Here is a 144,179-nt window from a genome sequence, read left to right on the forward strand (position 1 = left end):
TATTGCACAGGCAAAGGAGCCTAGACACCACCAGAGAGTCAAGCATGTACTTCGTAGATTTCACCTTCTACGAGAGTTCGTTGAAAGAAAAGAAGTCGAGATAAGCAAAATTGGTACTGATGACAACATATCAGATCCATTAACTAAACCTCTGCCGCAGGCGAAGCACAACTCGCACACTGCAGCTATGGGAATCAAGCATATTGGAGAATGGCTTTGATGTCTCTGTTTAATGTTTTAAAGTTTTAGAGTTTAAATCTTTGTAAAACATTATTGGTTAATCATTCACAATAAATGAAAAGAATTCATTTTTTCATTTAATTTGTGGTTTATTAAATGATGAGTCCCTTCAATTTGACGATATATTCAAGATAGCCTGTCAGGACCAGTCCTGTGACTAAGAAATGTCTATCAAGTGAACTTGAATGTCAAAGGTTGAAAATGGTCCCTAGTCGGAGTTTTCTATAAAATTGGACGCATAGAAAACGTTAGACGATTAGAATGCAAGATGACTAGTAATTCTGTTTCTTGAACTATGTGGACATGGCAATGTCATAATCATTTGCATAGATACTTACTTTGGGAAGACTAGTATCGGACAAGACCTATGAAACTTTACTGTAAGAGATGAAAATCTGTCATAAGTAAATTTCATTAAAATTATTAGACACTAAATCCTCAATACCTGAGTGATTTGAGATTACTTGTTTGAGAACTGGTTGCTTTGACGTTGACCAACCGTCGCACCGTAAAAGGAGGCTATAAAGGCAACGCTCAGGTAATCACCTATCAAACGAAGTCTAATCTCAAGATCACAAGATTGGGATTGTCCTCCCATAAATCGGGATGAGATGCTTAAAAGTTGTACAAGGCCACTCGGAGAGCTAGAAACTGTGAAATGCATGGCCGTGCTCGGATGAATCATAGGCTATGATTATCTGTTTATTTGATCAGTTGAACTCTGAAACCGAGGAACACCTCTGGACATAATAAGGATGACAACTCTTACCTTATGTTCAAGAGCAAGCATCGAGCGACAAAGGAATTAGGAAATGCACACTTGTCCCTAAGGACAAGTGGGAGACTGAAGGAAATAATGCCCTTGGTCCAAGTATGCATTCTATGTTAAGTCTAATAAATGCGGTTCAGTATTAATTAACAAGTTAATAATTCAGTGAGATCAAGTGAGCTGAATGCCTAGCTAGAGGCCGCTTCAGTTCAAGTGGAATTAATGATATTAATCCACAACTTACTCTTGACTGAACCCGTAAGGTCACACAAATAGTACGTAAACGGATCAAGTATTTAATGGCATTAAATACTCCAACTATGGATATTCGGAATCGACGGATCTTGGTTTCAGTGGGAGCTGAGATCGTCATAGGCAAGAAATGAATATTCCGGAAACGATGATATTGCCGGAAACGGAAATATGGATCGTATCGGAAATATAAATATTATCCAAGTCGTAGATGCTGCCGGAAACAGAAACATGGTACGTATCGGGAAATATTATCGGAAATGGAAATATTGCCGGAATCGGAAATATTGCCGGAAACGGAAATATTGTCAGAATCGGAAATATTATCGGAATCGGAAAATAATTCCGGAAACGGAAATATTAAATATTTGTTCGAAACGGAAATTAATTCCGGAATCGAAAATATTAAATATTGTTCGTATCGGAAATATATTCCGGAATCGGGAATTTAATCGGAAGCGTATCGTACGAATAAGCATCGGACGAGGCCTGCCGGACGAGGGCCCAGCACGAAGCCAGGCCATCGCCCAGCAAGCCAAGCGCGCCACACGAACAGCCAAGGCCACGCTAGGCCCAGCGCAAGGCCAGGCCCAGCAGGCCGTGGCAGCGCGCACAGCGCGCGCAGCTGCGAGCAGTGGGCTGCGAGCATTGCTACAGCTCGCGTGGGCTTGTAGCTCGCGTGGGCCGTGCGGCCGTGTGGGCTGTGCGCGGGCATGGCCTGCACGCTTGCGGGTCATGCTCGCGTAAGTGTTTGTGTTCGCATACGAAACCTAAAACGTGCAGAATTCGTTTAATGATTAAATTCCTAATTCTATTTGATAAATTAATTAAATAAGAGTTTTATTATAATTCTAATTTAATTAATTCGTATCCTAATAGGATTCCAATTCTCTTTCCATACCCCTATAAATATGTGGCCTGGGTTCACAATTTATAACGAGTTATTCAAGTATTCAAAGTGAGTTTTTGAGAGAAAAATTCAGTCACACATCTTGCTCAAAAGTGCCGAAAATTTATAGTACCTTAGGGGCGATTCTAGTTGGTCAATCTTAAGGCGGATCCGGACGTGCTGTGGACTATCTACGGAGGGACGACACTTGGAGTCCTAAAGACTTGTTCTTGTTCGGTTCGGGCGCAGCTAGGGAAGGCACGCAACAAAGAGTATGCATCTAAACTATGCTAAATGATTATGTGTAAATAATATGTATTCCTGGCTTAATGGTTGTTTCCGCATGATTTATGAATTGTCATATGTATCATAACCTAACAGGACGGAACTCGGCCCACCAAAAACCAACAAAGTTCCTCAACATTTAAGCCCATTCTACCATACTTACAAAAGTTAGTACCTAAATTAAAGGGGATCTCTTGAAGATCAGATTTGAACATATCCCAACCCATAAGTCCTAATCTTAAACAACTAGTTATCATTTTCTTCACGAATCATACCCCTTACTTCCACCACCGAAGCCTTGTCATTCTCATAGTCACCCATGACTTTCGCAGGAGGATCAAAATGAGATTTATGACCCATAGCCATGTTTATTATATTGCAATAGCAGCCAGACCATGCGCCACTAAGTTCTTGAAACGGGGGATGTGACGAAACTCAAGTTGCCAATTTCCTTTAAGCATTCCTCGCACTTTCTTCAATAACTGCAACCAGTTCATGGTGAGGGTAGGGGTTTACAGTTGAAGTGTCCAGCATAAAGATCAACGAATCAGCATCTGTCTCCACTTCAAGTTTGTCAATGTCAAAAGTTTTTGCCACAGAGAGGCCTTCTCTTAAAGCCAAAAGTTCAGCAGCTAATGGCGTTTTAGCATTGTATTTGCTTGAGTAACCTAGGAACCAATCGCCATTTTCTTTTCTCAGTACTCCACCTCCACCAGCCTTGTCAATCCCCTTCCAAGCACCATCTGTATTTAACTTAAGAAATCCAGGAGCTGGGGGTAACCAGGTGAGTGACTTAACATCTGAATCCTCAACCTTCTCTTACCCTTTCCCTGTAAGATAAAGGATGTTAATTTATAGTCAACAAAGAAGGCTGAATAGAGGGAAAAGGCACTTCTCATTTTCTGCTCAAAAACAGCAGTGTTTCTGTGTTTCCAAATGTGCCAGCACGCAATTGAAAAGACAGTTTTCCAGGAATTAGTTAGGCTAAAATTATATTGTATCTAAGGTATCCAAGTTGAATTTTGAAATCTGGAATAATTAAAATCATCTGGAATCCCCAATCTTTTGAAAATAAAATTCCAAAGGATTGAAGAAGAGTGACAATCCCTATAAATGTGGAGGTGGTTTTCACTATTGGCAGAACATCTAGTACAAGTAGGAGCAATTTGTGGAATAACAATATTCAGTTTCTGAGCGCATGGGAGAATTTCATTAATACAGTTCCACATTAGCATTTTGTATTTGAAAGGGATTTTCATTTTCCAAAGATTTTTCCAGTTAAAAGAAGTGAAGGCCATATTGTTTTGAGTTGGGCCAACTAAATTAGTGGGATCAAGAAGCAGATTGTAGGCAGATTTAATTGTAAAGGTCCCTTCCTTAGTGGGGGTCCATCTAATAAAATCCTCAATGGAAGAGGATTGGGAGAGAGGGGTGGCTAGAATCTGCTTTTTCAAATCCACAGGGAGTAAGTGATCTATATCCTCTAAGTTCCATTTTCCATTCTTGATAATATGGCTCACAAACCAATGTGCTTTGCAATCTGGTACGTCTCTATCTAGAACCTTGTAAATTGGTTCCGAACCCACCCAATGATGATACCATAAAGAAGTGGATCTCCCATCGCCTATTCCAATAATTATTCCTTTTTGTAAGAGACTTCGACCTTTTAGAATGTCTCTCCACATCTGAGAATGATAAGGTTTAACGTCTACATCCAGAAAGTTAGTTTTCTTTAAGTATCGATCTCTCATAATCTTTACCCAAAGTTTATCAGGTTGGGTCATCATAGTCCACCCTAGTTTTGCCATAAAAGCCACATTCCAATTCTTCAAGTTCCTAATTCCCAAACCTCCTGTCTGCATTGGTTTTACTATGTTGTGCCAACCAGTTCTAGGGACATATCTGGACCTGTACACTTTATTCCACAAAAATCTTTTGCAACTTTTTTCGATTAAATCCAAAACACTTGAAGGAAGGATAGAGGTTTGCATAGCATAAACAGGATAAGAATTTATTACCGACTTAATCATAGTGCATCTACCAACCATATTAAGTAACTTAGCTTGCCAACCCCTAATCCTATCCACGGTTTTCTGTAATAGATCAGAATAGTTGCTTAACCTTAGTCTGTTCGAACTTATATGGACTCCAAGATACTTACCAAAGGAAGAAGAAGAATTGAGATTGTACTTAGTGGCCAGATCACTCCTTAAGGTGTGGTTCATTTTAGGGGGGAAAATAAGAGTGGATTTGTTTAAGCTGATGCGTAAGCCAGAAGCATCACCAAAATTCGATAAAACATCCATTACAACTTCTAAATTTTCATGGCTAGCAGTTCCAAATAAAAACACATCGTCCGCGTAAAAGATATGGGATAAAGTAATATTTTTTGAAAGACGAAGAAGTTTCCAAAGATTTGTTTGAACTTGTTCATTAATCATTATAGAAAGCCTTTCTAGACACAAGACAAAGAGATAAGAAGAAAGGGGGTCTCCTTGACGAATGCCTCTAGATGGTCTAAATTCATTAGTGATTTCCCCATTCCAAAGAACTGAAATAATTGGGTTTGAAACACAGTTCATAATTAAGTCAACAATGTCAGGAGGGAACCTAAAACCCAGAAGGGTCTCTCGAATGAAATCCCATTCCAGGCTGTCATAAGCTTTGCTAATATCTATCTTGAGGGCCATGATCTTTTTATCTTTCTTTGATTTGTTGAAAAAATGGGCCACCTCTTTAACAATGATAATATTCTCTTCGATTCCTCTATTAGGGACAAAACTAGATTGGAGGGGACTTATCAAAGACCCTAGAAAAGGGGTTATTCTATTAACCAAATTTTTTGTAATAATCTTGTACATAGTATTGCAAAGACCTATTGGGCGAAAATCAGAAATAATATAAGACTTATTAACATCCTGAGGTACCTTTTTGTCTTTAAAACAGTTGGTAATGAACTCAGTAATCGTGTCACCTAATTCATTCCAGAAACGTTTATAAAATATAGTTTGTATGCCATCAGGGCCAGGACATTTCATGGAATCCATATTACTAAGGCTAGCCTTTATTTCGTCCTTAGTAGGGGTCATGATCATCTGATTTATTTATTTATTTTTTGTTGAAAAAAATGTTACTGAATTTGACTCTATATATATAATATCAAATTTCGTATTAATAGATAGAATGTCAATAGTTAAAGTAGCAAAATTTCTTTTACATATATTTAAAAAATATTGTATCCTTCCCAATCGCCTCATTTACTTTTATTGTTCGTCTTTAAATGCATCATTTTCTTTTCAATTAACTATTAGTTTCATCTATCAACAAGGTATTGACGTTGTGGTTAAGACTGAGTACTTGTACACATGTTTTGTTCAAATTTCCAGTCTCCATTTGTAATTTATATTGCCCTAAATGGTTTATTAAGCACATAAATTATAAAAAAAATATATTCTACTCCATATGCAAAATGTCCAAATTGTATACTCTTGGCCTAAGGGAAATTGAAAACCGTGTAATTTACACATTAATTATGACACACCTCTTTATAAGTAGTGTACAAACAACTACACTTTCATACGATCAGTATGTCAAAATCAATTTTTAATTTTGAAGGACTTGAGCAATGTTGTAGGGGTGACGGGAGGTAGTGTATTGTTGTCCATTCATGTTTTCTCTTCTCACACCTTCCCGCAAGGATCTCAACCTACCTATCATTTACCATCATTGATTTGTTTTGCACCACTTGATTGTTGATCATCATTAGTTCATTACTATTTATAGGTTTGCATGAACCGCAAAAAAATTACTAAAATTATTCTTGGTTTATAAGTTGTTTAGGTGGCTTGTTTATGAAACGCTAAAGATGGCATACAAAGCTTATATGGCAATTAAGCTTTAATATCTATCTACTAAGAAAAAATTGTTTAACGTAGTAGGACAAAAGAAATTATGCCAAAAGATGGATGGCAAATTGGCAATAGATGATAAATAAATAAATAATATTATAAAGGCTAATAGGCTATTATGGAGTTACTTTATAAATCTATTATTCTTGTGAAGTCATATTTCTAATGACAATGCATCAGGTAAGCCGTTAAAAAAGAAATATACTTCGTAAAGTACATCATAAGTAATTAGTTTTATGGTTACGGTGTTCACAAATGAGTGTTTTATGTTAATGGTACACAATTACTTTGATTCAATTTTTGGACATCGTGACCTAAATTATACTTACTTCGAAAGTTCTCTTTTGCTCCACTTTACATTACTTTTTTTCTTACAACATTTCACTTAAATTACTTTATTATTTTTTCTTGCAAAAATCCATTTTCTTTCCCATTCCAATCATTATATTGCTTTTTGTGAAAAACACAATATAACCATTAAACCGAAATGAGGGACATAAGTAGCTATTATTTATCATTGTGTAATGCTTGAGACCAAATAAGAGAACTACTTAAGCTCTGGTTTCTTCTGTCTTTAGCGAATGTCAATCATCATCGACAACAGCACTAATGGAAGGGGAGGGTAAAAATGGTAGTTCTAGGAAAGGGCGTAACAAATAAAAGGGGAATGAGATCGGTTGAGACTTGAGAGGAGGTAATGGGGAACACTGTGTGGGGTTGGATAATTTGTTAGTAGGGGTGGCAATGGATCGGAGGTGGATAGGGTAGAGCTTCATCCGCCTCTATCCGTCAAGTTTTCATCCATCATCCTACTCATCTATCACCCGATTTGTCCTCATCCACATCCAACCCATCAATCATCTGCCGATGAATCGGGTGATTAAAGGGTGTAATTAAAAGATCTTAACTTTATATATAATATCAATATGAAGTAATATGTGTTAATATAGTACGCAATGAAGTATAAATTTAATACATCTACATTATAAAATAGCCTCAAATGCTAATAATAATAAAATTATTAGGTAATAAATACAAGATTCTATTAATAATTAAGTAATTTTTAGTATAAAAAAGTTAATAATTTTAACTGATAGATGAATCGGGAGATGGGTTGGATAAACCTCCACCCGAATCCGACCCGACCCGCCACCCGATCCACCCACCACCCGTTTAACATCCGTGTTTTCATCCATATACTCATTTCAGGTGGTTCGGATCTCCGCCGGACTTGGATGAAATTGCCATCCCTACCGGCTAGGTACTCTGATAAGAGTCCAACACAATGGGAAAACTAGGTTGGAGAAGAAAGGAAGTAAGATAATGGTGTAGGAACGACGAGACAGAAGTAAAGTTAGGTTTAGGAGTAACTAGTATTGAATCCCGTGCGATGCACGGGTTTGTAATGAAAAATACATATTTGTCTTATTATATCATTGTATATAGATAAGTGTTTTATAAATGCACGGGTTTGTAATAATAATTACAGAAAAATATAGGTTTAATGTAAGTAGAATTCTATTATAATATGAATTAGTTCAAATATTAAATGTTTAATGTGAATAAAATTCTATAAGAATTTTTATCTAAAATTCTATTTGGTTCATAATAAAGTCCAATCTGGTCATCCTTGTACAAATTCAACCCAAGAACAAAATACTCATCTTGCACCCCCTACGCCTATCTCAAAGAATGGAATCACATCTACCGTATATTTATCTTTTTTATTTTTATCGTAATGAGGTAGATTTCACAACTACCAGTTTAAATATTTATCTTTTTTCGAGAAGTTTAATTTCGATTTTTATTTTAAAGCTTAATATGAATACAAATTCTATCTATTTTTCTTCTTTGACTATTCTATCCACTCTCTATGGTATTTTACATTTGGGAAAACTCACTATTTATAATTCTATCTTATTTTTTAAAAGGGGATAATTGTATCTTTTATACTATTACCGAAATTTATCTCTTCGTAGTAGTAATTATCATATTCAGATTTGAGGATAAGTATATCAAAGATTGACAAAATATAAGGGGTTTGACAAAAAAAAATCAATCAAAATTACATCTAACAACAGGAGGTTAATTATAGTTAGATCATCACTACCCCAACTCCTAATCAAGTTTAAGATCTAAAGAAACCAGACTTGATTCTTCAGTCCAATACACAACGTAACAAACTGTTACTGATGTATTCAAATTAATTAATTAATACATAGTAGGGTATCTATATAATTTTTGAACCTATATATTTGAATATGACCAATCTATATACGTATTTAACACTGCAACAATATGATTAACCAATATTACCTACTCGTTACTTGTGTTTTATATTTTATAAAACTACATTTGAGCTTTATTTAGATATGTCTTTCATAGATAGTTAAGTTAGTGGAATGCTTCCAAGTAAAATATTTTTTACAATTCTTGATGCAACATGATATTGGGGCGACCTTCCGGCTGTTGTCCTTCTAATTCTACCTATCTCGGGTTTGCAGTGAATATATTATGGACACATGTAGGCTTGCAACCGCAGTTACACACCTATATTGTAGTTCGTTGTGCTGTATAAAAGAAAACCTTTTGTCATCAATTGAACAGTAGCAGTCCAGTATAACTTGTTGCATCAATCACCCTCCTTGCATTAAATTTTGTGTTTCACTTGTTCTTGTGTGCAACCTATATGCGTAATACTCCACCATCGACTTTTACGCTGAAACACAATAAATAATTAATGTGCGTGAGTTAATTAAACAAGATGAAATCAAGCATAACAAAAACTTAAATAATACAATACATACAAATCAAGGAAACTAATTCATTGAATACAAATCAAGGGAAACTAACTCATTGCATACAAATCTAGGGAAACTAATTCATACACCGACCAACAAAACTTAATGCGTACAAATGAAAGAAAACTAATTCATACACCAACCAACAAAACTTAAATAATACAATGCATACAAATCAAGGGGAACTAATATGTTCTCATGGCCCGTTTATAGGCTAGCTCCGTTCGCATCTCCTCCATTAACTCACCTTTGTACTCGAACAAATCCCACCTGCAGCATTGTAAACCAAAATTACTTCCTACGTCATGGGTTACAATATTTGAGAATGATTTGATTGTGAACCACGTTTGTCGTGGATGGTTTAATTTCATACTACGTTATTTATACAATAATATATAAGAATGATATATTTGTGGTGGTTCTGTCAACCTATAACTTATCATTTAATTAGATAAATTTTGTAAAGTAGTTTATAAAAGATATTTGTGATAAGTTATCCAACCATATTATTTTATCCCCATTCGTTTTTATCTTTTACGTAGTATTTAATATAGAATAAAATAAAATTGTGACTGTACAATCCTACGTGGCGCTCCAAAATCTCTTGAAAAAACTCCCCTTTATATATATATATATATTAGATTAGATTTTTGAATTGTACAAAATCTTAGGAGTAATTTCTAAATTGTACAAAATCTGGCTGTTGGAGAATTTTCGGAAAAATAAAGGCAACCTTTGGACAATTTGACCTTCAAATTATGCTTATTGAATTAAATATCACTGCACTAAACTAAAATCTGTTGAAACAAAATAACCTTGTAAAATTAAGTTGAAAATTCAGGGAGTTTGAAAACTTAATGGATCATACAGTTGGAAGATGACACAAGTTCCATAAATTCTGGTTCTGCTGCATAACCAAAATAAAGTGGCATATAACATGTGACCAAGGCTAGCAACATTGATGCATAATTCAGTAGACAATTAGATTTCTAGCCTTGAATCTATCTAGAGTTACTCTGCCATACTTGAATATCTCCCGCCGAACAGTTGAAGCACCATTACCCAGTGACTACTAATCACACAGAATGAAGCTACAGCTTTTCAGAACATATAACAAGGTTCCACTAAAATAATACTACTCTCAGATTCACAAGTACAAAAGGGTTTATCCCCACCATAAGCAGCGCAGGCAAGTCGGGTGTCTGCAATTATTTAGGATTCCTTAGCACAATGATAACAGAGTCTCCTCTAAGGAACATTTTGCTAATGAACCTGTCTTTGTTCACTGGCTGGGCCTTTTTCTTCCCCTTCCCAGTCTTTCCTGGCTGCAATATGACAACAAGGGAATACATTCAATATTCTAGAATGTTCAATTCCACAACAATAATATCAAATATTCAAGTTATTTATTCTTTTCAAGGGCAGGAATAATTGCATGATGAATACGGAGAACATTTGTTGGTTCCTTTCTCCGGAGCTAATATTTTAATTAGTTGTTTTCTCTGCAGAGAGAGAGAGAGGAGGGGAAAGGGGGGGTAGTTATTTAAGACAAACCTCAGTCCACATCTCCCTGACATTTTCAAGTACCATATTGCAGTGACGATCAAAAGCTCTCACCCGTCCTAGCAATTTTCTGTTGTTTCTGCAATTGATAAGAACCTGAAGAGGCACATCAGAAGATCTAAAAGATAAGCATATATCCTACATAATAAATGACAGAGGTGACTATATAAACATGCTCCTCCTCCTAGGAACTTTTTCTGGAAGATGAAAGCAAATGAAAGGGGAAACTTACGACTTATGAGGATATTGTATACATGAATATATCATGGACACAGTAAAGTATGACAAAGAGGTTTCAATAGACTAGATATAAAATGGACTGAAAAGGAAGGAAACATAGTTGACTTACATGTGTGTTATTCTTGACACTCATCATAAGTACAGATAGTGGACCAGTATTAAACTCCTCTTCCTCATTCTTGCTCTGCCAAAGTTAAATTCCATAAGTGATACATCCGAAAATAATACGTTTCACTGACAACTTAAATGTAGAAGCAAGCCCTCAAAAACAAAAATCTAATTGCTTTTAGTTTGCTTCAGGGTTCCAACATAGTAGACAAATGGGCTGGCCATCTAACGGAGCACAGTTCATGCAGAAGCCATGTCATTCAATATGTGCATCAAATAACATAAACCTTTCTTCTAGGAGCTTAGCAGAGAAGAAAGGACTCACAACTCAAAAATGTAAAATTTCATTTTCTAATACATATAATATGTTAAGCACCTTGTAAGTTATATCAGTATTTAGTTGAGGGTTGAAGGAATTATCCAGGTTTCATTTCCAACATTTGTAACATGCTGTAGTCCATCTAGCATACAATACATATAACTTTAATTTTGGAGATGTTGAATTGCAAGAAGCATTCAGAAGTTTAGACGGTAGAGATGCATACTAGAAAAAATTTACCAAATAATGACACAAATGCATTCCTCGGTGATCACAACATCTCAATGAGCTATAATTCTAGACCGTGTAAACCCTAAATGACCAAAAACGCTTTTATAATTTGGAAAATAAGACAGTGGAAAGAATAGTAAAATACCATAGAGATGATCAAGTATTAAATGGATGACTAATATATGCAGAAAGTAAATAGAACTTACTGGGGCATCTTCCTCCATTGGTCGACTGAAAATGAAACAAAAGAAAAAAAATTAGTAACCGAAATTCTTTAAGAAGATACTGCATCGACCTAAAAATATAAGCCTGAATAAGTTAGTCTCAGCAATACCCTTCACCCCAATCAACATGTCGCCTAGACACCATGTTACTCGGTCTAATATGCATTTTGCCTAGAGCAGAAAAACGATGAGAAGACTAATATGTAGGTAACCTTCAACAATATCTCAAAGCATGTAATTGAAGACATAACCACTAGTAACAAAGATTAAGTTGATGAAGGGTTGGAAATAAGAGAATAAAACTAGGCAATGCGCAAGTTATCTCTTTTCTACCTTAAAAAAAAGGTGATCATAATTTTTCTTAGTGTAACTTTATGGATTGTGGCCTTGTCAAAAATATTTCCTTCGTTTCTCAAAACATGCATCATTTAGACTTTTTATACTATTCATATACTAGCTTTGACCATATTTATTACTAATATGAAAAAATGTCAGTATTTTAATTGTTGTGGTTTTAATCCCAATACATGTTTTCAAAACAGCTGTTCATAATTTTTCAAATTTACAATTAAATTTATTAAAAAACTATGCATCGGGCATCGGCAAGCGTGAAAGTCAAAATAATGCAACTATTGAGAAACAGAAGTATAACTTTATATTAGCTCTAACCCCTAGATATGTTAGACAGCATAAACAATGCACAACTTCTCAAGCAAGAGGACCAAAAGTTCCCCATCACTTTCGAATATCTTTTGAGTTCATTGCACATAGCAAAATTGCCGGCAGACCTAAGCTCATTCTAATCACTAGCTAAAGCAATTGTTGTGAACATCCATCACCAAACATTAACTAAAGTTATCCGTTTCAAAATTTACTAGAAGTTACCTGACCAAGCACACAGAAAAGGTTCATTCTCATATTTGCAAAAACGAAAACAGGATTCCTCATAAGAAAACTATTCCACAGGCCTCAGTTAGACAGTTAACAGAAACCAAAAAAATAAAGGGGTGAGCCCATTATCTTAATTCGGAATCACAAGCTGAAAACTAAAATACAATCAAACTAATCCAACGGCTCAACTACAAACTTACTACAATTGATCTGTGAAACATAGTTGCCCATTTGTATAACTATCAAAATTTCTCAAAATACATTTCAAACAATGCCCATCTTCTGTAAATGTCTACACAAGCAAGCGATTCTCTAGCCCAATATTAGTATTCTATATTGCCAGACGCCAGGGACTCAATGTGCAAGGTCGTGGAACCAAAGAACCATAACAGGGAACAAGAACAGCAAGCTGATACTCCCAGAAATGAGGATTGTATTAAGTTACTCAACTTCTAATTAGCTTTATCACTCATTAAAACCCTAATTCCTTTAAAGACCCACCCTAGATATCAACTTCTATTTTTACGAAAACAACTCAATTAATCGACCTTCAAAGCTATAATCAACCAACTAAACCCTTCCAGAAACCCTAAATCATTAAAATCAACCCTTAAACCCCATTTTATTCAGAACACCCAAATTCAATTCAAAACAAAATTAGAATCAGCTATTCTTGCTTAATGTTAAATTGCAACAGAAATGAAAGAAAAAATCAGCAGAACAACAAAGAGAAATTTGAATTTACCTCATACTGAAACTTTGGATCTAAAATAAACAACGAACAAAAACCTGCAATTTACAGAAAGAAAAAACAAATTCAGTACAAATACGCTAGTAACTAGAGTTGAATACAAAGATTACAAGTAAGGAAGACCAAAGAGTTGACGAAAATATGGAAGAAAGGGATTTACTGGGTTTAGCGCAAGGGTTTTCGAGAGTGAGGAGAAAGTCGAAAGGCAATATGAGAGAGAATGTGTGTTCAAACTTCAAAGGCGGTGAGTTAGGAATTTAGGATGTGGCAATTGGCATTGGTGTTTACGGGCTTCTCAAGTTGTATGCATAACATTATTGGCTTCCTCCATAAGGCCACAAGACAACTTGGGCCTTTTACTTTAGGTTAGACTTGGCAAAACTAATCCGATCCAAATTACCCGTTCCGAATAACCGGATCTAAATTCGAGTCATACTCAAAGCTGATCCGACCTTGAAATGGAAACGAAGTAAACCAAACTAATCTCGTAGTGGAACAAAATGACCCGAAATTGACCTCATCCAATCCACCAGCCTGTAATAAAATATGGTTGAAATTGATAAGTTTACTTTTAATATACCAGACATTGGCTTGATCTGACATACCAGAACGGAAATCCTCCTTGCCCCAATATGACTTGTACTTTACACGAAATTCTCCTCACCTAAATCTAACTTCACCTACACTTTTTACATCCACCAATAATCTTCTTGTTACTTAGGCTCCGTTTAGTAGGGCGTAAAACGTTTTCATTGAAAACGATTTTTCCCTTTTTAATCATTTTACGTTGTTTGGTTGGCTAAGGGATGGAAAATGATTTTCCATTACTCTCTCAAAAGTGGAAAACCCTTTTCCATTTGAAAGGGAGGGAAACCATTTTTCCTTCTTTCCTCCTTACTTCCCTCTCCTTTCTTCCCCTCAATCTTCACCATCTTCTCCCATTTTCCTTTAAGTTACCAAACAAAGGAAAACTAGTTTGGAATTGTGTTTTCCCTTGAAAAATGTTTTCCCTGGAAAATCGTTTTACAATGAAAACGTTTTACGCCTTACCATACGGAGCCTTAAAGTGAAAACTTAACGCACTACATTCATCCATGTGGTATGGATCTCCCTCCACTAACTCACTCTTCATATTTTATATGATATCCCTCTCATCAGCTCGAATAAAGCACGACATGAGGTAGATACAACATATAATATACGATACGTTATTGCACGGGAAACATTATTTTTGGGAAAACACGACAACACACGATAAAATAAGTAACTTTTGGTTTAGAAATTGAAACACAACATGACGCACTATTATATATATATCACATACATGGCTTGGACCACACTTTTAATTTTTTTTGACATGGTACGACATGACATATTGACATGTAGTTAGTGGGCGACCTAGCCAACCCAAAGGCACGAGCCACGACTCGACACGAAAAACACTCATTTTTAAGTCCAATTGTATGTTAGATATATACATTGGCATATCCAAGACTTACGGTAGTCACACCAATACGTAAGCTACATTCACCTTATAGTGTACTAATACTAGTCTTATATGCACGCAATGCGTGCGAGGTTGTATAAAAACTAAATATTGTTCCAAGCAACATTTATGTTATGTTACTCATCTGCTTCTCATTGTGCAATTTTATGAACCCAATCAGATCCAGAAAAAAATTCAAAATAACTAAAATGCAGTTCGCATCATACAAAATCAATAAATCAACATAAACTGATAGGAACTAAAGAAGCTACAAAACTATATGGCAGGCTAAAATGAGCCATGTAGTCCGTCAATCACCAGTATAGCATTTAGATGACTCCAACTTCTTGTTCTCGCTCATAGATTACATGGTATCTCAACTAAATACATATTCTAATAGCATTGGCTATCAAGCAATTTATTTCATTCTAACATTATGATATTGGAACAAAAAATAAAAGAAGTCCAACAACATATAAAAGAAGTCCAAAAAATAAAAGAAGTCCAACAACATATAAAAGAAGTCCAACAACATTATGGTAATATTGTGCCAGTCCAACAACATATATCAAAAAGTAAAGTATCTAGATTTAGACCAGCCCAGTCTCCTGCAAAAGAATATATCTTCTTTGCAGCTCATGTTTAACCTGCAAATCAGTTCATGATCAGTGTCAAACAAATCACCCATATTGTAAGACTTAACAACGGCAAGAGATCTAAACCTGAAAGAATGCAGTAGGTGATATAGAGAACCGAAGATTGGCAGTATAATCATGAATCCTGGGTTCTTTGATATCCATGACCACTTCAATCTCAGAATGAGATCTAAGTATAGGTAAGAACAAAATGGAATATCAGCAGGAGCAGCTGCATTGGATATGCCTTTATGATCCTATAAACAATAGAGTGAATCAAATTCATAGGATTAAGTCAAGAGAAACCAAGGACATGTTAGGAAAGTCATGTCATAGCCATACCCTCATCAATACAAAAAAACAGGCACACCAAAACCGTATTTCCAATGTGAGAAACAAATTACAGGCTAAAAATTAACTAAAAACCTTAAGAATTAGAATGGAAACAATAAACAGAACAATTAAAGTTCATGAAAAAAGAGTAAGGATTTTTTTTCAAAAAATTACCTGAATTCGCATGTGTTATGGAGATTTCACCAGGAATAACCTACAAATCACTTCCAGAGCATTCATTTGGATGAGGCCTGAAATTCACTTTATTGTTTAAGTAATATAGACCAAATAGATGCAAATTAAGTATAGCTGCAAATTAAGTTATAACGAAATCAAGTAATAATAATAATATACAAAAATTACCTGAATTTGCATGCCTCATCTATGTTTTTTGACGTCGTGTTTTTTCTTTTGATTACTGAGGTTTTGGGGTTTGATTTTTGCAGGATGGTAGACACGGGAAAGCTTGGGGGCTTGCTTAGAAAGATGGTTAGTCTATCAGAAGAACTAATCTGAAGATATCAGAAGTGCATGTGCTGCTGTTTTCTTTTGTTTTTCCCAGAGTTGTTGGCTAATGATGTAGCAGCTGCTGTGTTCTGCTGCAGTGTTCTTGCTGCTGTTAGCATTCATCTCACGGTATTGAGCAACAACAAAAACCATAAGCATCGAGCGATGAGTTGACAGGGCGTCGTATCACTGCTCTTCTCGAAGCTAATCGCCTCAACTTTTTTCAATTCCTCACATGATATTCTCTCAAAAAATATAATAGAATCATCCTTCAACTTCGACCTGCAAAAAAATCAACCAAATTCAAACAAAGATCGTTGAAAATTCTAAGGAAACCACCAATCAATATTCAATCACCAAAAAATTCAATCACCAATCAAATTCAATCACCAAAAAAATCAAATTATGTACCCAACGACAAACAGAAAGAAGAGTAAATTGCGGTATTACCGTGGCAAGAAGTATATAATTTGCTGATAGAATCACAAAAAAAACGCAAGGGATGGAAAACCCACGCCTTGTTCTTCAGAAAAAATTGAAGCAAGCCCGGAAAATTCCCAGATCAAAAATCAAATAAAGATCGATTTTATTTACAGATCATAGGAAACCCAAAGAAATTGATGGACGACAGCGACGGAAAATCCCCCAAAATCATCCCTCAAAATCATAAATCAATTCAGACAAAAATTAGTTTTCCTTCAACTTAATTATCAATAATTAAACAATAAAATAATAATTAAGAGGTAAATATACCTTATGATTGGAAGATAGAGGAATTGCGACGCCTTTACGGCAAAGGACATCGCGTGAATCGCCGCTATTAGATACGACGATTTTCTCTGGGGTTACAACAGAGACAACGGTGGTAGATCCCATGGCGTCGCACTGAGGTGTTTGCAACTCACAACGACAGCTCGTTGACGTCGGAGGGCCGGCGTTGTTCTTTAATCTCTCTCCTACCTCGCTGTCCATCAACTTAAAGCTCTGAGACATCGTCTCAGTCCACTCGATATTTTCTTCTTTCTGTCAAAAAATAATCCAAAATGACAAAAAATAATCAAAAATGTAATTAAAAAATTGCAATAAAAAATTACAGAAAAGTAAATCAAACCTATGCAAATTAATCTATAAAAGTAAAACGGAACACTTACAACGCGGAGTTCCTAATTCAAAATAGAGACAGGATCAGAAAATGCTCAACAGCAAGTTTCCAATAGTTCCAGGCAGTGTAGAATTCTGGATTAATCTCAAGCAGCTTTGCGCTGATTTCTGATCATTCAAGAATGCAAAACAATTAATCTCAAATCTGATCATTCAAGAATGCAAAACAATTTTCCTCTATAAGACTCGTCACATCTAGAAAGTTTGTACTAAAATCAAAAGACTTTAAATGCTTTACTGTTGAGTAAGAGAGAGTTTCCAAACCACTGTCAGCTAGCAGCTCTCTTCGTTTCTGAAAGTCAGCTGGCATGCTTCGAATATCCCTGCTGAAATCCTTGTTTGAGAAAGCTTTATATGCAGACTGAGTTCAGTACACTAATAACCAGGTTAAAAACCCATTCCAAACAGCCTAAGCTCGGTTAACCTTCTGTAGGAAAAACATACTGTAAATTAATTACAAATTGAACATTATTAGACAAAGGGATCGAGTACACAATTACATATATATGCCGAGTGTGATAATCGCGATTAGGAACTTGGGAGTCTCATTCATTTAACAAAGGAAAATCATATTGTCCAACAAATGTAGCTTCACAGTTTTATTGACAGCAAAAATATGTTTTCTAGTCTAGCTTCATGCAATACGTTAAAACCAATATAAACTACACAAAAAAAAATATGGTGCTGCAAATTAATCAGGTGTTAACTGTCTTAAAATGGCCATACTCAAAGGGTATATCATTTCCCTAAAAACCCTGATGGGTCCAATTTAAAATCCAAGAACAGATGAACAGTCAGCAGAGTGATCAACAAACCCAACAAATCAGATTGACTAACAAACACATTCTATCTTCGGCTGTCTATTGTTAGACTGAATTGTTAGACAATTACCTGGCGTTGCTGTCTATCTTCGGCTTTCGACTGAACCATTTTCGATTTTATATCATCATAAACACCATCATAATCAAATACGGAAGGGTCTTCTTCTAACGCTTTCTTGTACTGATCCTCAATCTACAAACAAATGAGACACTTTTCACCATTAAATTCCCACTCCTAAATTCTAATGGCAGAAGTAATCAACAACTTGACAGATTTTAATTCTTTTCCTTAATTTATAATCAAAACCTGTCATACTAATTTCAATCCTGAACAAATTCTATCATATTCAAATGCCTTTTCAGCTACAAACAACAAGAAATGTGACTCTAATTGATCAGGAATACAATTGAAAATCCCAAATCCAACCATAATAACGATGAATTTCAATAAGCAAGAACCCTAATTAACAAAACCCCAATTAGACATTACCCACAACAACACAAATTCTTTTCCTTAATTATAATCAAAACCTGTCATACTAATTTCAATCCTGAACAAATTCTATCATATTCAAATGCCTTTTCAGCTACAAACACCAAGAAATGTGACTCTAATTGATCAGGAATACAATTGAAAATCCCAAATCCAACCATAATAACGATGAATTTCAATAAGCAAGAACCCTAATTAACTGAAGGAAATAATGCCCTTGGTCCAAATATGCATTCAATGTTAAGTCTAATAAATGCGGTTCAGTATTAATTAACAAGTTAATAATTCAGTAAGATCAAGTGAGCTGAATGCCTAGCTAGAGGCCGCTTCAGTTCAAGTGGAATTAATGATATTAATCCACAGCTTACTCTTGACTGAACCCGTAGGGTCACACAAATAGTACGTAAACGGATCAAGTATTTAATGGCATTAAATACTCCATCTATGGATATTCAGAATCGACGGATCTTGGTTTCAGTGGGAGCTGAGATCGTCACAGGCAAGAAATGAATACTCCGGAAACGATGATATTGCCGGAAACGGAAATATGGATCGTATCGGAAATATAAATATTATCCAAGTCGTAGATGTTGCCGGAAACGGAAACATGGTACGTATCGGAAAATATTATCGGAAATGGAAATATTGCCGGAATCGGAAATATTGCCGGAAACGGAAATATTGTCAGAATCGGAAATATTATCGGAATCGGAAAATAGTTCCGGAAACGGAAATATTAAATATTTGTTCGAAACGGAAATTAATTCCGGAATCGGAAATATTAAATATTGTTCGTATCGGAAATGAATTCCGGAACCGGGAATTTAATCGGAAGCATATCGTACGAATAAGCATCGGACGAGGCCTGCCGGACGAAGGCCCAGCACGAAGCCAGGCCATCGCCCAGCAAGCCAGCGCGCCACAAACGCACCAGCCAAGGCTGCGCCAGGCCCACCGCAAGGCAGGCCCAGCGCGCGCCAAGGCTGCGGCAGCGTGTGGGCTTGCTGCAGTGGGCTGCGAGCTCGCGGGCTGCGCGCGCGCGCGCATGGCGCCCCTCGTGGGCTGCTGTGCGTGCGTGTGTGTTTGTGTGCTACTCGAATCCTAAAGCTACCGGGATTCGTCATATGATTAAATCTAATCCTAAAAGATTTAGTTTATTTAATTAGAGTCCTAGTAGGATTATAATTAAATAAATTAGTATCCTAATAGGATTCCAAATCCTTTTCCATAACTCTATAAATAGGTGCCTAGGGTCACATATTTACATAGAGTATTCAAGTATTCAAAGTGAGTTTTTGAGAGCAAAATTCAATTACACATTTGCCTATAAAGTGCCGAAAATAATAGTACCTTAAGGGCGATTCTAGTTGGTCAATCTTAAGGCAGATCCGGACGTGCTGTGGACTATCTACGGAGGGACGACACTTGGAGTCCTAAAGACTTGTTCTTGTTCGGTTCGGGCGCAGCTAGGGAAGGCACGCAACAAAGAGTATGCATCTAAACTATGCTAAATGATTATGTGTAAATAATATATTTTCCTGGCTTTATGGTTTTTCCGCATGATTTATGAATTGTCATATGTATCATAACCTAACATTAACAAAACCCCAATTTGACATTACCCCCAACAACACAAATTCTTATTCTAATTGATCGGGGCTTCAATTGAAAATTCTGCAAGAAGTTGAATTGAATTGAAGTAAAACCTTAAAACCATATTACGAATCAATCACTGAAATGAATAAGTGGAGAGAGAAGCTTGAGATTAAACCTGGAAGGATGAAATTGAAGGTGAGCCGCCTTCGCCGCCGCCTCCAAGGAGCCATCACCCACCATCGTCTTCTCTCTCCTCCATTATCGACCTTCAATTTATTCTTATCTATAATCCAATCCCCTTTCCTAAACCCCAAAATTTGATTATTTATTACGAAAGTTTCAAATTGAATATCTCACCTCCGATGAATTTTTTTCTAGAAACCCTAAAACCCATGTTGTAGAAGATGAAGAAGATCGAGGAGAGGATTGAGGGAGGAGAAGATTTGAGGAAGATGAAGAAGATCGAAGGAGAGAGAAAACGGGAGGAATACGGGGAAGGATTGAATCAGTGTAACGCTTTCTCAATTTTCTCTCTCTTCAGTAACGCTCCTCTAATTTGCACGGGATGAATCAGCTAGGTAGAGATGAGGAGGGTATTTTAGTAAATTTAATGGGAGACACGAAAAGTTAATTTACAAAAATGACCTCAGGAGCTGGCTTATATAATAGAGATTGATATTGATAACAACATATAAGTTTAATTGGTATTGAATTGATCGATACCCTCTATTTGCTGTTGTGATTATATAATATCATGGTCCTCCCTATAGACTCCGAGTTGGCTGTTCGTCGTCGTGTGTCCGAGTTGGCTCCTCGTCCTCGTCGTTCGCAGTGTTGGTATGATTGTTTTTATACTACTATTTGTAGCCTCAGTATTACGGTAGCTTTGATGTGCCTTTTTATAATAAGCTACAACAGAAGCTGTCAAATATTGTGTAATCTCGTATCATTCTCATTAATAACACACGTATATATAGTACAACTCAGTTACCTAAACCCTAGGTACACATTAGGTAACTTACCATAGTTAGGACTCTACAGAATATTCACAGAATAATATCTAATATCTTAACATATCTTAACATCCCCCCTCAAGGTGGAGCATGTAGATCTCGAATGCCCATCTTGTTCAAAAAAAACTCAAATTGCGCCTTCCCCAACGCTTTGGTGAAGATATCTGCTAACTGAACCTTCGTCGACACGTACGACGGACTGATGATCCCTTCCTTGATTGCATCTCGAATGAAATGACAATCTGACTCGATGTGTTTTGTCCTTTCATGGAACACCGGATTCTGTGCAATATGCAACGCAGACTGACTGTCGCAATACATCCTCATGCCTTGGTCGTGTGTCACCCCCAAGTCGCGTAGTAGTTGTTTCAACCACTTCAACTCACACGTCAGAGCTGCCATCGATCGATATTCTGCCTCAGCAGACGACCGAGAAACAGTATGCTGTTTCTTGGTCTTCCAAGAAACTGGCGACATACCAAGTGACACAAACCATCCAGTCACCGACCGACGCGTCATTGGACACCCTGCCCAATCCGAGTCGCACCACCCCTCCAACTGCAACGCACTGTCCGATCGAAGTAGTATACCTTGACCCGGACACTTCTTCAAATATCTCACTACTCGCAAAGCTGCTTCCCAATGTGCCTCCTTTGGTGCTTGCATAAATTGAGATAGGACATGTACAGAGTAGGCAACGTCTGGTCGCGTGACAGCCAAATAAACCAGACGTCCGATCAGACGCCTATACTGCTCACCGTCCGACAGGTCTGGCCCGTCTGCCAATGCCAACCTATGATTCTGTTCCATGGGAAATTCCACAGGCTTTGCTCCCAACAATCCGGCCTCTGAGATGATGTCGAGGGCATATTTTCTCTGACATACATAGAACCCTTGACTACTTCGTGCCACCTCTAACCCAAGGAAGTACTTCAGAGCCCCGAGGTCTTTCATTTTAAAACACTCCTTCAAGTATGCCTTAAAACTCTCAAGCGCAAACTTGTTATTGCCTGCGATAATCATGTCGTCCACATAAATGAGCACACTCAGCTGCAACGTACCTTTAGACAGAGTAAAGAGCGAATAATCGGACAGCGACTGTCGAAATCCATAGTGCGTCAATGCCGTCGACAACTTCTGGAACCAACATCTAGGTGCTTGTTTCAACCCATACAACGACTTTCTCATTCGACACACTTTGTCAAAGTGATTCTTCTGGAATCCAGGAGGAATCTTCATATAGATCTCTTCCTCCAAGTCACCGTGCAAGAACGCATTGTGGACGTCCATCTGATGCACGTCCCACTGTTTGACAGCTGCGACAGCTAGGAAAGTTCGAACTGTCGCCATCTTCGCGACGGGAGCAAATGTCTCATTATAATCCAACCCTTCCTCCTGATGATTCCCTAAACATACCAATCGAGCCTTCAGTCTCAACAAATTCCCATCCTCATCACGCTTCTCAGTATACACCCATTTACTCCCCAGTGCTTTCTTCCCTTCCGGTAAATTTTCCAACGTCCATGTCCCCTGTTCCTCCAACGCGTCGATTTCAGCAGCCATTGCCTGACGCCACCCCTCATGCTGCATCGCTTGTTTAAAACTCTTAGGAACTTGCCCTTCTTGCAATGCTGCTATATAATGCCTGTGCTTTGACGAAAAACGCTCATAATTAACAAAATATGTGATAGGATAAGGAGTACCTGAGAGTGATGACGCCGTAGGTGTTTTGTCGGAAGTACTATATTTTTCCCGTATTGTATGTATCACACAGTCTTTCAGCTTTGTCGACGGAAACTTCGCACGCTTCCCCCTTCCTAACTCCGTATCCTCCACACACTGCCTTGTCTCACTCTCGTCACTACCCGTCGTCTCCTCTACACCTGTCTGTGAGGAGACGACGTCTGAATCCACTCGACTAGGTGTTTCATGTTGTTGTTCCTCCCTCACAGGCGACGACACTCCCCTGTCGTCGCCACTGGTCAATGACACCCCCTCATCAGCTCCCGGATGCGACAACACTTCCTCAGTATCACCTGTAGGCGGCGACACCCCAGCAGTATCACCTGCAGGCGACGACACGGTCTCAGGACCCGTAGTCCCACTCTCATCCAAACTCCAATGGTCAATCCCCCCATGACCATCATTTACCAGTGGCAACACATCCGATTCATCTACAAAAGGAAACGTCCCTTCATGAAACTTGACATCCCGTGAGACGAAGAACTCATGTGTCTCTAGATCATAAAGTTGCCATCCCTTCCTGCCAAACGGATAACCCAAAAACACACATCGGCGACTCCGAGACTCAAACTTATCCCCTTTACACCGGAGATTATATGCATAACACAGACACCCAAACACGCGGATAGGCACATACGATGGTGGTTTACCAAACAACATCTCATAAGGTGTTTTATTGTCAAGGATCGGGGTAGGTGTACGGTTTATCAAGTAACAGGCGGCCAAAATACATTCCCCCCAAAATGTTATTGGAAGATTTCCTTCAAAACGTAACGCCCTCCCAACATTCAAAATATGTTGGTGTTTTCTCTCGACTCTCCCATTTTGTTGAGGCGTCCCAACACACGACGACTCAAACAGAATCCCATGTTGACGAAAATAATTTTGTAAGCAATTGAATTCAGTACCATTATCACTGCGTACTACTCGAAGGGATCTATTAAACTGACACTTAATCATGGCAACAAAATTAAGAAATGTCGATGCAACTTCCATTTTATTACTCAGTAAATAAATCCACACACCTCTAGAATAATCGTCAACAATGGTAAAAAAATACTTTGCCCCACAAGACGAGGGAGTCTTGTAGGGTCCCCATAAATCAAGATGAACCAATTCAAATGTGCGACTAGCACGACTAACACTAACTGGAAAACTCTCCCTACATTGTCTCGCCCGCGGACATACATCACAAATTGTTTTATTCTTCCTAATCTTATGACTCACATGAGGAAGTAACTGCAACACTTTTTCCGACGGATGCCCCATCCGTTGATGCCACAAGTCGACCACACACTCCACTGCTAGCACACGAACCTTTGGAGCCCCACGGAAAAAATATAGTCCTTCCTGTCGATCACCTACGCCAATCACCATCCTCGTCGAGCGGTCCTGAAGAACACACATTTTGTTAGTAAATTGAGCAGCACAATGTAATTCGTCACTTAATTGAGTTACAGAAATTAAATTGCAGTTCAATTTAGGCACAAATAGAACATTATCGAGCACGAAACCATCCTCCAAGACCACCGAACCATATTGGTTTGAATTTGCAGGTTGACCGTCCGGCAACACAACCTGTTGATTTTTTGATGTCTTGATATTTCTCAGGATTGAAATATCACCCGTCACATGACGTGATGCCCCACTGTCAACAATCCATCGTAAATCAAGATTACCTTGCAACTTGTTTGAAGGTCGTGACAAGATGTCAACTATTTGATGGACTTGCTCCTTCGTCACCCCAACAAGCTCATGATTGGTTGTCGTCACTGCACCCTGCGATCCGTCTCCACTCGTCACAGTGGTTGTCGCCCCTCCTGTGGCATTGCTCACGGCATTGGCACGAGCGACACCACTGGTCGACGACGCTGCCCCACGAGCTACTCTGCCTCCTCTAATCGACGTCCTGCCTCCTCGACCAGGCCCTCGTCCACCTCGTTTCTTCTCATCCCACCATTCAGGAAATCCAATCAGCTGATAACAAGTTTCTTCCTCATGACCCTCACGGTTGCAATGACCACAAAATCTGCCACTGACATCTCCCGACCTCGACCGAGCCTTAGTCTCGACCTTGAACGCCATGACACTCTCCGGACCTCTCGCAGCCTTGGCGCGCATGGTCTCGGTATTCATAACCGTCTGGTACGCCTCGTCGAGTCCTGGCAACGGCGATCGTGCTAACAGTTGTGCACGAATGGCTTCATAGTGATCATCCAGGCCAATTAGGAAATAGTGCAGACGATCTTCATCGTGAATGTCCCCCACCTGCTTCGCTATATTACACGTACAACCCGCACATACACACCTGGGAACTCGTGCATACTGTACGTACTCCTTCCATACCTTCGACAAGCGGCCATAGTACTCCATGACGCCCTCAGACGTGCCCTGCTTGCAACCACTCAGAGCCATCTTAATATGGCAGACCCTGGTGCCCGACACGACGCAGTACCGCGTCCTCAAATGACTCCACAACTCGTGAGCAATATCAAAGTCCTCCAGATTCGAACGCAAACTCTCGTCAATGGTGTTTGTGATCCAAGACACCACCATCGAATTGACCGCAATCCAATGTTTCATCTTCGTCTCGTCCGTAATGGGCTCCTTCACAGACCCATCAAGAAAACCAAATTTGAATTTTGAAATCATCGAGCGACGAACCGCTTTGGCCCACTCATCGTAGTTCGACGCTCCTCGAAGTTTTACAGGGGTGATGACAATACCGGGGCCGTCACCTGACCCAAGATAGTAGTCCAGATCGACGGCGGCGGCGATTGTCTTTTGTGGTGGCTCCTCGTCATTACCCATTGTTATGCCCTAGGAATTTGTAACTCCTCAGAACGCAGTACTCAACAAGCGAAGGAATTCGCTGTTCTCAAACTCTCTCAAACTCGTGCGGAAAAAAAATCTAGGGTTTTTAACCTAGGCTCTTGATACCATGTCAAATATTGTGTAATCTCGTATCATTCTCATTAATAACACACGTATATATAGTACAACTCAGTTACCTAAACCCTAGGTATACATTAGGTAACTTACCATAGTTAGGACTCTACAGAATATTCACAGAATAATATCTAATATCTTAACATATCTTAACAGAAGCCTGCCTCCCTTTGGATTCCAAGTTGATTTTCTAGAGGTGTACCCGTCATCCCATTCCAATTTAATAATTCTTTAAATCTCAACTTAACTCTTTCCGTAAAGAACAGAGTACCCGTACAGTTTAGGTCCCTTCGTGTCTTGCTTGCTTACGGCGATAGCAACTCTATTGTCGCCTCCAAAAACCACACGTTCATGTATCACCAGGAAAAGGATGATCAAGTCAAGGAGATTAAACTAAGCACGAGTCTTGGTAATGATTCTATTATTTTTAAAGATTTTTTAACAAAGGATTATTTAAACTTCACCATTAATATTACGGGTCCTTTTTGGACTAATTGGAGAGACAATGTGACGGTTCATACGTCCACTATGAACCTCTTATGCAAGGATATCAATGTTAGACTTACACATTTTTCATACAATCTCACTACCGGCACCATGACTGGCCTTCCGATCCACTGCGAAGACAGCTCTTATGATTATTGATCTTAACTAGTGGCATTCGCATACGTACATAATTCAATACTTTATTTTATTTTAAGTACTTCGTATAATAATAGAATAAAAACAATTATGGGTCTTAATTTTCAACTGTTTAATTTTTTCATTTTTATCTTTCATCAATTTATATTATGTTCTAATAGTACGTAGTAATATTTGCATGAATTATTTTAACTTTGAATAGTTTTTTCCCCATCATTTCTAATACGGTTTTCGGAATAATTTCCAATAACATAGTTGCTTAAGACGGATGACATGCATCTCTTCTCCATTATATAAGTCAGCTCCCGAAGACATTTTAGTAACATTACTTTTCGAGTCCATCATGTAATTTACAAAAACACCCTCCCCAGTTTCACCCAACTACCCTTTTACTCTCAAAACCTACACGTCAAAAACAAAGTTCCCTACTGCTCTTCCTCCGCCGCTTCTCTGCTTCACTCTCATGTTCTTTCTCTCTCCTCCCTTCACCGAAAGATCTCAAATCCCTTATTCCATGCTTGGCTTAGTTCCAGGAGAAGAAGCTTCAAAGCTGACTGAGCAAGAAATCTCCTCGGCTTATCGCAAAAAAGCCAGAGAATCACACCCTGATAAAAACATAAACGATCCAGATGCTCTTGCCAAGTTCCAGAAACTCCAACTTTCTTACGAGATTCTCAAAGATCCCAAAACCAGGAAAGAATTCGATGATTTACTCAGGGTTCGGAGGGAGAAAAAGGTCCGGGACAACAAGAAATTCGACGCGAAATGACGTCGGATGATGTTGGATTTGGAGGGGAGAGAAAGGGCGTCGTTTGTCGACCTTGAGAAGACGGCCCGGGAAGAGGATGAGGAGGAGGAGATTACGAGGAAATTGGATGGGGAATTCGCCCGGTAAAGCTATGTTTGCCAAAAATCCCGTATTTCCGAAAGAGAATGTGGGCGGCGGCGGCGGTGATGGTAGTGGTGTTACGTTGGATAGTAGTAAGGTGTTGAAGGTGAATTGGGAGAAGGGTTTTTCGGAATACATTGCGAGTCAATTGAAGGAATTGTTTGAGAAGTTTGGAGATGTTGAAGATGTTATGTTGTAAGTGTTGATTTTTGTATTCAATTTCGTTGTTTTTTGCCATTGTGTTTGAATTTTGATTGCATTTTTGCGTTAATTATTTGAATTTGGTTGTTTAATGCCATTGTGTTTGAATTTTGATTACATTTTTGTGTTAATTATTTGAATTTGGTTGTTTAATGCCATTTGTGTTTGAATTTTGATTGCATTTTTGTGTTAATTCTTTGAATTTGGTTGTTTAATGCCATTGTGTTTGAATTTTGCTTGCATTTTTTTTTGTTAATTCTTTGAATTTGGTTGTTTAATGCCATTGTGTTTGAATTTTGATTGCATTTGTGTTTGAATTTTGATTGCATTTGTGTTTAAATTTTGATTGCATTTGTGTGTTGATTCTTTGAATTTAGTTGTTTGAATTGATAGGTTGCTGCCACTGGAATTATGATGATTGGTGATGTATCCAATCCATTGCTAGTTTTGCGCCGCTCAGCTCCTATCATTTGCAATTTGCAATTTTGCATTATTACAATTCCTTTGTTGCTGAGTTTATCGGATTGGTGTTGATTCATTAGTTAATGCACTCCATGTTCGGCGACTGGCCTTCACACGACCCTCACAACTTCAGCCAACTCCGCCCTTCTGATCCTGCAAATCCCCTACGTAAGTTACCCGCTTCATCTTTGAATGTCGTCGTTTTTTATTGATTGTTCTTATTTTCGTTAAAAATGGAGTTAATCTGATTTGGGTTTTGTTGTAGTTTGATTATTGAGTGATTGGAATTTGCCTAATGTGGGATAATTGAAGTTATCGTGAATTTACTTCTTCAAATTCGTCTGGAATTTTACTGAATTTTAGTCAAGTTAAGGTTTCCTACAAATGGGTGACTCAATTTTTCGTGCAAATTTAGGAAATTTGTGGGTAATTGAAATTATCTCATGATTATGCTATAAAAAGTATTAATTTGTCTCCTCAAATTCAATTAGAATTAGTTTGTTTTAGTTTAGCGAAGGTTTTGAATTCGTCCACCCGTTCTTTTACTTGAATATTTATTTAAGAATTTGATTCATCTACCTTATTCAAAGTTGTTGAGAAATAAAAATTTGATTGATTAGGCTACAGTTCTCAGTCAAATTTTATTTATCAAATGACTAAGGTTTCTGATAAATCTCAGTTTTTTCGTAAAGTTTTTTGGGATTTTTCTTTTGTTTTGAAATTTGGCGTTTTCCCCGAAATTGTTTCGATTTTAGAACTGGTGAATCTCGGGGATTTGCTTACATTAGTGAATTAAGCTTATATATATTTGCTAATATTAGTGGATTTGCTTAAATTGATGTGATGTGTGTTGATATTGTCAAAAATGGGGAAGGTTTCAAGCAGTTTGGTAACTTTGGGCCTGGATTTAAGAGGCTAATGATTGTAGGAGACATGGCGAGGAGAGTAAACCCGATGGTGGGATGAGTGTTTTTGTGAGTATGAAATACTTAGTGAAGTGTGCACTGTCATTTTAGCTAAGACTTAATTAGTGTGCTTTCTATAGTGTTGGGTCTCAAGGTGGTTCTTTGACTGTGGACTGTGGTAATCAGTTCTTCGTCTCTAGGACGAGACAGATTGATAAAGCTCTCAGCTTCCATCGCAGGATTTCAGTTCTTGATTTTGGCGCTTGAGTTCCTCTTTCAATCGTTTTGGCAGTTCTGGCTATTATGCAAGTCTGCTTAATTTGACTCATTGTTCATGCTTATTCCTACTGTCTAATCCTCAAGTCTGCTTAATTTGAATCATTGTGCATGCTTATGTCCACTGTCTAATCCTTCAATCTACAGACTTTAAAATGATGTAATTATGCAATTGGTAATGTAGATACATTGAAAAACAGTGCACAACTTATGATTGTTAATTTCTTCAAGTAGCAAACTACAATAGTGAGTAACAATTTAGAGATATATCTAACCACAAATCATTGTGCATGCTTGTGTCTACTGTTAGACACTATAAACTCCAAACTGAAATTGTTTGTTGCTGATTTCAAGTCAGCAAAGGAGAACTCAGCAAAAGCAGGAACTCCACCAGCACTATCGACCCCACCGCCGCCTCCTACGACACCACCACCATCAGTAAACGGTGTTTGCTGGTGATGAAGAGGTGGGTTAGAATTGGTGTTTGTTGGGGTGTTTTTCTGGGATGTTTTCTGTGGATTGACAACACCCCATATTGAAATTAATTAATGAGTGCTAATTTTTCTTTATTTTATTTACTTTTTTCTATTAGATTTTGGTTAGGTGTGTTGTTTTGGTGATGATTTTTGGTTGTAAGAAGAAAAGCATTTGAGTAAGCTGGCAACTTTGAGCTGATAAAAGAAGAGAGAGAAACCAAAATTAATGGAGTTTTGGCTTTCCAATTCAACCCCAACCGTGTGCATATTCACAACGAAAGAGAGAGAGAGAGAGAGAGAGAGAGAGAGAGAGAGAGAGAATTTGGGAAAATAGGAATTGGTTGTGAGAAAAAGTTGGAGAAATGGGAAAATAGGAAAGTGGAAAAATAGAAAACAGGCTTATTACATCTCCTTATTACTGACTTGAAATAAGCAATAGTTTCAGTTAGGAGTTAGTACTTTATAAACCCCGCCTCGAGAACAAATTGTCACTAATATAGAGACATATTTAACCACAAATCATTCTTTCTAAGTATCAGGATGAAGGTGCCAAGGCTATGGAAAGGAAGAGCTCGATAGTCGGTTTTTTTGCCTCCAATTACTCCATTTTTTAAAATTTCAATTGTGAAAAGAATTGTTTTAATCTTGAAATTTCAATTGTGACACTTTATTTTTTGCACTATTCACATAATCTACTTTATTTATTTTTGATGATCTATACTTTAGGAAAAACATATTCACTTGGGATCTTGTTAGATTCGTCTTAATGTATATTTTGGGAAAATCAAATTTTCATAAATTTTACTTATCGATAACTAAATATATTAATTGTTCAAGATATGCATTCGCAAGCGTGAAAAGCAAAGTGTATGTTTGAAATTTTTTCAAAATAATCCTAATAGACATCCCAATATATTAGGAACAAGTTGTTGATCTTTTTTAAGGCACAATTCACAATAAATTTAATGTGGTCCAAACACATTTAAGAATTAATGTTTCTTCATGGCTCTTGAATGTATTTGGTCACAAATATGTAAACACTAGACTTTAGCCCGCGAGGCACGAATTTTATTAAATTGTTAAGTTAAAATAATTGCTATGACTTGACAATCAAGTTGCTTGGAGGACATGACAATAGAAATAACATGTGATATAAATTGTACTACGGGAACCAATAACACGAGCTACTCTAATTTAGTAACAACGTACAAATCTTATTATGTAAGGAAACAATACAAGTATTTTTATAAAATTAGCTTTGACCAACATAAGTTGGTGGAGTTGGTGGGGAACTCACCTTGTGACTTGGAGGTCACAAGTTCGAGCCCCATCATCTGCGAAATGCTTGGGAGTGGCTCAAGCGATGACCTGCGGAGCTGGGCTGGTTAACCTGTGCTAGGTGCTGGTTCAGTTAGGGTCTCTTCTTCTTACCTATTAAAAAAAAAGGAAACAATACAAGCTATTCTAATAAATTCACAATAACAAAACATTAATCTCATTTTTTTGAAACATTCATCCAACGAAGGTGTTTTGAGCGCGAATCATTAATGTAAGTGGTGATGAAGGAATTAAAACTAAATATTCATACTATTTGGAAAAGGAAGAAACATAACTTTGTTAAAGGTACATAATTTATTTGCACTCCATGCTAAACAAAATCTCATCGTTTAGACTTTGGAGGCTGGCGAGGTTATGAAGGTGTGAATTATACAGAAGAGTAAAAAGAGTCACAGAGTAATATGATTCTATACATTATTATTTTGTAGTATCAAATAAGAATTGTATAGAAGTAGTGTTAAAATCCTTCCTTAATATCTTATATTTATCATATTACATAAAATAAAATAAGAAAAAAAAATCTAGGTGGCGCTCTTTATGTTATTCAAAAGTTCATCTCTTATATAGATAGTTAGATAGATAGAATATTAGATTGTTTAATTTTGGATGGAGTTGTATATATTAGTAATTGATTAATTAAAATATCTACGTGGGATCTAATTATTTATCTACGTGTCACTTGACTTTTTAATTAAAAAATAATTTATAAATCTTAGATTTCATTGGCCGAAACCATTAGATTTCCTACGTGGCGATCTAGTATTGGATTAGTGTTTGATTTTGGATTGAATTTTATTTTAAATTTTATTTTTAGTTCCTAGAGTGTTTGATTTTGGATGGAGTAGTATATATTATGAACTAATTAAAATACTTATATGACACCTAATTATTTTTTCTAAGTGTCACTCGACTTTTTTAATTCAAAAATAAATTAAACTAGATTTCCTACATGACACTCGACTTTTTTAAATTAAAAATAAATTGGATTTTAATAGCTCAGCAAATAGGCGTTGAGATAACTCTCATTCCCAAACCATCTTAACCAACCACCAATTGTGGTTTATTTATTCACATTAATTTATAAATGAATGCTAACATAAAGTCTAAAAAACTAAATTTTTATGTGACTTTTTATTTTCTATTGACTACGGAGTATTTTGGAAAAAAAAATAATTAAAGAATTAGACAATCATGAATAAACACGATGTCATAAATCTCATTAGCATCAACTACAAAAATGTCGGCTGCATATATCTAATTTGGTGTTTATTAATTTGAATCACTTGGTTCCACTATGAAACAAATTATACAAATTGTAAGATGGTGTAATTGAAAAATTATTTCTCATGATAAACGACGTAATGTATTTGTGTAGTAGAGAAACTTGATGGATGTTTTTCACTTTATAGTATAAAATATATTTATCAAATATTAGCAATTGAGACATCGCCTGGGCCACACACTAGTACTTCCAACGTTCTTTTTTAAATGACACAATTATTTAGGCACGTTTGCCAATGCACGATTTCAAACATTAATATCTCTAATTGTGGATCGGAAAAAATTATAAAAAGTTGATATTTAAATAATATTTACAGATACGAATCTAATAAGACCCCACACTACTATGTTATTTCTTATGTATAAATCACAAAAGGAAGTCAAAAGTGTTTGTGTGTATAGTGTCTAAAACCCCATTGTATCATATAAATAAGAACAAAAGAAGTATTAGATTAGAATGATGCATGTATGTTTGTAAAAAATAATCTTATAAAATTGTTTTTTTTTTCCTGCGAGAAAGTACGTTATCGTATACCTAATACGTGCAAATTTACCTTTCGTACAAGAGTTTACCCGGAGTAGGATAACTCGATACAACATATCAAACATAGAGTTAATAAAAGATTAAAACTCAAGTAAATTATGTGAAACGGTCTAATGAATTTATGAATATATTGACAGAGTTATTAATTAGTTGTAAAGATGGGAGGAGAGCGAAGCAGTCAGGCGGAACATTATCCAATTACAGAGCGAAACATTCCGTGGGGATGGTTGTGTAATTTTATCCTTTATGTTATCCTTTTTGTTGGTGGTATAGCAGATTAGCAGGTTTGACGTTTCTTATCATATCCTCCATAAACGTTGATGAGTCTCCCTTCAGATTCCAACTTGATTCTCTACATGTAAACCCTGTCATAACATCATCATCATCATCGTCGAACGACAGAACAACTACTGATCGTATCAATGCTGTGAATCTCGACTTAACTCTTTCTGTAACGAACTGGGTACTGTTATGGATCGTTTCGTACCGTACATGTCGCGGTCTGTTCCTATGTTTGAGGAGCGGTTATGGCTGAGTCATGGAAGACTTGTTGGGAAAGGTCAAAGAGGTTAGCAAAGATCAAGCAAACGGTTGGAGGAGATCAAGGAATCGGTTGAGCAATTCAAGGAGCACTACTAGCACAACTCCCTCAACAAATGCCGCACCAAAGTCCTATAAAAAGATCACCACTCTACAATGATAAGCTACTTCCAATCTCCATCCGAAATACCCACAATGAAACCGTTGCTGTCTATTATCTACTCCCTACACATAAGTGCCTCGTATCTCCTACTAGCCTAACTGATGCCATCTTTCTATTAAACCCATTCATTCTCACTAGCCTATATTTCTTACACTACTAGGGCCTTACGCCATGTATCATCACTGTTACATCACCTTCTCCAAGGATCCATTATTATTTGCCCAACATATCTTACCCAACATTCTAACCTACTGCCGTAAATATAATAAGCTATCTTTGATGATCCATAATCCATCTAGGTCTACCCCTCGTATCTTCTATGTTACTCCATACGTATGTATTACTGCGAGATACACATTTACATATATGCAGATATCCGTTGTACTTATATTCAATGGGCTTTTTATGCCAGCAACATAGTAGATTGGTGGACTCATGGCCACCCGCGGTTTTTATCCCTTTCGGGTTTTCCGCGTCACCATCTCTTGTCTCGTCTCTCTTTATTTTCTGCCCTTTATTTCATGTCATCTATTTGCTATATTTAATCTAGTCGTCTATGTCCCAACCAAAGGTCGTCCATACGAAATTTGGCATAAACAGTTTGGCGCCGTCTGTGGGGAGATGGCTAGATTTATCTTCAAACACATATCCACAAATATCCTCCCAAAACACAATATTCGACCCACTTGGGCTCACCAATAAAGTTACCGCCAGACGAGGGATTGTTGTCATACTGTGTCGCCACCATGAGATGGAATGACGTCAGGACACATGTCATCAACATGACAAGTGTCGTCGACGGGTCAGGTGTCGTCGACGGTCAGGTGTCGTCGACGGATCAGGTGTCGTCGACCGGTCAGGAGTCACCGACGGGTCAGGTGTCGTTGACGGTCAGGTGTCGTCGACGGTCAGGTGTCGTCGACGGGTCAGGCGTCGTCGAAGGTCAGGCGTCGTCGACGGGTCAGGTGTCGTCGACGGGTCAGGTGTTGTCGCCAGGCTCGTTAGTCGATGGAATATGGAATGACGTCAGGGTACATGTCGTCGCCAGATCAGGTGTCGACATCAGTAGGTGTCATCGCTAGAAGTGACGCGTCTGAGTGGTCGAATTCAACCTAGATGATGCATATCGTGACAACAACGGCACCAACGCTTGATGACATCGAAAATAGACGTCACGGACCATCATGCAGATGTCACTACAAACAAGATACAATATGAGCTGTCTCGTACCTTGATAAGATCTTGAGACGATTTGATCACTTGACGTCGCGAAAAGTATGGTATAAAACTCAACCCCAGTGATTTTGATTTAAGCTAATATTGTTTCTAGTCTTTGTTGTCACTAAAACAGATGCGAACACGTGACGTCATCCGCCAATGACATGACATCAACATAGTTTCGTCCGACGTCACCTCCAGATCAGTCGACGACGTCTCCAAAAACGAAGGCGACAAACGGAGATTCAACAACAAATTGTCGGCAATACTAGATTTTGTGGCTAACTTCAGTCCAAGTATCAAATAGGAGAATTTGTAGTTGTCCTGAAGTCGCCACAGGGGAGCATATAGTATACTCTATCTCATTTAATTTTCATATAGTATACTTGATTTTCTCTTTATATAATATACTTGGCTTGTTTTAATTTCCAAAAGCACTTTGAAATATATTCTATACGTTGTTATCCTACTTTTTGTACTAACATCGTCACCACTTGTCGTTTGATCATGTCGTGTCGCCAAGTATTGTCTTGTCTACAGGTATTGACGTGTCGCTTGGCTAGGTCATGAGTACATCAGGCGACCGACGTTAGAATGCAGGTGACAAGGTACTGTCTTGTCTATAGGTACTGACGTGTCGCTTGGCAAGGTCGTGAGTAAAGCAAGCGACCAACGTTAGAAGTGTTACACGAGGTCACGACACGACATGAGGTCACGACGATACAACATGACGCCACGACAGCAAGTCACGACAGCAGGACGCGACCATTCTGGTTACCCCTATGACGACAAGAAGTTTCTTGGCGTTAAACATGGTACGTAGAAGTAATTATCGAACATCTTTATTTTAACAATATATTTCTTCGTAAGTTCGCCAACAGATCGTTGATTGATACATGAATATCAATGGGGGCTAAAGGTACGAACATACTTTCGAAGTGAGTTATCTTTTATTTATAATATACACGTATTGTCGCTGCCACGTACATCGCAGATCGTGAGGGTCATCAACACAATCGAATGGTATGAGTGACTCAATTCATTTATTATTGACGTCAAAATTTTATAAACTAACACCTCATATCCTATTGAAATTTTCTCATATATCATCCGTGATAACTATTTTTCATTTACTAACGACATGAAGGAAATAATGCCCTTGGTCCAAGTATGCATTCTATGTTAAGTCTAATAAATGCGGTTCAGTATTAATTAACAAGTTAATAATTCAGTGAGATCAAGTGAGCTGAATGCCTAGCTAGAGGCCGCTTCAGTTCAAGTGGAATTAATGATATTAATCCACAGCTTACTCTTGACTGAACCCGTAGGGTCACACAAATAGTACGTAAACGGATCAAGTATTTAATGGCATTAAATACTCTATCTATGGATATTCGGAATCGACGGATCTTGGTTTCAGTGGGAGCTGAGATCGTCACAGGCAAGAAATGAATACTCCGGAAACGATGATATTACCGGAAACGGAAATATGGATCGTATCGGAAATATAAATATTATCCAAGTCGTAGATGTTGCCAGAAACGGAAACATGGTACGTATCGGAAAATATTATCGGAAATGGAAATATTACCAGAATCGGAAATATTGCCGGAAACGGAAATATTGTCAGAATCGGAAATATTACCGGAATCGAAAAATAATTCCGGAAACGGAAATATTAAATATTTGTTCGAAACGGAAATTAATTCCGGAATCGGAAATGTTAAATATTGTTCGTATCGGAAATAAATTCCGGAATCGGAAATTTAATCGGAAGCGTATCGTACGAATAAGCATCGGACGAGGCCTGCCGGACGAGGCCCAGCACGAAGCCAGGCCATCGCCCAGCAAGCCAAGCGCGCCGCACAAACAGCCACGCCAGGCCTAGCGCAAGGCCAGGCCCAGCAGGCCGTGGCAGCGCGCACAGCGCGCGCAGCGCGCGCGGGTGCTTGCGTGGGCTTGTGGCTCGCGCAGGCCTCGCTGCGTGGGCTGCTGCTCGTGCGCACGCATGGGCGGCCCATCGTGGCTGCCGTGTGTGCGTGTGTAAGTGTTTGTGTTCGTGCACGTTTCCTAAAACGTGCAGAGTTCGGTTAATGATTAAATTCCTAATTCTATTTGATAAATTAATTAAATTAGAGTTCTTGTAGAATTCTAGGTTTAATAAATTTGTATCTGAATAGGATTCCAATTCCCTTTCCATAACCCTATAAATATGTGGCCTGGGTTCACAATTTATAACGAGTTTCAAAGTATTCAAAGTGAGTTTTTGAGAGAAAAATTCAGCCACACATCTTGCTCAAAAGTGCCGAAAATTCTAGTACCTTAAGGGCGATTCTAGTTGGTCAATCTTAAGGCGGATCCGGACGTGCTGTGGACTATCTACAGAGGGACGACACTTGGAGTCCTAAAGACTTGTTCTGGTTCGGTTCGGGCGCAGCTAGGGAGGGCACGCAACAAAGTGTATGCATCTAAATTATGCTATATGATTATGTGTAAATAATATGTAATCCTGGGTTAATGGTTGTTTCCGCATGATTTATGTAATATCATATGTATCATAACCTAACACGACATGCCGCGACTATACGCGTTAGTATGTATATTAATGACAACAGATTACCTTGATCATGACGGTATGCCCCGACGCCACGAGATGGCAATGACCGATGACACGACGCCACCAGACTACCGAGAAAGCTAAGGAAATCGGAATGTCGAATGATCATCATCAATGACCATGATGACACATGAGACGTTTAGAGGTTGCATCATGTGGGCACGCATGTACGACGTCAAATATAAACGAACGTCATCATATCTGTGGCCGACTTCAGTCATGATATCTTCCTAAAGCCGCCACAGGGGGGCAAGATAGTACATACTCTCGTTCAGTTTAATATACTTGTTACAACTTTGAAATTTAACTGACGATGTGATACAATTTATTTTCATGATGATCTTGTCGTAAGATTTTGGTAACAGGTATGACGCTAAGACAAATGTACGAACATTGGGGGCTCAACCACTATCACATGTCGAAATAGGCGGATAAAGAGAAGTCATTGGGTTTCCCAAAGACGACAAGTGATAGGACGTCAACCGATTAACAAGAAAGGATCAACCAATAAGTCGACCAACGTTAGAATGGACAGTGTCAAGACCAGCGATGTGTCGACCTCATTCAACGTGACGGGACGACGCCAGATGTGACGACGGCGGTACAAGCGATGACAGTGATCTCAGGAACGAAAACAAGATCGTCGACGAGAGGTGTCACGACATCAGGACAATGCTGCTGATTGTAGAATCGTCATCAAGGGACAGTCAGCGACACGACGTAATTTCGTTACACGAGCCCATATTAAGTAATATCTAACACTTACTTCGTGCGTTAATTAATTTATTTCATTTTTCACTACACTGCGATTAAAGTTCAATTTCAGTTTTTGTTATCTGTCGCATTGAATATATCTTTCCAAACGCAATTATATTGTATTCGTATTTCATCTCACTTGTTTGAAAAGCAACGCTAACATCGCATCAAGCGAACGTCCACCTCTACCTTTTGTATTTTCTACAGATCACTTGTTGACCACGTCACCAACGGCAACAGCAACGAACGACATCATCAGAAGACGACATCAACGAACGACGCTATCAACTACAAGCAACGACGTCTCCATGGTCATGACCCTTAAACTTATTGGATCCCAACGACGACATGTCGCTTCTAAGCGCGACCACTACAGACGACGCCGGTGCTATTTATGTGCACGTAACTTCGTTTTCCGAGTACCTCACAGGTGACATCTATTCCACAACGAACAACAGAGACAGCGTAAACAACATTTTAAGCTAACGACGTGTATGCACCCTCGACGCTTGTCCAAACGCCTAACCAATCGCCAAATACAAAACAGAGAAACACACGTCTTTCCCCCTCAACACTGACGAAAAACAAAGCCGACCCAGAATGCTCATGTCCTACTTAAACTATTGTTCTGAATATCCCATAGGCTAAAGTCTCCTTCCATAGATTGCGCCATCCAAACATCTTATCCCTTGTCCTCGTGTTATAGGAAACCTCACAACCCTTCGACTCTTCTTGACATTCGTCATAAGGTTGCTTCGAACCATCCACTTCATTCACCTGTAACTCCGACTCAGTCGTATGCTACCTATCCTCACATGACATTGCAACCATCTAAAACGATTCAACCATACGCACACTCGACGCAACTTCCTTCTCTAAATTCTTCGCAAGACTACGAACAAATGAAGAGGCTTATATCGCCTTCATACGATAGATGTCGCACAACAGTGACAATAGAGGCACGCCTGTAAACATCAGACAACAGACTAAGATACGACAGTTGGCCATGACACATGTAAAAACATCAGACAGACTAAGATACAATAGTTGGCCATGACGCCTGTAAACATCAGACGACAGATTAATATACGACGGTTGGCCATGATGCATGTGAGCATAAGACGACAGACTAAGATACAACCGTTGGTCGTGACGCCTATAAACATCAGACGACAAACTAGGATACAATAGTTGGCCATGACGCCTGTAAACATCAGAAGACAGACTAAGATGCAAGAGTTGGTCATGACGCCTGTAAACATCAAACGACAGACTAAGGTACAACAGTTGGCCGTGACACCCGCAAATATCAAACGACAGACGAAGATACAAAAGTTGGCCATGACGCTAGATACCTAACTAACAGTATGTCTCAACGTGTTTTCGCACAGCTTTTTAAGAACTACACTCTATTGTCTTATGCTCGTTAAGAGAAACGATTCTTTAACAAGATGCCAGGTTTACATCTAATTAAGCTGAGGACACCAACGTCAACATGAAGACACCAATATACGCATGACGACATCAAGTGTTGTCAGAAATCATGGGTAACACCAAGTGTCGACGTCATTGATCAAGGTTAAGTACGGAAGACGACGGACAAGTCAAAGATAGTGACAGATTAGCATCGACAGCAAATGAACGTGGTGACAGACTTTGAAGATTATTTTCCTAACTTCCGGCTCGCTACAGTTAGGAAAATGGGGGCTATTGTTATGGATCGTTTCGTACCGTACATGTCGCGGTCTGTTCCTATGTTTGAGGAGCGGTTATGGCTGAGTCATGGAAGACTTGTTGGGAAAGGTCAAAGAGGTTAGCAAAGATCAAGCAAACGGTTGGAGGAGATCAAGGAATTGGTTGAGCAATTCAAGGAGCACTACTAGCACAACTCCCTCAACAAATGCCGCACCAAAGTCCTATAAAAAGATCACCACTCTACAATGATAAGCCACTTCCAATCTCCATCCGAAATACCCACAATGAAACCGTTGCTGTCTATTATCTACTCCCTACACATAAGTGCCTCGTATCTCCTACTAGCCTAACTGATGCCATCTTTCTATTAAACCCATTCATTCTCACTAGCCTATATTTCTTACACTACTAGGGCCTTACGCCATGTATCATCACTGTTACATCACCTTCTCCAAGGATCCATTATTATTTGCCCAACATATCTTATCCAACATTCTAACCTACTGCCGTAAATATAATAAGCTATCTTTGATGATCCATAATCCATCTAGGTCTACCCCTCGTATCTTCTATGTTACTCCATACGTATGTATTACTGCGAGATACACATTTACATATATGCAGATATCCGTTGTACTTATATTCAATGGGCTTTTTATGCCAGCAACATAGTAGATTGGTGGACTCATGGCCACCCGCGGTTTTTATCCCTTTCGGGTTTTCCGCGTCACCATCTCTTGTCTCGTCTCTCTTTATTTTCTGCCCTTTATTTCCTGTCATCTATTTGCTATATTTAATCTAGTCGTCTATGTCCCAACCAAAGGTCGTCCATACGAAATTTGGCATAAACAGGTACCTATACAGTTTAACTCCATTCAGATCTTGCTTGGCTACCCTGATGGAAATTCTGTTGTCGCCACCAAGAATTACAATCTCAACTATTACCAGGAACAGAAAGATCGATTTAAGGAAATTAAACTAATCATGAGTTTTGGTAATGATACTGTTATTTTTAAGGATGTTTTAACGAAGGATGATTTGAAGTTGGTGATTAAGATTTCGGGTCCGTTTTGGACTAATTGGGGATATTGGGGACAGTACAATCTACGACCTGTGACGGCTCAAAAGTGCAATATGAACATCTTATGCAAGGACATCGTGGTTAGACTTACGCATTTTTCATATAACTAGTTGTTGGACCGCGCGCGATCCCCCAAGATATTAAAATCGGTTTGCAAAATTAGTTGTATAATTAGGTTGCCTAATTGAGTGATTAAGAATTAATTTAACGAGCGTAGAATATAACTTAGTTACTAATCATAGTTAAATATTGTGATTTTAGGTCAATGTTCAGTTTTTAAAAAATAGATTTAGTTTCATTCAAAATATGGTTACAATATCTAACACAATTAGTGATTAATTTATTAGCCAATATCTATAACTTTATACTAAAACATACACCAAGAATGAATCATTCTTGATGTAAATTTTCCCATCAAAAATATTTTTCCTCTAAAAAATATCTACTTTTTTTTTTTCCTATCCTTTTACATAAACTTCGTACGTATTATGTCCTTGATAATGTACCAAAAACATACTTTATAGTCTATACTTATATAGAGTCCTACTCTCCTAGAACAATTAGTTTTCTTTGCTCCGGAAATAGAAAACCTAGTACTCCGTATATATATGTTTTTTATTAACGTTAACATCATTCAAGCAGGACAAGGAGTTCATTAGCATGACAATGCAAAGAATTGAATGATATATTTTCGCCAAAAATTAAACTTTAACAAAAAATTTAAGAAAAAACTCTCTTTCATTTTTAATTTGCAAAGACAGGGTTTGTCTTTCGAGCAGTTTCAGATTACATGTCCTATTTGTTTCTTTGCCATCATCTTCTTGATTTAGATACATCAACTCAAAATGAGTAATATTCTTAAGCAAAAAACTGAATTTAGGTGATATGGTAGAATAGATGCCAATTAGGATGTAAAATGGAACATTGAAGGAGCCTTTCTCTGCCAGGTTCCCTAAGACCTTTCTCTGCACGCGTTCTCCCTCTCAACTGAGAACTGATTGATTTCACTCCGTATGCTTCCTACAATTCACAAAACATAACCAATAAATTATCAGTCGATATGCTTTTGACAAATGCAACATAATCCTGCAAGTTGCGCACTTACCAAAAACAAATGCATCCTTATTGCCAAATCAATTCTAAAACCAGGATTCTTCTCAATCATCCCATATATTCATAGCGGAAATCCTGTCTGACAAAGAATCAACACCGAGAACAGAATGAACTGGCCATGACATTGGCACTATCAATTTCCTGTATGCACAAGTAGCAGAACCCATTAGGAAGACAAGTTCCTAAAGTTTTTCCGTCTTGAACTACTAATTACATTAACAAGATTTCTTATATTTGTCAAAAAAGAAAAGACGACTTATATTTGCATTTTTGAAAAAAGGGGATATTAGACATACCCTTGGAAAGATTTGTGTTTGCAACGATTCATGAAGTCCATGGTATATTTCCCAAACCAAGCATCAAGTTCCCTTGCAAGTGTAGGAATCTTGGAAGCTGGTAAGATGTCCCAAACTTTGATAACTTGAGTGTTCTTGAATTCTTCCATTAGGATATCAATGGACCAAGCAAGGTAAAATTTCCATCAACCGGGTATTGCTCCAACAATTCAGCTACTACGCCGTAAGCAGAAACCTGTTGCTTCCTTAGAGTTGGTACGCCACCCATCAGCTATTTTCTTCAGAACTTCCTGTACAACTTTCTTCCAGATGTTTATCCTTGCTGTCGATATCTCGAATCATCAGTGAAAATAACCTGCACAAAGAACAAAATTTACACCAAATTTTCCTGTGGAAAGGTAGATCACAGATGAATTTACATACCTTCCATCTTGCATTCTCGAGTTTCAGGGAATCAAAGTTGCATATAATAGTATTAGTATTAGCATAAGGAAACTTCCGATCATACCATATTAATTTCAGCTAATGTCAAAATAAAGTGTAAACTTAATCACAACCCAGAAATTGAAAACAGTTTCTGAAAAAGATTCTCTGAAATATATAAAGAACGCATCTTGTGGGATAAACACAAAGATTATCCATTAAAATCTTACAATCTCGTTGTGCAAATTGCATGGTCATACACTCTTCAATAAATTACAAACAATATCAAACTTGACTATATGTCTTCCCCTTGGATTTCTTTTGGCGCATAGGCTAATCAAGCAGTAGGAAACTGAAAAATAAAATAAAATTGTAAGATGTATATTGCGAGTTCAAGATAAAAAAACTGCCATACCCTCCTAGCCAATAAATGATTTCAAAGTCTTTCACATTTGTTCATTATGCAGCGTGATTCTCTCTTAAAAACTATATCAATTTCAAATAATACTTGCTAGTAACATTCAGTCTCATCTCAAGACAAACCTACTACAAGCAGTGGCAATGAAACCACTATCCTACAAACAAAATAAGAAAATGCATTATAGATTTACTAAGGCCTATACTGCTTGGATCATTTTAAAGCTACTCAAAATTAGATATACTAAGGCCTATATTTCTTGGATCATTTTCAAGCTACTCAAAATTAAAGATATTCATATATTTAAATCCCATATGTGAATATTTTTGATCAATGGTGAAGAAGATTTGTTGGTTGAAGGAAGCAAAGTAGCTCAATCGTAGTACAAAAGCATAATCACTCGGTCAATAAATGTTACAGAGGAGGAAAAAGTAAAGACTTCAGATCTTTTCATTAAAATGATACATGTGAAAGTAAACTGATGTTTTGTAATGCCGAGAAGCAATGGTGGAAAAACGGAAATGTATTTCTCAATAACTATGATTTTTGAATAGTGTAAATAACATGACATTTTTGAGATCTCTCTGTAATAATTATTCGAAATATAGACAAAAGAAAGAGATCTTTAAGAAAACAGATTTTGACAGGTTCAACGTTCAACTAACATCTATACTCTAATAATTATTGTGAAGGACGTGGAGAGAGAAGAAAGAAAATTACATTAGCCTTGGCCTCCACAGAAGTACCATGAGAAAGAAGCAGCTTAACAACTTCATTGCAGTCATTCTTCTCACGGCCATGTGTAATGGAGTATCCCCAGACTGCAAAAAAGCACTGTAATGTTAGGGGTCAAAAAAAAAGTCAACTGTTTGCTGCAACCTTATGCACAATTCACCAAAGTGCAAGCTCATACCATATTCCTTGCTTCCGGCTCAACCTTCTCCAATCCCATCCATTTCAGCAAAACTTCAACAATCTCAACATCATTGTAGCCAGCAGCAACACGAAGAGGAGTTTGCACCATCTGTAATTATAAGAAGTAACAAGTCACTCAACGGTTGCTGAAATCATAACTTTAAACTTTATGAAACAAATCGCATTCACTTTAGAATCACAGTAAACAAGGTCAATTCCCTAATATAGTCAAAGCCCATTAGGATGTCATCATTGATTAACAGTTTACTAAATTTAAAAGCAACTATTAGCCTCTATTGATGTAGCGTGATTCTGCGGCACATTTCTTTTGGAACTGGACAACCTGAAAGTGAAAGCATCATACTTTGCTCTTGGCTTTGCCTAAGCTTAGTAACTTTACAGTACATCCGAAAAATGCACCTCAAAATTTCCTCACAAAGATTACATGGACAAGATTAAATATCTTCAACAGAAGACCCTAATTTCATAACCAATTTATCAAATTTTGTTCTCCATTGGGTCAATTTTCGAATGGCGGCGCATCAAATGATCCATTTTCTTTTCATATCCAACACAAAGTAACGCATATTGCAACTTCAGCTAAAAATTTATTTTAAAAATAACATAAATTGAAATGCTGATCCAATTTATTGAACATAAACCATAAACCCATCCCATAAATCACATCAAGAATCCTAATTTAGCACCGACATATTTTACATCATCAAAGAAAACAACAAGAACAAATATAACAGACATTTTTAACAAAAATCAAAGCAAGCGAAAAATGGCATTTTCGCTCCCAACTTTGAACTAAATAACCTAAGCCACCATATGAAACCTTTTACATGTTTTATAAGCTTAGTTTTAACATTTTAAGACACATTCAAATGTACTTATTCACATTTAATGCTTATTGGGTCGTTATAGATCCTATTTTGCCTAAAATGGCAATTTCTTGCCCAACTTTGAGCTAAGGAACCAAACTTATCATTTAAAACTGTTTACATGTTTTCTGTGGCACATTCAAGGTTTCTAAGACTCATTCTAATGTACTTATGCACATTTAAGGCTCATTTGGTCGATATAGGTCATATTTAAGCTAAACTAAGGCATTTTCGCTCCCATTTTTTAACTAAATGACCTAAGGGCCGATTTTAAACTTATTACATATTTTATAAGCCTAGTGTTAACTTTCTAAGACATATTCAAATGTATTTATTCACATTTAATGCTTATTGGGTCGTTATAGGTTCTATTTTGCCTAAAATGGCATTTTCTCGCCCAACTTTGAGCTAAGGAACCAAACTTATCATTTTAAACCATTTACATGTTTTATGTGTCACATTCAAGGTTTCTAAGACTCATTCTAATGTATTTATACACATTTTAGGCTCATTTGGTCGATATAGGTCATATTTAAACTAAACTAAGGCATTTTCGCTCCCAGTTTTTAACTAAATGACCTAGGGGATGATTTTAAACTTATTACATGTTTTATAAGCCTAGTGTTAACTTTCTAAGATATATTCAAATGTATTTATTCACATTTAAGGTTTATTTGATCGTTATAGGTTCTATTTTGCCTAAAATGGCATTTTCTCGCCCAACTTTGAGCTAAGGAACCAAACTTATCATTTTAAACCGTTTACATGTTTTATGTGTCACATTCAAGGTTTCTAAGACTCATTCTAATGTATTTATTCACATTTTAGGCTCATTTGGTCGATATAGGTCATATTTAAACTAAACTAAGGCATTTTCGCTCCCATTTTTTAACTAAATGACCTAGGGGATGATTTTAAACTTATTACATGTTTTATAAGCCTAGTGTTAACTTTCTAAGACATATTCAAATGTATTTATTCACATTTAAGGTTTATTTGATCGTTATAGGTCATATTTTGCCTAAAATGGCATTTTCTCGCCCAACTTTGAGCTAAGGAACCTAACTTATCATTTTAAACCGTTTACATGTTTTATGTGACACATTCAAGGTTTCTAAAACTCATTCTAATATATTTATGCAAATTGCTTCCTGAATTGTTAAGAGTAATAAACCTCAAAGAATGATTTGAGATAATGGTGTCAAACCTTGAAAAAATCATGCTGAGGGCGTGACAGAACTGGTTTGTCCTTGTAAGCATTAAGAAGTCTCTTTTCAGTAGAACTCAACTGAAGATCCTCCGGATTTACCACCCCCGACAAGATTTTAAGTCATTCTCTGTAAGGAACCACTGATTTAAGCTTCTCAGATTCATTGTCTATCAGTCTGTGTATTAGGAAACGCTTTTCTTTAGGATAAACTGCAGTAAGTGTGAGTGTTTTAAGGAAAAAGTAGGTCAAAAAACAACTGAAATAAAGTACCTTGATGCTGTCTATGAAGTCTGATGGAATTTCTTGGTCGATTTTGTCAGATAGCTTGAAATACAGCACCAGACTTATGCCTTCACCATCGCTGTCACCCAGGAACATTGAAGGATTTATTATTGATTTTGAGGTAACTAATTGCATAGAAGACTTGCTGTATAAGGTAAAATATAAAAGAAGATGGGATTTTTTTGATGTAATGAGTAAATGAAGATGCTTATAAACAGATTGAACTTACTTGAAGAAAGTCTCCCCCCGGACCCTAAAAACGGAGGGTGAAATTGCAGACCAAGAGCCTGGTAATGCCTTCTCATCACCATTTGCACAGGGAATGAGCAATCCTGCTTGGGGACGTAACATGTGTGCACCTGACCACAGGTTTGACAGGTTGAGTATTTTTCCATCTACCACCCGTATGTAATAATCATGCAACAATTAGTAAAAAGGAAATCATGCCAAATATGAAAGTGTACTTTAAACAAACAAGAATGTTATGGATGATCCTGCTGACCTCCGAAAACACTGATAAAATCATCATCAGATTCAGATTCTAGTATGCTCACTGAATCAAACCATGCTTCTTCCTGGCAGACTCCTGCATACAGAAAAATATAATCCTTGATAAGACAATCAAGAATTCCTGACTCCAATCATGAAAGTGAAAAAGTACCATTTTCATCGATATGGTTCCAATGCACCTGAGTTAAATGGAAGGATTTATTAGAAACCTCAGATCTCCTGCAAGTAGTGGTGCCTCCCTTTTCAAAGTCAATTTGAACAAACTCGCTCACCGATATGGGGTAAAAACACCAGGACCTACTCAAAAAAGAAAAGGGAGTCAAGACAAACATTAACATCCGTAAACATAATTGTAACCAGTTTAGGAGACGTCGAGACTGCAAACTGTAGTAAAAAACAAAAATTATTCCCTTTATCCCAAAAGTTTATAATCTTAAGGGATGCTTTCTTTCTTCAACTATTATTAACAATTCAGTTCAATAAGGGGCAATTCAGGAAATTTTAGGCTCTTTTGACTCTCGTTTTAGGTTGGGAAAAGGTTTGGGGTAATCATAAAGTGAAAGACAGCTGAAATTTTGGGACACCCAGAAGGCCAGAATGCAGAAAGCTATGTAGATTGTTTACCTTTCTGCAATTGCAAGTTCACATGTAGGAGAGATGGCTTTTGCTTGACTGCTGAGAACAGCAGGTGGAAGAACACGGATTATCTTTAGCACAATGCAGTCTTTACTGTTGTCATGCCACACAGAAGCTGAATAACAGCTTGCTGAAGAAAAAGTAGGAGCTTGATATACAACAGCATTACAGATTTACAAGTGGCAATTCCCAAGCCTTGACGTATCCTACAAGGCCAGATATTGAGGATGAAGCAAATGATAAATTCCCAGCAGAGCCTGCGGAGGCGCCGTCAAATAATTTGCAATAAAGCAAAACATACTTTGGCAAATGATAAGCATGAGTGCATGACACACACTGCCTCAATTAATTAATTACCAGAAACTCCAAAATAAATAAAGTTAACTCCTTTAACTTCATTCACATGCAGACATTAATTAATCCAGTAGAAAATTTGTAGCGGCAAAAGGAATTGACTAACCCACCGCCAAAATGAACTTCAGCACTAAATAACAAATTTCAGTAGAACAAAACAGAAACTGGAGAAATAGAACAACAACAGAATTACCACTACAAAACAGCAACAATAGACACCAACATCCACAACACAACACATTCAATCAAGACCTAATAATACCCTATTAAAACAAAATCAGGGAACATATAACCAGGCTTCTCTGTTTGTCCTTAGCATTCATCCCCTCATTAAAGGCTCGCTCATTCAGTCATTTTAACCTCTTGATAACTATCAGATTGATCCAACAAGAAATTTCATCCCCTCGACTCTACAAAAGGGTAAATTTCTCCCCGCTTAGTGATCAAAATTAGACATCACAAGACTCACAAGAACAAGACACTACAAACACGATTAAAACACAAAGTAATATAATAGCCCAGTTAAGGACCAAGCAGCGGCTCCTATTCAATCAGAGACCAAAGCAGCGGCTCCTATTCAATCAGAAGAATTGGTTCTGTATTTTGTAAAGGCTGAGTCATACGGAGTAGTTTATTTGCTTTATACGGAGTATCATCTTTAGTATTGCAAGATACAAGGATGTGACTGCTAGTACGAAATGTTATACAAGTTCAAAGCAGAGTCTGCTCAATTAAGATTTAATAGTTACATATGCCATTACTAAGTGACTATCAAGTTACTATGCTTCCCATATAAGAAAGGTAACAAATTACCAAAAGTGCGAAGGTTCTGTATTTTAACTCCAGAATATTCAAACAGCCTAAGAAACTACTCAAAATAAGGAACCACTTTGAATATTATGGAGTTAGCAACTACTCCAGATAAAAGTGAAAAGGTTCTGCATTTTAACTAATAATAATGGTTCAAACTAAAGAACAAACATGATAGGTTAAAGATGATCTTTCAGTGACTTCTTCCATTTTATAACAGAAAGATATTATCCATGCCATCTTATAAGCTACAATCCCCATGAAGTTGTATATAGAGTAATTTAAATAACTGAATTAAGAGGCCAAAAATTAAAAGCATAAATCTGCACCCGCTTTTCTATGATGCTAATAGCAAGCTTGTAAACAACATTAGTTAATGTTCCCATAAGCTGATATCTATCACCTTCAGACCCAAGATTAATACAAATCATTAACCTTAAAACTGATAATTAATTGACAATTCATATAAATTATAAATGTCACAAATTCAAATTACAATCTCAACCAAACCTTGACAAAGAATAATGCAAAATTTTGGTCAAAAATAGTAAGTGTTAGACGAAAAAGAGAGAACCTGAGAATAAGAAACTGGAATGGCAACTGGACAAGATTTTGGTGTCTTTACCCTACTGCACTGATATTTAGATAAGCAACTATTTACTTGTGTCTTTACCCTAAATATTGCAGTAAGCACTAACACGTCGAATGTTGAATAAGCATTACCTAACTTCCTATACACCATGAATTGGATTGCCTTCTTACTGGAATGATATGCAACCCCGCCTAACACGCATATCTTGCATACCACACCTAAAATTCCTCTAAAATAACCTAACCTCCTTTATTGATCCCATATTACAAAGCATATCACTATACAAAGATCAGATTTTCATAGCATATCATTATAAAGTGCAGATCAGAACCCCAGACATATCTTGTGGTTTTTACCATTTGTCAAATAAAACCCAAACCATCAAGACCTCAAAAACAAACCCCATATCAGAAAGATGTAAACATAAACAAAGAGACGATAGCAAAACCTATAATACCTGAACAAAAGCATGAGCATGGGTAACATCCAATGGCCTTTCCCTTCAAGACAGTATACATTCAAAGAAACAAAATAACAAAAACAAAAAACTGAATTAATCATAATTAAAACGATAATCAAAAAAAATTCTTAGATTACCAATTCTAGAATTCGAAATATTGTCACAACAAACTTTACGATCGAAAAAAAAAAATTGAGTAGTACCTAAAGCAATACATGGAAAAGCCCTTGGTTCTGGAATCGCAAGATTGTTCATCTCCTACGCATCCACATAAATTAACAGCTACAATCAAAAATAGAAAAAAGGCAACTGAAAATCAAAAATGAAGAAAATTGAACAAAAGTTGAATCAATTGAAATCAAAATGATCCGATTTAATCATAAAATTAACATATTCATGCAACAAAAACGCTAAATCAATTTGCCAATTCAATTAAAAACCCTAATTCAGCAATTACAACCGAAAATAGAACCCTAATGTAACAAAACCAGAGAAGATAGAATTATACCAGGGAGGAAGAAGACGAAGTGAGAGTGTTGATTGCAAGCTGGAGGAGGAGAGAAAAATCCGGCAATCGCAATCCATAGCACATTCTTTTCTTCAATTTCTGATCTTCACATCCGTAGAAGACAGAATAATCTGGAAAGTACGTGGAGATAAAAAAAAAATGGAAGAAAATGAAGAGGAGAGATCGAAGAAAATTAAGAGGAGAGAGCACCGGCATATTCACAGAGGAAAGAGAAAGGGTGAAGAAAGAGGGAGCAACTCATCAGGAGTTCTGGGAAACCCGCACAAGAACAAAGAGGAAGGGAAGCAGTGGAGGTGAAGACTGAAGAGGGAGAGATGGCACAAGATCAACGGTGGATGAAGAAGCGACGTGGCATAAGCTGGACAGAAGGGCAATGAGTAATAAAGACATATGAGTGGGGGCAAAAACGGCAGAACACTATTGCTGCAATAGTAACTCCAAGTTTACATGTTTTAAAGTGTTAGGATCTGACTACTGGCACTATCACTGACCGTCGGATACGCTGCAAATACACCACTCGCGATTGTTTTCGTTATGCACCATACCATTGAGATACAATATACTCCTAGGATGTAGTTCACATTGTTTATAATAGTTTAGAGAACAAGATTTCCTTAATTTATCGTTTGATCAACCCAAATCTTTAGAACTGTTTATATTTTTCTTTTTATCTTTTATCGATTTATCAAATTAACTCTATTATATTGTTATACGGATAAATTATTACTCCGTATATTTTTAAGTATTTTCCGGGATTTTGTGCAAGACCGCTTAACGGTTAGACCACTTTTTTTTGTACTAATTAAATTAGTGTAAAACAAATTTATTATTAACTAAAATTCATAAAATCTTAACTAATTGATCTCATTACTAATTGGTTTCGTTGCTTAACCAACGAGCATAAAAGTGGTCTAACTGTTAGACAGTCTTTACTAAAAGTTTGTATTATTTTTAAGTTCGAAGAGTTTGTTTAGTACTGGTATAAGAGTGTTTAATTCAAAAATAATTTCAGTTAGACTAGGACTTTATGAACTACGGAGTACGTTCTTACGTAATTAAGTACAAGGATGTTAATAGCTAGGGAGATTTAAATTTATTTGTTATGTAGAGTTTTGGTGGCATTTGATTTTTTATAATTTAAGTTTCTTTTTAAATACTCTCTTTTCCCTTTTCGTTTTTAGTGTCCCGTTTTTTATCTTTCCATTTCGAATCTTATATCATAAATATTCTTAATATTCTGTCAAAATCATACAATGGTTATTTTGTGACATTGGAACACTAAATCTTTCACACTTTCCCTTCGTGACATTAAATTTCTCACATCTTTTCAATGTCATATTTTGGACAAAAGTGAAAACATTATCAATAAACATAAATTGCATCTTCTAAATTAAAAAAAAAAATCTTTATCAACATTAATATAAACTACATCCGGATCTTACCCGTGTCGCACACCTTGCTTGTGGTGGGTGAGTCTCCCAACAAGAGTTTCTGCATACGGCGAGGCTAGAACCCGAGACCTTCCTTAAGCGACATCAAGCTGCTTACCACTTGAGCCAACTCTACGTTGGTTCCGGGTGTGAGTTGCTGCTGCCCATTTCCTCAATTCTAAAAAATTAGACTGAGCATCTCCTCAATTCCAAGGTTGTAATATTATATGCAGTATAAATAATCTTCTTCCTGTGAGCACCACCAATCGTCTTCTAATACGGTAAGGGTGAGTTTATCCCTAGTATTGAAGGGAGTTTTAAGGTGAGCCTCGAGCTGAGTCTAAGTCTTGGGATAATGTGGTAAAAGACTACCCCAAGTCTTGAAGTGAGTTTGCAAATCCAAGACTCACTTAAAACTCCACTTTTTTCTCCCCCCAATCAAATCATGCCAAATCATCAAACTTAATTTATCTTATTTCACCCAAAAAATAAAAACTAATTATATTTTTATTACAAACTTTTAAGTAAGGCGGTCTTACAGGAAAGACTGCCTTGATGGCACTGATAGTGACACGTAATTACTGACATACTGCTTATGTCAGCAATATATATATAGACATTTTTCTTCCCTTTTGCAAACCCTAATTCATTTTTTTCCCTCCCCTAAACACTCTGATCCTCTCTCTCTCTTAAACACTCTGATCCTCTCTCTCCTCTCCAGACCTAATGACGGTTGTCGGAGGCAAGAAAGTGAATCTCCGCCGCGATCGACGCCAGCGAAGTGAACAAATTTAGCGTCGCCGTTGACCGTTGTGATGAGTTCGTGGTTGCACGAGGAGCCATCAGCCCATCAATGGTCGCGTTAATGGTTACATGGCCAGGGTGGTGGTTAAGGTAATTTCCACCTCTCTTCTTCATCTCTTCTCCATTCTTCTTCCTCATGTAGTTTTAATTTCGAAATCTTGACTTGGATTTTCGATCGATTTTCGATTGATTTTTTCGATTGATTCAGGTTTTTGATCTTTTATGGTTTTTTAATTTTTTTTTAAAACTTTGTTGATTCTAGTTTTTGTATTTGATTAATTTTGTCGATCGAAGGTGAGCGGGAGCATCCACCGCAAGATCTGTTCCTTCGGTGATGCGGCGGCGCATAAGCTTGACAGATCTTTGATGGCGGAGCTTCGAAATGAGGTAGCGTAACTCGTTCATCTCTCCTCCATTCTTCATCAATAGTTTTAGGTTTTTGATTTTTCAGCTTTTTAATTAACGGTTTTTTCATGAAATGCCCCTGAGGTTTTAAAAAACGCACCAAATACCCTCGCCTGTTTCGATTCACATAATATACCCCTATTTATCCGTACTGTTCATGACATGCCCCTGTTAGCTAACGCCGTTAGTCTGCCGTTAGTGGTGTTTTACTTATTTGCCCTTAATTTTGGTTTAGCGCCATTGACTTCCTTCACTTTCACAGAAAGACCAAAAAAAAAAAAAAAACCGTTCACATTTTTCTCTTTCTCTCTCCTCTCCCCTGTTCTTCTTCAAGCTCTAATCCTACTCAAACCCTAGAAATTCTGGGTAGATCTTCAATATTTTTGTGAATTTTGCTGCGCACCTTAAAGGCGAGTTCGTGGGTTGTGATTTTGCTTCAATCGCGACAAAAAAGGGAGAAACTTGAGGCGATTTCCAGTTGAGTTAGTGTTGAAGAGGAAACGGGAATTTAAAGTTGGTTAGTCTACTTCCAGGTAATAATCTCTTCTCCTCTGTTTAATTTTGCTGGTAAACTTGTTTTTTTTTCACGAAATCGATTAGGGTTAGGGTTTGTGAAATTGTCAGTTTTTTTTTTAAAATTGCGCAACTTTCTTGTTGGTTATTGGTCAATTGTGGTTGTTGGAATGAAAATTGATGTTAGTTTCATTATTTTTTCCCTTTAGGATGAGTGCTATTTGGTTGTTACTACGTTATGGGTCACATAGTTTTGATATTAGAGTGGGAGACATGGAAAAATATCGTTTGTTGAAGTTGTTTCTTGATATCTTTGAGGAATCAGTTAAGCAAGATGTTTTTTTGCCTAGTACCTTTAGCTTGTATGTTGAGGGTCCTTGTGGTAAGGTTGAATTGAATGATGATAAGACTTTAAGGCTTCTGTGGGGATGGAATTGGGGTAAAGACACTGCTGAAATTTGGGTTGAGGGAACAGATAAACCAGGATTGGTGTTTAGGAATGCTGTTGCAACAATTGAGAATCATAGAAAGGAAAAAGAGAGACAACTTAAGGAGAGACAAGAGGAACTGTTGAGGGCTCAAAGAGAGGAGGAAGAGGCAATGAGGAAACAACAGGAAAGGGAGGACATTTTGAGGGAAATACAGGAACAAATGGAGTACACTGTGGCTATGGAGGTCCCTGTTGTTGATTGTGAGGACATGAAGGTTGAGTATGTGAGAGTCATTAGCAAAGATGATGCTGATGAGGTGTTTCCAGGTTGCTCTCAACCAAAACAAACACAAGAATCCCCAAAGAAACAACCCACCCCACCCAAACACACAAATCATGTTGCTTCTAAGTCAAAAGGCAAGGATAAGCCTGCTTCTAAGAAACTAACCCCCAAAAGGAGGGCATCAGCTAAACAACCCACCCCACAGAAACAACCCACCCCACCTAAACAACCCACCAAACAACCTACACCACCACCCCCACCACCCCCACCACAGAAAGAACCCACCCAACCAAAACAACAACAACACACACCACCACCAGAACATCCCACCTCTCCACCACAACAACAACAACACACACCACCACCAGAACATCCCACCTCTCCACCACAACATCACACCCCTCCACCACCACCACAAAATCCCACTCCACCACAGAACAACCAAACTGATGAGCCTAACAATCAAGCACCACCTGATCAAGCTCAGCCAGTGAAAAAGAAGGGGGGCAGAGCTAGACCTGAGGGGTTTAGGGTTAACAAAGTCACTGCTAAGAAGGCTGGAACTTGGGTTTCCAAGGGAAAGGGAAAAGGGAGAAAGGGTACAGGAAGGTCTAAGACACCAGGGGTTTTTGCTGATGTTGGTGAGATATGTTCAGAAGAGGAGAGTGAGGATTCTGATTATGAGGAATCAGATTCTGAACAAGAGGATGTTCTGAATGATTGGATTGATTCTGATGTTGATGATGAGGTGATTCCTGATGATATTCCTGATTTGGGGTTTGAGGATTGTCTAAATGGTTCCTCAAAGATGGATAAGGCCTATAAAAATGGCAAAATATGGACTGATCAACCATATGGGTCCATTAAGTTAGAACCCTGGTTGATCTTTCATGATAAGGCCACATTTCTTGAAGTGTTGAGAAGTTACTGCATACAGGAGGGGTTTGGGCTTAGTGTTGAGAGGGCTGATAATAGGAGGTACACAGCAGTGTGTGCAGTGGAGTCATGTGACTGGAGGATACATGCCAGTAGGTTGTTTGACAATGTTAGCTGGGCCATTAAGGTGATCAGTGGGTCCCACAGAACTTGTGGGAGGCTTGAGGAGAATCCAGTAGTGACCTCTGAGTGGTTGTGTAAGCATATGTTGGGGGAAATAGAGGCAAATCCAGAGATTCCAGTGGAGACATTGAGGAGGTATGCACAGGAGAAGTTTCAGTTGAGGGTGAAAAAGAGGCTATTTTACAAGGTCAGGAGTATGGCAAAGGGAAAGCTGCATGGTGGTTGGGCTGAAGCATATGAGCTGTTGCCTAGATATGCTGAGATGATTAAGCAAACAAACCCAGGGAGTCATGCACTTATAACATGGGGGGCCAGTAGTGGGGATGTGAACCCAAAATTCAGAGCTTGCTTCTTCTCATTTGCTGCACAAGTCAGGGGGTTTCTAAGGGGTTGTAGGCCCATAATTGGAATAGATGGGGCTCATTTAAGTGGTTTCTACAAGGGCATTCTACTGACAGCAGTTGGCATAGATGGGAATAATGAAATTTTTGTTCTTGCCTATGGGATAGTAGACACTGAGAGTTGTGACAGTTGGACCTACTTCATGAGATGTTTGAGGCAAATGTTTGAGCAGGAGGGTTGCAACAGAGATGATTGGACCTTCATCAGTGATAGGATGAAGGTATGTGTACTGATCTGATATTTACTCTTTTCTGATCTTTACTTTTTCTTATGTTTATGTTTCTATATTAATGAACCTGTTTTTGTTGTTTGCTGATGTGTAGGGTGTTGAGTTGGCAGTTAGAGAAACTTTTCCTAGAGCAACTAGGAGAGTTTGCTGCCAACACCTATACATGAATTGTAAGAACAATGGCTTCAGTGGATCTGCATTCCACAAGCTATTTTGGATAGCTGCTAATGCATACAATGAGTATGTGTTTGGTAAGGCCATGGAAAAGATCAGTGAGTACAATGCAAATGCCACTGCATACTTGAACAGCTGCATTGAGCAGTGGTCTAGGCATAAGTTTGACTCTACTGTTTGTTGTGATCACAACACAACAAACTTTGTGGAGTCATTCAATGCATGCACAAAGCCCTTAAGAGACATGCCTGTCTTCTCATTATTGGAAGGTATAACTCTTCTAATCATATTCATGCATAATATTACCCCTGAACTTGTTGTTTGTTGTTTAATCATATTCATGCATAATATACCCCTGAACTTGTTGTTTGTTGGTTAATGTCTGGTGTACAGCAATCAGAAGTTGGTGTATGCAGAGGGTGGGGGCTAGATTTGACAAGGCAGTTGACATGGAGGAAGGTCAGCTCACTGCATATGCATTGAAAGAGTTAGAGGAGAGGACAGCTGAGTCCAGGTTATGTTATGCCACAGCATGTGGAGGGGGTGAATTTGAGGTTAGGGATGGACATGTCAACTTCCCAATTAGGCTTGCAACAAGAAGTTGTGCCTGTGGGAAGTGGCAGATCTGTGGAATCCCCTGCAAGCATGCACTGAGGGTCATATATGACCAAAGGATGAACCCCCATGATTTCATATCCCCATGGTTCAAGGCTGCTGCACACAAGCTAACCTATGCAGAACATATTCATCCTATGGCAGATCCATCTCAGTGGCCTGACTTTGGCCTTCCTTCCATTCAGCCTCCAACCATCAAAAGACCATCTGGCAGACCTGCTAAGAAGAGAAAGAGAGGGGCAAATGAACCAAAGAAAGGGAAGAGGAACACAAATGTGAAATGTGGAAAGTGTAGAGAGTTTGGTCACAACTCAAGAACATGCAAGAGTGGAGGAACAAGTGCCACTGGACCAAGTACTTCAAAGAGTGGTGCAGCAGGAGCAAGTACATCAAATGGGGGACCAAACACAAGGAAGAGGTCAAAGGCAGCTGCATAGTCACCTCAGTTGGCTATATTTTGTGAATTGTAGTGCACAAAGCTAAACTAACTTAGTCAAATCAGTTTAGTCAGAATCAGTTTAGTTAGAATCAGTTTTTGGAAACAGTTGTGCAGAGATCATTTTTTGGAAACAGTGAAATGCTTAGAACACCTCTTTTTGTGCAGTTCAGTGGTGTTTGTCCACTTAAAGTTCAGTTTATGTAAAGCTTATTTGCTTGAACAAGTATTTATGGAACAAAGTCTCTTTATTTCATGAAATTTGTTACAACTTTACTTCATTGCTATCCAAATCAGAAATGCAAACATTAATACACCAATTTTTATTGCAAAATTGATTTGCTGTTTCTGTTGTTTGATCTTCTTCTTCAATAGCTTCAACTCTTCATGCATTCCCCTGCTCTGTTCTTGCATTCCCCAGCTTTGTTCTTGCATTCCCCTGTTTTCATCATCTCTGTTTCCCTTGCTCTGAACTTCATCACTTGTGTGCTCAAGAAAACCTTTGCACCATTTGAAATTATCACAAGGATCACACTTGTAGTAAAGCTTTTGCGGATTTTTTTCCGTTTCCGAGCTCCTAATTGCAAATCTTCTCCCGCAATAGCAAATTTTATTAGGAACTCTAATGTATGCTAAATTTGGGATGGAAGAAGATTCGATTTTTGAATGAGAGCTCATGGCTAATTTGGAGAGGGGAAAGTATGCAAGTGAGGTGAACACTAGTAGCATTTATATGCAGCAAGAACATAACGGCTATATTTTGCTTCCTAGGTTTAAAAACTAGCCGTTAAATTCAAATTCCTGCAATTTGGGTATCTAGTGCAACTTAATTTTAAAATAGGTGTATATTATGCATTAAGTTTATAAAAAGGGGTATACTGTGAATTATAAACACGACTTAACGGAGGACTAACGGAAGGTCAGTTAAGGGGTATTTGGTGCAAACTTGGAAAAAAATAGGGGTATATTATGTGAATCGAAACAGGCGAGGGTATTTGGTGCGTTTTTTAAAACCTCAGGGGCATTTCATGAAAAAACCGTTTAATTAATTCTGTTGATTTTACAATTTAGGTTTTTGTTTGATTTTTTTTTTATTTTTCTAGCAGGTGGTGCTGTGATGAAGGTGGCGCCGGTGATCGCCTTGTCGCAACAGCCGTCGGAGATGGGAAAAGAGAGAAATGGAATGGAGGACCGAGTGGTGGACCGAGTGGCGGTGGCTGAGGTGGAGAAATAATAAGCGACGAAGGAGATAGAGAGAGTCGCGGGGATGCTGGTGGCTGTGGTTGCGCGTCGCCGTCGAAGATGGGAGGAGAGCGGAATGGAACGGCGTCGGGCCTGTGGTGGCTGAGGTGGAGAAAGAATGAGCCGCCGCCTGATGCTGAAGGTGCTCAGTCTTGCCATGGCTGCGAGGCAAACGAAGGGAGTTGTTGATGTTGGTGATTTAATTTTTTTTAGTTTCAGTTAAGAACTGTGATCTTTTAGTAATGCTTTTGTTGGATTTAGTTAAGAAATAAATGGTTTTAGTTGATTTTTTCTGAATTTAAGTCAATTATTGTTTAGTTAACATTTATTCTCTTTTAGTTAAGAACAATTTTGTTTTAGTTATGTTGATTTCATATTAGTTAAGAATATTGCTGTTTTAGTTAAGATTTTTTTTGTTTTAGTTAAGAATATTATCTTTTTAGTTGTGGTTAAATTTGTTTTAGTTGTGAATAATTTTGTTTTAGTTAAGAATTTTTGAGTTTTAGTTACGCTTATCTCGGATATAGTTAAGATTTTTTGAGTTTGATTTACGTATTTTGTGTTTCAGACCAGTTTTAGTTAAGACCACAATTTTTAAACAATGAAACTAAATAGTTCAGCAATAGAACCAATTAGTTAAGAAATAGAATCAATTAGTTAAGTAAAACTAATTAGTTAAGGAATGAAACTAATCTAATAACTGATAAAGATTTTTTTTTCTTTTGAAATCAATTAATTAGCATTGAAACCAATTAGTTAAGCAATAGAACCAATTAGTTAAGAAATAGAATCAATTAGTTAAGTAAAATTAATTAGTTAAGGAATGAAACTAATCTAATAACTGATAAAGATTTTTTTTTCTTTTGAAATCAATTAATTAGCATTGAAACCAATTAGTTAAGCAATAGAACCAATTAGTTAACCAATAGAACCAATAAGTTTATATAAAGAAAGTATTGTTAAGCTTGAATTCAATTAGTTATGCAATGGAATCAATTAGTTAAGCAGTGAAATCAATTAGTTAAGCAATGAAAGCAATTAGTTAAGTACTGAAACTAAGTAGTTAAGCAATGAAATCAATTAGTTAAGATTTTATGAATTTTAGTTAATAAGAAGTTTGTTTAAAAATAATAACTATTCGACTCATAAGTTTAACTATTTTGTTATTCAATTAGTTATGACATTTATTACTTTTAGTTATGTTTTACACTAGTTTAGTTAATATCTAAAAAATTGAAAATTTTAATTTCCAAAAAAAATTCGAAAAAAAAAATTCGAATCGAAAAAATAATAATTTAAGCCTGAAATCCAATTAGTTAAGTTTGAAGTCCAATTAGTTAAGCCTGAAGTCCAATTAGTTAAGCCTGAAGTCTAATTAGTTAAGCCTGAAAAACAAAATTCAAATTTTTTTTTTCAAAAAAAAAAATTAAATTTGTTTTTAAAAAAAAATTATATGCTGACGTCAGCATGACGTCAGCACATGCGCCCACATGGCTGCCAGCAAGACTGCCAACAAGGCGGTCTTTCCTGTGAGGCGGTCTCACACAAAAGTTTCTCTATTTTTATTCAGTTTTGCTTCAAACTTAATTTATCTTATTTCACCCAAAAAACACTAATTATATTTTTGTCAAAAAAAAAAAAATCAAATCCCATAATATGAGAAATGAGCAAGTGGAAAATTTAACCCAATTTATCCAAACATAAAATTCTCAATCTACTCATACTAGTCAAAATATCGATCATCCTTTCATTATACATTTACACCCAATAGTGTTGAATCCACTTCCGACATCCTGGACCTGATCAAAAGGTGGGCCGGGCCGAGAGTATAAAAATCTACCCATAATGTCTGGCCGGGCCGGGCCGAGAGTATAAAAATCTACCCATAATGTCGGGCCGGGCCGGGCCGAGAGTATAAAAATCTACCCATAATGTCGGGCCGGGCCAATGTTCGGGCCAATTTTGTTTGCCCAAAACCCGCTATTTCGGGCCAAAATTAGCTGGCTTTTCGGGCCGGGCTAAATTTATAACTAAAAATGTTGTTTTGCGTTGCCCAAAGCCCGCAATTTTTTCAAAAGTACTGGCCGGGCCCGAAAAATTGACCGTCGGGCCAGCGGGCCGAGCCAATGATGAACAGCTCTACGACATCCTATATACTTTGTTCATTTGTTGTATATAAGAAAACATAATTTCAATATAATTTAGAAAATGTACCAAAAAAAAAAATATACATAAAGTATTATTTTAGGAGTTAAGTGTGAGTCTGAGGTGAGTCTGGGGATAATGTGTAAAAATAGGGAGAGTTTTATGTGAGTCTAAATAATAAAAAAGTTAGTGGAAAACTGAAGTGACAGAGTCTGAAGATTGAAAGTGAGTCTGGGGATAAACTCACCCTAATACTAGCTAGCAATATCCCCGCTACTTCAGCACAACTGACAAGAATTTACAAAGCATTACGTAGTACTTCGTACATCTTACTCCCTCTGTCCTTTAATAGTTGCACCATTTTGATTTTTTACACTATTCACATAATTTACTTTCATCCTATTTTATTCATATTGTATGAAAACAAATGTTAATATATACGAAGTAATATATTATTGGCTTCATCTTAATATATATTTTCTATGGTATAAGAGATGCATATAATTTTTTTTTTTTTGATGCAAAATCTGTTTCACATTCGAAATTCAATTCAATTAGACACATGGTAAATACATCATCCTTTGTTGTTTCGAAAACTTTTATTTCATTACTTACACAATATAACAAAATGTGCATTACACGAGATAAAAACTACTGCGGCTTATTGTTAATATACCAACTAATCAACTATACCATATACGTAGTAATGTAGTGTGGAGTAACAAGAGTATAAACATACTATTCGTACATACTCCCTCCGTCCCGGAATACTCGACCCGGTTTGACCGGCACAGAGTTTAAGGGACTTGAATTGACTTATTTAATTTAATAGATAGTAGTTGATAGTGGGGTATTATTTTAATATAGTTAGTGGGAAATGTGTAAAAGGGTGGGGTTGGGGGAGAGTAGGGGTTGAATTTTTAACTATTTTTTGTATGGAATAGGGGTAGGTAGGTTAATAGAGGTGGAGTGAGAAATAATATAATATTGTTAGAATATTTCCATTTTTAGAAACAGGTCAAGTATTAAGGGACGGCCCGATAAGGAAAACAGGTCAAGTATTCCGGGACGGAGGGAGTAGTATTATATTAAAGAGATGTTATACATTTGCATAATTAGTTAGGTAATTACTTAACAAGATTGATTATAAAAGTGAGGTTCTATGTTGCCCTGATTGCTCTCATTGCACATGTTTGTTTGTAAAAGTACCGTAGTAGTTGAGTTTTAGACTTTTAGGTTTAACCAAAGTTCATGGCTTGATGTCTGATTGACTGTTTAATGCATTAAGAATTAAGATAAACTAATTGAAATGATCTATACACAATTACAAACACAAACAAAAACACACAGAACTCGCCCAAAACAATTGGGAGGGGACTGGAACCTATCAACCCATAACTCTCCCCGAATCCGGATTAGCCCTAAGGGTGAAGCGGTTGCTAACACACAAAAAAAACAAAAAAAACAAAGAGTTCTATAGTATTATATATTGTCAAATAAATAAGTATGATATTAACATGGTTTCCCTTTTCCTTTTATTTTTTACATCCATTTGCCACAACAAATGAGAAAGATTTTCACTGTGACTAGAAAATAGTTAAACCACACACACATAGACACCCACAAGTACTCAAACGAAGGCTCTACAATCTACATAGACGAGTGATGATGCATACGAGGTCCTTTCAAACCACATAAATATTTGCCGTACACACTCGGTTTTTGTTGCTTCTTTATGCTTCCACCATTCATCAAGGGTGTCGTGGGCGCAGATCTTACAACATGTGCCCCGGACCCAAGATTAACAAGGAACTGGTTCTGCAATGTTTTATGTTCGAGGTCACTGCGCTTGTCAAGCCATGCAACAATGTCACTGAAAACAAGCTCAATATTAGCATCAGGCTCTCCTGATGTTAAAGCGTGCCACATTCCTGGATATAATTTGATGGTCTTGTCTATGCTGCTGGCTTTCTCATACAGTGCTCTGCTCACTTCCGGGTCTGTAACTATGTCCGCCTCCCCATGTAGTACAAAGAATGGCAGGGTTACCTGTAACCATCATCCACTGCATTACTAGGTTTTGTTCAACAAAATTGGATTTTTGATTTCTTCTCTTGAAAACGCTTTAGTTATCACATAAATCCTTTCAATAGTGTAACTACTAATAGTAATAGTAAGTCTTTTCAGGAATGAGAAACATAAACTGCAAGTCTAAGGCAGGAAAAGTTAACCTCATTTAAGCTCTCCTCGAGGCTTATACTTGTCCTCAGCATTTCCAGAGCCGTTTTCAGCCTGGGTTTCTCTTGATATATGAGCTTATTGCTTCTTACCTGCAAAAAGGGAAACAGAGAAATTATAAATGGAGAAAAATAATTGCGACAATGCGCGTAACAGAACACATACACTTTCCGATGGGATACAGGTTTAGAGAATTAATTAGTAGATAACCTCTTCCCGCTTGACAGGATCTTTGAAAGCTGAATCAATAACATCTTTAGAAGGGACTATTTTCCATTTGGGTATAATCTCCTCCACTTGTGTTAAGATATTAATAACCACTTGATGAGGCTTCACCTTTTCTGATATCTGGCAATTTCACAAGGGTGTATTAGAAACGTTGCTATGTAGACCACCAATAAAATCAACAGATAGCCCTTTTACATTGCCATGGTTAACACTGTTTAAGCTACCAAACAATTAAGTATTCTTTAAGTGGTTAATAATCCAATATAAGCTCAACCAACCACATGAAACAACTAATTATTCTGTATTCATCATTGGTATCGAAATTAAGGATTAATCAATTATGTCATTTTGGCATTACCTTGCACATGGGGGCAACAAGAACTGCACCATGCCAAAAGGTGAGGTCTTTTTTGTGGAGTAGCAACGCAACAGCTCCTCCCATCGACTCCCCGTATAAAAATCTCCGTTTACCCTTATACTCATCCTGCTCTGTGAACCATTGAAACAAATTAAAGACATCACGTGGAAGTTGAGCATGAATCCAGCATAAGGGATAGGTTAACCTACCAGAAACTGACTTGAAAAAGTCATAACAGTCATTTACAATATTGTCAAACTTCTTAATATAACAGCGGGCACCCTTGGACCTTCCATGACCCTCATAATCCATACCAATGACTGCATAGCCGGCACATGCTAGTTTGATTCCACATCCTGTATGCACCAAAGTACAGAACTTTAGTCACCAATTCACCACCATTCTACAATCATAATTGTAACATAAAAATTAAAATTCTGACATATTTTTTACATATTCACATATTTAGAGATCGAGAATGTTAATATTTTGAGGTCATTGGTCCACATCAAATCATGGTCAGTTAGTATGATCTGGCACATAATGAGATCAATACAGTCTACGCCTACCTAGATACTGACTGGCTGATTGTACTCTCATTCACTCTTCTTTCCTCCCTTATTCCAAAAATACATACTTCCTAGTCCTGCACACCCCCTTTCCTGCCCATCCAGAAGATCAAAATAAAAGGGAAAAGTGGCATGGGCAAAAACATGTGCTCCAAATACCATGGTGGGGCCTGAAAAAAAGTTGGTCTAATGAATCATGAATTCAAGAATTGGTTGTTTAACCAACTTATACCAAAGAACAATATGCAACGAAATGGAGAAACTCAGTAATTATGTCAGCAATGATTAAAAGCAAACAAATGACAAACCTCTGTAATTCACCTCACCTGAGATTACACTCCTTTGAATAAAAAAATACAATCACATTTACGCATTATTTTATTTTTTTCTTTTTGAACCACAAGTAGAGGTTAAGCCTATTTAGGACACAACATCTTCTCTGCTAAAACCTTACATTCAGTAGGGTACATGTGGAGTTGTTGTTAATTAGGTAAAGCTTAGCATTCTTCAATTCCTGCGACATTTTTTTCCCCCAATGCACCAAAAATTTCGACAGCACCACCCAAAAGCAATAGATACTCATAGAAGTCCTTTCACGCTATAGTTAATTTTGTATTCCACACCCAACTAACTGCAAACTGGACAAAACGTCCTGCTAACACTAAAGGAATGATAGAGGTCTAATCACTGGAGAGAAAAACGATTCCTTATACTGTTGAAATACTTATTGGAAAATACAAGCTAAGATGACTATACGTATATGTAATTGGCAAGTTTGCAAAACAAGGACTTGTCACAATAGATATCTACTCATATCTTTTTCCATTTTTCCTATTAGCTTCATGACTAAGATGGTTAGGAGGAGGGGAAAGAGAGAATGAAGTATGATACAAATTTCTAGAAAAGCTTTACACATTTAATTTGTCGATTAATTACCACACCAAATTCCAAGCTTAGCATCAAATATGAATTCACAACTCTCAACTACTAAAGAAATTAGATGTTTAAGAAGGTGTAAAACTGGTGGTTGGGGGATGTTACATCAAGGAAAATACATAAGATGACACTAATAAAACGTTCCAGAAATGATGTTGACCACTAATAAGTGAAAAACACAGTACCCATTTCCAGTATGTGGCTGAAAGCACTTCACATGCATTTTCAGAAATACATGACATTGCCTGCTTCTTTTCTATTTAATGGAGTGGGGCAAATTACTAAAGAATTCAAGACAAAATCATAAATATGAAAGATGGAAGGGACTAGGGAGGTTGGTCCTTCAGACAAGGAATTAGCATTTTAAGCATAGTTAGCTAAAGACAGGGGTAGATTTCACAAGATCGAAAGTATCAATGAAGAAAAGCTTGAAAATTATTTGCATGAAACCAACTTTATGAAGCTCAACAAATGTCAAACATTCCCTTACAAACTCGCCAAGAACAGCCTTGAACACACCCCCCCTCCAAGTAAGGCTTTTTCAAAGGTTATTCCCTCCTCGAGTTTATACTCAAAATACTTGTGTGTGTATATTTTCACAGTTAAATGACATAAATGAGAGGAAATTTCCATCTTACACTTGTAAATATACCTCCTCCCTCGAGACTCCATTTAGTTTTCTCTGTTTTATTAGTCACAACTAAGACACCAAAGTAGGACAAGATTGAAACCCAAGTTTTAGATAAAGTACATCCTACATTGCCAACATGAAAAACTCGAACAAAAGATTTTAGAGACGGAATTCTCTCGCTAACTCAACTAGCGGACATCCGCAATTCTTTCAAAAAGTCTTAAGATCTAGATCTTACTTGCACATAATAATCGTAGAAGTAAATACCAAACTAACAACAAATAAAATATAGCCGTGCAATGTATGACAACCCACTTCTACTTTTTCAATTTCTAAGATTCAAATCTCATATGAGATTCAGTGTAACATTATCTTTAAATTAAATAAAACAATGACAATAAAAATGGTTGTTGAAGAAAAAGTCACCCATGCTGAGGTCAAGACAGGCAGGCCAACCCAGTGACAGAAATCTAAAGAACAATTGTGCTAACCACATCTTAATTAAGCACTTCTAGAAGTTTGTTTTGCAAGCTCAGTGACAGAAATCTATTATGGGAAAAAAATAAATTGAATTGAGCCTTAACTGCATAGCGGTATAAAGTGAGAAAGCATTAAATTACCTCTCATGAAACTACTGCATTCCATGCCATACCCTGCAAAAAATATCATCAATTCAGTAATTATGAGAATTCAGAAGTCCTCCATACTAAATTGCCGATTGACACATGATTTTGTCATGAAATTTAAATATTAGTACTAAGTACTGTATATTGTTTTGAAACATTAATTTAGGTTAGCCCTATCTGTAAGTAGTGTAACAAAAACCAAGCTTTATAAAAAGTTAAATCTCTGTGGTTAAAAAAAAAAAGTTCAGAGAGGAATATTACCATGGCAAAGGAAAACAAGAGCTTTAGGAGGAGAGAGAGGCAACCATCTGCAAGTAAAGAGCTGAACATCTCTTGAATTCCTAATGTACTCCTGCAATTTAATCAAAACACCATTACTGTAACAAAAATTATAAGCAAAACCCATTCAATAAAACACAAAAACAAGCAAAATCCACTTGATAAAACACAAAAACAAGCAAAACCCACTTCATAAAACACAAAAACAAGCAAAACCCAGAAATCAAATTGACTAAAAACAACCCTTAGAACAGAGGGGGAAATTCAATTAGAATTATCCTTTTTTATTTGAAAGAAGGGAAAAATCACCTCTTGGTACTCGAAATCCATATCTTGAAAACCCAAAGAAGGGGTTAAACAACTATGCAATGAATAGATAAATATAAACCATGCACAAATTGAGAAATTGGAAAAGGAGATGGAAAATTAGAATTAAGGAGGAGAAATGAAATGTTTGATGATGAAATGTGAAGCGAAAAGGGTGGGAGAAAATATGGGGGTTTTAATGTTGGATGAAATAGGGAAGGAGTAAAGAGAATCTAGTGCTTAATTGAAAGAAACCAACCAATTAGGCAATTATAGTGTGAGGTCAGATTAGATTGTGGGATTGGGGTCAGGTCTCATGTCTCAATACGCGCGCAGCTCAATTAGCCACGCCCGGCCCATACCGTACCCCAAAACCTTGTCCTTCCTTTGCTATACAGATTTCCTAGACTTTTTATCTTTTATACACGGCTTTGGATCCCGTGTCGTGTACGATGGTTGAAAAAATATAGGGGATTTTATTCGACACCCTATTCCGTTAATAACGCCCTAATTTATTACGTTAAAGTATGATTCTACCCTTTAAATTTAAATTCACCCCCCCCTCCTTCATGAGCCTTCTCATTCTCTGCTCTCTCCCTCCCTTCCTCCTGCCGGCTATAAACATCTCCGCCGCCCTCAACGCCGCCCCACCTCCGCCGCCCCATCTCCGATCCTTACCTGGCGCACGAAATTCGCATATATTCCATGGACCTGGCGCACGGAATTTGCGCCAGTTCCATGGACCTGGCGCACAGATTTTGCGCCAGGTTCATGGAACTGGCGCTAATTCCGTGCGCCAGGTCCATGGAACTGACGCAAATTCCGTGCGCCAGGTACATGTGAACGGTGCAAATCTTGTGCGCCAGAAATGAATAAAATAAAAATAAATAAAAAATACCATTTGTACCTCCTCCATTTAAGCTTACGAGCTTTCCGGGAGCGATTTTCCAGGACAACTTCCTCGACTATAAACACCGCCGCAACTCTCACACGAATTATGAAGATACTAACGTTTCCAGAATTTCAGTTTTCCGGCGAATTATGAAGAAACAGGTATGAATATCAGTTTTCCGGCGAATTATAAAAGGGGTAAAAAAAATTCTCGCCTGAATTTCATTTTTCCGGCGATTTTCCGGCAGCCAGATTGGTGGGGAGGGGGGATGAGAGAGAGGTGAGGGAAAGGTGAGGTGAGAAGGGTAAAAAAAATGAAAGGGAGGGGTAAAAAAATATAAGGGTAATTCTGTACTTTCGCTATGAATAGTAGGGCGATTTTAGCGTGGGCGGGCGTCGAATAGCGATACACAAAATATATGGATCCTAGTAGTCATCCTACTACATGTATATCCAGTGATCTTATACATTACATTTTTTTATTGGTTGAAATGACATATTTATTGTCTTTCATTTTCATTTTTTAGTGGGTTTGATATGTGTGAACAAATTAATAGTAGTGTACAAGAAAATCTTGTACAATAAGTGTACATGTAGCCTTTTTCAAAATATATACTAAGGAGTACATCTGTTTCATAACTTACTATTCAAGTGTCAGAGCAAACAAACTTCAGCCGTATTTTGTCATTTATATACATGTCCGATTTGTCAAAACGTGCATGTTTAAAATATCTACTTTTTATATTTTTTGATAACATTATAATTAAATATGTCTTTTTATTATGAAAATGTAGGAGGCAATCTTGAATTGTTGATTAAGAACATGTTTGGTTAATTATATTGGTATAATGATTAATGTACGATACACATTTTAGGATGTTCGGAAATATACTTAAATCTCTTTCGATGGCATATTACTCTGTATATTACTCCATAAGTATGTTGTTGGTTAAATTTTTTTTAATTTTTTTTGGGAATTTTTGTCATTTACCACCTAAAAAAACACAAATTTTTATTTTACCACCTAAAAATCTCAAAGTTTTAAATTACCACCTAAAAAACTACATAATTTTTTTTTTCACCACCTGTTAACAGATCCGTTAACAATTCTGTGAAGTAGGCCCCACTTTTGGTTTCACTTCAACTACATAATTTTGTTGGGGTGAAGAAGGAAGCAGAATAAGAAGCTTGCAAAAACCGAGCAAGAAAGGAGATTATACAATAAGGATCAGTTGGGACAATCCCTGGCAAAGTGACCTTCCTCTCCACAATTGAAGCAGTCCATTCTTCCTCTACCACCACCACCACGTCCACCACCATAGTATCCCCCTCTCCTCCCACCACCACCACCACCACGATGCCCTCTTCCAAATCTCCCTCCGGTGCCGCGGGAGCCACTGAATCCCTTACCCCTTCCTCCATCAGCAGGAGCAGCGTAACAATCGGTGGCTCTGTTTCTTCCATCTTCGGCGACCTCCAGCTGAAACCCACCCTTTGACCGTCGTAAATCCATCGAATTTTGATGGAAGTTTGATGGACAAAGAGATATCGCAGGGTTGTTGATCGGATTCGGGGGTAATAAAGCCGAACCCTTTCCAACCGTTGAACCACTTCACCGTTCCTCTTAATCATCCTCCATGTTCCGCCATTTAAGCTATCAAAAAAGTCTATTGCTGATTATTCTTCAATTCGCTCGCCATTAATAAGGATTTACTCCCTCCGTCCCTTAATACTTGCACCGGTTTGACCGGTGCGGAGTTTAAGACATTTGAATTGACTTATTAATTTAATGAGTGTTAGTTGATAGTGGGGTATTTTTTAATATAGTTAGTGGGAAGTGTGTAAGAGGTGGAGAGTGGTGAGTGGGTGTGTGAATTTTTAAATGATTTTTTGTAGAGAATAGGGGTGTAGGTGAGGCTAGTAAGTAAGGGTGAGAAATAATATAATATTGGTATAAATTTCCATTTATAGAAGCGGTGCAAGTATTAAGGGACGACCCGGAAAGGAAAACGGTGCGAGTATTAAGGGACAGAGGGAGTACATTGCTAATTTATTATTGTTCGTCAGGTAATGTAAAAGTTGACTTATTTTGAATAATAATTTGATTTTATTGTCTATAGAATTGAATTGCATGTTCTGGGTGAATATTATATCAATTGTAGTTCGTTGTTTCTATTTGTGAATCAAACAACGAACTGGTATCTATTAGTGTTAGAGCAATTGGTGCTTATGGGAGTAATTAGGGAAGAACAAGTTGGAAGCACTAGAGGAAAAATCGTCATATGCTTCTCTTCAAGTGCGGGCCATTTAATAAATTGGCAGCACTTGAGAGGAAAAAAAACAAAAAAAAACATTTTCACAAGTGCGGGCACATTTTAGAAAATTGGCAGCACTTGAGTTCAAGTGCGGGCTTATTTCTAAAAACCCGCACAAAGTATTTCCTAATTTTTTTGCTTCACCAAATTTCTGCAATTCATTTTCCTTCACCAAATTTTCCGCTTCTCCTCCCTTAGGTCTTTGCTTCACCAAATTTCTGCAATTTATTTTCCCGCTTCTCTCTCTTCCCCTCTCTGGTTCCTCTCTGGTTCTTTTCTCTGGGCAAGACTGAAACCACACACCTCACCGCACACACCTCACTGCTGCCCCACCCCCCGCGCGCGTCGCCGGTGCTGTTACCTCACCCATCGCCAGCGCTGTTCCCCTCCTCCACGGCGTCGCAGCTCCTCCTCCACGGCCTCGCAGCTCCTCCTCCACGGCGTCGCAGCTGCTCCTCCTCCACATCCACCTTGTATTCTTCTTATACCCTTCTTAATCAATTATAACCTAAGTACTTAATTAATTTCGTTTATTTATTAATTTCATTTATTTATTAATTTCGTTTAATCAATTATACTCTTGTTCAATTTCTGAATGTGGGTGAGAATTAGTAAAGAAAGAAGTGCTGAAATCAAAAAACTAATTGTTAGCAGTTGTTAGAATTAGTGAGTTAGTATTGTTTTATTGAGTGAGAATTAGTGAGAATTAGTGAGTGATAATTCGTGAGAGTTAGTATTGTTTAATTGAGTGAGAATTAGTTAGTATTGTTTAATTGAGTGAGAATTAGTGAGAATTACTGAGTGAGAATTTGTTAGTCTTGTTTAATTGTTAGTAGTTATTTTGTTAGATACCTCAAAAAACTAATTATTTAATTATCAAAGAAAATCTAAGTACGGAGTATTATTATAATTTAATCCTTAATTTTTTGCTAGAAATTAGTTTGATTTTATTATTATCTTGTGAGATGAAGTACGGAGTATTATTATTACTTATAAACTAATTGTTAGACGAGATTTACTCTTATTAATATTTTTTGTCAATTAATGAGCTAACTTGTATTATTATTTTTGTCACAGATACATATTTTTGTATCGGGATTCATTCAACTTGGAGCTAGCAACGAAGTAAAGATATCGCCTTTCATAGTAGTTAATATTGGCATGTATTTCTAACATTTAATTTAGTATTACTTTAAGTATAAGAGTTTCTTTAACAAGTATGAAATTTGAATATGTGTGGTATTGTTGGTTGTTGGAAATTAAAAAAATATGATTTAATTAAGTATGTAAAAGTTAATGCATCATCATCATCATCATCATCATCATCATATGCCTAGATACCTGTTCAAGACTTACTCATTAGGAGTAAGTCTTGAATAGTCCCCGTTTGGGACTGTTCTTGGACGTTTAATCTCACTTAGGCGGTGAATGTATGTCTTCTTTTTGATTCTATGGAATATTTGGCTCGTCGTTTCCCTACGTTGTTCTCGGGTACATATGTAGCTAAGTAATTTCCTACATCGTGTACTTGGAGGACTGTAGGGAAATGCTGCCGGATTTTCCATAGAATCGAAAAGTTGACATGCATTCACCAGTGGGATTAGACGTCCAAGGATGGGTTAGGTTGGAGTGATAAGGACCTTGGAAAGCATGCATTATACTCATCGTCAGCATGCATAAAATAACTTTCATGTGTATATGCTTAAATGTGTTACAAGATTGTATGTGTTCAATTATAGTTCTTTTTGATGGAGAGTGACCGTACATGGATGTATGGTGATCGTGACACGTTGGAGTTCGTGAAAGGGATTGATGAATTTTGTAACTCTGTCGTAACCTATCGTGATAGTTCGGGAATGGGTGAGTTTTATTGCCCTTGTGTTGAATGTGGCAATTTGAAGAAGGTTAGTTGTACCCGACTGCTTAGGGATCATATTTTCCGTCGTGGGTTTAGGCCTCAATATCATGTATGGGCTTGGCACGGTGAAGAGGGGAAATATAGAGGAAATTCAAGTGAGAATGATCTGCGTGAACAAGAAGATGAGATTTATTTTTCTGAGGAAGATCATAGCATGGAGTGTGAGGACGATGATGACGAAGTTGATATTGATGATGATATAGATAATGTGGATGAGATGATGCAAGGGGTGAAGGGTGAACGACCCAATATTTTTAAGTTCTTGTCTGAGGCTGCTGAACAACCATTGTATCCTGGTTGTACCAAGTACACCAAACTTACCGGCACGTCAACGCTCTACAGTATTAAAACGGAGGGAAATTGGACTGATAGTAGTTTCATTAAGCTGTTAGCGAAGTTAACTGATATGTTCCCGGATGACAATACAGTTCCCAAGTCGAACTATTACGCTAAGAAACTCATGTGTCCCTTTGGTTTAGAGTACAAAAAGATACATGCTTGTCCGAATTATTGTGTGTTGTATCGAAAACAATATGCGAATTTTAATGCGTGTCCAAAGTGCGGAAAGTCGCGTTACAAGCGCAAGGGGGTTGGGGATAAGAAAGGACCTCCAGCTAAGGTATTGTGGTATCTTCCAATAATACCGAGATTCAAGCGCTTGTTTTCAATAAAGAAAGATGCTAAGAATTTAAGGTGGCATGCAGACGGAAGAAAGAAAGATGGCTTGCTAAAGCATCCGGATGATTCTCCTGAGTGGAAGAACATTAATAGGTTACATGAGTCATTTGGTCTCGAAAATCGAAATTTGAGGCTCGGACTATGTACGGATGGGATGAACCCATTTGGCACTCTTAGCTCTCAACACAGTACATGGCCGGTACTTCTAGTTATCTATAACCTGCCTCCTTGGTTGTGCATGAAACGCAAGTACATGATGTTGTCCCTTCTAATCTCGGGGCCAAAACAACCTGGAAATGACATAGATGTCTATCTTGAACCACTCATTGAGGATTTGAGAAAAATGTGGGACGAAGGAGTTTCAATATATGATGCACATGCTAATGAGATGTTCACGTTGCGTGCAATGCTTTTCTGTACCATCAATGATTTCCCGGCTTACGGCAATTTATCTGGGTATAAGAACAAGGGAATAAAAGCATGCCCGATTTGTATTGAGGACACCGGTTACACATACCTACCTCAGTGTCATAAACATGTTTTCTTGCACACACGAAGATTGCTAAGACGTGATCACCCGTATCGTAAGAAGAAGGCTGCATTCAATGGGGAAGTTGAAGAAGGAATAGCTCGTAGGCCGCTGACTGTTTATGAGGTTTATGAGCAAGTGAAAGGTATTGAGACGATTTTCGGTAAGTCAATGAAAGGCTCAGGGTCAGAGGTAGGAGGACTTTGGAAAAAAGAGTCGGTCTTTGTGAAACTTGCATATTGGAAAGATCTACATGTTAGACATTGTCTCGACGGCATGCACATAGAGAAAAATGTTTGCGAAGCCATTCTTGGGACACTCATGAATATCCCGAAAGTGACAAAGGATTGTAAGGGGGTGCGATTGTACTTGGAATCTAAGGGGCTTCGACCAGAATTGTGGCTTCAGGTGAAGGACACTAAGAAGAGGAAGGAGATGGAAAAAGGGAATAGTAGCAAAAAGGGAAAGGGAAAAGGAAAATGCAAGACTAAAGTGAAAGAGAAGAAAGACGAAAGTGTTGAGAAGAATTATTTGCCTCCTGCTTGTTACACGATGTCTAAAGCAAAGAAGCGGGCCTTTTGTGAGTGTTTGTATGGTATTAAGGTTCCATCAGGGTATTCATCGAACATGAAAAGATTTGTGACCTTAAATGGAGAGTTGAAGTTATCTAGTATGAAATCCCACGATTGTCATGTCATGATGCAAGTATTCTTACCGATTGCAATTCGTGGGATATTGCCTAAGCATGTGAGGGACACTATTACGGAACTTTGTGAATTTTTCAATATCATATGTAGCAAAGTGCTCCATCCATCTAAACTTGATACTCTTCAAGCAAATGTGGTTCAAACATTATGCAAATTTGAAATGTATTTTCCACCTTCATTCTTTGATATAATGGTTCATCTAGTTGTCCACCTTGTTCGAGAAATAAAATGGTGTGGTCCGGTGTTTTTGAGGTGGAGCTACCCTTTTGAGAGGCGCATGGGTACTTTGAGCCATTATGTAAGGAATCCTGCACATCCAGAAGGTAGTATGATTCAAGGAACTGTCGGCGCTGAAGTTGGTAATTTTGTGGCCGAGTATGTAGCTAGTGCTGAACCTACCGGGCTTCCTAAATCTCGACATGAGGGAAGACTTCAAGGGAAGGGTACTATTGGCTCAAAACTGATCTTACCTCCACATGACAAGCTCTTACAGGCACACTTTTATGTTTTGCATCACATTGCGGATGTAAATCCTTATATAACAGAGCATTTAAGTGAACTGAAGTCTGAAAATCCTTCTAAAGGAGCGAGGGAATTGATGCAGCTCCATAATAAAACCTTTGTTGCTTGGTTTAGGTCAAGAATACTGGATCTACCAACTGCTGAATTGGCCAGTGTCCCTAACATGATCCAATGGCTTGCATATGGTCCTCGTGACAGTGTAAACTCATATGAAGGTTATGATATCAACGGGTATACATTTTGGACAGAGCGACAAGATGAAAAGTCATTATCAACGCAAAATAGTGGTGTTTCACTTGCAGCATCTTCTACGCAGTATGCAAGTTCCAAGGATAAATCTCCGGTTGATTCCAAGTTGTTATTTTATGGCCGAGTTCAAGAAATATGGGAGCTTAACTACCCTACCTTCACCGTGGGTCTTTTTAAGTGTAAGTGGGTTGATAATAATCGGCGCTGCGTGAATAGGAATCCCCCTTTCACTCTCGTAGATATGGCTCATTTGCGTGAGAGTTTGGAGCCATTTGTATTTGCATCACAACCTAAGCAAGTATTCTATGTCACTGATCCTGCTGATAAGAAGTGGTCAATTGTTTTACCGGGAAAAAGAAGTATCCTTGGCATTGGTGATGTAGAGGATGAGCAAGAGTATGATGCGTTTGAGGACACCCCACCTTTCACTTGCCCTGAAACCGTTGTGACAGAGGATGTAGACACAACAAATTACATGCGTGTAGATCACACAGAAGGCATACTTGATGACTCTTAATCGAGGTATAAGTTTGAACGCATTTTGTAACTTACGCACATGATTAACTTTCAGTTACCTCTTTATATGAGATTGATTGAGGTTTTGTTTGCTTACTGCAACTAGGATGGGAAGCAAAGCAAGAGAGAAGAAGACATATTGGTGGTGAAGATCATATGTTGCACTGGAATTGTTTGTCAATTGTGGCCATAGTTGACCAGAGTTAACCTTTTGATGTTTTAAGTTTATTTTCATGTTGAGCTCTTGTTTTTTCTCACTTTGTTTTATTTGCTTTGGTAGGCTTGTAGTTGTTCCTATAATGTTTTACAAATGCATTGCAAATGTTTAACTAGTCGTGTATTAACAACAAAATTATTACATGCAAGATCACTCGGATTTTCTCTCGTTTTCTATATCTTGAAAAGTTCATGTTCTACTACTGCTTCTTTTTGGGTAATATTGTTATACTTTAGTCAAAATATGAACTATAATGAACTAACGAGCCTTAAATATGCATAAGTTGAGCAAAATGGGTGATAATGAGTCTTTGAAACATAAAGTTAAGTGTATTAAACATGTAAATGGTTCAAAATATTTATTTAAGTTCATTAGTTGAAAGTTAGGAGCGAAATAAGTCGTTTTAGTCAAAATATGAACTATAATGAACAAACGAGCCTTAAATGTGCATAAGTTGAGCAAAATGGGTGATAATGAGTCTTTGAAATATATTGCTAAGTGTATTAAACATGTACATGGTTCAAAATATTTATTTAAGTTCATTAGTTGAAAGTTAGGAGCGAAATAAGCTGTTTTAGACAAAATATGACCTATAATGAACTAACGTGCCTTAAATGTGCATAACTTGATCAACTGAGGTGACCAAATGAGGTGAGAACGATTCATTTTCTGATATTCTTATGATGCCTGTGAACTGCTTGATCCGCTTGTTCTGACTGTATTAACTAATTTTCATTTTAATAATTTCAGGTACGTTTCTATCATGGAGGATGATGATGATTTTCAGATTGATGAGGAGCTAGACGATGATCTTAAGGACTTTAGTAGTGATGAGGATAAAGATTATGATGTGGAGAGAGAGGAGGATAAGGGTGAACCTGAAGATCGGGCACATGATGAGTTGCTTGAACGGATGGATCTATTTGAGTCAATGGCGGATGGAGCTCCCCCCATTCTAGAGAATGACAATGCACCAACTACAATTACACAAGGTCAAACTGAACGAGGTAACACAAGTGGGAAGCTGAAAATCGTTCAAAAGAAAAGAAAAGGTAGGGGCCCAACAAAATCACTAAGAGTTACATGCCCCATGCACCTCGAGTACGATGCTAACGGTCAACCTTGTGGTACGTGGCGATTCAAGTATGGGACTCATGTTGGACTATGTTTACGCATGATTTCCATTTTGGAGACATGGAGTAAGGTGTCGGAGGGTGTAAAGGACTCGATGTGGAGCGATACTATGGTAAGCATATTGTATCTACGTGATTACCAATCCCCCCCCCTTGTTTCAATGCTGCCAGCATATCAATGGCGAGAATATCAGAACAGCAGTTGTGAACTGATCTGCTGTGAACTAATACTGCAGATCTGTTGTGAAATGATGCGGCAGATTTGTTTCGTGCAGATCAGAAGCAACAGCAGATCAGAACAGCAGTTGTGAAACTGATCTCCTGCTGCTTCTGATCTAATGTTGCAGATCTGTTGCTGCTTCTGATCTGTTCTTTCATTTCTGTTGCGAGCATATCAGAACACTCACAAATTGATCTGCTGCTTCTTGTGCTGAACTATAGACTGATCGCTGCTTCTTGTGCTGAACTCACAAACTAATCTGTTCTTTCATTCCATATTGATCAGGTCTTGTACTGATCTGTTGTACTGATCAGTTCACCAGATCAGAACAGCAGTTGTGAACTGATCTGCTGTGAACTGATGCTGCAAATTTGTTGTGAAATGATGAGGCAGATTTGTTGCGTGCAGATCAGAAGCAACAGCAGATCAGAACAGCAGTTGTGAAACTGATCTCCTGCTTCTTCTGATCTGATGTTGCAGATCTGTTGCTGCTTCTGATCTGTTCTTTTATTTCTGTTGCGAGCAGATCAGAATAGATCAAAAACTGATATGCTGCTTCTTGTGCTGAACTGGTCTGCTTTGAGCTGATGCTGCAGATTTGTTGTGAAATAATGCTGCAGATTTGTTGCGCGCAGATCAGAAGCAACGGCAGATCAGAACAGCAGTTGTGAACCTGATCTCCTGCTGCTTCTGATCTGATGTTGCAGATCTGTTACGAGCAGATCAGAAGCAGCAGCAGATCAGTTCAGAAGTTGAGAATCTGATCTGCTACTTCCAATCTGTTTTTCAAGCCAAAAGTTGTTGCTCACTCTACTAAATTTCTTTCTCGTTTCGCATTATCTCCATGCTCCGATTTGCTTTGCACATGATTTTTGGTTAACAAAAAAAAACTGACAACTTGTTTTCTATTTTTGTGAAGAATCTTTTCAATATTGAAAATGATCCGTTCAAGAAAAAAAATATTTCTACAAGCAGTGGGCATAAGATTCAGGGATTTCAAGGCCAAGTTAGTGAGTGGTTGTATCACTAAAAGGAGACAAAGAGTTGGAAGAAACAACAAGAAGATGAAGATGGAAACTATTAAGGAAAATGGACGAGCAGGGGAAAATGGAGAAGAAGAGGAAAATGAAGGCGAGAAGGAGCAAGAAAGTGAAGAATTTCCTTTTCAAATATACCATCACATCACAGCAACAGAGTGGGAAGCATTTGTTGCTAAAAAGACTACTAAGGAAGCAGTTGTAAGTATTTACATTTGAATTTAGTGTTTTCTTTTATTGTACATTTGATTTTAGTTGTTACTACATTATCGTATTAAAAAATCCTATTAATAATTTCATGGTTCTTCAGGAAAAGCGTGAAATTGGATCTTCAAATGCAAAGAAGAAGATGTACCAGCATCATATGGGCCCAAAGACTTTTGGGGAGTCAAGAAAGGAATGGATTACTTATGGTTTTTACCCGGGTAGTAAGACGTCTACAACTGAGGCATCCACCACTACAACTGAGCCACCGACAATATGTTTAGATATTAACCGTTCCAATAATTTCTGGTGTGCGATGCATGGGCGAGATGTTAACGGAAGAAGAACCATTTCAGATCCTGGAACACAAAGGATAGCTGATGCAATTGTAAGTTTTATAGTATGGTGATTTTTATATGTTTTTTCGTTGTTGTTTTCTTTTGTTTTGATTTTTCTGTTTCTGATTTGCTCGTGACAATATTTAGTACTTGGTTAATAATCCCCCACCCTCTTTGTTGTTAGGTTGAAATGAAGAGAAAAGAGGCGGCCGGCGAGTTCATTCCTGAACGGAACAAGGATGTTTTGTACGCGGTTTTAGGACCGGACCGTCCTGGACACATGGTTGGACTTGGAGGCATAGGTCTGGGTATGAGAAAGGTATTTGGGAAAGAGCTCTCGACACGCTCGGTATCAAGTGTAAATGGACCACTAACTTTAGAGGCCATGAGATCTTCAATAAAAGAGGAGCTTAGGGAAGAGATCAAAGAGAGTTTTAATGTCATCTTGAGACAAATGGGAATGCCCGAGTTGCCCAAGGATGTCCTTCCTCCCGTAGATACATCTACCCACACTACCATTGAAACACATACCCTACCAAAACCTACTACGCCTGACGTTCGTTATATGCTAGAGGTATGATTACCTAATTAATTACTATTCGTTTAATTATTAGTGTATGAATTCTTTTTTAATAATTTCATTTTAAATATTTGGTAGGAAGAGGTCCCTTGCCAACTTTGGATGGATTTCAAGGAATCTGGGATGGCTGCGGTAGCCAATGGATATGCACAACCATATTCCGACACATGTGAGTATGGAGAATTTGAGGTAGTTATTGACAACTACTTAGATATCTACGCAGACTACCCACTTCCAAAACCTGTGCCGGAACATAATTTCCATGTGTTAGCCGATGTCTGTGGTAGTCTTATGGGTTGGCCGCAGAGTTGGGTGAGGTTTTCAGATGAGGTAATACTTTGTCTAAAATGTTTGCGGAATATTCATATAAATGTGATTTTTATATACTAATTATGTGTTTCATAAACATGTAGGATTTGGGGAAATTGAAAAGAGATGATAAGAGGGAACCACATGCCAAAGGAAACAAAGCCAAAGAGAAAGAGGTGGATCAGAAAGTCAAAGAGAAAAAGGTGGATCAGAAAGTCCAAGAGAAAAAGGTGGATCAGAAAGTCAAAGAGAAAGAGGTAACGAAGAAGGTGACACGAGAGAAGAATGTGAAAGCACAGCCCAAAATGCCGAGTGTGGTTCCATTTTTGAGTGCGGAGGTGGTTGAATCTCTCCCCTACGGATGCAACTGGTTGCATACATGTGTTAGTTATGTGCCCAATGACGAGCCTATACCGGTTCTTTTGGAAAAGTCTCAGTTCAACTACATGGAGGATATTAACACATGGATGTACAAAGATGATATTAAAGAATTCATCTCCAACGAGATGTTGAATGTATCCATGATACAAGTCTTCATGAGGTGAGGTCATATAATTGTACTTTAGGCATTTATTAGTATATGTGATTCAACAAGCTAAGTTCTAATATTTCATCTCTATGCTTTAAGGATACTTTAAGAACATTTGAGTGAAGACAAAAAGTCAAGGATTGGGTGGTTATGTCCAAGTGAGATTCGCGATAACAATTGCATGAAAAATCAAGAGGACGTGAAGTTTTATATTGAAGATGCTATCAAAAAAGCAAAAGGAAGAGACTCCAAGTTCGTAGTTGCTCCGATTATTCAAGGGTATATATCATAACATTGATTAAGTAATATTGCATAAAAGCTAGTACATCCAACTAAGAACAAATTTTTTGATGCAGATTACATTGGACACTTCTTTTGATATGTCCTTCTAATTACACCATATACCACTTTGATTCTCTTCAACAACAACCACCAAGACACTTAGTATTCAAGGGGTTATTAAATAGGTACTTTAGTTATTTAATTTGTTCAACATATCAATTTTTGATTTATATGCAAACATGATATTGCAACTAAAAGCTCTTATTGCGGAGGTGTAGTGTTCTGAAGAAATCAAATGGAAGTAGATCAAGACCCCCTCTATGGAAATCAGTGAAGGTAAATGATTTCAATTATTATACATTTTCATTAGTTATTTATTAGCTCAAAAACTTACCTTTGTCTTACATGCATTTTATTTGTGTGATTCCAAGTGTGCACAACAAACGGGCAATACGGAGTGCGGCTACTACGTGATGAAGTACATGTACGATATAGTCACAAGTTGTACGGATGTCAAGGATCTCGAAGAGGTACGATCCTTAAATAAGCCATTTTAGTCAAAATCTGAAATATAATGAACTAACGAGCCTTAAATGTGCATAACTTAACTAATATGTGCATAGCTTGACCTAAATGGTTGATAATGAGTCTTTTAAACATAAAAATAAGTGTATTAAACATGGAAAAGCTTTAAAATACTTATTTTAGTTCATTAGTTAAAAGTTAGGACCGAAATAAGCCATTTTAGTCAAAATGTGACAGATAATGAGCAAACGAAGCTTAAATGTGCATAACTTCACCAAAATGGTGAGAATGAGTCTTTGAAACATAAAACTAAGTGTATTAAACATGGAAAGACATTAAAATACTCATTTAAGTTCATTAGTTGAAAGTTGGGACCGAAATTAGCCATTTTAGTCAAAACGTGACTGATAATGAACTAACGAAGCTTAAATGTGCATAAATTCACCAAAATGAGTGAGAATGATTCTTTGAAACATAAAACTAAGTGTATTAAACATGGAAAGACTTTAAAATACTCATTTAAGTTCATTAGTTGAAAGTTGGGACCGAAATAAGCCATTTTAGTCAAAACGTGACCGATAATGAACTAACGAAGCTTAAATGTGAATAAGTTTACCAAAATGGATGATAATTAGTCTTTGAAACATAAAACTAAGTGTATTAAACATGGACAGACATTAAAATACGCATTTAAGTTCATTAGTTGAAAGTTGGGACCGAAATTAGCTATTTTAGTCAAAACGTGACCGATAATGAACTAACTAAGCTTAAATGTGCATAAGTTCACCAAAATGGTGAGAATGAGTCTTTGAAACATAAATCTAAGTGTATTAAACATGGAAATACTTTTAAATACTCATTTAAGTTCATTAGTTGAAAGTTGGGACCGAAATTAGCCATTTTAGTCAAAACGTGACCGATAATGAACTAACGAAGCTTAAATGTGCATAAGGTCACCAAAATGGTGATAATGAGTCTTTTAAACATAAAACTAAGTTTATTAAACATGGAAAGACTTTAAAATACTCATTTAAGTTCATTAGTTGAAAGTTGGGAACGAAACTAGCCATTTTAGTCAAAACGTCATCGATAATGAACTAACTAAGCTTAAATGTGCATAAGTTTACCAAAATGGTGAGAATGAGTCTTTGAAACATAAAACTAAGTGTATTAAACATGGAGAGACATTAAAATACGCATTTAAGTTCATTAGTTGAAAGTTGGGCCCGAAATTAGCCATTTTAGTCAAAACGTGACCGATAATGAACTAACGAAACTTAAATGTGCATAAGTTCACCAAAATTGTGATAATGAATCTTTGAAACATAAAACTAAGTGTATTAAACATGGATAAACTTTAAAATACTCATTTAAGTTCATTAGTTGAAAGTTGGGACCGAAATTAGCCATTTTAGTCAAAACGTGACCGATAATGAACTAACGAAGCTTAAATGTGCATAAGTTCACCAAAATCGTGATAATGAGTCTTTGAAACATAAAACTAAGTGTATTAAACATGGAAAAACATTAAAATACTCATTTAAGTTCATTAGTTGAAAGTTGGGAACGAAACTAGCCATTTTAGTCAAAACGTCACCGATAATGAACTAACTAAGATGAAATGTGCATAAGTTCACCAAAATGGTGAGAATGAGTCTTTGAAACATAAAAATAAGTGTATTAAACATGGAAAGACTTTAAAATACTCATTTAAGTTCATTAGTTGAAAGTTGGGACCGAAATTAGCCATTTTAGTCAAAACGTGACCGATAATGAACTAACGAAACTTAAATGTGCATAAGTTTACCAAAATGGTGATAATGAGTTTTGAAACATAAAACTAAGTGTATTAAACATGGAAATACTTTAAAATACTCATTTAAGTTCATTAGTTGAAAGTTGGAACCGAAATTAGCCATTTTAGTCAAAACGTCACCGATAATGAACTAACTAAGCTTAAATGTGCATAAGTTCACCAAAATGGTGAGAATGAGTCTTTGAAACATAAAACTAAGTGTATTAAACATGGAAAGACTTTAAAATATTCATTTAAGTTCATTAGTTGAAAGTTGGGACCGAAACTAGCCATTTTAGTCAAAACGTCACCGATAATGAACTAACTAAGCTTAAATGTGCATAAGTTCACCAAAATGGTGAGAATGAGTCTTTGAAACATAAAAACTAAGTGTATTAAACATGGAAAGACTTTAAAATACTCATTTAAGTGCATTAGTTGAAAGTTGGGACCGAAATTAGCCATTTTAGTCAAAACGTGACCGATAATGAACTAACGAAGCTTAAATGTGCATAAGTTCACCAAAATGGTGAGAATGAGTCTTTGAAACATAAAACTAAGTGTATTAAACATGGAAAGACTTTAAAATACGCATTTAAGTTCATTAGTTGAAAGTTGGGAACGAAACTAGCCATTTTAGTCAAAACGTCACCGATAATGAACTAACTAAGCTTAAATGTGCATAAGTTCGCCAAAATGGTGAGAATGAGTCTTTGAAACATAAAACTAAGTGTATTTAACATGGAAAGACTTTAAAATACTCATTTAAGTTCATTAGTTGAAAGTTGGGACCGAAACTAGCCATTTTAGTCAAAACGTCACCGATAATTAACTAACTAAACTTAAATGTGCATAAGTTCACCAAAATGGTGATAATGAGTCTTTGAAACATAAAACTAAGTGTATTAAACATGGAAAGACTTTAAAATACTCATTTAAGTTCATTAGTTGAAAGTTGGGACCGAAATTAGCCATTTTAGTCAAAACGTGACCGATAATGAACTAACGAAACTTAAATGTGCATAAGTTCACCAAAATGGTGAGAATGAGTCTTTGAAACATAAAACTAAGTGTATTAAACATGGAAAGACTTTAAAATACTCATTTAAGTTCATTAGTTGAAAGTTGGGAACGAAACTAGCCATTTTAGTCAAAACGTCACCGATAATGAACTAACTAAGCTTAAATGTGCATAAGTTCACCAAAATGGTGAGAATAAGTCTTTGAAACATAAAACTAAGTATATTATACATGGAAAGATTTTAAAATACTTATTTAAGTTTATTAGTTGAAAGTTGGGACCGAAATTAACCAATTTTATTATTATATCGTTCATTATTTTTTTGTTATGAACAAATTAAGTCTTAATTTATTGTACGACTCAATATTTGTAATATAACTAAAGTGTATATATATTTTTTGATGGTCCATCTTTTTAAGGTATATAATAATCGGAGGGAGCGGCCTTTCACCTTTGAGGAGATAGATGAAGTTCGAGAAATGTTGGCAAACTTCATTACCAGTGATTGTCTTTGATATTTTCTTGTACTGAATCTTAAATTACGGATGCTAGCTAGTTTTTCATATAAATGTAATGTAATCGACTTTTATATTTACAATTATATACCATTAATTTTAATTATCTATATAATTAGATACTATTTATATGGCGTATGGAGGTTAATCAGTGGCGTGGTCCAATTGTAATATTTAGCAGGGAAATCGGTTATACAACAAATCTATCAAGTGCGGCTCATTTATAGGCCAAGTGCGGCTCATTTATATATCAAGTGCGGCTCATTTTTATGCTTGTGTTGCCTATTTCTATGTCAAGTGCGGGCTCATTTTTAAATTTGGCAGCACCAAATATGTCAAGTGCGGGCTCATTTTTAAAATTGGCAGCACCAAATATATCAAGTGCGGGCTCATTTTTAAAATTGGCAGCACCAAATATATCAAGTGCGGGCTCATATTCAAAAATTGGCAGCACAAAATATGTCAAGTGCGGGCTCATTTTCAAAATTGGCAGCACTTGAAACATCAAGTGCTGCCAATATTTTGGCAGCACTTGGAAAACATCAAGTGCGGGCAGTCCATGTGCTGCACATGTAAAAGCCCGCACTAAACCCCTTAAAATGAGCCCGCACTTGAGGTTTTTTCCTCTAGTGAAGTGGGCCCCACTTAACAGAGATGTTAATGGGTCTGTTAATAGGTGGTGAAAAAAAAATATGTAATTATTTAGGTGGTAATTTAAAACTTTGAGATTTATAGGTGGTAAAACAAAAATTTGGGTTTTTTTAAGGTGGTAAATGACAAAAAATTCTTTGTTTTGATACTTTTTGTTCTTTGCAAATAATATGACATTGCAGCACCAATTTATTTTGTACTAGATTAGATCCCGTGCTCGCACAAATTATGATCAATTTTTTACAAAATATTTAACTAAATATCCCCAAACTACTGCATAATTATTAAAAAATTCAACATACTCTTTTAAATTTATTCATCTAATATTCATATTATATATGTGTAATATGCTAATTTGACCGACATATTGAGTGAATATATTTTCCATTACTAATGTACCGATTTGACTAAAATATTACTCCCTCCGTCCCAAAATTATAGTCATGTTTGACTAAAAACACGAATTTTAAGAAAAGTGGAATTAAGTGTGTGGGAAATTGAAATATAGTACATTGATGATGAAAAAGTAGAATATAGTAGAGTACATGTAAAAAAGATTAAAGCACATATGGAAGAGAAAATAGTACTCTCTCCGTCCCGGAATACTCGACCCGGTTTGACCGGCACAGAGTTTAAGAAACTTGAATTGACTTATTTAATTTAATAGGTAGTAGTTGATAGTGGGGTATTATTTTAATGTAGTTAGTGGGAGGTGGGTTAAGAGGTGGGGTTGGGGGAGAGTAGGGGTTGAATTTTTAATTACTTTTTGTATGGAGTAGGGGGTATGTGGGTTAATAGGGGTGGAGTGAGAAATAATATAATATTGTTAGAATATTTCCATTTTTAGAAACAGGTCAAGTATTAAGGGACGGCCCGATAAGGAAAACAGGTCAAGTATTCCGGGACGGAGGGAGTAAATGTTAAAAGGAATAAAGTACATTTTTTGTGTGGTCCCAAATGAGGGTAACATGAGAATTTTTTGTGTTCAAATAAGGAAATAGGACTATAATTATGGGATGCCAATTTAGAAAACATGACTATAATTTTGGGACGGAGGGAGTATAAAAAAATATTTAGCAAAATTATTATTACGTGATATCTATTATTGCCATCATTTATAAAAAAAATTCCATACAAAGATAACTTATAAAAGGGTAGAGAATAAAAATAAAATAAAAAGGATATATATTTTAGGAAAACATTTTAAGCGGAAAAGGTTTACACCAGTAAATGACATATGTCATTCCTGATGTCTGTTTTAGTATAAAACTAGTATAATACCAATGCGATGCACGATTTATAATCTAAATATAAATTTGTATGAAATTTGGTAGACAATTATAATTAATATAGAGTTTATAGATATTTTCCAATAAAAAATAATTAATGATGGATAAATTTGTTATTGCTCATTCCGTGTCTTACTTATTCAAACAATTAAAACAAATAAGAGTACATCGATTAAAGTTATTTTCATTCGCATTCACCACTTGTGTCAAGCATAAGGTTATCTCACCCGCCCTTCACTTCGATAGTAATACCACTTAATACCCGCACGGCCACACAATCTTCCGTCAACCTAATTACCCGATCACTTAACACCTCTCTAGATCATTTACTTTATTGAGTTAGAGATGACTTTGAGGCGGGGTAGAACCTGCATACCCGCACCCGCCTACAATTTACATCTTCATTCCTCCATCCATGATAGAAAAGATACCCACCCCTCTCTACCCCGTCTCGAGAGGTACAAAATAAAATTCATCCTCTCTTCATCACCCTTTTTCCGTGTATCCACACCCACCCCTATACTCAGATATCCTCTGAAAATTCATTTGGTGAAGGATTAACGATACATGCGGGTCTAATTTAAAATCCATACGCCCTTTTACCCGCGACGAATACATTTTTAACCCCATTATCAAATAAACTTTCCTTAGTTGCCGCCCACGACAACAGAGGTAACATTCGCCCTCTTTTTGGTTGACACTAATTATATAATCTATTTAGACTATTAATTGTAATTTATATATCCATTTGAGGTGTTGTTATAATCGGTCTCATGTAATTACTCTCCCAATGAGTGTTTCGACCCTTGGCCAAAACAATAGTTGCATGCATGTTAATGTTGTCTTCGAACATGCCATGCCGTAGATGCTTTGGAGTACACAAAAAGTGGGACTAAAGATTACTCGAAAAACCGAAAAGGAATCAACAAAGAAAAATAAGAAAAAACACTAGGTTAGCTACTGTGTACTACTCTGGCAGTAGTCTTCACGGGTGTAAATTGGATGCTCTTGATTGGATTTTGCCAAGTCTAAATCCAATCCAAAATTTTTTGGACTTTGGATATTTGAGTCTGAGTCCGATCCAAACTCTTATCGAGTCCTAATGGTTCGATCATAATGCAAATAATATTGTTACCGATTAACTTTTCTGACACATAAAACAAAATGTACGAGTACTAAATATTGGGTATGAAATATTTTAATACCTATAACTAGAAGACTCTTCCATAAAGCTTAAAGAACTAACCATTAAGCAATAGATATAGTTGTAAATAACAATATGTCTTACCCATCAAAATACTTAGCCAAAAAATTAGTTTATAGTTCTTAAAAAAACAAAATCTTAAAATATATTAAAGCTCAATAATCAACCATCACAACGGACGAGAGAAAACAAAGAGAAAGAGGTTGATGTGGGTTTTATATGAATGTAATATTTTGGTTGATTTTTTTGGTGCACATAACTAATTAAAGGCCCAAATATCACATATTTCACAAAAGTTTTTAAATTGCATATGTTTATCTATAAATAATATCATAAACTTTGGATTTAATTGGATTTTTGGACTCCAAAGGGTTGAGTATAAGTCCAGTCCAAAAATAATTGAACCTGGTAATTTGAGTCCGAGTCCGGTCCAATTTTTTTCAAGTCCGATCCAGTCCGACAAGTTTGAAATGAATTGGATTGGACTTTGGACTTTTCTCAATCCACTTACACCCCTAGTAGTCTGGCCGTCAATGTAAGTCGTTCCATTGCCATTTCAGCTGTTGAAACTCAAAGTCATCCATGTACTGTTCCTCAGTGTCTCCCCACCCACCTTCACGTAGTTGTCAGCCACCGCCACCGCCTCCGCCTTCACGCCGTAGCCAGCCACCGCCTCCGCCTTGTTGTTCACTACACTGGTCATGTTACTCAAAGAAGCAACCTTGCTTACATTGGTCTTAGGAAACGGGACGAACTCGAACAAACCTCGAGCCTTCAACTCCAACACTTCCTCCCTAGCCTTCTTTCGATCCTTCAAAGGCGAAGTCGCTCTAAGCCACATTCCATACGGTTTCTCCTCCACCACCGCCGCCGCCGCCACCGCCGCTGCCCCCAACGGACAATCCTTATCAATATGGCCAATCACCCCACACTGAAAACAAAGCATAGGAAGCCTCTCATACTTAAACCCAACCCAAGCATCCTCCCCTACCTTATTCTTTATCCTTTGCCATCTCTTTACAGGCTTTCGAATATCCATCAAAACACGAACCCTAAACGACTTCTCCCACCCAACCTCATCAATCTCATCCACCTCCACCACCTTCCCTACCCTACTAGCCACCGCCGTCGCATCCACCACCGTGTTACTATCAAACGGCAAGTCATAAATCCGCACCCAAAACAACGAATGCGTAAATTCCACTTGCCATGCCTGCTTACTACCATCGACTTCCTTAAGCACCAATAACTGCTGATCAAAGCTCCACGGTGCACCGTCTTGTACCTTCTTCATGTCTGCCCAATGTAGGAACTGAAACATGAACAGATTATGATCCAGTGTTCGGATTACAACCCCGTTCGACAAACTCCACGAGTTCTTTAACGTTCTTTTCATGGCTTCTTCGTTGAATTTCTTGTTGGTGATGAGTTTTCCTATTAAACATAAGGATAAACGAACGTCTTTCTCCTTTGAACCTTCTACTCTAAGGTCCACGTAGTCTTCTTCCTCTTTGGATATTTTAAGGTTTTCCCAACGTGATGTTAATTCCTCCGCCATGTTTGAGCCGCCTAACAAGAACATGAGTACTTGTGAATTTTGCCAACAAACCCTATTTTCAGAGACTCCAAGGCTAGCTACTTCATTTATAATGCGCAAAACTCCTCAAATTCTTATCTTTTTAAACCCCTAAAGATCTGAAAATTATTACTCATAAATAAACTCGAGTGCACCTAGCCCAACCCGGGCGTGTGCCACTTAGCCAAGTGTACGGTGTACCCCATGGTATATACGGAGTATTCTTATTGTTCATTTTTTAACTCATTTCAAAAGGACCACAGTGTTATCAAATGAGTAAACCTAAATATAAATGCATCCGGACACATATATGGTTTTTAAAAAGACAAAAGTGTTGAATTTGAACTTTTTTTTGTAACTTATTTCTACCAATGATTTGATTGCTTTTTATAAACAAAAGTGTTGAATTTGAACATGCTGAACAAATTTTTTGTTTTTTTTTTTTAAGGTAAGAGGCATATTAGGAGACCTGCACGAGGGTAACTCCTAAGTAGTCATTTGTTACAATAGATAATGAATATAAGCTAGAGAAACTCCCTCAATCATGTTCACCACTAAATATACGTTAATAATTGAAGTAGTTGCCTCTCAAAAACAAAATACTCCGTATGACCCTAACCGTACCCAAACCATGAAAGATGAAACTCAACACTCTAGACTCTAGTACTCCATATATCTGAATTGACATAACTTGAATGGATATTTTTCACATGTATTACGAGGAGAATTGATATTTTAACAATTTCAGCATGTTTTTTTTTATGCAACAATGTTTAATAGGGTTTTCCACAAGAGTCAGATTCAAGTAGATATTTCCATACACGCTAAGGATGGGGTTATCATGTTCATCTGTTAATATTATCTGAAAACAACTCCTTGCAAAGTCTATATTAGCAAAGTCTATCATTCACCATGATTCTAGTTTGAATGGCAGAAACCACTTGAAGATAGATTATCTAAAGGACTCATGTGAATTCTCCATTACTGCTGATCTAGCTATCCCATCCGCATGCTTCACTAATGGTTAATTTGAGCATTTGGTGGATTTCTAATACTAACTGTGTGCAAGTAAAAACTATAAAAAAATTAATATTTAGAAAATATATAATTTTACATGCTATTTCGGGTTTAAATGTAATAAACACAAATATGTATTTTATATCACAAGACTAGTATTATAATGTTATATGAAATGAGATAGAAGTTTATAGGACTTTTTTTTGTTTTTTTTTGTTTTAAGGACTTAGGAAACCTATGATGGGTTGAATTCTACAGGACTTAGAAAACCTACGATGGGTAGAATCTATAGGACTTAGGAAACCTACGACTGGTAGAAGTCTATAGGACTTAGGAATCCTACGATGGGTAGAAGTCTATAAGACCTAGGAATCTTACGAATCTAGTTCGTAATATAAATAGAGGCGTACACCCCACGAATAACAGTACACAAATCAAATATAATTTCCCCCATATTTTAGCAAGAGGTTTAGGAAAGAATTTGATCGATCATCTAATTAATTAATGGAGGAAACGAATGGAGTTTTAGCACGGAACATTGAGTTATCTGAGCTCATAATTGGGTACGAAAAGAAGCTGCGGGAAAGTGCTGAATCTGTGAAAACAGCTGAGGAGCTGACATGGACATTGAAGATGGAGCTTTATGTTGTAAAGCGCGAAAAGGATTTGCTTCAGAAATCTGAGAAAAGAGCTCATGAACAAGTTGAAGATTTGCGTAAGAGGGTATACAGCCTTGAAACTACTTTGGAAGCCATACTAAATACACAGCAATGAAGATTCAAAGAGAATGGGCTTAAGTTTCCTAAGTCCTTTAGATTTCTATAATTTATCTCATATTCATATGATATTTTATTCTATAGGATAACTACATTGATTCTTGTTTGTTGATTCTTGTACGTGTTAAGATTGTTATGTATTTATGTGTCATTACGTAATACGGAGTAGTAATATGCAATTATTTTTTATATTAAAAAAATATTTGTGAGATGAATTTTGGAGGTAGAGGAACAATTTCTTCATATATATACGCAATTTGTATCTTAGTCAATGAAATTATAAGCAAGTTACTTCATTAAAAAATTATAAATAATTAATATTTAGAAAATATATTTAGAAAACAAATGGTGTGATATTTCCGGAACGGAGAAAGTATGATTCTCCAACCAGCATTTTCAATACCTCAATTTGCTTTTAAATCACGAAAATTTTAGGTATTAGAAGTTGTAGGACAGTTAACATACTTGGGAAAATGCTTAGTGGCCTGGTTCTTACAAATTCTTAACTTGCTAATCTAATATTAACTGCTAATGATACATGCTAATTGCTGCTTGCTCAATAAGGCCTCTGCAAATAGCAAATTGCTGAACAGGCTTGGATATTTTCCATTTTACATGTCTTCTCCTTGAACAAGGCATCAAGTATAAGAAGTCCGATGCAAATTATTGAGTAAGGAGTTTAAGATGTACCTAAATAAACATGAATATTTGTTTCGGGACATCCAAAAGCAAATACCGCAAATATGAAGCAGGACACATTGTATAGCAGAGACACCCACGCTACAGAGATTAACAACAAGATGTATCCGACAAAAGTTAATTAACCATATTTTCAGCAAGGCAACGAGCAACAGAGCAAAAATGTGAGTTCTGAATACGACACACCAGTACGTTTTAGAGATGGAAAAGGCTTCCAAGTAGCTGAAAGTAGCACCAAACACTTGTAACAGACAATATATTCTTTTGGGGAACAGGCAAACCGCCACATATGGCTGTCTTAACTCATTCGATACAAGCATATCTGTATAATCACCTTGACTCATACTCTAGTGTTAAGTGTTAACAGATTAACTGATCTATGCAAGAACCTAGAATCAAAATTAATCACTTCAACAAGAAAGCAATCATGTAACCATATGGGCAAACTGAAAATAAAAGACAAAAAAAAAAGTAGATTGTCAATTCAACCTTAGTCCTCCGACTTCCTCAGAAAGATAATGTCAAAATCACAAAGTCCTGGAATAATCAGCTGCAGCTCCTAGAATGGAAAGAAGGGCAGCCATCCCAGCAATCTCCTTCTTGCTACGAGTCCCAACAGCAATAGCAGCTCCAACTATAGCACCTGCACCTGCAGCATTAACCTGCACAACAAGACCTACTCAATTTGTATTGGATCAAATGACATGCAACTGCTAGGCGCTAGCCTTGAATTTTTTTTTTTCTAGTAGAATCCGATCTTTTTCATACATGATATATATCACAAATTTGTTCCAAGGAAAAAGAATTGTAACAGATAAGCATTTTCTTACAAAAACACTATACAGTTTACAGTGGTAATAAACATTTTTTCACAAAGAAGACTGGAACAGGAACTCCAACCTCCAACCTCTAAGGAATTATACTATCCAAGTGCTAAGAATGCTCTAATTTACAGTCACTTGACAAATTTTATGTTTTTTATTTCCCTTGCAGTATATTTATTTGAGAAAATATATGCCCACGACTCAACATGACTTCTTTTTCTATTTTCCTTTGATCCCTATAGCGTTCTTTTTTTAACATCTTTGTGCTTCTTCTTTAAACTGACCTTGTTTTCTTGTTCCCTATATTCCGTGTCTCCTTACACTCACCCTCACTTTATGAATTTACGTGTTTACTCTATTTAACATAACCTTTTTACTTTTCTTGCTTCACGTTTCATGAACGGTTCCTTATGACGGTTCATGTTAGCCGACCCCAAATCATTTTGGGACTAAGGCTTTGTTGTTACAAAATATCAACTGTCTAAGTCTAAGGCTGTGGTTCTATGGGAGAACTAAAATATATCAACGGTATCTTATCGTGGGTTTTTCCTTCTTCCTTCTAAAACATGGTTGATTAAGTATTCTTCATTCAAGAGTTTTATTGCTGCAGATTATTTAAGAGAACGTTTAAAAAGTTAAACCAATAATGCAATTTACTAGACATTATTCTTGAAATCAGTAAACATTTTCTACTCCCTTTTGATGAAGGAATGACTGAATGAGTTGAATTTGAGCCACCCCTCATAGAGGAAGAATTTGTGAATTTTGAAAACTACGGAAACTACTTACCGCGTCTGCACGCCCTCGATAAGTTTGGATACCACAGCGAGCCACAGTAAAAATCCCAGAAAAAATTCCTAGTTCAAAGGGAAATTGAAAAGCGTAAGATTAAATACAATAAAAAACAAGCTAAGAAGGATCATGTGCCAGACGAAGGAGTAAGGGTCAAATAATAACTTGATACATCAAAGAACAGGACCAAGTCTTCAAATCAATGATAAAACATGCAGTAGAATAACCAAGTTGTCATTTGTTCTGAACCCAATATAACTTTCAAGAAGCTAGGCATTGATGAGTGAACAGTCACCAAAGGAAAGTTTTTCGACAACTCTGTGGTTACTACATTTTCTTTTTTATTGAAGCACAATGGTTATGATATACTTCGTATCATATATGAACAAGTCAAACAATGAATATTAGTCACAACTCACAACACCATCTCCTTCACAGGTCTGCGGAACACAAGGATCAATAAATATAGAGCTCCAACTAAACTAATACTTCATCCCAAAATATTTCCATTCTCTGTTGTAAGTCAGAAAGTTCCAGCTCGTTTGCTTTTCATGAGAAGTTGAAAACAGGTTGAAATCAGTCAACCAAGCTAACCAAAACAAACTTGTGAAGATACTGACGAGCATAGATTCTCATCATCCCTCACGGCATCATCAAAGATATCACAAATCCACAATAAACGGTCCAACAAATTTCTGAACTCTCAACGATAAGGATATAAAATATGAAACACTATCCCACTAAGGTTATAAGCCTATAAAAATCATCACTTTATTAAGTCGGTGAACTGAAGTTAACCCACAGCATCAACCATATTTTTCCTAAATCCTAAGGAGGCGTTTGGTTTGTGTAATGGTATTGGTTTGGAATCAGGAATGAAACCATTGTGGTATGGGGTTGGAACTTGATTCCTAATACCGTGTGTTTGGTTATATCCGGGAATGAATATTTTTCTTTTATTTGATACCTATAGGTTTGGTATGAGCCATACCAACCTCCCCCGATTTCTAAACCCCATAACTTGTGGGTTTGAGGTATGGGTTTAGAATATGAATTTTTCAAAACCAAACACAAGGTATGGATTTTGATAATTCCAAACCCATATCTCATACCAAAAATCCGCGAACCAAACGCCCTCATACATCAACTGAAGCCTTTGGATCCAACGCCATTCCTTTAAGAAGATCTAGAAATTCAGAGTAAACCATCCATTACTCGAGGATCCCCCCCCCCCCCCCCCCCCCCCCACCCCCACCCCCACCACCACCACCAAAAAAAATGGACATGTAGTTATAAATTCAGATTGCAGCATTTTGATGGCCAAACATTCTGGTAAAGGGCCTAAAGGCTAATTGGCAGCCTTGTGTTGGATCATTTTAATTTTGAGGAGTATTTCCAAAAGCATAAAAGAAAGTGAACCTCTTATTAAGTATGTGATGAAGAAAGATATAATGAAATGAAAACGAAGAACAAGGAAATAAAATTAAAAGGAAGGTTTTTATAACATGGGCCAGAGAAACAACTTTAGGCAGAACAAATTCCCAATATTAACACACACAAAAGACACAGTAAGAAAAAGTGTCTGAGCTAGGGTGAAATGGTGCCTGATACAAGTCCAAAAGTATTACTTCGTATCATGCAATAAGATGCTCTTTAGTCTTTATCACCATATCTCATGCAGACAAGAATGAAGTTCAAGGTACACTCTCATGTTTGCATCCAAGTTAGTTGGAATTTTCAGTTCACCTCAAGTAGTTATGTCAAATAATACTCCAAGTCTCCTACAAGGATTAGAAGTTTGGGACCACTACTACCCACTCCCTCAGTCCCTAAAAAATTTCCCCAATTTCCTTTTCGGTTCGTCTCTTTGAGTTTGCCCCATACCATTTATAGTATGTGGTCCTCACATGTTTCCTCTCACATTCTATTATTTATATTAGCAAAAAGACAAAACTACCAACCCACATGCTTTCGTTTTGCATTCTATCTTAATAAAGTGAAAATAGACATGTAACAGCCCACCCTTAACGAGCTGCTTGCAAGTTACAAATTAACACCTGCTAAACAAACTTTAACTCTTCAAACAACTTCAAAGATTTAATCACGGGCTTAGATCTCAAAGACACTAATTAAAACTCTTAAACTTAATTAATTATTAAAAAAAAATTCGGCAGCACTTCCCTTAAATATGGACAACCTAAAACATTGCTTAGGATATTACGTCAGATTTTCTTTCACCTGCTTCAATTACAACATTCCAACATAACATTTCCCAAAACAACACCAGGGTGTCACTGTGACAGCGCACACTTAATGAGCTACTTCTAATCTCACTTAAACTTGAACCAAACAACTTGACTTAACTACAACTCTAACACGGATATGTAATCCATAAATAATAAACTACAATTAACCCCGCTATATAATCTGAACTCCTCCAACAACTTCAAAGAGTCAATCACAAGCTTAATCAACAACAATGACCCAAAAAGATTACCTACGTACAATAAATTACAACCAACTTAATAATAAGTTGAGAAAGCTTCGGTTACGACTTTGATAACTAAAATCGTAACAGCCCACCCTTAACGAGCTGCTTGCAAGTTACAAATTAACACCTGCTAAACAAACTTTAACTCTTCAAACAACTTCAAAGATTTAATCACGGGCTTAGATCTCAAAGACACTAATTAAAACTCTTTTTGAACTTGTAAAATATTTATTTGTGGTATGGGGCAATCTTTTAGGGACGGAGGGAGTATTCCTTAAGCCCACAAACTGAAAAAGGCAATCTATAACATTGAAGCAGTATATTTTTGGCCTATTTCAGCAAATTAAGTGGCGAGTTACAAACCCATACCCAATCTCATACTAGAGAATTAGGTAACTATGGTAGGGTAGTTGACACCTCTATATAGATCAAAAAATATGGAAAACTTCCATACATTAGTCGAGTCTGACACCACGACACATACTCAATTAACCATGCCCGATATAAGTACCAAGTACTATAACTGTAGGTTTGCAACCAAAGGTACCAAACAACCTTCTGATAAATAACATAGAATGAGAAGGAATAAACTTCATCATACATTCCTATGATGTGAAACCAGAAATCACATAATGGACATCCAAAATGGGATTGAATTACTAATTGCATATTGCAGTATTTTCTCAAGTGTCCAATGGACTACAGTTAGTGGTTGTATTCAACTACCAAGACAAGAGCCATTACAACCTATTGGACATTCGGATTTAGTTCTAAAAGATTTCTTATTGTCCCAATAGCTGATCAGAAGCGCTAAAACTCTACCCATGAATTAGTGCAATACATGTATCCTTTTTTGCAACATTCTTGATAAGCAACAACATCTCCCTTACTCCCTAGCAGTTGACAGAATCCCATCTCACTACATCAACCAACTATTACAGTTCCTGCCCGTTACTACCTCTGTCTCTAACCAAATTATAGACGCCGATACACAAGCAAATACAATATTTCTACACATTAAGTATCTGAAACTTTCTTAAGATGCTTTAATTGACTAAATAGCAAATTGAAAATAGGCAAACACACTTAACTTTCATAAAAATATTACCACATTGAACGCTATTTACACCAATTGATTTCGCCTGCATTTCAAATCATAATAACATCAGATAAATGCATATTAAAACAGACAAAAACAAAATTATACCCTGAACATCATTCTCTCTGAATTTCGAGCTGCATCAGATTCTTACCAAAAACGAGGCCCGAGCAAACCCAGCAAGACCTGCATTATCAAATTTCAAATGTAACAATAAAAACCCAAATCAAAGAAACAAACCATCCTACTGTTAACAAACAAATTATTTCAACAAATTAACAAAAAGCATTTCTTCAATCAGAAAGTATAATAACCCATGATCAATTTTACTATTTATTGGATAAATTACCTAATTTGGTAGCCTCAGATGGTCCAGAACACAAACCCCAGAGTGCCCCTGCCTGTAAAATTATCAAAAAAAAAGAAATTAGAAAGTAAAGTTGAGAAATTAAATGAAGAAAAAAAAAAAGGATTGAATGACATACGGTTCCAACACGAACAATTGATTCAACGACAAAAGAAGAGCAAGGAGTGTCTTCCTCAATCTTGGTTTCCATATCTCATATCCTCCTCTTCTTACTCCCGGGCAATTTAGCGAATACGGAGAAGAACTCTTTGCTACTGAAAGTTTTACTCGGAGTTTGTCAAAGTTTTCACAGGGGGGTTTTTCCGAGCTGCTGTTTGCCTGTATGGCTGTATATTGATTATTGAGGGGTTAAAATAGCGCAATTTAGATGGTGGACCATGGTGCACATAGAGTATGGTACATCATCTTAAGAACACTAGTATATAATAGAATATCGGTTTATGAGAAAAGAACATGAATATTTTTTATTTAAGTTTTTAATAAATAGTAAAATAATATATTATTTTTATAACAAAAAAGTGAAATATTATATCGCATGTTCTTTTGTCGTAGTGTCATGTTCTTTTGCTTATGCACGTATGTTCTTTTGGTGCACCATGCTCTATGTACACCACGGTCTATAGTCCACAGATTGAATCTTGGTGCACCATTCTCTATGTGCACCATGGTCCATAGTCCACGGATTGAATAAAATAGAACATTTGGGGGGGGGAGCAAAAATACACAATGGGGTTTTTATTTGACACCAGCGTTTTTTCTAGAATACCCGCATTTATTATGCAAAAGTACGAATTTATCCTTCATAAGATAATCAACCCCTCCCCCTTCTCAACCTCTCTCCAAATCCGACAACCCTCTCATCTCCGTCACATTACCCATCTTCGTTGGTGGTCTCCCTCCTCATTTCCCTTTCATGCTTTGATCTACTGCCCTAACCTCCCTCCTTGAAATTATCCTCACCTCCTCTAACACCCTTCTCGAAATGTTATCCCTTCACATTAAAAATTTAGAAAAATTTAGTCACCGGGGGGAAGACCAGAAAAGTTGATTCCTAATAATTAAGATAATTTAAGTGAAACAAAACATAACATTATTTTCTGAAAATAAAAATTTAAAATTGTTTAAAATGCGGGACCGTCGTATCGCTGGCGTGAAACCCATGCAGTATCCTTAAGAAAAATTGCTTTTCTTTTGAACTCTTACCTCCGGCGACAGAGGCGACTACGCCAAGGAGGACCACGACGTTGAAGGAATGTCCTCATTCACGGTGGTACTAGTATTTTATACACGCGATACATGCGTGGAATTTAGAATGCATATAAATCAATATTAATAAATCAATATTTTAGATTTATTAAATATAAAGGTAACTTTTAAGTATTTTGAGTGAACTTTTTATTTCGGCGTACAGTATTTATTATACACCACTTATTAACAAGAATTTGTGCAATTTATATGGTGATATGTAAATTTCTGTATTTAAGTAAAAGAAAAATGAGTTTTTTTTTTGGGATTCAAATGAGGGTTTCAATCCAAAGAAAGAAAATAAGAGAAAAGAATAATGAGTTTTTATAGTCTAGAATATCTTTTAATTTCATAAATCTTGCAACTTTTAAATAGTAAAAGGTATATGGAGGTAAGTATTAAAAAAAAAATAACACATAATATCTTCTACTCCTTATTTGCAGTAAAAATCTTCAATTCAAATAAATTGCAAAAGTTGATCACATCCATATTTTTAAAAAAAAATTGGAAAGCATAACTAACTGTATAGAATTGCCGAAATTAAGCAATATTTTTTTATTCTTTTTTAACGGAATATTTCTTTTTATTTTCATTGAAAGTAATTTAAAAAAAAAATTAAACCGGAAGATTTATTTATTTAAATTTCTTAATTAGAAAAATAAAATAAAATACAATTAAAAAATATTTAAGGATTAATTTCGTCTTTTCATTATAAGTTTATTGAGTGATTCAAACAAAAAGAACGGAGGAATATAGCTCTTCAAGGAACATTAATGGTGATTTTGAAAAACAAAAATCATGATATTGTACTTTGTGTTTTTAAAACTTAAACACGCTATAGTGATTTTTAATCACATAAACTCAAGGTTGCGTGACTTGCGTCTAATTTTCTATAAGTTTTTATTTATTGATTTTTTACCATTTGCTAACTTAAGTAAGCTTTTTATATGATAATTCATTATTTATACAACATTTGATATCGAAAAGGGTAATGTGAATTAATGTGATAATATTGTAATTTTACGTTGGTTTCATGGTGTCTATGTTGGTGATGATTAATGATTGAAGAGGATGAAGTTGATTAATAAAAGAAGATGACTGGTGCAATGAAGTATCAGTAACAGTCCCGCCAATTTTATTTTATTTTAACAAGTAATCGTAAATGAAGGCATTTAATATTTATACGGTAAGTCTTTCCGATTTTTTTTTTAATAATTTGCTTTTCAATTACTAAGGGTATAATGGACTATTCCAAAGGGGACACCAAAAGTGATTTTACGAAAATAACCCCACCTCTTCACTTATATAATAAAGATAGAGATATGTTGTTTCTCGATGGGAGATGGAGATAGCTCTTTCTACTAAACGTTGGCAAGATGGAGATGATGATAATGGTGGTGTTGCTTCTCCAACCCAAAGAAGATGGTTGTGATGATGATGGCATGTGATAATGATGACAAGTGAAGATGATGGTGGTCGGGGGGATGAAGATGGTGAGTAAAAAGGTGTATTCGATCCAGTCTAATTGAACTTTTCGGGCTGCCAGAAAATATGTGTCGGTTGTTGGAGTTCTCGCTAGAATCGGGGGAGGTGAAAGATGAGATGAGAGGGGGTGAGAAATGGGTTGACAACCTTCTTAGGGACTCGCCTACCATAAACTTTACCAATATTCTCCAAACTTTGGGACATGAGTCCATGCTCATCCTCTGTGATGGATTTTGACTTCACACTTAGGTCAGAAAGAGAACTCAACACCTCATCAAAAAACTTATCATTTGTCATTGTCACTGTTGAGATAGGTTCGAAAGTATTATGCAATTTTTCATATCTTTTCATCTCCTTAGGTTTTTTCTTAAGTAACGAATAATAAGGAACCGGTATCTTAAGATACTTCCTAGGCAAGTCTTTTCTCCATCGATCTAAAATGTACCGTTCTGGTACATAATTGCATTCCTCTTCGTGAAATACCCGCAATGAGTGACTACACATAATCCCTTTAAATTCGAAATTCTTGCAATCACATCTTACTTCTAGAGTTCCCTTATCCATAGTCACTTGAAAAATTGTGCGTTTAGTTCGACCATACCATTGTCTTCTCACTATGACATCATATACACATTGTTTTTCATCATCAGAAATCTTTGTAGCATTGTTGTAACTCATGTTTTTCACTTCTTGTTGAAATTCAAAGAATTTTCTAGATGTGTATAATTGAAACACATGTTCAAATATATGGTCGGTTGCACAATGCAGTGGTGGATCGTTCGAATTAAATGTCTCCTTATCCTCTTCTTTCACTCTTTTAGCTAATGCAAATCCAAATTGCTCCACAAATTGTTTAAGAGTGGTGTTGATATTGAGAAATCCTTTAAAAAAGAAGTCCATACCTTCGCTCCTTTGAGTGCTAGACATGCCGGCCCAAAATTTATCCTTGAAATATATAGGCACCCATCGATCTCTTTGGGCATACATGTTCCTACACCAATCGTAACTCTCAAGGCTAAAGGCTTTGATCCAATCTTGCCACGCTTCTTCAAACTCTGAAATGGTAAGCGAATCATGGAGAACAATTTTTTATCCTTTACGAACATCATTCCATTTTAGATGCTTACTGAGATGCTTCTGTGCATTTCTCACTACATGCCACAAGCACTATCTATGATGAGTGTTTGGAAACACCTTAGCTACGACATTACCTATAAATCAGACGTGCATATAAGTTAGGTGGATAATAATAACACATATATTATAAAAATTTTGTTACAAGAAAAGTATAAGAAAACCATAACATTATGAAAAGGAAAGTAGCAAATAATTATAAATCAGAAAGTTATGAATGGGAATTAGAGAACATAATAAACCTAATTACTTTTTATCTACTTAAGAGAAATTCAAAGCATAATCTAAATACAATACTCAGAAATAAATATAAAAGCATAATAGAAATACTAACCAATAGCTTGGCATTGATCAGTTAGGATACCAATTGGAGCCTTCCCGGACATGCATGTCATCCATGCATTAAACAACCATACGAAATTTTCAGTCGCTTCTCCGGCTAACAAGGCACGACCAAAAAGAATCGATTGACCATGATTATTTACTCCAATGAATGGAGAAAACGGCATCTTATACCTATTTGAGATATAAGTTGTATCAAATGACAAGATATCACCAAAGTCTTTGTATGCCGATCTACTCCTACCATCCGCCCAAAAAACGTTCCTCAATGAGCTATCCTCGTTAGTGTCGTACATGTAAAAGAAATTTGAATTGCTTAATATCATTTCGTAGAAATGTCTCCTCATCGCAACAAAGTCTCCTTGTTGTAAACTTAGACTTCTAGTCTTACTTATTAAATTGCGACAATCTCTCTCGTCAAAAGGAACATTGTTATGGCCACCATACTTTACTACAAATGAGTTATAATTCTTTGCAATAGGAACACCGACCGTGTCATTTTCCAGAATTGTTCTCTTATTTCTCTCACTGATGAATTTATAATTTCTCATGAATTTTGTATTATTCAGATCACAAGGGTGGTTATGCTCTAACAGTACTCTAGTTAGCTTCCATAAACCATCAGAACAAAGTGATGCGTTTACCTTAAACTGACATCCTGTAATGGTAGACTTAGTTGCTCGTTGAGGATTATTTGACTTTGATTTGAACTTTCCTTCTTTTGAACAAACTAACCTCAATCTCTTGCAATCACTAAAGTCTTCTATATGTCGATTTCGTTCAATAGAAATTTCCGTTGTCATAGTTCCCGATTTTTCTATTCTTTCGGAACTTCTGATTCTAATTTGAAATCCATTAGAATGCGCGTATTCATGACAATGGTTTATCACTCCATCAGCAGAATCAAAGGCCATCCATACATACGGAGGAGTGATATTATTTTCACAATCTAATTCAACATCTTCATGAATCATATTGTCTAAATCATCACCAATTACAACTCCTTCACCATCAACAAAATCAGAATTTGCATCTGCACCATTGTCTAAGTTTATGTTAAACACATCATCAGATTCATCACTATCAAGTTCCAAATTAACCACACATTCATTCTCGTCATGTTAGACAGAATATTCAATATTCAAATCAAATACCCGTGAAGGATCCATCTGCATTAAATACATAACATGAGTAGATCAATAGTGATATACTCCCTCTGTTACTTTAAGTTCTATTCATTTGGAAAAATGGGTGGTTTTTAAGAAAATTGGAATCTTGGTTTGTATGGGTATAAGTGTAATGATTGGGTGTAAGAGAAATGATTGTGTGTAAGAATGTGTAAGAGATTCTTTTTAAAGAATAAAGTAAGGAGAGAGAAAATATTAAAGAATTAAGGGAAAGGGGATATTTTCATTTAAATATTCAAAAATCTGAAAAAAATTGATTGAAGTAGGGACACATTACATGAGGTGGATTTATTTCATCCAATGAGAGTACAACAACAGTTACAAAAACGGAGGGAAGACTTTCCTTTTTGGGAAAGTCCACTTCCCTCTTTCACTTCCCTCCAAAACCAGAATAAGCTCCAAAAGTCTTCCCTCCAATCTTTTGGCTGAAATTTTTCCCTCCAAACTTTCTAAATAAAGCACACACCCTTTATAAATAGGGGTGACTTTCTAACAAAAAAACCATCATAAATACCAACTGTTTTAAGAGCAGTTAGAACAACAAAAATCCAAAAGCAATGAATTCACTAAAATTAAACATCAAGGGGACATAAATGGCTTCTGATCAAGAGGAGGACGACTTCCTCGGTTTTTCCGATGATGTAGGAGACGACACGAACTCCGATTCAGATTATGATGATGATGAGGCAACACAATCTCCGACACAAAATGCTGAAAGTGAAGAAAATGCTCATCAAATTGGGGACTTTGAGCAGTACCAAGAAGTGTCAGACCTTAATGAAGTGCCACAAGAAGATGCACATGAATGTGAAGTGGTACCACAGCAAACATCAGGTATTTCAGAACACCACTTGGTTCCATATTTATTTGATTTGAACATGCCAGCAAAACAAGAGTTCCCACCATCTCCAATTCATCAAACAGAAACAGAACAAAATCATCATAAGCCTAAAACCCCTAGGATTAACAATGAATTAAGGCTGTAAATCTTGTTGTTCCTTCTCTTAAGGGAAAAAAAAAAGATTCAGATGACTCATTCATGTGTTATAAAGTTTGCTTACACAAGGCAGACAACTAGAGGAATATGGCAGAGAGTAAGGGCACAAAAGGCAGCCATGGATTCATATCTATGTGAGAGCAAATATCACAACTGTGGGAGGAAGAGAATTCAAGTAACATATGAATCTATAGCATCAATAGGCGTGGGGGACAAAACAAGCATTAGAGATCTTGCACAGATGCTGCATTTGAGTCCAACAACAGTTTGGAGAATGGTGAATAAAAAACAGATCAAAGCACATTCAAGTCCCTTGCATCCAGGAATTTCAGATGAATGCAAGATGGCAAGGATGAGGTGGGTACTTGGTCTCATAATGGACTACTCAATACCAAATGATCCCACATATTACAGAATGTATGATTTCATTCACATCGATGAGAAATGGTTCTATCTTACGCAAAAAAGTCAAAGAGTCTATTTAGCAAACAATGAACCATTTCCACACAGGAAGGCAAAATCAAGAACTAAGATTCCAAAGTTCATGTTCATGGCAGCAGTAGCAAGGCCAAGGTGGGGACAAGATGGGCAGTGTGAGTGGGATGGTAAACTTGGTATATTTCCATTCACAGATTCAGTGGCAGCAAAGAGAACATCCAAAAACAGAGTGAAGGGGACAATTGAGACTAAACCAATTAAGTCAGTGAATCAGATTGCAACTAGGGCCATGATAATCAACTACCTAATCCCAACAATTAAAGAGAAATGGCTACCACATGAGGGGGAAAAGGTGATATACATCATCCAAGACAATGCAAAGGCACACATTTTGCAAAATGATCAAGAATGGCAGCAACACTACAAGCAAGATGGGTTCACATTGATTTTGACTCAACAGCCAGCAAACAGTCCAGATTGCAACATCTTGGACTTGGGTTGTTTTAGGTCAATTCAATCACTTATGCACAAAAAGATGCCTAAACAGTTAAGGATTTAAGTGGTGATGTGACCGATTCATTTAATGAACTGCATGCAAAGACTCTATCTAATGTGTGGATGTCACTTCAATATGTTGGAAATGAAATTCTGAAACACAAGGGGGCAACAACTACCAACTCCCACACAACAAGAAAAAGGTTTTAGAAGATGAAGGCAATCTGCCAGAACAAGTGAAGGCACCAAGGTGGGCTGTGAATGAGTGCATAGAACTTGTTGAAGAATAGAAAGCAAATTAGTGAAGTAAAGAGCAAGCAAGCATAGATTACTTTTTGTGTTTTGGGGACATGTTTTAAAAGTTACAAGAACAAATAGAATGTCACTTTTGTAAGCTTAAATGAAAGCATCACGTGTAAGCAAAACATTTTGGAATCAACATATCTTTTAGAAGAATGAATTAATGAAATTATTGTTGTTAATCATAGTTTAGTTTTTGTTCATCATAATCACATTCATGTTGTTTTTCTAAGTGTAAATGAAACACAAAACATCACAAAAAATGAATCAGCCATTCCTTATAGCATGAAGGGGACATGATTTAGTTTTCAAGGCAAGACATGATGTAATTTTCAAGGAAAGGCAAGGAATGGGGTCATGTTGTTCTCAGGTTGTAGTTGTTTATCATCATTGAATCCTATGACTTTAATATCCTCTTACCGAATGGAGTAAATGACTAACACGAACAGAAATGAGAAAAGAAACTAACTCCATTTGACAGAGGATACTACAAGTCCAGGAAACTCAGGACTTGCAAAATCACTTCTCTAACACATCGCCTTCTAAGTGGAAAGAATGCATATCACATCATTTTCAGATGGAAAATCTTCCCACTTAGAAGCCGATGCGCCAACAGAAGTAAATTTCGAGTTAGAAAACCAAATCATCATTGAACAATGCATCAAGAACAAGGCAACAAGTACATGGAAGCAAGAACATGGCAGCAATGCACAATCATGTGACATGCACAAGGCATCAATGCACAAGGCAGCAATGAGCATGGCAGCAAGAACAAGGCAACAAGAACAAGGCAGCAATGAACAAGGCCACATGAACAAGGAAACATGAACAAGGCAGCACTGACCGAGGCAGCAAGCACAAGGCAGCAAGAACAAGGCAGCAAGAACAAGTAAGCAAGAATAAGGAAGCAAGAACAAGGCAACAATGCACAAGGCAACTAGGACAAGGATGCAAGAACCAGGCAACAAGAACAAGGCAGAAATGAACAAGGCAGCAAGAACAAGGGGACATGAATTCATTTATAATTACACCGTTGTTGTTGTTCTCAGGTTTTAGTTGTTTTTCATCATTGAATCCTACTACTTTAATATCCTCTTACCAAATGGAGTAAATGACTAACACAAACAGCTGTTTGTGAAAAGAAACTAACTCTATTTGAAAGAGGATACTACAAGTCCAGGAAACTCAAACAGAAGCAAAATCACTTCTCTAAACACATCGGCATCCAAATGGAAAGAATGCATATCACATCATTTTAAGATGGAAAATCTTCCCACTTGGATGCCGATGTGCCAACAGAAGTAATATTCGAGTTACACAACCATTTCATCATTGAACAAGGCATCAAGAACAAGGCACCAATGAACATGGAAGCAAGAACAAGGTAGACATGAACATGGAAGCAATGAACATGGAAGCAAGAACAAGACCCAATAAACATTCATTCATTCAACCACCATGGCAAGATGATTACACCATTGTTGTTGTTCTCAGTTTGTAGTTGTTTATCATCATTGTATCCTATTACTTTAATATCCTCTTATCAAATGGAGTTAATGACTAACACAAACAGAAATGGGAAAAGAAACTTACTCCATTTGACAGAGGATACTACAAGTCCAGGAAACTCTGGACATACAAAATCACTTCTCTAAACACATCGGCTTCTAAATGGAATTAATGCATATCACATCATTTTCAGATGGAAAATCTTCCCACTTAGAAGCCGATGCGCCATCAGAAGTAAATTTCGATTTAGAAAACCAATTCATCATTGAACAATGCATCAAGAACAAGGCAACAAGTACATGGAAGCAAGAACATGGCAGCAATGCACAAGGCATCAATGAGCAAGGCAGCAAGTACAAGGAAGCAATAACAAGGTAGCAACGCACAAGGCATCAATGCACAAGGCATCAATGAGCAAGGCAACAATGAACAAGGCAACAATGACCAATATGTTTCTAAGTGATTAATAACCTCATCACCCATTTACCAAAGGGGATACATGATCATTCAATCATGTGAAATGATCTTTATTCCCTTTGGGAAATGGTGATGAAGGACATGTTTAGAAACAAAAATCTCAGAATATCAACACTTACATCATAGAATATCACTAACACCACATTACTACAATCAACACACAACGATCTCAGAATGTCTCCAAGTATCACTGACACAAACCCCATCCACTAACACTTAGCTCCTGAAAAGCATCATTGATGCTAATGGCGCATGAGTGTTAATGGAATAAAGGGTTTGAGTCTCAGCAAATGATGACTCATCATAGATCACACAAAACAAATAACAAGGCAACAATGAACAAGGCACAACAATCTCAGTTAGGTTGATTTACATCATTGACCTAGTTTGTTTCTAAATTTTATCAACCTCATCACCCTTTTATAAAAGGGATTACATGATCACTTCGTCGTATGTGAAAGGAAAGTTATCCCCTTTTGCAAAAGGGGACGAGGGAATATTTTAGAAACATAAATCTCAGATAATCAACAATTACATTACATATCACAATTATCAAACTCACACACATGGGACATTAGCAAACATTAGGGTTTCAATCTCAGAGTTGTTGACTAACATCATTGATCTATTGTATCAATATTTTCACAACTTTAACATCCTTTTGCCTAATGGAATGATTGATATTCACTACTGATCATGTGAAATGACAATCACTCCGTTAGACAAAAGGAGTTAAAGGACAAGTATTGAAACATAAATCTCAGAATATCAACACTTACATCATTGAATATCATTAACACCACATTCAAACATGTTCTTTTAGTGTTATGGTGGTCCTTCCAAAGGAATTGGCAAATTGTGAACTATCGCATTGGATATTTAACAATCACTCAATCCCCTTTAAGGACCACCTAAATAACAAAAGTCAAACATGCAAGACATCAATATTCATCTCTGATGTCCCCAAGCATCATTGAAACAAATTCAACCTACAAACACTTAGCGCCTGAGAAGCATCATCACTGATACTAATGGCAGCACGAGTGAGTGTAGGTAACTTGAATTGTTTCTCAACATATGAAAGACTCATCATCGATGTAACATAACAAAGGTACTTAAGGGGACAACTAAGAACTAAGTAAATAAGACATGTATTGCCTCTCCCTTCTAATGCCAGTTTATATGTGAAGGATTCAATTTCATATGTCCCCAAGCTTCATTGAAGCACACCATGTTCACAAACCATTAGCACACAAAAGCCTCAAACAGCCTACGGCTGGATGCTAATGGTGCACTTTAGTTTATAAACCATGGATAGTTTCTCAGCAAAGTAAAAGACTCATCACAGACCTCATACAAACCCTAAGCCAATTATAGTTAAGGGACACACGGGAACACCAAGCACTCAGGAAAGGCAAACAATAAGAGGGGACTTTAATGATTCATTTTTTCCCAATCACATGTTATTCTTTAATTCATAAACCCATCCCCATATGCTTTCACCCCTCTCACAATCATCAAGGCAACACTAATCAACCATTAAACAGATCACAGTTGATAATCAACAAACAGATCACAGTTGTTAACCAACAAACAGATCACAAACATGTTTTTTTTATACCAATATCACAACATTTTTAATCAGGCAACATTTTTTAGGAAAAATTACTTTTAATATTCCAACATTTCGACGATTTTCCATTAATAATCCAACCTTTTGATTATTATCTAATAATCCAAGTTTTATACCCTATCAACTTTTATTACACCCACCTGACTAGTAACCGGCTAAGAAGGTCATATTTTGTGCATCATCAACTTTTTAATTAACTTTTCTTTCTCCACATTTCCTCTTCCATTTTAGTGGAGCTTCCATATGGTAATCAACCACCCCTTTAATTTTCTCTTTCCTCCCCTCCACACCTCCTTGTCACCACCGTCCCAACGCCTCAATTCTCAAAAACCAACAAATTTTCCAATAGTGCAGTCATCTTTCTTCTACCCTACCACCAAGCTCCGCCTCTGCCTCCACCGCCACCTTCCGCCACCACTGTCACCACAACCACCCTTTCTCGCTCCAAATCAACAGATCTAAACCTTCGTAGATTTTGCAATACAAGCTTTTAAGGTCATGATTTTCCTCACCGTCAAGATTTCACCCAAAACGACCCACCTTGAACCAGAAGTTCAATTTCCTAACTTACACCAACACAACACCACCTCTATGCCACGTTTCGGCTCTCAGATACTCATGTAGATGTTTTAGAACCTTCCTTGTTAGGCATCCGCCCCGACCCACCAGATTGGTCTGCGAGGGATGCCGTGATTCACGATTGCATTGAGCTGCATCACTTTCTAAGAAGTTAGGATGCTCAAAATGAAGCAGGTATTCCGGCTATTCAAGAAGAGAGAAATTGGGTTCCTAAAGAACATATGAAAAATATATAATCCCATCAATAATTATGTTGTTCGACTTTGTATATTATCAAAGAGGTTCAAACCCATGCTTTTAGATAATGCAGTGCAAGATTTTAAGAGAGATGACGTATTCTTTTATTTGGTTGTTTAGATAATGGAGTTTTGAGCAAGATTCAAAGGGACACTCAAATGGAGTTTTGACCAGAACGGAAAAAGGAAGAAATGAAAGGAAAACAAAATTTATTATTTTAAAATAAATAAAAATAGTTTTATATCGAATTATCGCGTGACACGTGTATATGTACTGTTATATCAGGTTAGCAACCGGTTGGGTGCAATAAAAGTTATTGGGGTGCAAAAGTTGGATTATTAGATAATAATCAAAAGGTTGGATTATTAACGGAAAATCGTCGAAAGGTTGGATTATTAAAAGTAATTTTTCCCATTTTTTAAACCACCAAGGCAACATTTTATCAAGCAACAAGGCAACATTCATCAATCAACAAGGCAACATGTTTCATTCAAGAATGCAAAATATGAGGACATGCATACACTCCAAGCCCTATAATATCATCATCAAAACAACAACACCCCTTGCCAACAACAGATCACAGTTGTTGGCATCTCCACCTTATGTCTCCACAACTAGCCAGCAATATAAATATAAATAAAAGAGGGTTTATAGAAGACACACTTATCTCTAAGCATCATCAACACCCTTAGGTGATTTTTGTTTTATTTCATCTTCCTTCAACTTTGGGGACGAAGTCGAACATTGCCCATCAGACACCTCAGGAACACCATTTGTGTTCTCACACTCACCCACATAGAATAGGTCGAATGAATCAGATTGATTGGGTTCCTTGCAAGCAAGAGGGGACATAAAATGTGATTAATATATTTCAGATCATGCAATTGAACAGAATCATACATGCAACTGAACAGGATCATCACAAACGGAGCAACTGAACAAGATGAACTGAGCAACATCATCAAAACATTCATGGGATTGAACATGCAACTGAACAAGATCATCATAAAAAGATCAAGTCACAAGATCAACTGAACAACATCATCATAAATACCATGGGATTGAACATGCAACTGAACTAAATCATCATAACAAGATAAACTGACAAGATTAACAGAACAACATCACCAAAACGTTCATGGGATTGAACATGCGACTGAACAAGATCATCAAAACAAGATCAACTGAACAAGATCAAATTAACAAGATCATCATAGCAACCATGGGATTGAACATGCAACTGAACTAGATCATCATAATTTAACAAGATCAAAGAACAACATCATCATAACAATCATGGAATTGAACACGCAACTCAACAAAAGCAGACCAACATTCATGGTATTGAACATGCAATTCAAAAAACTCATAAAATTCACAAGGATAATCAAGGGATCGATGACATGCAAATCGAAATATCATATTTTAACATAAACTCATGGGATCTCTGACATGCAATTCGAAAACATCATCATTTAACGAAAAAATTCAAACTAATTCATGACAATACCATCCGATCAACATATTTCGGACATGCAAGTTGAAAAAATCCGAAAAATAATTAACCTAATATTAAATCTCCCAAAATCACCAAAAATCACAAAAAATCACAACATGCAGAGTAAACCCTAATTTCATTAGAAATCATAAATTTCCACCAAAAATCACAAAAAATTCCCAAAATATCAGAGTAAATCCCAGAAAACAGAGTAAACCCTAATTTACTCAGAAATCACAAAAAAAAAACCCAAAAATAAGGAAATATACCTCATCAGATTCGTCTCCTCCAAAGAATCTCACTGGTGTGGTGTAGACACCTACTTTTGTCCCCATTCTCGCAAGGGAAAGGTTCGATGATGAAAGCATAAAAACTCCACTTGAGAACGCATCTCCTATAAAATAAACGAATCTCGATTCCCCATTTCATTTCACCCGAAACCTGCTATTTATGGAAACCTGCTAAAAATAGTAACTGCCGTAAAAGGTAGCGTCTAAAAGTGGCAAATCATAAAAGTGTTAGGTTATGATACATATGACATTTACATAGATCATGCGGAAACAACCATTAACCCAGGAAACATATTATTTACACATAATCATATAGCATAATTAGATGCATACTCTTTGTTGCGTGCCTTCCCTAGCTGCGCCCGAACCGAACAAGAACAAGTCTTTTAGGACTCCAAGTGTCGTCCCTCCGTAGAAAGTCCACAGCACGTCCGGATCCGCCTTAAGATTGACCAACTAGAATCGCCCTTAAGGTACTCAGAAAATTCGGCACTTTTGGGGCAAGATGGGTGTTTGAATTTTCTCTCAAAAACTCACTTTTGAATACTTTGAAACTTGTATATAAATTATGACCCCTAGGCCTTTATTTATAGAGTTATGGAAAAGGAATCGTAATCCTAGTAGGATGCGAATTAATTGGAATTAGAATTCTACATGAATTCTACTTAATCAATTTATCCAATAGGAATAGACATTTAATCATACACTGACTCTTGCAGATTCAGGAATCTCGCATGAGCTCAAACTCACACACACACGGCAGCCACAAGGGCTGCCCACGCATGCGAGCAGCAGCCCACGCAGCGCGGCCCACGCATGCGCGGCCTTGTGCGCGCTGGGCTGTGGCGTGCGTGCTTGCTGGGCGATGGCCTGGCTTCGTGCTGGGCCTTCGTCCGGCAGGCCTTGTCCGATGCTAATTCGTACGATACGCTTCCGATTAAATTTCCATTTCCGGAATCTATTTCCGATACGAACAATATTTAATATTTCCGATTCCGGAATTAATTTCCGTTTCGAACAAATATTTAATATTTCCGTTTCCGGAATTATTTTCCGATTCCGGCAATATTTCCGATTCTGACAATATTTCCGTTTCCGGCAATGTTTCCGATTCTGGTAATATTTCCATTTCCAATAATATTTTCCGATACGTACCATGTTTCCGTTTCCGGCAACATCTACGACTTGGATAATATTCATATTTCCGATACGATCCATATTTCCGTTTCCGGCAATATCATCGTTTCCGGAGTATTCATTTCTTGCCTGTGACGATCTTAGCTCCCACTGAAACCAAGATCCGTCGGTTCCGAATATTCATAGATGGAGTATTTAATGCCATTAAATACTTGATCCGTTTACGTACTATTTGTGTGACCCTACGGGTTCAGTCAAGAGTAAGCTGTGGATTAATATCATTAATTCCACTTGAACTGAAGCGGCCTCTAGCTAGGCATTCAGCTCACTTGATCTCACTGAATTATTAACTTGTTAATTAATACTGAACCGCATTTATTAGACTTAACATAGAATGCATACTTGGACCAAGGGCATTATTTCCTTCAGTCTCCCACTTGTCCTTAGGGACAAGTGTGCATTTCCTAATTCCTTTGTCGCTCGATGCTTGCTCTTGAACATAAGGTAAGAGTTTGTCATCCTTATTATGTCCAGAGGTGTTCCTCGGTTTCAGAGTTCAACTGATCAAATAAACAGATAATCATAGCCTATGATTCATCCGAGCACGGCCATGCATTTCACAGTTTCTAGCTCTCCGAGTGGCCTTGTACAACTTTTAAGCATCTCATCCCGATTTATGGGAGGACAATCCCAATCTTGCGATCTTGAGATTAGACTTCGTTTGATAGGTGATTACCTGAGCGTTGCCTTTTTAGCCTCCTTTTACGGTGCGACGGTTGGTCAACGTCAAGGCAACCAGTTCTCAAACAAGTAATCTCAAATCACTCAGGTATTGAGGATTTAGTGTCTAATAATTTAATGAAATTTACTTATGACAGACTTTCATCTCTTACAGTAAAGTTTCATAGGTCTTGTCCGATACTAGTCTTCCCAAAGTAAGTATCTATGCAAATGATTATGACATTGCCATGTCCACATAGTTCAAGAAACAGAACTACTAGTCATCTTGCATTCTAATCGTCTAACGTTTTCTATGCGTCCAATTTTATAGAAAACTCCGATTAGGGACCATTTTCAACCTTTGACATTTCAAGTTCACTTGATAGACATTTCTTAGTCACAGGACTGGTCCTGACAGTCTATCTTGAATATATCGTCAAGTTGAAGGGACTCATCATTTAATAAACCACAAATTAAATGGAAAAATGAATTCCTTTCATTTATTGTGAATGATTAACCAATAATGTTTTACAAAGATTTAAACTCTAAAACTTTAAAACATTAAACAGAGACATCAAAGCCATTCTCCAATATGCTTGATTCCCATAGCTGCAGTGTGCGAGTTGTGCTTCGCTTGCGGCAGAGGTTTAGTTAATGGATCTGATATGTTGTCATCAGTTCCAATTTTGCTTATCTCGACTTCTTTTCTTTCAACGAACTCTCGTAGAAGGTGAAATCTACGAAGTACATGCTTGACTCTCTGGTGGTGTCTAGGCTCTTTTGCCTGTGCAATAGCTCCGTTATTATCACAATACAGGGCTATTGGTCCTTTAATGGAGGGGACTACACCAAGTTCTCCTATGAACTTCCTTAGCCATATAGCTTCCTTTGCTGCTTCATGTGCAGCAATGTACTCCGCTTCAGTTGTAGAATCCGCAATGGTGCTTTGCTTAGCACTTTTCCAGCTTACTGCTCCTCCGTTGAGGCAGAAGACAAACCCAGACTGTGATCTGAAATCATCTTTGTCGGTTTGGAAACTTGCGTCCGTATAGCCTTTAACAATTAATTCATCATCTCCACCATAGACCAGGAAGTCATCTTTGTGCCTTTTTAGGTACTTCAGAATGTTCTTGGCAGCAGTCCAATGCGCCTCTCCTGGGTCTGACTGGTATCTGCTCGTAGCACTGAGTGCGTACGCAACATCCGGGCGTGTACATATCATAGCATACATTATTGAACCAATCAATGATGCATATGGAATCCCATTCATTCGTCTACGCTCATCAAGTGTTTTTGGGCACTGAGTCTTGCTTAGAGTCATTCCATGAGACATGGGTAGGTAGCCTCGCTTGGAGTCCGCCATCTTGAACCTATCAAGCACCTTATTTATATAAGTGCTTTGACTAAGTCCAATCATCTTTTTAGATCTATCTCTGTAAATCTTGATGCCCAATATGTACTGTGCTTCCCCTAGATCCTTCATCGAAAAACATTTCCCAAGCCAAATCTTGACAGAGTTCAACATAGGAATGTCATTTCCGATAAGCAATATGTCGTCGACATATAATACTAGGAAAGCAATTTTGCTCCCACTGACCTTCTTGTATACACAAGATTCGTCTGCGTTCTTGATGAAACCAAAGTCACTGACCGCTTCATCAAAACGTATATTCCAGCTCCTGGATGCCTGCTTCAATCCGTAGATTGATTTCTTTAGCTTGCATACCTTTTTAGCATTCTTTGGATCCTCAAAACCTTCAGGCTGTGTCATAAACACAGTTTCTGTTAAAACGCCGTTTAAGAAAGCAGTTTTGACATCCATCTGCCATATTTCGTAATCGTAATATGCAGCGATTGCTAACATTATTCGAATAGACTTTAGCATTGCAACTGGTGAAAAGGTTTCATCGTAATCCACACCGTGGACTTGCCTGTAACCTTTCGCAACCAATCTAGCTTTGAAAACTTCAAGTTTCCCATCCTTGTCCTTTTTCAGTTTGAAAACCCATTTGCTTCCAATGGCTTGGTAGCCATCTGGCAAATCGACCAAATCCCATACTTGGTTTTCAGACATGGAGTCTAATTCAGATTGCATGGCTTCTTGCCATTGCTTGGAGCTAGGGCTCGTCATAGCTTGCTTGTAAGTCGCAGGTTCATCACTTTCAAGTAATAGAACGTCATAGCTCTCGTTCGTCAAAATACCTAAGTACCTTTCCGGTTGAGATCTATATCTTTGCGATCTACGCGGGGTAACATTTCTAGATTGACCATGATTCTCACCAGATTCTTCTAAAGATCTCTGAGTTTCATCCTGAATGTCATCTTGAGCATTCTCTAGAGTTTGTTGTTCGACTCGAATTTCTTCGAGGTCTACTTTTCTCCCACTTGTCATTTTGGAAATGTGATCCTTCTCCAAAAAGACACCATCTCGAGCAACAAACACTTTGTTCTCAGATGTATTGTAGAAGTAATACCCCTTTGTTTCCTTTGGATAGCCCACAAGGATACATTTGTCAGATTTTGGATGAAGTTTGTCTGAAATTAATCGTTTGACGTATACTTCACATCCCCAAATCTTAAGAAAAGACACATTTGGAGGTTTTCCAAACCATAATTCGTATGGAGTCTTTTCGACAGCTTTAGACGGAGCTCTATTTATAGTGAGTGCAGCTGTATTTAGTGCATGTCCCCAAAATTCTAATGGAAGTTCGGCCTGACCCATCATTGACCTGACCATGTCTAGCAAGGTTCTGTTCCTCCGTTCTGACACACCGTTCCATTGTGGTGTTCCAGGAGGAGTCAATTCTGATAGAATTCCACATTCTTTCAGATGGTCATCAAATTCATGGCTCAGATATTCACCGCCTCTATCAGACCGCAGTGCCTTGATCTTCTTGCCTAATTGATTCTCTACTTCACTCTGAAATTCCTTGAATTTGTCAAAGGATTCAGACTTATGCTTCATTAGGTAGACATAACCATACCTACTGAAGTCATCAGTGAAAGTGATAAAGTAGCTGAAACCACCTCTAGCATTTGTACTCATTGGTCCACATACATCTGTATGGATTAAACCCAATAGTTCATTTGCTCTTTCTCCAACTTTAGAGAAAGGTTGCTTTGTCATTTTGCCAAGTAAACATGATTCGCATTTACCATAATCCTCTAAGTCAAATGGTTCTAGAATTCCTTCCCTTTGAAGTCTTTCTAAGCGTTTCAAGTTTATATGGCCTAATCGACAATGCCACAGATAGGTGAGATCTGAATCATCCTTTTTGGCCTTTTTGGTATTTATGTTATATACTTGTTTGTCGTGATCTAATAAATAAAGTCCATTGACTAATCTAGCAGATCCATAAAACATCTCTTTAAAATAAAACGAACAACTATTGTCTTTTATTATAAAGGAAAATCCCTTAGCATCTAAGCAAGAAACTGAAATGATGTTTTTAGTAAGACTTGGAACATGGAAACATTCTTCCAGTTCCAAAACTAGCCCGGAGGGCAACGACAAATAGTAAGTTCCTACGGCTAATGCAGCAATCCGTGCTCCATTTCCCACTCGTAGGTCGACTTCTCCCTTGCTTAACTTTCTACTTCTTCTTAGTCCCTGTGGATTGGAACATAAGTGTGAGCCACAACCTGTATCTAATACCCAAGAAGTTGAATTTGCAAGTATACAGTCTATAACGAAAATACCTGAAGATGGAACGACTGTTCCGTTCTTCTGATCTTCCTTTAGCTTCAAGCAATCTCTCTTCCAATGCCCCTTCTTCTTGCAGTAGAAGCATTCGGATTCAGAAGTGGGTTGACTGACCTTCCTCTTTGCAGATTTGGCGCCAGTTTGCTTAGTTGGGCTGGCCTTGTTGCCACCTTTCTTAGCATTCCTCTTCTTTCCAGATTTCTTGAACTTGCCCCCACGCACCATAAGCACATCCTGCTTATCACTTTTGAGCGTCTTTTCAGCGGTCTTCAGCATACCGTGAAGCTCAGTGAGCGTTTTGTCCAGACTATTCATACTGTAGTTCAGTTTGAACTGATCATACCCGCTATAAAGAGAATGGAGGATGGTGTCTATAGCCATTTCCTGAGAAAATTGCTGATCCAGCCGACTCATATTCTCAATGAGTCCAATCATTTTGAGAACATGTGGACTTACGGGCTCGCCTTTCTTAAGCTTGGTCTCAAGAATTTGCCTATGAGTCTCGAATCTTTCGACTCGAGCCAGATCTTGGAACATGTTCTTCAACTCACTGATGATTGTGAAAGCATCTGAGTTGATGAACGTTTTCTGCAGATCCGCACTCATGGTGGCGAGCATTAGACATTTCACATCCTTGTTGGCATCAATCCAACGATTGAGGGCTGCCTGAGTGATCCCGTCGCCTGGAGCTTCGGGCATCGCCTCATCTAGGACATACTCCTTTTCTTCCTGCATAAGAACTATTTGCAAGTTCCTTTGCCAGTCAAGGAAGTTTTTCCCGTTCAACTTCTCCTTTTCGAGAATTGATCGAATGTTGAATGAATTGTTGTTTGCCATATTAAAAACTACAATTGAAAAGAATAAACAAATAAATAACCATTCACAGTTTCTCTTAATAAACTTAAATTCTAGCATTCATGCATAATTCAATGTTTATTAAGCATTTTATTCAAGTTATGTGTTCCGGCAGGTGTGAATAAAATGATTCCAAGATCCTAAAATCATTGAAGAACTAAGCACAGTTTGTCGACTTAATCCTAGAACATCTTAGGTAAGCAAAAGCCTTTTGCTAATAGTCTAGAAACTATTCTTGGTTGATAGGTACGTCTAAGAACTTATTAGGTAAACCTATCGAATTTGCCACGACATAAAAGGACTCCTTACTTATATCGTTGAGTTTCACCAAAACTAACATGTACTCACAATTATTTGTGTACCTTGCCCCTTTAGGACCAATAAGTAACACCTCGCTGAGCGAAAACTATTACTAGATTGATGTAAAGGATATCCAAGCAAGTGTATATTTTGGCATGGCACCTTTTAACTCAATTTTTAAGTTTGGAACTTAAGGCTCTTACTATGTTGGTTAGATTTTAAGTGAACTAAAATCCTTAATCATGCAACATAATCAAGCTTTTGATCTCATGCATTTTAAGACATATTTAAAGCAATAAATAACTTAAAACATGCATAAGATATTTGTGATCTAGTATGGCCCGACTTCATCTTGAAGCTTTGACTTCAAAGTCCGTCTTGAAAATCTCCGTGGGAGGCACCATTTTCTTCAAATAGGATAAGTTATAACTAATTACAACTATTTGATGGTACGCAGACCATATTTGAATTGAAAAACAACTTTGGTACTTTAGACCAATTACATTCAAATTAATGGTACGCAGACCATATTTTCTATCCTATTTGGGCCATACTAGTCACTTCATAACCTGCAAAACAGTACATATACAATATATACCATTCACCCATTCATTATCATGAATGGCCCACATAGCTGGTTAGTTAAACACATTATGCATCACGTAAACATTTGCAGCAATTAATCAAGGGCACCAATAATCTACCAATTATTCAGTCCTTATTAATTCTAATCGAGTTGTTTTAACCTTAAGGATTTGTAGACCTAATCAAGAGTTTATGACTAAAAAGTGCTCCCACTCAAACCAATAAATTCATATGCTTTACTAATTTTAAACATAAAATTGTATTTCTAGTCTAACCGGAAACATACAAATTTAATTAAAATTTAAAGCTCATATAAATCTATAATTGAATCCAAAATTTAATTTAATTTCAGTCGCATTTAAATTAATTCATGATTTTAATTTTAGTAAAATAATTAGAATAAATTCCATTTATTATAATTATAATATTCAAAATTAAAATCCAAGAAATTAATTTAAATTATTAATTTTAAAAATTAATTAAAATTACGTGAACTGAAATTTTCAAATTAAACATTCAAAACGATCTAATCGAAACGCAAACACCCTACGCGTTGCACGCCCATGGGCCGTACGCACACAGCCATTGCTGGCCATGTGCGCGCAGCCCATGCGCTCGTCGCATAGCTGCTGCTGTCCTATCCGCAAGCCTCCGCACAGCGCCCACCGCACGCGAGCTATCGCTCGCAGCGCGCGCGCGTTACCGCGCTCGCTGGTGCGCGAGATCGCTCGCTGGTGCGCGCGAGCCATCGCTCGCTGGGGCGCTGCATCGCTCGCTGGTGCGCGCGATCGCTCGCTGGTGCGCGCGAGTGATGCTGTGCGCAGCGCTCGTGGCACGCGAGCTTGCGCTCGCTGCGCACGAGGCTGCGCGCTGTTATGCGAGGCAGCGCGCGCTGTGGCGCAGCTCGCTTGCTGCCCACACGCGACTGCCTTGGCTCGCCTCTCGCCCATGCCCATCCGTTCATTGCTCGTGGCACACGACACAAGGCAGGGCTGCTGCCTTGTGCTCGTGCACTACGCCCTTGCTCATTGCATTCGTGCCGCACGGGCGACGAGCTCCCTTGCTCGTCGTCGCATGCCCGCATTATACAACACCCCTTAAGGGTAACACGAAGCGTCCATTGCTTCGTGCGTGCAAGTTATTTGAACGAATCGCATAAAAATTTAAAATTTATATTCAAAATTAATGACAAATTAATAAATAATATTAATTTCATAATTTTAGGGCGAAAAATCGAAAATTTATTATCCAATTGATTTCCGATTGATATGGATTCAAGTCTAGGTCATAAAAATTTAAAATTTATCGTAAATTTACAATTTTTATGGTGGTTTTTAATCATAGGTTTCTAATTAAATTACAATTAATTATGAAAATCAAATTAATTCTAAATTATTCTAATTTTCAACAAATTAATCATAATTACAAATTAGATTGCATAATTAACAAGACTAGGCATTCAAACTTGTTAAACATATGCAGTAGGTCAATCAAAAATTCAAGATTTATCAACAGGAATCGCAAATATTTAATTTAACATCTTAAATTTACGAAATTTTGCATCCGAAAAACTAAAACCTTCGAAAAGTCATAGTTAGGCTTCGAATTTGAGAATTCTGGGTTCGGCAGAAAAATACTATTTTTGTCAAAATTTTAGAATGCCTTTTACATGCGGAATTGACACAAAAATCACTCAATTCGGATGAGTAATGAAGAAACTGCCGAAAAACTGCGTACATATAATTAAATAAACGCAATTTGCAATTAATTAACAATTACGAAAATTAATCACCCCTTTTAATTCTTGCAAATTTGTAATATTTAACCATGTTCATGCAATTTAGATTATGAAAATAATAAGGGGCTCGTGATACCACTGTTAGGTTATGATACATATGACATTTACATAGATCATGCGGAAACAACCATTAACCCAGGAAACATATTATTTACACATAATCATATAGCATAATTAGATGCATACTCTTTGTTGCGTGCCTTCCCTAGCTGCGCCCGAACCGAACAAGAACAAGTCTTTTAGGACTCCAAGTGTCGTCCCTCCGTAGAAAGTCCACAGCACGTCCGGATCCGCCTTAAGATTGACCAACTAGAATCGCCCTTAAGGTACTCAGAAAATTCGGCACTTTTGGGGCAAGATGGGTGTTTGAATTTTCTCTCAAAAACTCACTTTTGAATACTTTGAAACTTGTATATAAATTATGACCCCTAGGCCTTTATTTATAGAGTTATGGAAAAGGAATCGTAATCCTAGTAGGATGCGAATTAATTGGAATTAGAATTCTACATGAATTCTACTTAATCAATTTATCCAATAGGAATAGACATTTAATCATACACTGACTCTTGCAGATTCAGGAATCTCGCATGAGCTCAAACTCACACACACACGGCAGCCACAAGGGCTGCCCACGCATGCGAGCAGCAGCCCACGCAGCGCGGCCCACGCATGCGCGGCCTTGTGCGCGCTGGGCTGTGGCGTGCGTGCTTGCTGGGCGATGGCCTGGCTTCGTGCTGGGCCTTCGTCCGGCAGGCCTTGTCCGATGCTAATTCGTACGATACGCTTCCGATTAAATTTCCATTTCCGGAATCTATTTCCGATACGAACAATATTTAATATTTCCGATTCCGGAATTAATTTCCGTTTCGAACAAATATTTAATATTTCCGTTTCCGGAATTATTTTCCGATTCCGGCAATATTTCCGATTCTGACAATATTTCCGTTTCCGGCAATGTTTCCGATTCTGGTAATATTTCCATTTCCAATAATATTTTCCGATACGTACCATGTTTCCGTTTCCGGCAACATCTACGACTTGGATAATATTCATATTTCCGATACGATCCATATTTCCGTTTCCGGCAATATCATCGTTTCCGGAGTATTCATTTCTTGCCTGTGACGATCTTAGCTCCCACTGAAACCAAGATCCGTCGGTTCCGAATATTCATAGATGGAGTATTTAATGCCATTAAATACTTGATCCGTTTACGTACTATTTGTGTGACCCTACGGGTTCAGTCAAGAGTAAGCTGTGGATTAATATCATTAATTCCACTTGAACTGAAGCGGCCTCTAGCTAGGCATTCAGCTCACTTGATCTCACTGAATTATTAACTTGTTAATTAATACTGAACCGCATTTATTAGACTTAACATAGAATGCATACTTGGACCAAGGGCATTATTTCCTTCAAAAAGATAGAAACCTGTCAGAATTAGGTGTTGCATTCCAACATAAATCCTAAATGAGATAGAAAACCACGAGAATCCTATTCCTAATAGGATTCGGAAATAGGAGTTACGTATTAATTAAAATCCTAACGAACCTAGAGTTCGTAACGGGCCCAGACGCATTCCGTCATAAAATTGATACGCGCTAAAAGACTCGAATTAATCTCAAACTCTACGGATTTTAGGAATCCGAATCTGACTAAACAAAACTGCCCAGACCCTATTTTCAACGCCTGGCTCTGGGCGCCGAAATCTTCGGCGCCCAGGCCTAGGCGCTGAAAATACCTGGGTACGTCTCTTTTCCTAATTCTTTGTGGATTAGAACTCTGCAATTCTATCTTTCCACGATCTCTTCCCTATAAATAGGCCCCTAGTTTCGACGTAAAAGAACACACAACAATACACAATTATATTCTGAGTATTGACTCCAACCCTTAGCCTAAGCCTCTCGCTGCGAAACTGTTCACGCATTCTGTCGCAATCGATCCAAAAATCGAACAGAACGTATCCTGTCCCATAATTGAGATTCGTTAAATAAAAAGGAGAAATAGCAAAGTCAAAGTGGTTAGTTTTCTGAGAACCGTGACGCACCTCTCAAGGGTGCGTCGTAATGTGTCCCTTTTCGATGATTTAACTGCTTTCCTCGCCCTTTTTATGAACTGTTAAACTAACCTAATCTGATTGTTCTATCACGCCTAACAAATATAATATTTTTGGGAAATCGTATTATCATGCTAGGTCCCTTAATGCTATTTAAATCAGATAATCACGATCGAATTAGTATTATATGTTGCATATTGCTAAAATCAACTCAGATTAGTTTAATAGTTAACGCATGTCCCTTCAATTATTTATGCTGAGCTAGTAAGGATATCCTGCCTCTGGAGTTATCTACGAGCGAAGTACTCCTCTCGGTAGTTACAGTCCCCCGAACCCTCAATCTCTACCTTGCGGGTGTATATTGAGAGATCCCCACACCAGGGATCACAAGGGAACCTACGGCCGTCGTGGTCAAACATAATTGCACTCCCTTTATGTCACGATAACCGGGTTTTGTCAGTTTTTCTCATTGTCGTTAAAAACTGAATGACGACTCCTATATTACTAGTCAATTGGGTGTATACTCACAGGAAATCCAATTACACTTGATTGAATAAAAAGAATCGTCACACCCACGAGGGACAAGGTCACGCATTAGCCTCGCGCTTTTTCGACCCCCTCACAGTGGCGACTCGATCGTCGTATTTCGACTCCACCTCTTCACTAGGCTCCACTTCCCTTTTCTCGTACCAAGCTTTGAGATAATTTCGGGTACTCGTGTTCTCCTTCTGGGCCAACATCAAATTATTCAAATACTCGCCAGAATACGAGTGGTCGTTGTTGGGACAATTGCATTTCGACCCCCAATCAAAGTTTAGGCCAAAAATTCGTTGCCCAGAAGTACCCATCGAATAACTCGGAATAGATTTGGAGGAAGAAGATCCCATTAAAAAAAATTAAAGAAACCCTAAAAACTCCGATTTTTTCCCCCAAAAACATTTCAACAGAAAATCCATTACCAACGAGGATTTAGGACGAAATAGGGGACAAAACTAGAGGGGATCTGATCGGAATGTGGTTCCGTTTAAAATTGAGAACAAATCTGAGTGAAAAACCCAAAGATCTGAGAGATCTCACCAAAAAAAAACGAAGAACAGAGGCGGAAAACCTTAGGGTTTTGAAAGAAACAGAGAGTTTTTTTGAGGAGAGAGAGAGAGAGAGGGAGAGAGAGAGTTAAGAGAGAGAAAGGAATCCAGAGAGAATGAGGGAGATAGAGGGGGTGAAAGGGACGGTTTATAAGGAGAGAGGGGATGAAAGTGACGTTAGGGTTAAATGAATTTAATAAGGGAGGTGGGTGGGTTAAATTAATTAAATAATGATTTTTGGGAAAATAAATTAATTAAATATTATGGGTGGGGAAAATGAGGTGGGAACATGGGTAGAATCTTTAGGTATGTAATTAGATAGAAATGTAAGGGTATTTTAGGATAAAATGTATGTCCAAAAATAGAATGAATTCTAAACGGATAGAACAAAAAGAAACTGTTACGAAATAGAATTAGAATACATAGAATTAAAATACAACTATTGTTCTAATATGTGTAGCAACATTATTACGGTAAAGATAGGAGTTAGTATTTCATCATAACTAAAGTACTACTTCTAAGTTAGAGTTTGCGTTGGAATTAGTTTCGTATACTTATGTATTATAAATACAGATTTTGATCAGTAATGATATTGAGACTTTTGAGCAATATTTGACATGGTATCATGAGCCTAGGCTATGAAACCTAATTAAAAAAAAATCCGCAAATAAACATTGATAGTTGTTCATCATGAGTGATGACGAGGAAATACCGAAACCTTCAAAGAACGTGAAATCTTCGAAGGAGAAAATTCTTTCCAAAGTGTATTATCTTGATTCGAGTGAAAGTCCGGGTAATACCATAACCCCGATTAAATTGAAGGGTGTAAATATTTATGAAGAATGGTCGACGGCCGTAAGTAGTGCATCTGGTACAAACGGGGCAGCAGCAGTTCAAACAAATAAAGTAACCAAGCAACACGGAATTACTGGGCATATTGGTGCAACATCTAAGGCAGGCCTCACAGAGGGCCTAGTAGGCGTTACAGACATCCAGGTTCAACAAATCTTGGATATTTTAACCCACAGAAAAAACAAAATTAAAGGGTAGGAAAACAGATTTTGAATGGATCGTAGATACGGGAGCGTCAAATCATGTTACATGTGATCTCTCGTTATTGAAGAACGTACAGACCATACCGAATTGTCCCATTGGACTCCCTGATGGACAATATACGAATGCTAATCAAATGGGTTCGGTTGAATTAGATGGAGGATTGATGCTTAATAATGTGTTATTTGTGCCTAGATTAAACTGCAATTTAATTTCTGTATTGCAGTTAAATGATGAATCAAATTGTTCTGCTCAATTTACTAACAAAATATGTGTTATACAGGACCGAACGACGAGGAAGATAATTGGCCTGGGTGAACGAGCAGATGGACTATTTATTTTCCGTGGAGTTCCGTCAGTTAAGGTGCGTGCAGTTGGGACTTATTGCGTAGTAGAACTGTGGCATCAACGAATGGGGCATCCTTCTGACAAAGTTCTGAAGCTTCTTCCTCCGGTAACGAAGTCTTGCTAGGACTAGAAATAAAGTATGTGATGTATGTCCTCGTGCAAAACATACTGGGAGTAGTTTTCCTATTAGTGATCATAAAGCCAGTAGAATATTTGAATTAGTTCATTTAGATTTATGGGGGCCATACAAAACACGTTCGTCTTGTGGTGCTCAGTATTTTTTAACTATTGTAGATGATTTTTCTAGAGCTGTTTGGATTTATTTACTTCGTAATAAGACCGAGGTTGAAGAAATGTTTATGAGCTTTGTTGAAATGAGTAAACGTCAATTTAATCAACATATTAAGGTGATACGAAGTGATAATGGGACATAATTTAATTGTCTACAAGGTTATTTTTTTAAGCATTGTATCTTATTTGAATCATCATGTGTTGGAACTCCACAACAGAATGGTAGGGTAGAACGGAAACACCAACATCTCTTAAATGTGGCTCGTGCTTTATGGTTTCAAGCAAATTTACCTAAGATTACATATCCTTCCTCTTGGGGAAGCGTGGGTAGGATATCCATAAACCTTAAATCACGGGAACTTCCCCTTTTTGGTTGGTTTTGGGGGGAGTATGTTTTGTCGGCATGTTATTTAATTAATAGGACACCTACTCCGTTACTTGAAAATAAAAGTCCGTATGAAATGTTGTTTGGAAAAATACCGTCGTATGAGTTGATTCGTGTTTTTGGGTGTCTTTGTTATGCTCACGATCAACGGAGTAAAGGGGCAAATTTGATTCTCGAAGTAGGCGTTGTATTCTTATTGGCTATCCATTTGGGAAAAAGGGGTGGCAATTGTTCGACTTAGAAACTCGTGAATTTTTTGTGTCTCGAGATGTTCGATTCCATGAAAAAATAATTCCGTACAATTCAAATTTGAGGGAGATTGATGTGCGTGATGAATATGAACCAGCTATTATTAATTATGATAGTGATAAGGATGGTCAGGAAATTGGCAGGACCACACCAAGTAGTACAGTGGAAGAAGCCCATGCAAGGGATGACACGTTGTCTGATGTAGAAGCACTACCACATGATGAATTAGTGATGCAGCCTTCGATTGATATGCTGGACAGAGGTGTAGATGCACTGCATAGAGGCGCGGATGCGCTACACCAAAGCAACGAAGGCGCTGCAGAGGCGTTAAGGCAGGGCGTTGTAGAGGCCCAGGAGCATAACGCTCCTAATTTAACGCTGCGGTCTTTGACACCTGGTACAAGTCACGCAACAACAGACCCTCAATCACATCGCGACAAACACACACACACCAGTAACTCATCAAAAGAATTGGGTAAGGACAATGAAGATGAATGGGAAGAGGGAAGAGAGTAAAATGTCCGTCTTTTAAACTACGGGACTACGTCCTGCACACTATACGGAAAAATAATAGTTCATCAGCAGATTCACCCTCGACATGTCTTCCTCAGGTACTCCTTATCCTATAACATATTTTGTTAATTATGAACGTTTTTCTGCAAAACATAGAAATTTTATTGCAGTAATTACAAACAGTAAAGCCCCAAAAACTTTTAAAGAGGCTATGAGACATGAAGCATGGAGAGAGGCTATGGCCGCAGAGATTGAAGCACTTGAAGGACAGGGGACATGGGTACTAGAAAAATTATCCTCGGGAAAGAAAGCACTAGGAAGCAAGTGGGTGTATACGGAAAAGAAGGACGAGAACGACAACTTGATCCGGAATAAGGCACGATTGGTCTTCTTAGGCAACCATCAGGTAGAAGGTACGGATTACAATGAAACATTTGCTCCAGTTGCTAAAATGTCGACAATTCGTACTTTCTTAGCTGTTGCAGCAGAAAAAAACTGGGAGGTACATCAAATGGATGTGCATAATGCTTTCTTACATGGGGACCTGGAAGAAGAAATCTATATGAAAATCACGCCCGGTTTTCAAAAAGATAATACAGACATAGTCTACAGGATGAAAAAGTCATTGTATGGTTTGAAACAGACACCCCGGTGTTGGTTTGAAAAATTGTCTACTACCCTGAAACAATATGGATTCAAACAGTCATATTCAGATTACTCTTTATTCACCCTTTTAAAGGGGGGGGGGGGTTGCAGTTGAGTGTGCTAGTATATGTGGATGATATGATCATTGCAGGGAACAACATATTTGCATTAAACAGTTTTAAAGCCTACTTGAGTCAATGTTTTAAAATGAAGGATCTCGGACATCTAAAATATTTTTTAGGCTTGGAAGTTGCACGTAGTAACACTAGTAGAAAAAGGCTTATTTGCATCCCCGCATTTGCCACGCCATTCTGAACATGTGACGCAAATGACAAATTTTAGCATAAAATTTAGTCATTTGCGTCGCAGCTTTGTTAAACTGCGAGGCAAATGACTCTAGGATTCCCCCCAGAGTCATTTGCGTCGCAAATTAGTAAAACTGCGACGCAATTTACTCAATCAAGTGCGTCGCAGATTTACTAATCTGCGACGCAAATGACTCTGGGGGCCATCCTAGAGTCATTTGCCTCGCAGTTTAACAAAGCTGCGACGCAATGTGTTTTGATTTTTTTTTTTTTTCGAATTCGCGCTCACTAGCTTAATTGCTTAGGAACTTCATTCTGACTTAGGTTAATATTGCTCGACAAACACTGCTTCCCTCCCAAACGAAACCAACACCAACACTAGCTGCTTTGTTCTCACCGGCGGCTTCACCCTGTTCACTGTCGTCGTTGCCTTCCGTCGTTGCTTCGCCGCCTTCCGTCGTTGCCGCGCCGTTCCTTCGCTGCTTCACTGCTTCACTGCTTCGCTACTTCACTACTTCACTGATTCCTGCTCTTCTTCCTTTTTAGAGTCGCCGCCCACGGCCAAGGAAGTCATCCACGGCACGGCAGCCGCCCACGCCGCCGCCCACTCAGCCGCCCTTGTTCATTGTCGTCTCTCCTCTCTTAGGTATTGAATTTTAGTTTTGATATTTATTGAATTTTAATTGTGCATTTTAATTTTAATTGTGGACATTATAATTGAATTTTAATTATGCATTATAATTGAATTTTAATGGTTGATATTATTTGTTGAATTTTAATTGGGTACATTTTAGGATTTAGGTTTTGTTGAATTTTAGTTGTAGGTTTTGTTGAATTTTAGTTGAATTTTAATTGGGTACATTTTAGGATTTAGGTTTTGTTGAATTTTAGTTGTTAGGTTTTGTTGAATTAAAAGTTATGAAATGAAGTTTTGGGTATGAAATGAATTTAGGTGATATATGAAATCATGTTTTGGGTTTGCTACAAAATTTTGGATTTATAATGATATGAATAGCCTAGTTTATATTCTAACCTTTGACAAAATTTGGTCATATTGTTTTATCTTTAGTGGTTGAAAATGGATCGGAGTTGGATGTATGGTAGTAAACGATTTTCTACAAGGTTCTTACAAGGGATTCAAGAGTTCATTAAGGTTGCCTTGAAACATCAATCAGAACATGAATCAAGTTTAATTCTGTGTCCTTGTTGTGATTGCAATAATTCAAGGGGGTATCGGGATATTGATGATATTGTTGATCACATAGTTCGTCGCGGTTTTAAGGGTAACTACACGACGTGGACATGGCATGGTGAGAGCATAGATCATGGGGCAAGTTCTAGTATGCCGAGCTCGAGTCAGCATAATCATTGTGATAATGGTGATGATAATGAAATTGAGGATGATATTGGTGTTGAAAGTGAGGAAGAAGAGGAGAAAGATAGGATAGATGATATGATGCATGATGTGGAAGACCATCATTTCGTTGAGCGTCCCCATGTGTATGATAGTATAATCAAAGCTTCCGCAACACCATTATATCCTGGTTCTACACAAACTGTACTTGGTGCCGCCATCGAATATTTCAACTTAAAGGTGGAAAACGGTTGGACCAACAAGAGTTTTTCACAGTTTTTGGAGGCCACGTCTGGTAATCTTCCTGAAGGAAACAAACTTCCAAGGTCTAACTATGAGGCCCAGAAGCTTATGTGTCCTTTGGGTATGGATTATGAGAAGTAGAGCTGGCAATGGGTTGGGTTGGGTCGAAATCAGGTCGACCCATTTATAAACGGGTTGAGATTTTCCCAACCCAACCCGACCTGTTTAATTAAACGGGTTGAGATTTTCAACCCAACCCAACCCAACTATAAACGGGTTGACCTGAAGTTGACCCGTTTAATTTTTTTTTTCCCACTTTAAATTGTAAATTGATTTGACTATAGAATTGCGAGGTGATTTTGTTATGGCATATCTCATTGCAAAAAGTAATTTTTCAATATGTATTTGACATGAATCAAAACGTCAAATAATTATTCAATGTTGAAGGGAAAATGAGAAATAAAATCTTTCAAATCACATTATACATATATATATTACATACTTGCTTGCACTTAAACGGGTTAGACGGGTTGTTTTCGGGTTGAAAATTTCAACCTGACCCAACCCATTTAATTAAACGGGTTGGGTTGGGTTGACCCATTTAATTAAACGGGTTGAAAATCTTGACCCAACCCTTTATTATTGGGTTGGGTTCGGGTTGGGTTGGTGGGTTGGGTCAATTTTTGCCAGCTCTAATGAGAAGATACACGCGTGTCCAAATGATTGCGTGTTGTATCGAAAGCAGTATGCAAATCTGCATGAGTGTCCAAGATGCGGATTGTCCCGTTACAAGATCGTGGAGAATGATGCAACATCAACTAAGAAGAAACCTTCTCCGGCTAAGGTGCTTTGGTATCTTCCAATTATACCAAGATTTAAGCGCCTTTTCTCAGAAGAGAAAACTGCAAAACTCTTGAGGTGGCATGCCGAAGGGAGGAAGAAAGATGGGTTAATGAGGCATCTTGCTGATTCTCCACAATGGAGGAACATTGATCGAAAGTACAAGGTCTTTAGGGAAGAAGTTCGGAATCTCAGGCTTGGCCTTTGCACGGATGGAATGAACCCATTTGGGACACTTAGTACCCAATATAGCACTTGGCCGGTTCTTCTCACCATATACAATTTGCCTCCTTGGTTATGCATGAAGCGTAGATACATCATGTTGTCGCTCTTAATCTCTGGGCCTAAACAACCCGGAAATGACATAGATGTGTATCTAGAGCCACTCATTGAAGATTTGAAATTGTTGTGGGATGAAGGGGTGTTGATGTTTGATGCATACACCAAAACCAATTTCACTTTACGTGCCATGATTTTTTGTACGATAAATGATTTCCCGGCTTATGGAAATTTGTCAGGGTATTCTGTAAAGGGAAAGAAGGCATGTCCAGTTTGTCATGATGATTTGGTCTCGAGGCGCCTAAAATTTTGTGGGAAAGATGTGTACATGGATTACCGGATGTATCTTCCTGAAGATCACCCATTTCGAAAAGAGAAGGAAGCTTTTAATGGAGAATTGGAGATGAGAGAAGCTCCTGCCCCCTTATGTGCGTGTGAGGTTTATGAACGGGTTAAAGACATTGAGACGGAGTTTGGTAAGCCTTATAAAGGTCAGCCAAGTGGTGGTTACAAGAAGAGGTCTATCTTTTGGGATCTCCCATATTGGAGAGATTTGGAAGTTAGGCATTGTTTGGATGTAATGCATATTGAGAAAAATGTTTGTGATGCCATTGTTGGGACATTGTTGAATATGCAAGGGAAAACGAAGGATGGGCCTAAAGTTAGACAAGATATGGCTGCTATGGGTCGCTCCGAGTTGGCACCTCAAGAAAGGGGAAAACGCTGGTACCTTCCCCCAGCTTGTTTCACCTTGTCTAAAAAGGAGAAAGTTAGCTTTTGTGAGTCTTTGCATGGCTTAAAGGTCCCTGCCGGTTACTCTTCAAATTTTCGTAGACTTGTGTCCATGTCTGACTTGAAATTAGTTGGAATGAAATCTCATGATTGTCACGTGTTGATGCAACAATTGCTTCCGGTTGCAATTCGAGGGATATTGCCGCCACAAGTGAGGTATACCATTACAAGATTGTGTTTCTTTTTCAACACAATTTGTAGCAAGGTGATAAATCCAACAATACTGGATGATTTGCAGGCTGATGTACTTGAGACCATGTGTCGGTTTGAAAAGTATTTTCCGCCATCATTCTTTGACATGATGCCTCATTTGATTATTCATCTTGTTCGTGAAATTAAGCTTTGTGGGCCAGTTTGTATGAGGTACATGTATCCCTTTGAACGGGAAATGGGTACCTTGAAAGATAGAGTGATGAATCCGGCCAAACCTGAAGCTAGTATTGTCCAACGAATCGTCGCGGAGGAAGTTGCTGCATGGGTTTCTCAATATATGGCACGTTTGAAAGAAGTCGGAGTACCAAAGTCTAGACATGATGGGAGACTTGGGGGTCAAGGTACAATTGGCAAGAAAAGGATATCAATCAGTTCTGAAATGATGTGTAAGGTTGAGCTGTTTGTGGTGCAAAGTCTTAGTGAAGTCCATCCATACGTGGCTGAGCACATGAACTTTCTTAGAGAGCAATATCCTTCAAAAAATGGTCCTCAACTGATAAAAGAGCATAATCGTTCATTCCTCACATGGTTCAAGCGTCGAGTGATGGATCAATTTTCCGACACGCCTAATGAGGTATCTGACATGGTGAGATGGTTGGCATATGGTCCTAAATGTCAAGTCATATCTTATGAGGGGTACGACATCAATGGCTATTCTTTTTACACGAAGCGACAAGATGACAAAACGACGATGCAAAATAGTGGTGTTACGGCAATATGTTTGTCTTCAGAGTATGCTAGTGTAAAAGATAGAACACTTGTAGATAAGACGAACTCTTACTATGGAGTCATTGAAGAAATATTAGAGTTGGAATATAAGTATTTTAAGATTCCTCTATTCCGGTGCAAGTGGGTTGATATTAGTCGCGGTGTCAAAAAGGATGAACATGGGTACCTGACACTTGTAAACTTTAGTCGAGTTGGGCATCTTGCAGATCCTTTCATATTAGCATCACAGGCAAAACAAATCTTTTACATGGTTGACCCTGCCGATCGTAGTTGGTCAGTTGTTCTGGAAGGCAAAAGAAGAATACTTGGCGTTGAGGATGTAGATGATGAAGAAGAGTATGATGAGCAGTTTAATGAGATTCCACCTTCCTCCTGGCATATCCCTCAAATGATTGACGATGTTGACATGAGTTATACGCGCCGAGATCATGATGAAGGATTTTATGTTGAAAAAGAGAAATAGTGAGATAGGTACTATTTTGGCAACTATTTTTTCACCAAGTTAATTTGTAGATTAGTTAAAAGTTGGGTTCGAAAACGTCATTTTTGCCTAAATATGTAATATAACGACCCAATTACCCTTAAATGTGGAATAATAGATTAGTACGAGGCTTAGAAAGTTATAACTATGCATATGAGACATGTAATAAGTTTGAAAACATTCCTTAGGTTGTTTAGTTAAAAGTTGGGTTCGAAAACGTCATTTTTGCCTAAATATGTACTATAACGACCCAATTACCCTTAAATGTGGAATAATAGATTAGTACGAGGCTTAGAAAGTTATAACTATGCATATGAGACATGTAATAAGTTTGAAAACATTCCTTAGGTTGTTTAGGTAAAAGTTGGGTTCGAAAACGTCATTTTTGCCTAAATATGTACTATAACGACCCAATTACCCTTAAATGTGGAATAATAGATTAGTACGAGGCTTAGAAAGTTATAACTATGCATATGAGACATGTAATAAGTTTGAAAACATTCCTTAGGTTGTTTAGGTAAAAGTTGGGTTCGAAAACGTCATTTTTGCCTAAATATGTACTATAACGACCCAATTACCCTTAAATGTGGAATAATAGATTAGTACGAGGCTTAGAAAGTTATAACTATGCATATGAGACATGTAGTAAGTTTGAAAACATTCCTTAGGTTGTTTAGGTAAAAGTTGGGTTCGAAAACGTCATTTTTGCCTAAATATGTACTATAACGACCCAATTACCCTTAAATGTGGAATAATAGATTAGTACGAGGCTTAGAAAGTTATAACTATGCATATGAGACATGTAATAAGTTTGAAAACATTCCTTAGGTTGTTTAGGTAAAAGTTGGGTTCGAAAACGTCATTTTTGCCTAAATATGTACTATAACGACCCAATTACCCTTAAATGTGGAATAATAGATTAGTACGAGGCTTAGAAAGTTATAACTATGCATATGGTTTGGGTTAGAATCGAAATAATGACAGCATGCATGATTGATGGTGTCTTTTATGGGTTTCGATCTGTTCTAAAATGTTGCAAAGCTCAGATCAGAACAGCTCAGATCAGAACTGTGCAGATCAGTGCACAGAACTGGTCAGAACTGATCAGTTCTGTGCACTGATCTGCACAGTTCAGATCAGAAACTGTGCAGATCAGTGTACAGAACTGATCAGAACTGACCAGTTCTATACACTGATCTGCACAGCTCAGATCAGAACTGTGCAGATCAGTGCACAGAACTGGTCAGTTCTGATCAGTTCTGTGCACTGATCTGCACAGTTCTGATCTGAGCTGTGCAGATCAGTGCACAGAACTGGTCAGTTCTGATCAGTTCTGTGCACTGATCTGCACAGTTCTGATCTAAGCTGTGCAGATCAGTGCACAGAACTGGTCAGCTCTGATCAGTTCTGTGCACTGATCTGCACAGTTCTGATCTGAGCTGTGCAGATCAGTGCACAGAACTGATCAGTTCTGATCAGTTATGTGCACTCATCTGCACAGCTCAGATCAGAACTGTGCAGATCAGTGCACAGAACTGATCAGTTCTTTATTTTTATTTTAAAATCCTGCTTTTGAAGGTATGTAATTTTGATGATTTTCCAAAGCAGTAGCGTCAGGCATGGATGAAGATCAACACGCAAATTCAGGTCCTTCTAACAAATCACCAAATCAAGTGCCCCAAAAGCAAAAAAAGAAGCCAAGAGGCCCTACAAAAGGAATAAAATCCATGCCCGGGGTTCCAAGAATAATTGAATGGGATCACTTGGACCGACCCACAGGGAAATGGGCAACGGATTACAAGAAACACATTGGCGAGATAAGTCGCGCAAAGGTTTCAATATTGATCAGAACCTGGGAAGATGTTTCACAAGGAATAAAAGACACTTTGTGGGAAGACGTCAAGGTAACCGGTTTTATTTTGGAAATTCAGTTGTACATATCTACGTGTCTTTTTCATGTGCTAAAAGACTTTCTTGTTCCTTTTCTTTTTCTTTCATTTAGAGAGAATTTCATATCACAGATGAAACTAAGAAAGAAGTTGTCTTAAAGAGTTGTGATAAGCGTTTGAGGGAATTCAAATCAAGATTGACGACTGGTTGGATCCGGGGTACAAGAAAAAGGCCAAAAGATGAAAAGATGCCATATGATTTGTATAGTTATATAACTAAGGATATATGGAAGGAATTTGTGAAGATACGTACCTCCGAAGAAGCTGAGGTATAAAAATTATTCTTATTTAAAGTCTTGTTATAATCTAAGTTTTATTTTGTTGTAATAATTTCTTTTACCCCCCTAAAATTAGGAAATAAGTGAGAAAGCAAGACAAAGTCAATCTTTCAACATATATCCTCATCATATGGGACAGAAATCATATGCTGAAATGACAAGTGAATGGCAGAGAAAAGGGTACATTCCCTCAGTTTCTTCGTCATCTGAAGGTTCCTCTGCGTCTACAATTTCTTCAAGTTTGCCGAGTAGGACATGTTTATGGCTTCTTGCAAGATCGGTACCAGATGAGAAAGGAAATCCTTACTTGCCGGATGAGGGCACACAAAAGGTCAAAGAAAATATTGTAAGTTCATTTAACAATTTTGCGTAATGTTGTGATTCCTCTAATTTCATATATGTTCTTAAATATGAAACCAAGTGTTGAACTTTTCTCAAAACCATTTGATTTCATGTAGGATGAATGGAAAAGGAAACAATGTGAAGGGGAATTTGTTCCCAAAAGTGCACGAGATGATGTCTTATCTCGTGCACTTGGTAAGACTAAAGAAGGGAGACCACTAACATTTGGTGGTGGAGTAGGCATCAAAGCTGTGTGGGGGACCGGAGAGCGGCGTAGCTTTCGACGGTATGGAGATGCGGAGATGGAGGAAATGGAAGCAAGAGTGACCAAAAGGGTCAAAGATGAGACAATACAAGAGATGAACTCCAAGATGGATGCCATGGTTATGGAGAAATTTATCACATTTGCTAAAGAACTTGGTGTCCAAATACCAAGCCAGATGAGGATAGACGCAAATGTTCATAGTAGTTGTCGTTCCGGGGGTTTAGATCCATTTGCCGACATTACGGTATGATAATTTGTGTTTTTCAAGTAATTTGTTTCTAGTTAATTCTATTGAACTTTTCTAACATGTTACATTGTATTTGCGTTATTGTTCAAAATAAATAATAAGGAACCTGTCCCGTGCCATCTATACCTGAACATAGGCTCGGAGAAAGTCTTTGTTGCCTATGGTACCATATGTCCAGAGTTGCTCCTTGATCACCACAACGACGTCACGTCCGATAACGTGAAAGTGAGCGTTGATGATTTTGAGCCCGCGTACAAAGAAGCTCCCGTCCCCGTGCCTTCTCAATATATTAAGAAACTTGCTCAAGCTCATGGTACCTTCACTCAGTGGCCAAAGCATTTGGTGTCGCTTACGAATGAGGAGGTAACTAACATATGCATGATAATTTGAAGTAGAACTATTATACCATGTATGCTCACTAATATGTATATCGTTATTTGAAAATCATACCTCAGGTAAACAAGCCTACAAGTAAAGAGCCTAAGGAGGGAACAAAGGGAAAGAGATAGTGTTTGGGGGAAGTGGAACAAAAGCGTCCAACACTAAATCAAAAACCTATTTCCTTGAAAATTATAAAGTGCAAAATTTGAGTGGTAAGTGCAATGTGATGAAAACTATGATGTTGGGATTAAAAGAAGGGGAGCACGTTAAGGTACATTGCACTAAAAGGACATTCAATATGGAAAAGGACTTTGAAATTAGTGTCACCGTTGAAGACACCGATCCACTTCTCTCGGGAGCATGGCTCAATATATCAATAATACAAGTTTTTGTTACGTGAGTTACCTAAATTCATATTTTGCCCCTAAATTTGATTTTTATGATTGTCTTAACGTTCTTACACTATATATTATAGGGCTTTGAGTGAGTTGTGTTTTCACGATGATTGTCACCCCAATAGTATTGGATTCATGTGCCCGGAGATGATCTCGGCCACCATGTTAAAGTCCGATGCAGATCGAATTCTATTGTACATGACGAGGTCCATGAGTGCACTTAGTTCTAAGACATTCATCTTATGTCCATACTACGAAAAGTATGAAAATTACTTTGAACTTCGTTTTTAATTGATTGTTATAAATTTAACTTCTTTTTTTTCTAACTACATACGTTTATTGTTTGTATGTAGGAGTCACTGGATGCTTTTAGTTCTTTGCTTGTCTAAACGTGAGGTCTACATATTTGATTCTCAACAGAAGAAGAGAAATTTGATGATTAAGGAGCCACTAAACAAGTAAGTAAAGTATGCATATGAAAATGCCATTTTTGCCTAAATTTTTGCCTAAGGTTCTTTAGTTCAAAGTTGGGTTCGAAAACATCATTTTTGCCTAAAAATGACCTAGAACGGCCCAATTAGCCTTAAATGTGAAATAATAGATTGTAAAGGGACTTAGAAAGTTATAACTATGCATATGAGACGTGTAATAAGTTTGAAAACATTCCTTAGGTTCTTTGGTTCAAAGTTGGGTTCGAAAACATCATTTTTGCCTAAAAATGACCCAGGACGACCCAATTAGCCTTAAATGTGAAATAATAGATTGTAAAGGGCCTTAGAAAGTTATAACTATGCATATGAGACGTGTAATAAGTTTGAAAACATTCCTTAGGTTCTTTGGTTCAAAGTTGGGTTCGAAAACATCATTTTTGCCTAAAAATGACCTAGGACGACCCAATTAGCCTTAAATGTGAAATAATAGATTTTAAAGGGACTTAGAAAGTTATAACTATGCATATGAGACGTGTAATAAGTTTGAAAACATTCCTTAGGTTATTTGGTTCAAAGTTGGGTTCGAAAACATCATTTTTGCCTAAAAATGACCTAGGACGACCCAATTAGTCTTAAATGTGAAATAATAGATTGTAAAGGGACTTAGAAAGTTATAACTATGCATATGAGACGTGTAATAAGTTTGAAAACATTCCTTAGGTTCTTTGGTTCAAAGTTGGGTTCGAAAACATCATTTTTGCCTAAAAATGACCTAGGACGACCCAATTAGCCTTAAATGTGAAATATAGATTGTAAAGGGCCTTAGAAAGTTATAACTATGCATATGAGACGTGTAATAAGTTTGAAAACATTCCTTAGGTTCTTTGGTTCAAAGTTGGGTTCGAAAACATCATTTTTGCCTAAAAATGACCTAGGACGACCCAATTAGCCTTAAATGTGAAATAATAGATTGTAAAGAGACTTATAAAGTTATAACTATGCATATGAGACGTGTAATAAGTTTGAAAACATTCCTTAGGTTCTTTGGTTCAAAGTTGGGTTCGAAAACATCATTTTTGCCTAAAAATGACCTAGAACGACCTAATTAGCCTTAAATGTGACTACTACGTATATAATTGCATTTACATGTGTAAACAAAGTATATAATTGCACTTACATGTAAAATATTCTTTGCATTTACATGTGTAAACAAAGTATATATAATTGCATATTTTATCGAATGTGTAGTGCTTTTCGGAGTTACAAGAGACTAGGTGGACAATCTAAGGGAACTAAATTAACATGGATTCCAGCACAGGTATATATATATATAATTAGTTTATTATTTACCTAAGAAATAAGTTTTTCAAAATTATAACATACAATGTGATAGAAATTTTACTTGTGTTATTTATTTTAATGCATTTAGTGTGCTCAACAACCGGGATCACTAGATTGTGGCTACTACGTCATGCGTTTTATGTACGACATAATAATGAATCATGGTAATAGTCAAGATCTTACTAAGGTATGTTCTCATAAACTACGTACTTTATATAATAAATTGAAGTACACAAAACTATTATATTGATCAATCGTTGATAAATTGAATTATTTACACTTTTTTAGGATTTTTCAAGAACATTGCCTTATTCACCGGAGGAGATTAATGAGGTGATAGATTTTTGGGCAGATTACTTCATGAACAATGTCGAATTTTTAGCTTAATTTGTAATATGAACTTGATCTCTAGCTAGCTACGTACATTTGTTGTAATAATTTTATGTTTGTTGTAACATGTTGGTTGATCGATCTATGACGAATTTAATTGCCTTTTATTGGGAACGTTAATTACGTTGTAAACTTTTGTGACGGGTATTAATTATAAATGTATTCCCGGTATTGGGAATGAAGCGTCTAATTTCAAAGACGATCATGTCGGAATTTCCAACTAAAATATTAAAAAATGAATATTTTTTTTAAAAAAAATAAGTCATTTGCAACGCACGTTAGCTCAATGTGCGAGGCAAATGACTTAATTTTTTGGCGCTAAAATTGTCATTTGCGTCGCACATTAAGCTAATGTGCGTGGCAAATGACTTTTTTTTTTGCGCCTAAAAGTCATTTGCGTCGCACATTTAGCTAATGTGCGTGGCAAATAACTTTTCAACATGGTGCCTGAAAAGTCATTTGCCACGCACATTAGCTAAATGTGCGACGCAAATGAACCTTATTTGCGTCGCACATTTAGCTAATGTGCGTGGCAAATGACTTTTCAGGCACCATGCCTGAAAAGTTATTTGCGTCGCACATTTGCTAATTGTGCGACGCAAATAAGGTTCATTTGCGTCGCACAAATGTGCGACGCAAATGACTTTTAGTCATTTGCGTCGAGAGCTTTTGCCACGCACGATGTGCGACGCAAATATGCTTAAAAGTGCGATGCAAATGACCCTTTTTCCACTAGTGTAAGAGTGGATTTTACGTCTGTCAGAGAAAATATGCCCTAGACATTATTACAGAAATAGGATTATTAGGTGCAAAGCCAACAGACTTTCCGATGGAGCAAAACCACAAACTAGAACTTGCAAAAGGAAAGGATCTTGATGATGGAGAAAAATATAGGCGTCTTATTGGCCGTCTAATTTACTTGGCAGTCACAAGGCCAGATCTGGCATATTCAGTACATATTTTATCACAGTTTATGCAGGCGCCAAAGGAGGAACATTGGGAGGCAGCTTTGAGAGTAGTACGTTACTTGAAAAAATGCCCGGGACAAGGCATTCTTTTACGTTCTGACTGTGTATTGAGACTAGAAGGATGGTGTGACTCGGATTGGGCTAGTTGCCCACTAACGCGTCGTTCTTTAACAGGGTAGTTTGTATTACTGGGTCTATCTCCGGTGTCTTGGAAGACTAAGAAACAACATACGGTGTCTCGTTCGTCAGCAGAGGCAGAATATCGTTCGATGGCTGCACTCACATGCGAATTAAAGTGGTTGAAACAATTACTCAAAGATCTAGGTGTGGATCACAAGCAGGGTATGAATGTGTTTTGTGATAGTCAGCCTGCCCTTCATATTGCACAAAATCCGATGTTTCATGAGAGGACAAAGCATATAGAGGCAGACTATCATTTTAAACGAGATGCAATTAAGGAAGGCATTATTCGTCCGTCATATGTGTCTACTAAGGTGCAGTTAGCAGATATTTTTACAAAGGCGCTTGGAAAAGCACAGTTTGAATTTTTTTCTTGGCAAGATGGGTATTCGAGATCTTCATACTCCACCTTGAGGGGGGATGTTGCGGAATAGAATTAGAATACATAGAATTAAAATACAACTATTGTTCTAATATGTGTAGCAACATTATTACGGTAAAGATAGGAGTTAGTATTTCATCATAACTAAAGTACTACTTCTAAGTTAGAGTTTGCGTTGGAATTAGTTTCATATACTTATGTATTATAAATACAGATTTTGATCAGTAATGATATTGAGACTTTTGAGCAATATTTGACAGAAACGCTTAAAAAGGAAACGGATAGAACAAAAAGGATCGGAGGGAGTATTTGACAAATTAACCTCAAAAGGCTTGAATACTCCTAATCTAATTCTGACTTATAATATGCATATTACCATATTTATCCAACTACCGTATTTATTCTACAATATGAAATTACTCATGATCAAACTACCCTATTTATTCTACTTATAAGATCCGCATACTCCTAATCTGATTCTCACTTAGTACTAGATGGAGCCTTGAACAATTTGCATCTGGTACCCATCTCTAACAGAGTACTCCCTAATTAACATTCTTAACAGAGATGCATACTGTCTCAATTTAAGATGAGACATATTTCCAAGATCACCCACTTCCACCTTTTTTTTGATAATTGTGGTTTGGAGTTTTATTAATACTGTAATGGCAAGCTATCAAAGAGGATAGTGGCCACGCATTTTACATCCAAAACAGTCCCCAAACAATTACAAAAAGAAGGTTACAGTATCACGTCTACAACCAGGCCAGAAATATTTCTAAGATCACCCACTTCCACCTTTGACCCATCAACAACATTGATACTGCCAATACAACCAAGAACCAAAATCTTCAAAGTCACAAACCCAGTAGGTCCACAATTCAGCAAGCAAACACCATTTTTTTTGGGTGAACAAACGCTCCTTCTGCAATTCTTTCATTACCAATTCTCCATTTTATTTTCAGGTTCTTCTTTTTTCCCTGTTTTTGTTTTTTGTTAATTTATTTTCTTGTTATTTTTTTTTAAAAAAAATCTTGTTCGTTTGATTGAAAACCGTTTAAAAAAAAAAATTGCAAAGTGGGTAATTTGAGTAAAACGTTATGCCAAATTGGTTTGTTGTTTGTTGTTGTTTTTGATGAAAATTGAGGAAAAAAAAGTGAATAAAGACAAAGAGATGGAGACAAAGAAGCAATCTTCTCATTGTTGGTAGTTTTTAAGAGGAACGAGAGATAATTATAGCAAAACAATCAATAGTATTTGACAAAATTCGTGTGAATTAGCTCTTGAGCATCCTAATAGATTAAGAAAATCAAACCGAAACGTATTTACATCCCATGATTAACAAACAAAGCAAAACAACAATGAATAGAAAAATAAAACAACCTAAAGCCAAAATATATTGCATTCCCAGTGACATACCTTCTTTATCTTGCCTCCCCTTGTTGCCATCTCTAAAACAGAGTAACTCGATTTTATCCGCGAATATCGTATAATGAGCACGGGTCAAAGAACATCTTATCAGATTGCTAAGTGTAACCTTGAGTAGAATTGAAGGGAAATGGAAAGGAAGAATCAATGATAATCTTGAAACTAATTTCATGTTGACTGAGACTAGAATGAGAAGGAGGAAGATGAAAGAGGCTGTCTTTTTTTCTGAACTTAATTTTAATTCCAGATAACTTCGTAAGTTGTACCCATTAATTACTAAGTTTATTAATACTGAGATTGCTGACACATAATAAAAAAAAATAAAAAAAATAAACAATAACAACTAAGCTGCCACCTCAGAGGGTTGGTAACCCTAAGGGTTAGCAGATCATTGTCCTTAGAAAAATGAAGTTCAACCTACTTTACGCAAAACTTTGAAATATTTAATTTAGGCAAGAATGTCTCGATGTAAATAAATAAAACAATTTAACTTGATGTAATCATGAGTTGAGTACACAAATCAAACCTAATTCCCTAAAATCAACTGGGGGTGTTGTTTGTGTAATGAAGGGATAAAGAAGATTTTTTTTTAATGCAGAAATAGGAAATATATTAAAGAGAGGTGACTAAGACTTCATAGTGAAACATAAGAGTTTTACAAATATATCAAAAGCAGCCTATAGTCGAACTCAAAAACCCGTAATCAAGACTATGGCTGATCAGAAATAGACGCACATAGAGTTTATATATTACAACAAAAACCAAAATAAGCATACGCCGAGTTAGCAATATAAACATGGATCATCAGCCAGGCAGCTTTGAAGCCAGAGGAAACTAGGAATCAGTAACAGGAGCCATCTCTTGCTCATAATCTTCCCTGACATTTGAAGGAGGTTGGAAATGATAGACTTTGGGGATTGATACACTACTAGAATTCTTATCTTTAACGACAATCTAATAACGACAAAATAAAAAACATGTCGACAGAGGCCATATTTTGCCATACTAGTAACGGCAAATCCGGTTAGTTGTAGTTAGCATTGAATTTTACAAATTAAAAATAAAAAAACATATATTTTTTCGTCGTTAATTCCAATAAACTTATAAGCGGGATGTCAAAATATTTGAACCAGAGAGGAAAATTGACTAAAACCCTTGCAAAAGGTTGCAAAGGCGCCGTTTCTCAAACTCTTGCATTGTGAGTTTTCATCTTCTTCCTCTTTAATAAAATTATAATATCTTAATCATAACATTCCATCAATTCACAATTGTGTTTTTATTCTTTGCTTCAAACCATCAATATTTTAGGAAAATGATGAAGATTTGAGGAGGAGAAAAAGGGCGAAATTGGTTTGTTGCTGCTAATGTTCGTCGGTGAAATGAAAAGAAAAGATGAATGAAATGAAGAGCTGGGAAAAAAAAGAAGTTGATGGGTTGAAAATTGGATCTGTGTGCACACACGCGAAGGCGCCGTTTCTCAAACCCTCGCCTGGTGTGTTTTCATCATTTTCTTCTTTAATAAAATTATAATATCTTAATCCTAACATTCCATCAATTCACGATTTTTTTTAATGCTTTGCGAAGATCATGTTGTTAACTCTCGATTGTCCCGGAAACCACCTTGCTTTGTATGTTGACATACGAGGTTCGTTTACTCTCCATTTTCTGGTTCTTTTAATTCGCGAATTCAGAGTGGAATTTCCAAATTTGTTGGTCTAAATTTTAATTAGGGTTCTGATGAGTGACATTTATGTCACTCACAGGATAATAATTTAGGCATTATTTGAATCGATTTAATTCTATTTTTAGCATTTTTAGTCTTTATTTTACTTCATTTCTTATTTCGATTATTTATAGCTTAGTTTAGCGTATTTAGCAATTCTTAGTTTTTAGTCTTATTTTCTTTCTTTATTTATTTTCTTTGTTTCGATGATTTTTATTTTAATTATTTTAGTTTTTGTTATTATTTTCTATTTTTTTTTTTATTATTATTATTATTACTATTATTATTTATCTTCATTTAATTTTTATATTTTTGGTCTCTTTCATTTTCTTTTTTTATTTGTATAGGTGTATGTTATCCGGGGATCGGAATACAAGCTTATACGGGTCAAGAAAAGTCAACTCCGGCCTTAAGAACAACAAACCAAGAAGGCAAAGCCTTATCCTACACTACACTCTACCTATCCTACACCACCTCATCTCACCTTCCTTGCCAGCCTGCTCCAACCCAACAACACCAAGCAATCACCCCCCTGCAACACGCTACACCACACAACAGCCACCGCAACAGCTCTCCCCTCCCAACGCTGCAAACCACCGTTCACCAACTCCTCCATCTCTCAGCCATCATCGCCACCCAACCATACAACACCAACATTCGCAACACTCCAACAACGCAGCAGCAACCGCCGAGCACAACCAGTGCCAAAACCGCAACCAAATCAGCCCAAAAAGTCACACAAAACAGAGAAAAGAACAAAGCAAAAACAGAGAAATTAGTTTGGTCGAACCCGAATTAAGTTCGACCGAACCGAAAATTTAGAGTTCCTGCAAGTCTGAGGTCCGGCCGAACCTCCATTGAGTTTGGTCGAATATTTGAGTGCGTTTGGTTGTACGGAATTAATGAAGCTCGACGGCTACAATTAATTGAAAATCGAGCAGCGAATTTGGTCCTTCGGAATGATTGACGGTCGATAATGATGATCGACGGTGAGGCGATGATGATTGATTCTGATCCGTTGATGAGGATTAAAGATGATGCGATTTTGATGATTGACGGTGAAGATTGTGTTGGAAATTCTCATTGGGAAACACAAAGAAAAAAAGGGTGAGTGAAAATTCAAGAGTCCCACATTGGAAAAACTCTTCATATTCCTCTTGTTTATTAATTGGGGAATGAGTGTAACTCTTGTTTAAGAAAGTGTGAGAATGGTATGGGTGGACACATCACACACGCGCGCGCGCCGGGCCGGGCGCGGGCCGTGGGCCTTGGGCCGTGGGCCTTGGGCCGTGGGCCGTGGGCCTTGGTACTTGGTACTTGGTACTTGGTACTTGGTACTTGGTACTTGGTACTTGGTACTTGGTACTTGGTACTTGGTACTTGGTACTTGGTACTTGGTACTTGGTACTTGGTAATGCGGTTCGCGGGCGTGGGGTGGGTTTTGTGGGTCTTGGGCCGTGGGCCGTGGGCCTTGGTACTTGGTACTTGGTACTTGGTAATGCGGTTCGCGGGCGTGGGGTGGGTTTTGTGGGTCAACCCTATTCTTTTTGGTAACTGGACCGTTTTGCTTAAGTCATTGTTACGGGAATCTGTATTGATTACGTAACCGTTGGATTAACATTCATTCCCTCAGCCGTTTTTGGCTGTTGCAATGCTTTCCTTCTAATTATTTAAATCAGAGTTTCAGTTCCCTTCTCACAGAAAATCATACACACAAAATACGAAAACACATTCTTACTCTCACACAAAATTGCTCTCGGTTTTGGGCATACGTTCTGACTCCATCCGGCTTTG

The 144,179-nt window shown here is 37.3% G+C and overlaps 9 protein-coding genes and 1 long non-coding RNA gene across 17 annotated transcripts; 4 read left to right on the forward strand and 6 right to left on the reverse strand.

Annotated features, from left to right (window-relative positions):
* Window positions 1-9,944: 9,944 nt before the first annotated feature.
* Window positions 9,945-13,770, reverse strand: LOC110779682 (uncharacterized). Its single transcript, XM_021984168.2, has 6 exons — window positions 13,632-13,770; window positions 13,466-13,509; window positions 11,812-11,836; window positions 11,057-11,131; window positions 10,699-10,803; window positions 9,945-10,469 (listed from the first exon to the last, which is right to left on the reverse strand). Exons 2-6 carry the CDS (start codon window positions 13,468-13,470, stop codon window positions 10,353-10,355), a joined length of 327 nt encoding a protein of 108 aa, XP_021839860.1. The 5' UTR covers window positions 13,471-13,509; window positions 13,632-13,770; the 3' UTR covers window positions 9,945-10,352.
* Window positions 13,771-27,313: 13,543 nt separating this feature from the next.
* On the forward strand, window positions 27,314-27,938 carry LOC110774706 (pre-mRNA-splicing factor cwf23-like). Its single transcript, XM_056831231.1, is given in 2 exon segments — window positions 27,314-27,741; window positions 27,743-27,938. Coding segments are annotated over 2 exon segments (624 nt in total).
* On the forward strand, window positions 27,795-57,783 carry LOC110791102 (uncharacterized). 5 transcript variants are annotated; one of them, XM_056831227.1, is made up of 9 exons: window positions 27,795-27,934; window positions 28,318-28,570; window positions 46,875-46,957; window positions 47,055-47,214; window positions 52,879-53,051; window positions 53,256-53,899; window positions 54,089-56,273; window positions 56,377-56,725; window positions 56,850-57,783. In XM_056831227.1, exons 7-9 carry the CDS (start codon window positions 54,090-54,092, stop codon window positions 57,506-57,508), a joined length of 3,192 nt encoding a protein of 1,063 aa, XP_056687205.1. In that variant the 5' UTR covers window positions 27,795-27,934; window positions 28,318-28,570; window positions 46,875-46,957; window positions 47,055-47,214; window positions 52,879-53,051; window positions 53,256-53,899; window position 54,089; the 3' UTR covers window positions 57,509-57,783. The 5 variants fall into 5 exon arrangements, with proteins under 5 accessions (XP_056687205.1, XP_056687204.1, XP_056687208.1 ...); XM_056831226.1 differs by having other exon boundaries at window positions 46,875-47,214; XM_056831230.1 differs by having other exon boundaries at window positions 28,334-28,570; window positions 46,875-47,214.
* Window positions 57,784-62,348: 4,565 nt separating this feature from the next.
* Window positions 62,349-67,416, reverse strand: LOC110774716 (caffeoylshikimate esterase). 2 transcript variants are annotated; one of them, XM_021979283.2, is made up of 8 exons: window positions 67,069-67,416; window positions 66,742-66,832; window positions 66,475-66,507; window positions 63,928-64,074; window positions 63,719-63,849; window positions 63,343-63,480; window positions 63,126-63,224; window positions 62,349-62,943 (listed from the first exon to the last, which is right to left on the reverse strand). In XM_021979283.2, exons 1-8 carry the CDS (start codon window positions 67,087-67,089, stop codon window positions 62,545-62,547), a joined length of 1,059 nt encoding a protein of 352 aa, XP_021834975.1. In that variant the 5' UTR covers window positions 67,090-67,416; the 3' UTR covers window positions 62,349-62,544. The 2 variants fall into 2 exon arrangements, with proteins under 2 accessions (XP_021834975.1, XP_056689763.1); XM_056833785.1 differs by lacking the exons at window positions 66,475-66,507; window positions 66,742-66,832; window positions 67,069-67,416 and adding an exon at window positions 64,288-64,783.
* A 1,768-nt stretch (window positions 67,417-69,184) lies between these two features.
* LOC110774703 (cold shock protein 2-like) lies at window positions 69,185-69,469 on the reverse strand. Its single transcript, XM_056832746.1, has one exon. It carries the CDS (start codon window positions 69,467-69,469, stop codon window positions 69,185-69,187), a length of 285 nt encoding a protein of 94 aa, XP_056688724.1.
* A 940-nt stretch (window positions 69,470-70,409) lies between these two features.
* LOC110788739 (uncharacterized) lies at window positions 70,410-84,231 on the forward strand. 3 transcript variants are annotated; one of them, XM_056833784.1, is made up of 13 exons: window positions 70,410-70,744; window positions 71,349-71,396; window positions 76,358-76,853; window positions 77,880-78,198; window positions 78,308-78,589; window positions 78,724-79,113; window positions 79,198-79,449; window positions 79,533-79,969; window positions 80,057-80,236; window positions 80,314-80,424; window positions 80,518-80,575; window positions 80,671-80,769; window positions 84,000-84,231. In XM_056833784.1, exons 4-9 carry the CDS (start codon window positions 77,899-77,901, stop codon window positions 80,064-80,066), a joined length of 1,671 nt encoding a protein of 556 aa, XP_056689762.1. In that variant the 5' UTR covers window positions 70,410-70,744; window positions 71,349-71,396; window positions 76,358-76,853; window positions 77,880-77,898; the 3' UTR covers window positions 80,067-80,236; window positions 80,314-80,424; window positions 80,518-80,575; window positions 80,671-80,769; window positions 84,000-84,231. The 3 variants fall into 3 exon arrangements, with proteins under 3 accessions (XP_056689762.1, XP_056689761.1, XP_056689760.1); XM_056833783.1 differs by lacking the exons at window positions 70,410-70,744; window positions 71,349-71,396; window positions 78,308-78,589; ... (6 more) ...; window positions 80,671-80,769; window positions 84,000-84,231 and adding exons at window positions 71,438-75,396; window positions 75,497-76,258 and having other exon boundaries at window positions 77,880-78,170; XM_056833782.1 differs by lacking the exons at window positions 70,410-70,744; window positions 71,349-71,396; window positions 78,308-78,589; ... (6 more) ...; window positions 80,671-80,769; window positions 84,000-84,231 and adding an exon at window positions 71,438-75,396 and having other exon boundaries at window positions 75,497-76,853; window positions 77,880-78,170.
* A 7,299-nt stretch (window positions 84,232-91,530) lies between these two features.
* LOC110774712 (outer envelope pore protein 16-4, chloroplastic) lies at window positions 91,531-97,217 on the reverse strand. Its single transcript, XM_021979279.2, has 6 exons — window positions 96,999-97,217; window positions 96,863-96,914; window positions 96,668-96,699; window positions 96,523-96,556; window positions 92,921-92,988; window positions 91,531-91,969 (listed from the first exon to the last, which is right to left on the reverse strand). Exons 1-6 carry the CDS (start codon window positions 97,068-97,070, stop codon window positions 91,835-91,837), a joined length of 393 nt encoding a protein of 130 aa, XP_021834971.1. The 5' UTR covers window positions 97,071-97,217; the 3' UTR covers window positions 91,531-91,834.
* Window positions 97,218-99,700: 2,483 nt separating this feature from the next.
* Window positions 99,701-100,510, reverse strand: LOC110774702 (protein FAR1-RELATED SEQUENCE 5-like). The gene has a single exon (XM_021979267.2). The coding sequence runs from the start codon at window positions 100,508-100,510 to the stop codon at window positions 99,701-99,703; it is 810 nt and encodes a 269-aa protein (XP_021834959.2).
* Window positions 100,511-101,073: 563 nt separating this feature from the next.
* LOC130463577 (protein FAR1-RELATED SEQUENCE 5-like) lies at window positions 101,074-102,255 on the reverse strand. The gene is made up of 2 exons (XM_056832747.1): window positions 102,241-102,255; window positions 101,074-102,198 (listed from the first exon to the last, which is right to left on the reverse strand). Exons 1-2 carry the CDS (start codon window positions 102,253-102,255, stop codon window positions 101,074-101,076), a joined length of 1,140 nt encoding a protein of 379 aa, XP_056688725.1.
* A 39,686-nt stretch (window positions 102,256-141,941) lies between these two features.
* Window positions 141,942-143,664, forward strand: LOC130463787 (uncharacterized). Its single transcript, XR_008923931.1, has 3 exons — window positions 141,942-142,154; window positions 142,247-142,307; window positions 142,733-143,664. It is a non-coding gene; the product is annotated as an uncharacterized lncRNA (long non-coding RNA).
* Window positions 143,665-144,179: the final 515 nt, after the last annotated feature.

This window comes from Spinacia oleracea, chromosome 6, assembly GCF_020520425.1.
Source record: "Spinacia oleracea cultivar Varoflay chromosome 6, BTI_SOV_V1, whole genome shotgun sequence".
NCBI classification, from domain to species: Eukaryota; Viridiplantae; Streptophyta; class Magnoliopsida; order Caryophyllales; family Amaranthaceae; genus Spinacia; species Spinacia oleracea.

Bases quoted from the DNA above. Each gene is read 5' to 3' on its own strand.
- LOC110788739 (XM_056833782.1), top strand. From the start codon at position 72,020: ATGGAGAGTGACCGTACATGGATGTATGGTGATCGTGACACGTTGGAG.
- LOC110791102 (XM_056831225.1), top strand. From the start codon at position 54,060: ATGTTAGTTTCATTATTTTTTCCCTTTAGGATGAGTGCTATTTGGTTG. The intron at 56,274-56,376 runs GTATGTGTACTG...GCTGATGTGTAG, and splicing joins TCATCAGTGATAGGATGAAG to GGTGTTGAGTTGGCAGTTAG. The intron at 56,726-56,849 runs GTATAACTCTTC...TCTGGTGTACAG, and splicing joins TGTCTTCTCATTATTGGAAG to CAATCAGAAGTTGGTGTATG.
- LOC110774702 (XM_021979267.2), bottom strand. From the start codon at position 100,510: ATGGACTTCTTTTTTAAAGGATTTCTCAATATCAACACCACTCTTAAA.
- LOC110774716 (XM_021979283.2), bottom strand. From the start codon at position 67,089: ATGGATTTCGAGTACCAAGAG. The intron at 64,075-66,474 runs GTAATTTAATGC...TGGTGCATACAG, and splicing joins ATGCAGTAGTTTCATGAGAG to GATGTGGAATCAAACTAGCA. The intron at 63,225-63,342 runs GTTATCTACTAA...CCCTTTTTGCAG, and splicing joins ATCCTGTCAAGCGGGAAGAG to GTAAGAAGCAATAAGCTCAT.
- LOC110779682 (XM_021984168.2), bottom strand. The intron at 11,132-11,811 runs GTAAGTTCTATT...TAACTTTGGCAG, and splicing joins CAATGGAGGAAGATGCCCCA to AGCAAGAATGAGGAAGAGGA. The intron at 10,804-11,056 runs GTAAGTCAACTA...GTGCCTCTTCAG, and splicing joins GTGTCAAGAATAACACACAT to GTTCTTATCAATTGCAGAAA.
- LOC110774703 (XM_056832746.1), bottom strand. From the start codon at position 69,469: ATGGATTTACGACGGTCAAAGGGTGGGTTTCAGCTGGAGGTCGCCGAA.
- LOC110774712 (XM_021979279.2), bottom strand. From the start codon at position 97,070: ATGGAAACCAAGATTGAGGAAGACACTCCTTGCTCTTCTTTTGTCGTT. The intron at 96,915-96,998 runs GTATGTCATTCA...ATAATTTTACAG, and splicing joins CAATTGTTCGTGTTGGAACC to GCAGGGGCACTCTGGGGTTT. The intron at 91,970-92,920 runs GTAAGTAGTTTC...CTTGTTGTGCAG, and splicing joins ATCGAGGGCGTGCAGACGCG to GTTAATGCTGCAGGTGCAGG.